Source organism: Eucyclogobius newberryi, unplaced genomic scaffold, assembly GCF_026437365.1.
Source record: "Eucyclogobius newberryi isolate DKJ021-1_F unplaced genomic scaffold, fEucNew1.0.hap1 SCAF_2, whole genome shotgun sequence".
Taxonomy (NCBI): domain Eukaryota; kingdom Metazoa; phylum Chordata; class Actinopteri; order Gobiiformes; family Gobiidae; genus Eucyclogobius; species Eucyclogobius newberryi.
In genome coordinates this window covers 26,838,640-26,982,818 of record NW_027315834.1, presented here as the reverse complement: position 1 = coordinate 26,982,818, position 144,179 = coordinate 26,838,640, and the positions used below count along the sequence as shown (strand labels likewise).

The 144,179-nt window shown below is 40.8% G+C and overlaps 2 protein-coding genes across 12 annotated transcripts; both read right to left on the bottom strand.

The window, feature by feature from the left end:
* Nucleotides 1-41,030: 41,030 nt before the first annotated feature.
* On the bottom strand, nucleotides 41,031-57,856 carry cntn1b (contactin 1b). The gene is made up of 22 exons (XM_072454863.1): nucleotides 57,787-57,856; nucleotides 57,048-57,083; nucleotides 56,853-56,979; nucleotides 55,752-55,933; nucleotides 54,805-54,900; nucleotides 54,504-54,716; nucleotides 53,753-53,852; nucleotides 53,494-53,678; nucleotides 52,498-52,622; nucleotides 52,302-52,419; nucleotides 51,390-51,540; nucleotides 51,183-51,310; nucleotides 49,249-49,421; nucleotides 48,972-49,095; nucleotides 48,073-48,240; nucleotides 47,162-47,311; nucleotides 46,305-46,375; nucleotides 45,326-45,578; nucleotides 43,648-43,959; nucleotides 42,532-42,653; nucleotides 42,295-42,451; nucleotides 41,031-41,163 (listed from the first exon to the last, which is right to left on the bottom strand). The coding sequence occupies exons 1-22, from the start codon at nucleotides 57,839-57,841 to the stop codon at nucleotides 41,081-41,083; spliced, it is 3,129 nt and encodes a 1,042-aa protein (XP_072310964.1). The 5' UTR covers nucleotides 57,842-57,856; the 3' UTR covers nucleotides 41,031-41,080.
* A 6,755-nt stretch (nucleotides 57,857-64,611) lies between these two features.
* nrcama (neuronal cell adhesion molecule a) lies at nucleotides 64,612-92,984 on the bottom strand. Of its 11 annotated transcripts, none has more exons than XM_072454884.1 (30): nucleotides 92,833-92,984; nucleotides 92,402-92,419; nucleotides 92,001-92,106; nucleotides 88,919-89,112; nucleotides 86,768-86,890; nucleotides 85,663-85,833; nucleotides 83,241-83,352; nucleotides 82,264-82,445; nucleotides 81,548-81,679; nucleotides 80,477-80,620; nucleotides 79,494-79,605; nucleotides 79,240-79,406; nucleotides 79,020-79,167; nucleotides 77,725-77,849; nucleotides 77,524-77,553; nucleotides 76,707-76,808; nucleotides 75,865-76,062; nucleotides 73,358-73,428; nucleotides 73,065-73,290; nucleotides 72,873-72,988; nucleotides 71,921-72,137; nucleotides 71,183-71,305; nucleotides 70,917-71,093; nucleotides 70,257-70,289; nucleotides 69,221-69,286; nucleotides 68,918-69,040; nucleotides 68,703-68,840; nucleotides 67,393-67,524; nucleotides 67,234-67,312; nucleotides 64,612-64,893 (listed from the first exon to the last, which is right to left on the bottom strand). In XM_072454884.1, exons 1-30 carry the CDS (start codon nucleotides 92,924-92,926, stop codon nucleotides 64,659-64,661), a joined length of 3,894 nt encoding a protein of 1,297 aa, XP_072310985.1. In that variant the 5' UTR covers nucleotides 92,927-92,984; the 3' UTR covers nucleotides 64,612-64,658. The 11 variants fall into 11 exon arrangements, with proteins under 11 accessions (XP_072310985.1, XP_072310987.1, XP_072310986.1 ...); XM_072454890.1 differs by lacking the exon at nucleotides 64,612-64,893 and adding an exon at nucleotides 66,990-67,140; XM_072454886.1 differs by lacking the exon at nucleotides 77,524-77,553.
* Between the last annotated feature and the right edge of the window lie 51,195 nt (nucleotides 92,985-144,179).

The window sequence follows — 144,179 nt, the reverse complement described above, 5'->3', positions numbered from 1 at the left end:
GCACACTCCCTCCATCCCGTTGTCCCTCGCGCACACTCCCTCCATCCCGTTGTCCCTCGCGCACACTCAATCCATCCCGTTGTCCCTCGCACACGCTCCCTCCATCCCGTTGTCCCTCGCACACGCTCCCTCCATCCCATTGTCCCTCGCTCACGCTCCCTCCATCCCGTTGTCTCTCGCACACGCTCCCTCCATCCCGTTGTCCCCCGCACACTCTCCCTCCATCCGGTTGTCCCTGCGCACACTCCCTCCATCCCGTTGTCCCTCTCACACACTCCCTCCATCCCGTTGTCCCTCGCACACACTCCCTCCATCCCGTTGTCCCTCACACACACTCGCTGCATCCCGTTGTCCCTCGCACACACTCCCACCATCCCGTTGTCCCTCTCAAACAACTCCCTCCATCCCGTTGTCCCTCACACACACTCGCTCCATCCCGTTGTCCCCTGGCACACTCCCACCATCCCGTTGTCCTTCTCACACACTCCCTCCATCCCATTGTCCCTCACACACACTCGCTCCATCCCGTTGTCCCTCGCACACACTCCCTCCATCCCGTTGTCCCTCGCGCACACTCCCACCATCTCGTTGTCCCTCACACACACTCCCACCATCCCGTTGTCCCTCGCACACACTCCCTCCATCCCGTTGTCCCTCACACACACTCCCTCCATCCCGTTGTCCCTCGCACACACTCCCTCCATCCCGTTGTCCCTCACACACACTCCCTCCATTCTGTTGTACCTCACACACACTCTCTCATCCCATTGTCCCTCACACACACCATCCCGTTGTCCCTCTCAAACAACTCCCTCCATCCCGTTGTCCCTCACACACACTCGCTCCATCCCGTTGTCCCTCGCGCACACTCCCACCATCCCGTTGTCCCTCTCACACACTCCCTCCATCCCGTTGTCCCTCACACACACTCGCTCCATCCCGTTGTCCCTCGCACACACTCCCTCCATCCCGTTGTCCCTCGCGCACACTCCCACCATCTCGTTGTCCCTCACACACACTCGCTCCATCCCGGTGTCCCTCGCGCACACTCCCACCATCTCGTTGTCCCTCACACACACTCCCACCATCCCGTTGTCCCTCTCACACACTCCCTCCATCCCGTTGTCCCTCACACACACTCGCTCCATCCCGTTGTCCCTCGCACACACTCCCTCCATCCCGGTGTCCCTCGCGCACACTCCCACCATCCCGTTGTCCCTCGCACACACTTCCCTTCATCCCGTTGTCCCTCACACACACTCCCTCCATCCCGTTGTCCCTCGCGCACACTCCCACCATCCCGTTGTTCCTCTCACACACTCCCTCCATCCCGTTGTCCCTCACACACACTCCCTCCATCCTGTTGTTCCTCACTCACACTCTCTCATCCCATTGTCCCTCACACAGTCCATCCCGTTGTCCCTCGCGCACGCTCCCTCCATCCCGTTGTCCCTCGCACACGCTCCCTCCATCCCGTTGTCCCTCGCACACTCTCCCTCCATCCCATTGTCCCTCGCACACGCTCCCTCCATCCCGTTGTCCCTCGCAAACGCTCCCTCCATCCCGTTGTCCCCCGCACACTCTCCTTCCATCCCGTTGTCCCTCGTGCACACTCCCTCCATCCCGTTGTCCCTCTCACACACTCCCTCCATTCCGTTGTCCCTCGCACACACTCCCTCCATCCCGTTGTCCCTCACACACACTCCCTCCATCCCGTTGTCCCTCGCGCACACTCCCATCATCCCGTTGTCCCTCACACACACTCCCTCCATCCCGTTGTCCCTCGCGCACACTCCCACCATCCCGTTGTTCCTCTCACACACTCCCTCCATCCCGTTGTCCCTCACACACACTCCCTCCATCCTGTTGTTCCTCACACACACTCTCTCATCCCATTGTCCCTCACACACTCCATCCCGTTGTCCCTCGCGCACGCTCCCTCCATCCCGTTGTCCCTCGCACACGCTCCCTCCATCCCGTTGTCCCTCGCACACTCTCCCTCCATCCCATTGTCCCTTGCACACGCTCCCTCCATCCCGTTGTCCCTCGCACACGCTCCCTCCATCCCGTTGTCCCCCGCACACTCTCCCTCCATCCCGTTGTCCCTCGCGCACACTCCCTCTATCCCGTTGTCCCTCTCACACACTCCCTCCACCCCGTTGTCCCTCGAACACACTCCCTCCATCCAGTTGTCTCTCACGCACACTCCCTCCATCTCGTTGTCCCTCTAACACACTCCCTCCATCCCGTTGTCCCTCACACACACTCGCTCCATCCCGTTGTCCCTCGCCCACACTCCCACCATCCCGTTGTCCCCCAAACACCAAACACACTCCCTCCATCCCGTTGTCCCTCGCGCACACTCCCACCATCCCGTTGTCCCTCTCACACACTCCCTCCATCCCGTTGTCCCTCACACACACTCGCTCCATCCCGTTGTCCCTCTCGCACACTCCCTCCATCCCGTTGTCCCTCGCGCACACTCCCTCCATCCCGTTGTCCCTCGCGCACACTCAATCCATCCCGTTGTCCCTCGCACACGCTCCCTCCATCCCGTTGTCCCTCGCACACGCTCCCTCCATCCCATTGTCCCTCGCTCACGCTCCCTCCATCCCGTTGTCTCTCGCACACGCTCCCTCCATCCCGTTGTCCCCCGCACACTCTCCCTCCATCCGGTTGTCCCTGCGCACACTCCCTCCATCCCGTTGTCCCTCTCACACACTCCCTCCATCCCGTTGTCCCTCGCACACACTCCCTCCATCCCGTTGTCCCTCACACACACTCGCTGCATCCCGTTGTCCCTCGCACACACTCCCACCATCCCGTTGTCCCTCTCAAACAACTCCCTCCATCCCGTTGTCCCTCACACACACTCGCTCCATCCCGTTGTCCCCTGGCACACTCCCACCATCCCGTTGTCCTTCTCACACACTCCCTCCATCCCATTGTCCCTCACACACACTCGCTCCATCCCGTTGTCCCTCGCACACACTCCCTCCATCCCGTTGTCCCTCGCGCACACTCCCACCATCTCGTTGTCCCTCACACACACTCCCACCATCCCGTTGTCCCTCGCACACACTCCCTCCATCCCGTTGTCCCTCACACACACTCCCTCCATCCCGTTGTCCCTCGCACACACTCCCTCCATCCCGTTGTCCCTCACACACACTCCCTCCATTCTGTTGTACCTCACACACACTCTCTCATCCCATTGTCCCTCACACACACCATCCCGTTGTCCCTCTCAAACAACTCCCTCCATCCCGTTGTCCCTCACACACACTCGCTCCATCCCGTTGTCCCTCGCGCACACTCCCACCATCCCGTTGTCCCTCTCACACACTCCCTCCATCCCGTTGTCCCTCACACACACTCGCTCCATCCCGTTGTCCCTCGCACACACTCCCTCCATCCCGTTGTCCCTCGCGCACACTCCCACCATCTCGTTGTCCCTCACACACACTCGCTCCATCCCGGTGTCCCTCGCGCACACTCCCACCATCTCGTTGTCCCTCACACACACTCCCACCATCCCGTTGTCCCTCTCACACACTCCCTCCATCCCGTTGTCCCTCACACACACTCGCTCCATCCCGTTGTCCCTCGCACACACTCCCTCCATCCCGGTGTCCCTCGCGCACACTCCCACCATCCCGTTGTCCCTCGCACACACTTCCCTTCATCCCGTTGTCCCTCACACACACTCCCTCCATCCCGTTGTCCCTCGCGCACACTCCCACCATCCCGTTGTCCCTCTCACACACTCCCTCCATCCTGATGTCCCTCACACACACTCGCTCCATCCCGTTGTCCCTCGCACACACTCCCTCCATCCCGTTGTCCCTCGCGCACACTCCCACCATCCCGTTGTCCTTCTCACACACTCCCTCCCCGGGGGGCACCGGGGGGCATCGCGCTGGCAAGATACACCGCAGAAACAGAGCATGAAAGTAAACTTGATATGAAGAAGCGATAAAGATGAGCAGGTCATATCTGAACTGTGTAGTCTGTGTCAAGACCTAAGGGATTTTTGTCCAGATTTTGGCATTTGCCTGCTCCGGTTGCCATAGCGAACCATCTGTCTTCTGTTGCAAAGTGATCCAAGTTTTACCACTTGCCTTTCCTCGAGTTATTTCAAACTTTGGACAATGCTCAAAAAGCACCATGGGAAAAGGATGTATGAATCTGTCAAACTAATGTACCGTTCAATTAAAACCTGACCCCAAGTGGTTGGAACTGGTATGTGGGCCCTATCTTGCAATTTGCAGTGTAAGTTACGTAACTTATGCAGTATTTGGACATATGGAAATTACAATCTTGTCATCTCCAACATTTATATCTGTAGGAAAAATATCAAGACAACATATTTCCCAGGTTTATTTGAGAAAATACCTGATTTATTCTAGTTTGCTTCAAGAGCAATCGTTCTGTACAGTTCATATTTTTCATCAACAAATATTTTTCTTTGCTTGTTTCTGATTTTCTGTACCATTTTTGCATCTTCTGTTTTGTGGCGAAATACTTACCAATGTAAACGTTTCTCAATCTGAAAGAGGTTTTATCCTGGTTAAATAAAGGTAAAATATAACAAATATAGGACCATATTATTTGTTTGTTTTTGTTTTTTTTGGACACCTGCCATCAGAGTAACTTTACCATACAGCAATGTGTTAATATTCCCATAAATAACACATTTATGAGTTTGTGGTTGGTGCATTGTCAGGATTTTCCTTCTTTTTTTTGCATACAGAGTCGGTTTGTCCAATTCCATTCGATCGTATCAGCGGTCTGGCTTTTAAAGACCCTCCCTGTTGTGAATTAATGTGCCCTTAATCTGGCCCCACATTCTGACAGAGCAGTGTACGGGACGGGGAGCTTCGATTTGGAAACAGCCGATTAGTTACACCCCAATGAGCCCAGGGTGGGTGCTGTGATGTCACGTAAAGGGTGACTTCCTGGGTCCCGCCAGCTCACACCCCCTCGTGTCTAATCCTGATACGGGACAGGGGAGAAGCTGTTGGACAGATACGACATGTCCATTGTCTGGTCCTTATGTCTGAGGAGTGCGGAGCGCTAGGATAAATCTGTCAACATGAGGTGTGTTTGGGATGCAGACAAAGGGTCCATCTGGAGGTTGCGCTTCAAAAAGGGTGTTTTATGGCCCACTACAGGGGTGCTAATGGGCAGGACAATGCTGTGTAGTAATAACGACTTAAACACACTTAAATCTTATCTCCAAATAGTTTTCTTCTTTAGTTGTTGATTGATCGGGGACAAGCTAACTGGAGAACTTTTTTTGTTATCTTATCACGGCCCACATTGTATTTTTATATTAATGCATCAAGCAAAGCAATTTCTCCTCCTCTATCTCACAAAAAGAACAAACTTTGTTCACTCTCGACAGGTTACGTTTTGTACATACTTGCAATGCATTGTCGTTAAAAGCCATGCTTTGTTCAAGCTGATTTCTTGATTAAATTATCTTCAATAGAGCTCGGGTTGGAACATACAAAAACAACCATTACCATGGAAATTTGCCATTTTTGTTCAAGTGTGCAAAACGTTCACAGTCACAACAATGTCAAAAAATAATTAACAAGAGAGCAACAGAACAAGAGAGAGTGGAACAAAATATATATATTTTCTAACAAGCCTCTGATACTCAATTGTGCCGTGGATTTTTATCGTTTGCAACATTTCTATTGAACATTGAAATTACAGTTGCTGCATCATTATTGGTGCTAAAACATACATACAACATAAATGCAAACATCACACGTATAATAATTTAAGCAAACACTAGAATTTACTGCATTCTTGAGCTGTTTTCATGCCCCATTGTGCACAGCAGACATAAATATCTCTTGTCTCTTCGTGTCTGCTACACTACAGTGGACTCATGGCATCAGGGGTCTAAGTCTGTGTTGTATATAAACACTGTATTGACTGCGGGCCCCGCTGTGGCTGAGGCAGTGGCAGGGGACTGGCAGCATTTGGCCCTAACGGTCAATAAACTCAATAAAGACCACACTGTAGAACATACAGTAATTTGGTGAATCCTGGACCACACAGATCTATACTACACAGATCCATACGGGGTCAGGGGGAACTTCAGCTCCACCAAAACACACTTGTTCAGTCATTAGAGTCCCGTAATCACACAAGACCTCCCGGGCTTTGGGATATCTGCAATGGGCTGTTTTTAATGTCAGTTTGTATTGGTATTTAGGTTTAGTTAGAGGGTAAATTTATTGGAAATATGTGTATTAAATGTTAAATCTTTATATTACTGTCTGTTCTATGGTATCCTTTCAGAATAGCACAGAAGAGGTCACAAATGCTAATGGTGCTAACATAGTTTAGATTGTGTATCTGTTGCTACTGTTAGTAATAAACCTGATAGATTGATTGCCTGTGTTGTTGGCACCCAACAGTCTTTACCCAAAGTGACCAATAAAATATTTACAGTTACCGCGATGTCAGTGTAATAAAAAATGGCTCAGCAACAAACATTGTGTCACAGACAAAGCATCGTCTATAAACGTATGGAAAGAAACAAAGCAAAATGGCCTTAACATCAATATTAAATTACAGACTTTACATCATTTTATTGGCTGTAAACAAAAGCTATTTAGAACGTTGTACATCATTTTACAGAGATTTTGTCAAAAATCTTCAAATTCACTCTTGGAAACTACATTTTGTGTGACATTTGTATATACACTTTCTGCCTGTTTTGTATTTTGTTGCTGGGTTTAGGAATCAATGAAGTTCAATTACAATTTTGATTTTAAAAAATTGCACTGATTAGGGAACAAATCAATGACAATAAGGATGAGAGTTTACATTTAAGCAGACCATTTTTGTAGGATTATCTTTCTTTGTTTTTATTTTATTAATCGATTGAAAACCCCAAAGCAAAACCAGTTCTCTCAACCTCAAGTCCGCTTAAAGGAAATTCCTAGCTGAAGGAGCAACTTAAGAAAACGCTCTCTTTTCCTAGTCAGGTCTTATGCAGGGCACTAACAACTGACATTGACAAGTTCTTAAATTTCAGAGTAAAATTCACCTTGTGGTATAATGTGTAAACCAAATTGACCAATGAATTGTGAAGGCCACTTTAAAGTCCAACATTGGACTGTGACAAGGACAGAGCTGCAAACACGCTGTGTGTTTACGACTCTGTGTCCTGTAAAATGTCTTGTTTTCTGGATATAACACCAGCCTTGTTTATTGTTTATGGTCTAATATCGAGGCATTTCTTTTTTTTTTACGGCCGCTTTGGAGGAAGGAGCCACACAGAGGGTCAGAGAGCAGGTTTTTATTGGGACATGGCAGTGGTCAAAGTCATAATGCTGTCCAGAGCGTTTAATGGGCTCCAGCCTCTGTTAAAGACAACTCTGCTCAAATAGCAATGTGCATTCAGAGGAAGTATACGCCATCATTGTGTGGTGTAAAATAGTACATTTATAGTAGTAATAGGTTTGTACTAATTTACATAATCCGTATGTCAATGTCCAACAAACAGCTCAGGTTAAATGATTAAAAATACAAATGTCTTTTATCTCTCGGAATAAAATCAACTCAAATCAACATAAAAACATAACAAAATTATTTAAGTTTCAACTGTTCAATACAGGAGTTTTCATTGCTCAAAAATAACATGGAAAGGACTTTCTATTCCATGGAATCATGCAGGTGACATGCCAGCTCCAGAAAGTTGCATACTGTTGCTTTAAGTAATTGTAAGAGTAAATATCACTAAATATCTGATTTTTAATTTGTAGTTGATTCAATTTACAGGACAAATAATCTGATATTTTCAAACCACAAAAATAGGAAAATACTAAATCATATCTGAATGAGTGGTGCAAGAAACATAAATGTTCAAATCATTTAAAATAAGCTTTTGTCACTTATAGACTTACTCACAGCGGGAAGAGGAAAACCTTTACTCAACAAAAGCTTCTACATCGAGTCCAATCAGGGCTCTCTCTCTCTCTCTCTCTCTCTCTCTCTCTCTCTCTCTCTCTCTTTGGCTGTCTCTCTCTCTCTCTCTCTCTCTCTCTCTCTCTCTCTTTGGCTGTCTCTCTCTCTCTCTCTCTCTCTCTCTCTCTCTCTCTCTCTCTTTGGCTGTCTCTCTCTCGTTCTCTCTTTGGCTTTCTCTTTCTTTCTTTCTCTCTCTCTCTCTTTGGCTTTCTTTCTCTTTCTCTCTCTTTCTTTGGCTGTCGCTCTCTTTCTCTCTTTGGCTTTCCCTCTCTTTCTCTCTTTGGCTTTCTCTTTCTTTCTCTCTCTCTCTCTTTGGCTTTCTTTCTCTCTCTTTCTCTCTTTCTTTGGCTGTCGCTCTCTCTCTCGCTTTGGCTTTCTTTCTCTCTCTTTCTCTCTTTCTTTGGCTGTCGCTCTCTTTCTCTCTTTGGCTTTCTTTCTCTTTCTCTCTCTTTCTCTCTCTTGCTTTGGCTGTCCCTCTCTTTCTCTCTTTGGCTTTTCTCTCTTTCTCTTGCTCTCCTTTTTTTACGGTATAGCTTAAAATGACAGTGGTGGTAAATGCACCTTTTCAGTTGGATGTCAACCGCCATTAAAAATAACAGAACTCCCATTGATAAATAAATAAATAGTTAAATAAATAAATAAATAGTTTTGATACCTGTCCGCTTAAAGGAACTTACCATTCACCTCATTCCACATTAGAGATGAGGTGCATTGTTGACTTTGTGGCGCACACTATTATATTCTAACTTAACGTAAATGCGATTCACAATCGTGGTGCGAGTAAGTGGCTGTCAGAAGTAAAAAACAGACGCGGTGAGTAAAGTGGATCCCCCTTCAGATCACAATGACATTGAATATATTCATACGACAGGGACAGTGTGGATCAAGTGTTTTGCCCAAGGACACAACACTCTGATTGCAAAGAAGGAACCCACCATCTTCAGAGAACCGGTATCCAAATCAGGAAGTAAAATCAAATATTTGTACACTAAGCTCAAATCTTACACATTTAAAAATAGCACGGTTTGAAGTGCCACCAGTTTATTATTGTTTATTTTGCCTCCGTCTCCAGGCTCCACTCGTGCAGCGGTCGTCATGGCAACCCGGTAAAATGACTGGTGATGACAGAGGAGCACTAAGCTGAGATCTGTCACTGAAATAGCCCCACGTAATGATGTGTGTACCAATATGTGTGGAGTGGAGCCAGCCATTACTTTCCCCTCATTCTTTTGCTGTATCCACAAAAACAGAGCGCAGCGTTTGCTTTGATTTGGTGTGGGAGAAGTCGTGCTCTCGACATGACAAAGAGCCGCTGTCAAACGTGTCGGGATTGTGCGTCGAGTAGCGAGCGGAGAAAGATATACAAAATACGGCTTTTCTCTTCACTTCAGCGCTCTGGGAGTAAAAAATAACTTGAGAAAGACTTTGTTGTGCTGCACGTCAAATTCAAGCGCATGATCTGCTCAAGACTTCAGAAGATCTATACATGTATTTTTGTGAATGAATTGTGGTTTTTGCTGTCTGTTTTACAAAGAAGGGTTGAGATTTTTGAGTGTACGGAAATATAAATTACAAGCGAAATTACTGTATTTTCCGGACTATAAGTCACACCTTTTTTCATAGTTTTGGCCGGGTGCAACTTATACTTATATTTATACTTATATACTTATACTCCGGAGCGACTTATATGTGATATTATTTGTTATTTTCACACTTGCAACCGCATTTCATACTCCAGTGCGACTTATATATGTTTCTTCTCTATTCTGCATTTTTTGGCTGTATACAGTACAGCAAAATTGTGTAAAATTCACTGATTGACATTTTATTTTGAGCTTCTTGCATAAAATATTACTTTCACCTTCAGTTTACAATACAACCTTGTTTACATTAGAAATACAACCAACAACTAAAAAAGTGCTACTGTTTCACTTCATATGTATACGTATTTTCGGTAGTTTGGCCATATTAGCTCAAAATGGCATAGAAAGAATAAAAACGTACAATCTTCCATCCCGTGCACATCTACTGTTACATTGTGGGTTACATTTTGAGTGATTATAACCCCTGACCCAAAAAGTCAGAACGTTTCTATCTCTATCAGAGCCAGTACCATGACGATCGACACATAGCAACAAGCCAATCCCAGAGGCAACAGCCCAAACTGCAGCATGCCAAGTGTGCAGAGGACGGTCAGGGCAAAGACATGACCAGATGCCACACACAACTATAAGTGATCTGTTCTTTTCCTCTGTATCTACCTCTGGATCTACCTGCGTTGCAACAATTAAATTGCAAAAAATGCAAAAATGAAGGATTATCTTATCTTAACCCTGAGATATTGCGAGTACGACCCCAAACCTAACCTGTAAGACTCATAGGTGTCAGTCATGTGACCTGCTCGTGGACGTACGTTGGAGCCGATACTTCGAGAAGGTTAGGGTTTTGATCCTTCTCTAGTCGCTGACACCACAAAAAACGCAAAGCCTGGAGTGATTTCTTGAAATCAAATAAGTCAAAATAATGTCCCCAGTCCCCAAGAATACCGTTTTTCATAGTTTTGGCCGGGGTGCGACTTATACTTATATTTATTCTTATATACTTATACTTACTCTAGAGTGACTTACATGTGATATTATTTGTTATTTTCACACTTGCAACCGCATTTCATACTCCAGTGCAACTTACATATGTGTTTTTCTTCTCTATTATGCATTTTTTGGCTGGTGCGACTTATACTCAGGACTTATAGTCCGGAAAATACAGTAATCCTTTCTTTTGAGACATAGCGGATAACGTCCTCAAAATGATGGTACCAGCGTTGCTTCGGACCCATAAATGGATGAATACGATATTTTTAAATGCATTATGAACACCTACAGCTGGACTATCTAATTTATAGCATACGAGTAGTTTTAGCAGGAATGTGGTTTACAAACGGATTTAGATTATAATAGAACGAGTGCGTCTGTTCGAGACTACTTTGAAGATATTTGACAACTTCAATTTTGTCCCCCTTCCACTTTGTCGACTGTCAGTGTCAAGTCATTGCCAAAGGGCCAGAGGGTGTGGAGGCGTTTTAGGGTCACTCTGCATCACATTGGGGGGTCCTGCGCAGTCAGAGAGATCAGAATGCTTAAGAATCACAGAAAGAGGTCACTCGTTCTGTAGATCCCCGGGTCAAAAAGGTCATCAGAGTCAAGAGTTCAAAAAGAAATGGTTCAGAGTATAATCTTTTAAGCTGCGTTCGTCTTCACGCTTGTCAAGTTCGAGATGAAAGTGTTGCTAAGGTTTTCTTCATGATCCTTTCTCATCACTTTTCTTATTATTATTTTTGCGACTTTTCCGTCAAATTGTCCAATATCTTTTGTATACAGCTGAGCATATGAAATCCAGGTGTGGCACCATTGGCATCATATTAGATTCCAATGGTGCAGATGTTGCCGGGCGTGTGCGTGTCTCTTTACCGCGGCTAATACCAAATATTACATCAAGGCGAAATTGCTTTTTGATTGATTTTGATCCTCTGACTTTCACGTGGATGTCTCAACTGTAGACGAGAATGGAAGACGGAGAAACACTTGTGTGAGTAATAAAACCGGTTTATTCCTGGAACTATTTTTTTTTCCTTGAATAATTTGACTATATCTTATTTTCTGCGGTTACCTGACCCAGAAAGCCGTGTTTGGTTTTATGCTAATATCTACTTAGCATGTGCATGTGGCGCAGTCGAGTGTTTTCAAGAGCAGCGAGCGACCACGGCCACTCAGAGCTTTTAGAGCACGAGATGGGACTACCAAGAGCCCTTGAGAGGACACTGCCATGGTGCAATGAAATTACAGTCTAATGATTGTGTGTGCGAGGCGTGGCTGGCCAGTGGTGGAAGAAGTACCACATTTCTACTTCAGTGTAGCAAAAGAACAGTTGGTCCCTCCGTCGTTCATGGCGTCTAACTGTATAGATCACAACCTTCATCTGACACGAGGTTTGTTCTTCGGACACATTGAAGCGGATAAGCCCAAGGTTGCTTATTCCAAACAATCAAGATGAGGCGTGTACGACATGGGGCTAGTTTGTCGCTTCTGCTTTCAACCAAGTCCAAAATGACAAGATTTGGACCAAGCAATTCTAAACTCTTTATTTATTGATCTATTTCTTTCCTTTCCAGTGTTTTGTCTGCCCAACTGTGCGTCTGTGTGTCTGACTGATTTACTCTGTGCCTGTTTGCTCCATCGGTGAAACTGATTCCATAAAAATACAGGAGGGTTTGGGATAGTAGTAGGTTCGGTTGCTACGAGTTGGTTGCTACGGCAAATAATACTATGATTAAATGAAAATGTCTTGTTCACAAATGTTTCAAGACAATAATTGAGGAGATGTCGTTACCTTGATATTCAAGTTCTCTTTACTGTTCCACAAAACTAATAATGTACAAAATGGCAAAGAAAAGAGGAAAATTAACGAGGGCAGGGGGATATCACTGTAAACCAAAAAAAGTACATTACAACAACAGACTCAGTGCATGTGAACAGTGCAAATGTTCACTTACAATTAAGGTAAATGTAGTTCCCAGCCTCATTGTCCTGCCACCAGAAGCTCTTTAGCTGAGGGCAGAGGAAGTGTTTCTGCTGCTAACTGTGAGCCATCTTCAAAACACTCACTGGTCTCGGTGGTGGCGTGTCATATATAAGCTGCTGTTACTTTCTGGTTTAATGCAACTCTTTGCCCAAACGCACACCCACCCTGTACTGTGGATTTAACTCTGGGGTGAGACAAACACAGAGCAGGGCCAATCAAGGGCTAACAGTGAAGTTAGACTGAGCACCACACCTTTAATTGGCTCGAGCCATTCCATGGAATGAAATGTGACGAGTCTTTGTTATTGCCTGGTTTCTTATTATTATTATTCATGGTCATTTTTCCACAACTCGGGCATTTTTGACCCTCTAACATTGATGAATGTCACACATGGGACATAGACGCGATCGGCTCAGCCCGAATTCCAATAAAATGGAGTTTGCGAGAACGCCCGTCGCAACAGTGCCGATTAGTTCAAAAAAGAAAAAACATGAAACGCTTAATCTTTGGCCAAGGCACATGAGACTTGGGACAGTGATAGAGCTACCTTTGACCTCTGACCTTTGACGAGTAAAACGCACCTGGAAGCATCGCTCTATGATAAACAGGAAGTCAGCCATGTCGAATCAAAGTGGCACCGTCACGCTTGACTTTTTTCAAAATTGTCAAAAAAAAATTCAAAACGACAATTTTTGCATCTAAATACATTGAAATTTAATACATATTTAAAAAAAAGTGATATTCTTTACGATCTCCGCATAACACGCCCTCAAAAAAGGCTTAATTTCCTGTTTTTTCAAGTCACGCCTATTGGAATTGATCCACGGAGCTCATATTTCACTCACTAAGGTGTTTTTATGATCTGATTGGAAATAAATAACCATGTAACAAATTTACTCCACAGTGCCCCCTACCCATTGTGTGAAAAACTCAACATTGTCTGATTTGTTTGAAACTCATGGTTTATATTCTCCTCGAGACGCCATGAAAAAAGTGCATTGCAGATATTGTGTATTTTCACAATTGGCCAGCAGGGGCGCAATGAATGCCTTCACTTCCTCTTCCTCTTATTTTGATGGAACATTTCTTCTCGTGCCGTGGTCTTAGCATTAGCTTTAGCATCAGCATTAGCGGTTTGTCTCTGTTGCTAGGTGACAGAGGTACAGGGAGGAGGGGGTTTAAAGAATAGAGTCTAAAGAATAAAGTCTTTTAAGAATAAAGTCTAAAGAATAAAGTCTAAGAGGAATGCAGTGTCGGGGCAATCGCAATCTAAACTGTCTTTTACGGACTACGACAGAGTCTGAGGACTTCGAAAAGTCTGAGGAATAAAGTCTGGCGGTAATGCAACAATTGGATGCCAACCGCCATAAAACAACAACAACAACAATCTAAACGCGCGGGAAGGCGGTTGCGCGGGTGGCAAGAGCCATCATCGCCGCTGCCGCGGCTTTAATTAGACTTAGAACCTCCACAAAACATATTGCTGGATATTGGGTTTAACCATTCTTAAAACTAGCAAAAAAGTAAAGCTTTTGGAAGCCAAGGAAACATTGTCCAAGGGTCAACTTTGCCCCTCGTCCATAGTTTGAACATGATTTACTTGTGTGAGCGCTCAGAAGAGGCAGATGTCACATACAGGGCAAAGCAGGATGCTCTGTGTACATAAATCTGAATGAAATTGAATGATCTGAGCTCATGAAAACCATTTTATTCAACCAATTACCCAAAGTACCCTCAATTAAAAGTCCCAGTCAAACCGCATCTGTTATCACATCCGTAAAAGCGCCGGCCCCTTGGTGCGCAGCGAAAATGAAACGAGATAACGCGCTGCAACATCAGGGTTAAAGGGTGAGAGTGACGGACAGGCCACGATCATACGACAGGCTTGACTTGTGCTGCTCCGAGACAAATGGATGTTGCTTCGCCCAGACCCCTGTTCACTCCGCTATATATGGGCTTCGGTCCGCGGCGAGAGAACGCTGTATTTCCGAGGTCGCCATGCTCCCCTGCTCCCAATGCATGACAATTATTCGCAGAGCGCGTGGACCATAAAAAAACAAGACTGAGTGACGCCGGCTCGCGACGCACCGATGTCTGTCAACACTCCCAAGATGTGCCAAGTTTCACAGGATTGATTGTACGTGCTGGAGAAAACGGGGGTGGCAAGCAACTATGGAGGTACATATTGGGATAATGGTGTGCCCTTGTTAACAAATGTCCAATGAAAAAGCAATTTGTCCTGGCCATGTAGCAGCTGCCAACTTCAAAACGTAACCTCCCTGTAATAAATTGTAAAGGATAGTCCAATTATCCGCCGCACACTGCCTAATATGGATTTATGTCTTTTAGCGCTGGCCTTTGTATCCGCTCCGTGGCGTGGCAGGTCATAAACCAGGGGTCACTGGAGGTCACATGGACACTTGGATGACCTCCGCACGTTGCAGATCTCAGTAGAAGCCAGAGTTAATTTTGCAGCGTGAATGTTGTAATGCAAAAGTCTATGTTTTTGTAACTGGACCCTTTAAAAGTTTGAAAAGAGGCAAAAGTGAAGTGGAGCATAATGTGATTTTGATGGATAAGATAACATAAGATCACCTTTATTTGTCCCACAATGGGTAAATTCCAAATTGCAATACAGATTATGTACATAAACAGATTAGGCACAGAAGTATAATAATAAAACAAATATATATACTATTATATATTTTAATCTTAATAATAATATTTATAGCTGTTATATGGACAGAAAATATTGCACTAGGATGATTGACATTATGTCACAGTATTGCACATGACTATGATAGTATTGCACATGATTAAGTCAGAATTGCACATGATTATGTCAGTATTGCACATGGGTATGACAGTATACACATGTTCAGGACTAACAGTGATTGTTAATAAAGTCTGACAGCAGCAGAAGGAAAGACCTGTGAAACCTTTCCTTCACACATCGAGGGTGGATCAGTCTGTCACTGAAGCTGCTCTCCAGAGCGGACAGAGTGTCCTGCAGGGGGCGACACTCATGGTCCAACATAGATGTGAATCTAGCCAGGACCCTCCTGTCCCCCACCTCCTGCACCGAGTCCAGAGCACAGCCCAGGACGGAGCTGGACTTCTTGATGACCTTGTCCAGCTTATTTTTAGGTTTTACTGGACAAATACTTACATAAATGTTGACTCGACAATGTTATCTGCAGATATAATACATACTTTACCACAAATTATACTTTTTGAGAAGCTCAAATTCAACCTAACGGCTAGAAAATATTTTTTTCTACACTGTAATAGAAATGCTAACTAAGAAATCTTTCCTGGAAATTAAAAAGTTGCTTATTTATGTTATAAAGACATTACATTTGCATTTAGATCTGATGTAATTTAATATCCAATCCAATCCAATCCATTTTATCTATATAGCACGATTTATACAACCAGAGGGTTCCAAAGTGCTTCACAGCAAGGTAAAAGACTGCAGAGGCATAAATAGGATAAAAGTAATAAAAACAAAATCAAAAAGAAAATTAAATCAAACAAACACACTAAAATCAATGGAATAAAAATAAACAAAATAAAATAAATAAAAGGTGCTAATAATTGAAAAAGTGTTCATTTCTACTTCACTTTAGTCTAGGTCTAATTGTTGGACACAGTTTAATCCCAAATGTTTTGTGCAAATTCTGCGCAAACAATGAACGCCTCTGGTGCCACATTTTCCCCATTTCTAACAATTCTCTGTCCAAAAAACACAAGATATTCATCTAAATATTTCTTTGAAACCTTAAAATTGGCTTTACAATGTGCAGAGTTGTGTCTTGCTCAAGGGCACAACTCTTGCCCAAACAATGAATCTGATTAACTATTTCCACGTTTTGATTAATTGAGCAAATCATCATCAGCTTTTTGTTGTTGCAATGCCCTGAGAGAAACGCCAAAAGGAAGAAGGAGGAGTTCTAAGTTTTCCTTCAACAATTACCATTTCAAAGCCACGAAAGAACAGCCAAGTCGACAAAGCAGATATTGTATTTTCTGCTGTAAAAAAAGCCGAAGCATAGTAAATGGATTAGATGTATTATTTAGCGTGTTTTCTGATTCACTTTCCAGGCTTTTCGGCGCTTTCTTCTGCTTTTACTTTCCCACTTAGACCCCAATTTCATTCCTCTAATTGGTGTCATAAAAGTTGGAGCTTTTAAGCAAGAACGTAAAAATTCCATTCATTTCTAATTACGTGCGACTGGCCTCAGCGTGATCTTGAATACAACAGCGAAAGAAAACAGGCTCCATTATCTCCCCCTCGCAAGACACCACGGGGCTTAAATAACAGCCGGGCAATAGATTATCATGAGAAACATTAAATAATGCAATTTCATTTGGGTGAATAATGAGGGTGTAGCGATCAATAAAATAACAAACAGGATTTAAATGGAAAAACAAGAAAGCACCAAGCTGCATGTTTAGCTTCTCAGTATAAGTTCACCTAATGCACTAATATAATCAATCATATTTAGGTTGATTTTCTTCATTTACTTTTTATCGAACAGTTTTTATGACGTGCAGGTAGTTGCAGCTGATATCAGAGACTTAAGAACATTGACTATGTCCAGTTAATGAAGCACATGATTCATTTAGAGACATCATCAATTATACACTTGAACCAAATTACTTTGCGTTTTAAAATTAAATATTGTACGTATACGAGTGTGATCCCTCCGGAGGGTGTGTTCCAACTACAGAGGTATCACACTCGGGTAAGGTCTATTGCAGGTACTGGAGAGGAGAATCCGACCGATAGTCGAACCTCGGATTCAGGAGGAGCAGAGTGGTTTTCGTCCCGGTCGTGGAACACTGGACCAGCTCTATACCCTCCATCGGGTGCTCGAGGGCTCATGGGAGTTTGCCCAACCAGTCCACATGTGCTTTGTGGATCTGGAGAAGGCTTTCGACCGTGTCCCTCGGGGTGTCCTTTGAGGGGTGCTCCGGGAGTACGGGGTCCGGGGCCCTTTGCTCAGGGCTGTCCGGTCCCTGTATGACCGGAGCAGGAGCTGTGTTCGCATTGCCGGCAGTAAGTCAGACCTGTTCCCAGTGCATGTTGGACTCCGCCAGGGCTGCCCTTTGTCACCGGTTCTGTTCATAATTTTTATGGACAGAATTTCTAGGCGCAGTCAGGGGTCGGAGGGGGTCCGGTTTGGGGACCACAGGATTCCATCTCTGCTGTTTGCAAACGATGTTGTCCTGATGGCTCCATCAAACCCGGACCTGCAACATGCACTGGGACGGTTTGCAGCCGAGTGTGAAGCGGCTGGGATGAGAATCAGCACCTCCAAATCCGAGGCCATGGTTCTGAACCGGAAAAAGGTGGCTTGCCCTCTTCAGGTGGGTGGGGAGTCCTTGCCCCAAGTGGAGGAGTTCAAGTATCTCGGGGTCTTGTTCACGGGTGAGGGAAGGATGGAGCGTGAGATCGACAGGTGGATCGATGCAGCGGCTGCAGTGATGCAGTCGCTGCATCGGACTGTTGTGGTGAAGAGGGAGCTGAGCCGAAAGGCAAAGCTCTCTATTTATCGGTCGGTCTACGTTCCTGCCCTCACCTATGGTCATGAGCTTTGGGTAGTGACCGAAAGAACAAGATCGCAGATACAAGCGGTCGAAATGAGTTTCCTCCGCCGTGTGGCTGGGCGCTCCCTTAGAGATAAGGTGAGGAGCTCGGTCACACGGGGGGAGCTCTGAGTAGAGCCGCTGCTCCTCCACGTCGAGAGGAGCCAGCTGAGGTGGCTCGGGCATCTGTTCCGGATGCCTCCTGGGCGCCTCCCTCGGGAGGTGTTTCAGGCATGTCCCACCGGGAAGAGGCCCCGGGGAAGACCCAGGACACGCTGGAGAGACTATGTCTCTCGGCTGGCCTGGGAACGCCTCGGGATCCCCCCGGAGGAGTTGGAGGAAGTGTCTGGAGAGAAGGAAGTATGGGAGTCCCTGCTCAGACTGCTGCCCCTGCGACCCGGCCCCGGATAAAGTGGCAGAAGATGGATGGATGGATTGATGGACGTATACACCACATACGATACACAAATGGATGCATACGCAGTACACGGAGGAGAGGGTGAAGGAGAGGTCTTTCCTTCTGCTGCTGTCAGACTCTACAACACTCACTGTTAGCTCTGAACACGTGCAACTGTCATACCCATGTGCAATACTGACTTAACCATGTGCAATACTGACTTAATCATGTGCAATACTGACTTAACCATCTGCAATATTGACTTAATCATGTGCAATACTGACTTAACCATGTGCAATACTGACTTAATCATGTGCAATACTGACTTAACCATGTGTAATACTGATTTAATCATGTGCAATATTGACTTAATCATGTGCAATACTGACTTAACCATGTGCAATACTGACTTAATCATGTGCAATACTGACTTAACCATGTGTAATACTGATTTAATCATGTGCGATATTGACTTAATCATGTGCAATACTGACTTAACCATGTGCAATACTGACTTAATCATGTGCAATACTGACTTAACCATGTGCAATACTGACTTAACCATGTGCAATACTGACTTAATCATGTGCAATACTGTCATAATAATGTGCAATACTGACTTAATCATGTGCAATACTGTAATAATCATACGCAATAATGTCATATTCATGTGCATTTGACTGAGGTAAATAAGAGTGTTTACTTTACCACTATGATTAGTATTTTTTTGTCTTATGTTAGCTTATTTTTATCTTTTTCTTTTATTTATCTTTTTATTTTTATTTTTCATTTTTTCTCCATTCCCTATTAAGAATATGAGAGGTTCTGTCCATAGGAGTTCTGTTTATAAGAGTTTTTTTCTATTAAGTGTGTTATCTGTTCTTTTCTTCTGTATCTACTCGCGTTGCAACAACAGAATTTCCCCATTGTGTGGACAAATAAAGGCTTATCTTATCTCATACACACAGTTTTACAGACACAACATACACATATACTGTACATATATCATACACGCATATACTTAGCCCCCTTTTTCACTCTGATGTTGAACCATGAGAGAAGAACAACTGTCTCCTCATCCAACAGTGTCTGTGATTGGTCCGTTTGATTCCGAGCCGACAAAATGTGATTTAAAAAACATCATCAGTTCCATTTCTTCATATTGCTGCTGTTACAATACTGTATGGAGTTTATCTTGAAGAAACACCAGAGGAACACGGTCGTTGTGACTTGCAAATGGCTGTGAAAGCTCAAAACCTGCAGAGACATAAATGTAATCAACAGTTTCTCAACATACCTAATATATAGAAAGTGTTTTGGGTCAGATTCTGCAGGAAAATGTTGCTTAGTTATACGACATTGACAGAAAAGATGAGCACGGCAGAGCTGACTGTTCTTAGCTTTTTTTGACTAGTATTATTACTGTATTTTCCGGACTATAAGTCGCACCAGCCAAAAAATGCATAATAGAGAAGAAGAAAACATATATAAGTTGCACTGGAATATGAAATGCGGTTGCAAGTGTGAAAATAATAAACAAATTACATATAAGTCACTCCGGAGTATAAGTATATAAGTATAAATATAAGTATAAGTCGCACCCCGGCCAAAACTATGAAAAAAGGTGCGACTTATAGTCCGGAAAATATGGTATTGTTGTGATGTGATTGATTTCTCAATGAAATGTGTCAAATATAGATGAAATATGATGTATTCACATAGCAACATGCTAAGGCTGGCAGTACCATAACTCCATAACTCAGTGCATGTTTTAAACATGTGGAAAATTAACATCTCAATAGGATTATAATTTAGACAAAAGCATGTTGTACTTACTGTATTTTCCATTCTTCTAATTCCCGGCTGCATTAACAGTAAATGTGATGTTGCCTGGTACAGTGAGAATTACACTTCAAAAGCAGCAGAGGCTGAATAAGCACTGATTTTATCAACACATCTCGCTAATGTATTCGCCTGAATAATTTGACAAGCGTTTCCCCCTCGAGCTCGCCTTAAAAGCTGGGCTTTTTGCTCCACAATGTTAGTTGCAGTTGGAAATTTTGTCCATTTATTAATCTTGGTAATTATGACAGAATGTGTTAGGCCCGTTCAAAACAATCCCCCAGCACTTAGTGACCTTCAGACGGTTTAGTGAGCGCTGCTACGAACCAGACAAAAAGCATTCAAATAAACAGTAATATGTTTTAAAAATACAGAAAGTTTTGAGTCATGAGCATTTGGACAGACTGTGGAAGCTTGGAATAAAGCCGCTGCTCCACATTAAAAAGGGCCTGCTGTGTCTTCAGAGTGTCTTCAGTGTGTCTTCAGTGTGTCCTCTGTGTCCTCAGAGTGTCTTCAGTGTGTTTACAGTGTGTCCTCAGAGTGTCTTCAGTGTGTTTACAGTGCGTCTTCAGAGTGTCTTCAGAGTGTCTTCAGAGTGTCTTCAGAGTGTCTTCAGAGTGTCTTCAGAGTGTCTTTAGAGTGTCTTCAGTGCGTCTTCAGAGTGTCTTCAGTGCGTCTTCAGAGTGTCTTCAGTGCGTCTTCAGAGTGTCTTCAGAGTGTCTTCAGTGCGTCTTCAAAGTGTCTTCGGTGTGTCTTTGGTGCATCTTCGGTGTGTCTTCGGTGTGTTTTCGGTGTGTCTTCAGAGTGTCTTCAGAGTGTCTTCAGTGCGTCTTCAGAGTGTCTTCGGTGTGTCTTTTGTGCGTCTTCAGCGTGTCTTCAGTGCGTCTTCGGAGTGTCTTTGGTACGTCTTCGGCGTGTCTTCAGCGTGTCTTCGCCGTGTCTACAGTGTGTCTACAGCGTGTCTTCAGAGTTTCTTCGATGCGTCTTCAGAGTGTCTTCAGTGCGTCTTCCGAGTGTCTTCGGTGCATCTTCGGTGCGCCTTCGGTGCGTCTTCAGTGTGTCTTCAGCGTGTCTTCAGTGTGTCTTCAGAGTGTCTTCAGTGCGTCTTCAGTGCGTCTTCAGAGTGTCTTCAGTGCGTCTTCGGAGTGTCTTCGGCGTGTCTTCAGTGTCTCTTCGCCGTGTCTACAGTGTGTTTACAGCGTGTCTTCAGAGTTTCTTCGATGCGTCTTCAGAGTGTCTTCAGTGCGTCTTCAGTGCGTCTTCGGAGTGTCTTCGGTGCATCTTCAGTGCGTATTCGGTGCGTCTTCAGTGTGTCTTCGGAGTGTCTTCGGTGCATCTTCAGTGCGTATTCGGTGCGTCTTCAGTGTGTCTTCGGAGTGTCTTCGGTGCATCTTCGATGCGTCTTCGGTGCGTCTTCAGCGTGTCTTCAGTGCGTCTTTGGAGTGTCTTTGGTGCGTCTTCGATGCGTCTTCGGCGTGTCTTCAGCGTGTCTTTGCCGTGTCTACAGTGTGTTTACAGCGTGTCTTCAGAGTTTCTTCGATGCGTCTTCAGAGTGTCTTCAGTGCGTCTTCAGTGCGTCTTCGGAGTGTCTTCGGTGCGTCTTCGGTGCGTCTTTTGTGCGTCTTCAGCGTGTCTTCAGCGTGTCTTCAGTGCGTGTCTTCAGTACTGGACATTTGTAAATCTAAAATTAACATATTGAAGAGAGTTACCACATTTGGATTCATAACCGCTTCAAAGCTGTGTGTGTTTGTGAGGCGCGTGCAGAGCTGTGTTATTTGTGCCTCTCTCTTCCCCGCCGCGACCCGCTGACCCTGTGGCGCCGCGGCTGATTATATTCCACCGCAGCAGAAATACGTCTCTCATTACCGGCGTCGCAGATTGATTACGGTCTCCTTCGCCGGGTCCGATGGGTCTGTATGGGAGATAATTTCGCTCCTCGTTACTGTCAGAGGGTCTGATTTTGTTATGCGCGGACTTGTCGTTCGTGCGGGATTCCGCCGCTTCCATCCGGCCCGGGGTCGGCTCCGTGCCTACGAGGTCATCGCGTGATCATAACGGAAATTAGAGTTGTACTTTCGGTTTCTGGTGTTGTGACAGGCAAAGTTCTTCACAAATATGTCTGTGAGGTAGATGTAGTCTCTGTGTTCGCCCTGTGCGTGGGTCAAGGGCGACATGTACAGCTGTATTCCTAAATGACAATATGTGCTTTTAAATTTGAAAGTTTAGTTTTCCTCTTGAATAGTATCTTTTTTAAAAGCAGTAATTTGTGTCTAAATCAGACCGCTGAGTGCTGTGTGCATCTGAAAATAAAGTATTCTATGACACAAAACGCACCGACGATCAAAGACTGGACTAACGGCAAAATGGACGTTTGTAACATGGGAGAAATTACATTCGGACTTAACCTGAAAATTTATAAATTTACCAGACTTTAGACTAAATGGGACGTTTTTCTTTTAGGGTTTTCTCGGCCATGATTTAGTTTTTTCAATTATTGGTTTCTGCTGTTTTTCCATTTGCGCTTGTGCTCTCTCTGGTCATTTCCTCTTTCTACGTGTTCTTAAATACAAAACAATACAATACAATACAATACAATACATAAATTAAATATAACTAAAATATAAATTAAATATAAATTAAATATAAATTAAATAAATAAATAAAATACCATAAATTAAATAAATGTAAATAAATTAATACAATAAATTTAAATAAATGTACAATATAAAATACAATAAATTAAATACAATACATTAAATACAATAAATTGAAATTAAAATGAAATACAATAAATAAAAATAAAATAGAACAAATAAAAAAAAAAAGTATTCTATCTCTCTTAAACCTAGAAGTATGAGTAAGACTGAGGTTTTGCAATCTTCCTCACCTTCACTTTGCCACAATAATGGATACAAATTGTAATGATGTGCCAATTCACTTTATTACTATCCCAACAAAGCAGGTAGTGAAGCGAGTCTAATCAGTTTTCTTGAGTTCATTCTGAGCATTTACCAGTGTTTTTTAAAGATCTCTTAACGACCGACAGCTCGACCGCACTCGTCTATCTCCTCCTGCCTACAACTGTTATTATGGCTCATTATTGTTACCGAGACGCAGCTGGGATTGAGGTCGTTTCAAAGGTCAAAGGGCAGAAAATATTCGAAAATGCAGGGTTTTTTCTGCTTCATTTACCGTTTAGGGCATTATGTTTGATCAATAATCATCCTGGCGTTAAATGAGTAGGTTTGCTTCATACGTGCAGATTCACTGCGCCTCGTGCGGATCCGGAACAAAACCAGGAACCCGTCTGCGCAGTGATTGGACGAGAGCGGAGGTCAAGACATACACAGGTTTGGATATGCGCAAATCCTTTATATTGTACAGAGATAGTCACATATTGACGGCTTCCTGGCATAATAGTTCATAGTGCAAGTCATTTTTTAAACTTTCCTTGTGTCCACCTCTACTCTCTAGACCCTGCTGCGTCTGGAGGTGTCTTCGGTTTCATCCTTAGCCAATCAGAAGGAAATGTACAGTCATCTTCTTGACTTGTGCTGTTCGTCATTGTATTCCCGGTAAAAAAAAAACGTTACCAGCTCAAAGTAAAATATCAGCTTTTATCTTCAGCTTGTGGTTCAATCAAGTTTATCTATCATTTGAATTATGACTTTGTTCCACCCTTTTTAATCATATGTCTATGGTAAAATATAGGAAACCAATGCAAATGCGAGGGATGCCACAGTAAATTGTGATCCCTGCATCTTTGTTGTAAAGTTTCAAATTGAAACTAAATTGGTCCCAAAATAATAATTAACATCAACGACGGAAATGACTAAATTATAAATCAATCGTGGTATTGCAATAGTAACAATTAAACAAATCACAATGTTTCTCAACTTCAATCTGAGGACACGACTATTGATGGTATAAACTTTGTCTGTACTATTTTAAATTAGTACTTTATATTTAGAAAAGGGACACTTTGTTACATTTATGTCACTGTTTGGGCTGTACAGAAGTTTGATTTCCAATGAAAATCAATAGAACTCATGTGCACAACGGTCCTAATTATGGACAAAGCAGCGCAGAAAACGCAAATGTATTTCAGTTACAAGTATTTAACTTTACATACTTGTTCACAACTCAACAGTAGAAACACAAACACATTCAACCATTTAAATATATGTAAGTGTTTTCTCCATCTTCGCCTTTATTATGCACGGACACTAACAATATGAAATCTTCTTGTGTAATTGTCATCCAAACTACAGTAACGCGTCCCTGCCTGCCCTCATTGACCTCCATGTATTGACCTGTAACCCTTGACCCCATCAGAACTTTTCTGTAACACCGGGGTCAGGTAAACCACCTTCTGATCGCCTGACTTTGGGCCCCAAAAGTTAATCTACATTTGCTCTGCTTATTTATTATATTGGGATGTTATTGCAGAAAAATCTAATGTATTATTGTGCTCTATGGCTTCTGTTTACTACCATCTATTACAGTATAATTACAGTGGAGATGAAAGCGCTTTTTGTTCTTTCTTCAGCTCATATGATTCAATGCATATCTTCTCTTTTGATTTTCTATTTATCAAAGGTTTATTGACTCACGAATGTTTTTATTTGCCAAGAGGTAGTTGCTTTTATTTGTCGCATCTACAGTTAAAATGTTACGCTAAAAAGGGAAATGCATAACCTGACCTCACTGGCAGAGACTAATAACTATTAAATTAACACAAGAAAGACACATTATGCTTTTTCTCTTGGATTATCCTGTTCATTTCAAATTAATATTGATCTTAACTGACTTAGAATTGGGTTCAAAACAGCAGAGGAGCTCATTATCTCAGTCATGTTTCCCTTTCCCCTGCTGGAATATGATTTAGGCCTCCAATAATTAAAACGATTTAAAAAACGGATTCAAAAAAATCCGTCAAACAAGGTTTGAGAAGTGCTTTTTTCACCTTTTAAATTTGGCATTCCCGTGTTTTCTCACATCGCAAGAGATCGCAAATGTTCAGACTGTCCTTGAAGTTATGACGAAAGGAAGCCCTGGGATACACGCTGAACTTTGTAAAGATCAAAACAACCCAAATGTTTTAAGAGGAAAAAGAAACAGTTAAATAAAGACATCGATGGGAAACACGGCCCTCAACAGACAGTGAAGGGCCGTATAAAAACTCAGAGAAGAAATGGGTTTAATTACGGTTTCTTTCTTCAAACAGACAAAATTAGCCTCTAATCTCTCTACGAGTGAACATTGGAGCAAGTTAGACACTCGGCTCTTTTGTGTAACGTTCAGGAACACTGGGATTCCTCGGCGTGCGTCATCCATCAATGACTAACACAATGTGGAATCACGTCCTCTGGGAGTTGGTCTGTTTTCACTGGTGATGTCATAAGCACATAGGCTCAGGCCTGTCGTACCTTCACATCAGCATCTTTATTGGCTCTTTGTGTCGTAATGTACAGTGTATACTCCAGTGCAGGGCTGTTCCACTGCATTTATTATGCCAACACTTATATAATATATATAATACCCCCAACTCTATAGCTGTCTAAAGATTCATAATATAACTACTGATTTATTAACCACTGATTTAAGCTAAATACAAAGGGCTTTACCAACGTTGTGCTGCAAAAGCCTGTCAATCCAGTACCAGACCAGTACCAGAACAGTACCAGACCAGTACCAGACCAGTACCAGACCAGTACAAGACCAGTACCAGACCAGTGCCAGGCCAGTACCAAAACAGTACCAGACCAGTGCCTGGCCAGTACCAGACCAGTACCAGTACCAGAACAGTACCAGACCAGTGCCAGACCAGTAGCAGACCAGTGCTAGGCCAGTACCAGACCAGTACCAGACCAGTACTTCGTTAAACTAGAACTAAACCAGGACTAACACAGAAATAAAGCAGGTCTAAAGCAAAGTTAAACAAGGATTAATCAAGTACTAAACCAGGGGTGTCAAACTCATTTTGGGTTGTGGGTCGAACATAACGTAAAAAATAAAACTGTTGGACAAATTTGCAGCAGGTGAAAGACTGAGTCCATATTCATACATCAGCAGCAGGAACTGCAATATGGACTTCTTTTTTAAAGGGATCTCTGCAGGTGCAGCGCAGGGATCTCTGCAGGTGCAGCGCAGGGCTCTCTGCAGGTGCAGCGCAGGGATCTCTGCAGGTGCAGCGCAGGGCTCTCTGCAGGTGCAGCGCAGGGATCTCTGCAGGTGCAGCGCAGGGATCTCTGCAGGTGCAGCGCAGGGCTCTCTGCAGGTGCAGCGCAGGGCTCTCTGCAGGTGCAGCGCAGAGCTCTCTGCAGGTGCAGCGCAGGGATCTCTGCAGGTGCAGCGCAGGGCTCTCTGCAGGTGCAGCGCAGAGCTCTCTGTAGGTGCAGCGCAGAGCTCTCTGCAGGTGCAGCGCAGAGCTCTCTGCAGGTGCAGCGCAGGGATCTCTGCAGGTGCAGCGCAGGGCTCTCTGCAGGTGCAGCGCAGAGCTCTCTGCAGGTGCAGCGCAGAGCTCTCTGCAGGTGCAGCGCAGGGCTCTCTGCAGGTAAATTGCTGCCTCAGGACAGAGGATAGAGACTGGAGGTAAACGTGCAGAGCAGTAAACAGTCAAGGCATGTTTCTCTGACCAAACGTCTCCTTTTAAGTGCTTTATAATGTCTTTGGCCAATGCCAAAAAAGTTAATTAGCTAAACAATAATGCAGGTTAAACATTTCACTGTTGGGAAAAAGAGGTACAAATCTGCAGAGTTTGGCTCTTGCCTCTAAAGCTCAAGCCAAGTCATTAGCATTTTTCACTTTGTTAGCATAATTTGATGCCTTTGTAGCGTTGAGCTAAGAGCAGTCATTAAAAATGCATTTGTCTCAATGAAGGTGATAACATGATACGGCTCGTGGTTAGCCTCACGCAGAAACATTCACCTGCTGTATGTGCACTGTTCACATGGAAATGTTCTGTCTTGAAACAATTCAATAGAATACAAATAGAAGCAACTTAAAATGATAGATTTATTGAACAATAACAATCAATGTCAAATGTTGTGAAAACCTGAACTCTTGACATGAACCAGCAGAAAAGTATAAAAGTTGTGTGGTTCTGATAGATGTGGATGTCACTAAACATAATGTACAGCTTTACATTATTTGATTCATTCAGATCTGCACAACACTTTCTGATTTCAGGGTTAGCATTGTTTAGTTGTTGATTAGTTTATTTAATCCTCTTATTAACAAAAACATACAGATTTTTGCAGGTACTTATGTATTGAACTATAACATAAGTAGATCATCAGTTTACATTAGTTCATTGTAAACTGTAATATTGATCTAAAATGGCAACTGAAAATGGCAAAACTGCAGACTCGATAGCCTCTTTTACATGTATTATGTTTGAAAAGTGTCACTCTGAGTCTTAAATTTTTCAAATGATTCTGCACTCTGTAAGTACAGGGATGTGGGCAGGGATAAGGGGTAGGTGAAAACAAGGATTTTCTGAGCACTTGAGCCTCAGTTGCAGGATTAACTCAAACCTGCAGGAATCAGTTTTAATGCAACTTTAAACTTTAAAGAGCTCATTAAAGTAGATTTAGTATAACATGTCCCCTTTAAAACGCACATGAAGTTAAAGTTAATTCAAGTATTTACACACTGTTAAATTAGATTGTTTTAATCCAAAATAAAGATATTTCTGATTTACTCAGGTCAGTTTGACTCGCAACTAGGGTTTTGAAATCACTCTGAAATAACTGATTAAATTGACTTTTAAATGTCATTAATCACCATTTCCAGGCAAATACGTCTTCAAAACAATTTAACATTTTCTTCTTGGTCGCCTAAAGAGCACGTGGTCCATTTCTGAGCCCGTGTGGGTTTTTACGCCTTTGCTTTTAAACGCACATTTGATTTAATTGGAATATAACCGCGGTAGTTAGATATTTTTATAGACAACTTTCACTTATTGCATTTGAAATGAAAACTGTTCATCACAAAGTCAGAACAAAGAATTGAAATGACATTAAAGTTTATTGCGTGATATTTTTTTTTACTGTGAGTCCCACACAGGGAGGTCGTCACTCAGAGCCAGGACATATTTACGGCTGTTGTTTTTCAGCGGTGATAAAAGTTTACGACTAATGCAGGATTACGTGCGATGTTTCCACTGCTGCGGATATGCGAGGCAGAAGAGGCCCATAGTCGACCAACTTACTTCACAACATGATTATGTAAGTGTAGACTCCGCGGGGGGAACGTTCTGTCCAAACGCTCGATGGAGTTCAAGACGTTCAAATTAAAACTATCGATGGTGAAATATTCCAGCCATAAGGTTATTGTGGACATATTGCTTTTGGGTTTTCAGCACACTTGTATTTCATTTTAACATCTCTTTCACTTTTACTGTGCTGAACTTATTTGTCAAATCACAGCAGATCAAAACCAAATATTATTTATGGAAGAATTGTACAACCATGTTCTCTTTTTGTATGAGTTTACACAGGGTCGGAGCGGCTTGTTGTTACTGTCAGTACGTCGGTTTAAGACTTTTATAGACTCTCATGGTCATGTTACCATAAGGTTGTCAGTTTGTCACCAGAGCATAATCATTGTGTTGTTGAATGAGGCACATCGTTACATTTTACCTGCCACTATTTATTCTGGGTTGTAGTGTAAAGCAACTTCTGAAAAAATAGTTTTACTTTTAGTGCCTTTTTGATTCTTAAATCTATTTTGTATTTATTCTAGATTAGATTATCAGTGATTAGGTTTCACGTCCTGTGCCAGAGAAGCCAACTACATAAATAAGAAATATAAATCCTATAAATATACATTTTTTAAATATAAGGTACTGCTGCGCGTACAACATCTGGAAACATCAGTTGAAGGAGATGCACCGCTAAGACCTCCTCTGGCCCTCTGTAGAGCTCTGAGGCAGTGTTTCATGCTGGAGGGGCCCCTGTACAGCAGGGTCTCGTGCTGCAGGGGCTCCTGTAGAGCAGGGTCTCATGCTGCAGGGGCTCCTGTAGAGCAGGGTCTCATGCAGGAGGGGCTCCTGTAGAGCAGGGTCTCATGCAGGAGGGGCTCCTGTAGAGCAGGGTCTCATGCAGGAGGGGCTCCTGTAGAGCAGGGTCTCATGCAGGGGTGGGACATGGTGTTCCTGATACTGAACAGTTTCTCACCCAGTGTTGAGTCTACACTGCCCCAGCACAACACACCATAGAAAATGACACTACTGCAACCACAGAGTTGTAGAATATTTACAGACATTATTGGTTTTATATTAATATCTAAACCTATTAATATCTAAACCTACTGACCTAACCATGTGCAATTCTGTCATATGTGCATTTACTGTCGTGATTCATGTGCAATTACTGTGAAATTCATGTGCATTCCATGTGCCGTCGTGAAACATATTCATGTGCAATTACTATCGTGATCACATGGTATTTATGTATTTATTTATTTATTTTATCTTTATTATTTTTTTCCCCTCCATCCCTTGTATGGTTTTGTCTATGGGAGTTTTTGTTTATAAGAGATCTTCTACTGAAAGTGTTTTTCAGACTTCCTATAAGTGATCTGTTCTTCTGTATCTACCTCTGTATCTACCTGCGTTGCACCAATGAAATTTCCCCATGTGGGACAATAAAGGAATATCTTATCTTATCTTATCTTATCTCACAGACATTGGATGACACAGTCTGCTCTGTGCTTTTGTTTTGGTCTGATTAATGGTTGATTGTCTAAATAGACACCCAGATGTACAGATATACCGTAGGCCGTGGGCTGCTGATTTAGAGGTCATACAATTCACAACTAACATTCAGCTGCAGTTAAATTAGTTAGATTTAAGAACATTTTAGTAATTTGTATTGATTTTAATTGCATACTTCGATTCTCTTGCTGTTCTTGAATTTTGTACTGGGACAAATATTTGCTATATAGCCAATGTATGACTGTTAAGTGTGAGTAACTAACTAACACTATATGAATCCAAGTATTTTTCCACCAGTTCTGAGGCAATAGACAGGACTGAACAACACCAGGTGCAATTTGTCTGACACTTTAACTCAAGAGTGAAAGAGATTTGAACTTCATCTGTGAGAAGACAGTCAAATTTCCCCAAAGCCCTCGTACAAAAGAGCTCTGCAAAACGTCCTGTCACACACACACACACACACACACACAGTGCGCTCATTTCCTCTGCATCTGCTCCCTTTGCTCTCGGAGTTGAACACACTTTTGAAGATGACGTTTCCAACATGGCTCCCAGGCAGATGTCCCTCAGCGCAAGAAAAGGGGGATTTTTGAAGTTACTTTTTGTCAGATCTAACGTCGCACCTCATGGCTGCAAAGATGCTGTCTCAATACAACAGCCTCAGATACACATGGACTCGCTTGGAGGCGCGAGGAGGTTTTGGAGATTTTACAACACCAGCACAGAGAGTGGAGGGATCATTCCGGGGGCAACAGTCAAAGCGCAATCTTCTCAGTCACCCAGAGATGTACAATTCTACCCGTTGGTTTCTGTTGTGCTGTTTTCTACCTTCTGTTTGCCGGGGGACAACAGAAGGAATTGTCGGAGTCATACTTGTCCATCGGTGACTGCATGACCGTCTGCCTCACAGTTCCTACATGCTTAATACTTGGTCATTTAAGTTCTTCTGCACCAGGACAGCTCCCCCTATAGAGCTCATTCACCGACGTCACAAAACCACGTGATTGTACAGTGACCGCATGCTGTGCCGGGGGCGTGCCAGCTGTCTTAGCATCTTGTCCGTCACTTGTCGCTGTCCTGTGCGCTGTTTAGAGTGTGGACTGTGGAGTGTGGTGATAAAAAAATTGAAATTATTGAGACCCCAGTGCTTTCGGAATACGCAAACACCTTGGATAGCCTGCACAAAGGCCGATATTTTGAAAAGCTGCGGTCAATCAGCTCGCCGGACCCATATTTGATGCCAAAATCAATGTTTTTTGACCCGTTGTCATCACCGACTCTTCTGGACATCACCTACCCTGACATTTATAACTACCTTGTACACACGAAGTCGGCATATTCTCATGAAAGCTTGAGAAACTTCAAGAGTTTGGAAGCCTACAAGTACTTTGTTGCTGGATGTGTGAAACAAGTCTTGGTGCATGAAAACAACGCTGGAATCTATGTTGTGATTGGAAAGGTGAGTCACAATTTCCATTCAACTTGTGCGTAATGTGCGTATGTGGATTCTCTAGTCTAGAGAGCTCATTCACCGACATCACAAAACCACGTGATCGCATACGTTGCCGCCCCCTTGTCATACGTTGCCGCCCCCTTGTCCGTCCCTTGCACTGATAGAGCGTGGAAAGTGATCTCAAACGTGAAAATGATGGAGCCCCCAGTAATTTCAGATTCCACAAACTCCTTGGATGGGCTACACAGAGGTCCATATTTAGAAAAGCTGCGATCAATCAACTCAGATCCATATTTAAGATAAGATAAGATAAGAAAAGATATTCCTTTATTGTCCCACATGGGGAAATTTCATTGGTGCAACGCAGGAAGATACAGAGGTAGATACAGAAGAACAGATCACTTATAGGAAGTCTGATAAACACTTTCAGTAGAAGATCTCCTATAAACAAAAACTCCCATAGACAAATAAATAAATACATAAATACCATTGCATGTGATCACGACAGTAATTGTACATGAATATGTGTCACGACAGCACATGGATTGCACATGAATTTGATGCCTAAATCACCGACTCTTCCAGATATCTCGTACCCCGGACATTTACGATCCAAGCCCACAGGTCCCATGGTTCACAAGTCACAATTTTGAACAAAGGGTCTACTCCACGCGCCTAAATAAAACTGATGTTAATTCTACAGCGTTAATTCTCCGGCAGAGATGAGACAAATGAGGCTCGTGTTGTGAGCAAAGTTGATCAGCTTTACGGCGTCGCGGTTACAGGTGCAGCAGTTGTACAGGGAAGAGAGCAGAAGAGAAAGTACACAGCCCTGTGGAGTTCCTGTGCTGATGTTCCTCCTATGAGCTTCCTCCTTCCACAGAACATTCGAATCACCATTGTTCTTCTCTAAATCAAAGTAATTTGAGTTTCTATGGCTGATTGGGGAGATAGACCTTCATTTTGGAGGAAGGTCTATGTAACTCGTTTTGGCTGACATCACATTGATACATTTTTATTCTTTTCAAATAGCATCTCATTGGTAGCTTTTTTGTTCGGCTAAGAAATATATTAGGCTGTAGATATTAGGCTTGAAATCTCAATAAAAAAGTGTTTCAATGAACAGTACAAGTCCAGCGGGGGAATAAAAAAGAAAATAACCATTAAAAATAAATTGAAATCTAAACATTTAACCATTAAAGCTTTTATTTTATGGTGGGTGATTTCATTCTCCTGAAAAACCTTGAAAGTCATGTATCCTGTGACAAGTAAAGCCAGTTTGAATTATTATATTATCATTCATATCTCGTAAAGTGGCCAGGTAGAACCATTTATAACTGTAGAGTCCCAAAAATAACAGATGATTGGCAAAGCGCTCTCTCCAGGTTCTTCTGACTGACATGTTAATTGTAGACACTCGAGAACGCTGCTTCTCCGTAATTACTCCGCTCCAAATGCACAAAAAAATGTTTCCGTCTTGTTGAAAAAGTTCTGATTTGCGTCGCGTCAAAACGTCTTGGTTTGATCCTCGTTTGTAGACCTAGTTTGGTCTTGTTCTAATCCTGGTTCAGTCCTTGTCCAGGCTGGGATTAGTTAGTTGGATTAGATGAGGTTGAGTTTACGTAGTTTCAGTTTCACGGACTCTATAAGGACCATAAGTCATGTCCCCCATATGTATATCGTTCAATCATATTCAATATACAAGGTAATCACACGTTCTAACTAAACTGCCTGTCCAAAGCTGCAACATGGTATTCAAACCAAAACTGATGCAATGAGCGGCCATGTGGAAAGACGAATCCCGTGGTCATGGAACAGATATCAGTGTGTTTTAGAAGGGTCAAATCACTGGAATCGAGCAGAGAAAACATTTGAGAAGCAGAAGCTAACGTACTCCAGATCTGAACCCAGTGAGAGTGTCTGGAGCTGGAGAAGGCTGTGTGCATCGGCCACTCTCTTTGTGCATCGGTCACTCTCTTTGTGCAGCGGTCACTCTCTTTGTGCATCGGTCACTCTCTTTGTGCATCGGCCACTCTCTTTGTGCATCGGCCACTCTCTTTGTGCATCGGCCACTCTCTTTGTGCAGCGGTCACTCTCTTTGTGCATCGGTCACTCTCTTTGTGCATCGGCCACTCTCTTTGTGCATCGGCCACTCTCTTTGTGCATCGGCCACTCTCTTTGTGCAGCGGTTACTCTCTTTGTGCAGCGGTCACTCTCTTTGTGCAGCGGTTACTCTCTTTGTGCAGCGGTTACTCTCTTTGTGCAGCGGCCACTCTCTTTGTGCATCGGTCACTCTCTTTGTGCAGCGGCCACTCTCTTTGTGCATCGGCCACTCTCTTTGTGCATCGGCCACTCTCTTTGTGCATCGGCCACTCTCTTTGTGCATCGGTCACTCTCTTTGTGCATCGGTCACTCTCTTTGTGCAGCGGTCACTCTCTTTGTGCAGCGGTCACTCTCTTTGTGCAGCGGCCACTCTCTTTGTGCATCGGCCACTCTCTTTGTGCAGCGGCCACTCTCTTTGTGCAGCGGCCACTCTCTTTGTGCAGCGGCCACTCTCTTTGTGCAGCGGCCACTCTCTTTGTGCAGCGGCCACTCTCTTTGTGCAGCGGCCACTCTCTTTGTGCAGCGGCCACTCTCTTTGTGCAGCGGCCACTCTCTTTGTGCATCGGTCACTCTCTTTGTGCAGCGGTTACTCTCTTTGTGCAGTGGTCACTCTCTTTGTGCAACGGACACTCTCTTTGTGCAGCGGCCACTCTCTTTGTGCAGTGGTCACTCTCTTTGTGCAGCGGTCACTCTCTTTGTGCAGCGGTTACTCTCTTTGTGCAGTGGTCACTCTCTTTGTGCAGCGGTCACTCTCTTTGTGCAGCGGTTACTCTCTTTGTGCAGTGGTCACTCTCTTTGTGCAGTGGTCACTCTCTTTGTGCAGTGGTCACTCTCTTTGTGCAGTGGTCACTCTCTTTGTGCAGTGGTCACTCTCTCACATCATCAATACGAGATCAACTGTGAATAATAATGCAACACTGGATGGAAACACATTTTTGGACATGGCAGAAGCTTTATGAAACTGTGCCACAGCGAATATGTGCTGTAATGTAAAGAAGCTAAAGGCCGATGAAATATTAGAGCGTGTGCCTCTTTTTTTCCAACTTTTTTTGTGTGGCGAGGCAGTGTATATCGTTATAAAAAGAAGTTTAATGTTGAGTTTCTATCTTTCAATATTGAACAAACAACATAGTTTGAATTTAATACATGGTTTAATTCAGGTACAGTTAAGGTTTAGGTTAAAGAGAGGCACAGAGATATGGATAAGATCAGGATCAGTCTCCAGGAAAAGAACGCTGCATTCACACTCGCACATTCACCACATCAAAACTGGGACTAAACCAGAACTAAAACCTGTGACTGAACCTGGACTAAAACGAGACCTAGAACCGGACCACAACCGAGTCCACATCAGGTCTAAAACGGGCTTGACCGTAATACCATGAGCGTAAAGGTTACGTTTCGACGATGCGGTATCGTGCGTCGAAACAAACCCATCACTTGTCCTTTTTATCGTGCAGAACCTCCGCCGCTTTAACTCGCGCTCCGTTCCTCTCCCGCTCTAAATTGCCCCTCGTCTCCGCAAGAGCTGACAAGGTATTTTCAACAAAAGACTTTTCTGACGTCGGCTGCTGCTGCTGCTGCGAGTCTGTAAATTGGACCGAAAGGAGACTGGGAACTGTTTAATTTGGCGCCGGTGTTTTTCCAAGACTCTGCCAACACGAGACGACAAGGAGGAAGCGCCGTGTTGGCCGAGTTTCCAAAAGCGAGACTCTGGGCCTCCGGTGCGGAATGAGAGAGATCTGCCAGACTGTGAGCCGGTCTAATCTATAACCCACACAATAGTCCAACCTGTCTGCGGCTATTTCGGACCGCGGACGGCTTCGAGCGGCAGACATTTCCAAGGGAACCGTTCGAACAAAGAACTCGCCCGATTTGACGGCGGCGGGCGGGGGTTTTGTTGAGGGAACACACAATGCGCTGCGGGCAATCAGGTTCACCTCCGCGCCGCACAAATGAAGGAGCGGTTTCCCCTCCACGTCGATGAGCTCGCTGCTATTGTTGGCTAATGGCGGGAGCACCTGCGCGGAGCTTTCTGATCGAGCTGAGGCAAAGGAACGCAAGTGAGAGAGGTGTCGTTCAGGCTCTGGCAACGCTTATTCGTGAGATGAGGCCCTCGCGCTGCAGGAGGGAGGCCGCTCGCTGTGCAGGGTAACACGTTAGCTCCGCCGCGCACGTCACCGGGTCAAACGCAGGGTTGACATACTAGCGACGCGATAAAATAAATAACGCCGCTTTCCGATTCCTGACTCGTCTCGATAATTGACACCATTGGTTATATAGCAAGGTGAGATACTGCAGGTGAATAGGATTTTAATTTTGAGAATACCTATTTGAAACTTTTTCTGTTGCATAAAGGTAGGAAAAACGTGGATTACAACAGCCAGAACTGCACATATTTAAAACATCCAAATCCAAGAAATGTAGAGCCAGGTTTACATTTCTTGGTTCATTTTGTTGGCATACTACTGTATTTTTCGGATTTTAAATTGCACCCCGGCCAAAACTATGAAAAAAAGGTGCAATTTATAGTCCGGAAAATACGGTAGGTAAAAAAAAAAAAAAAGTTCTTTGGGGGGGAATGAAGTATTTGAGTAAACCTTTAGACTAAACAGCAACTTTATAAGAAGCTTTATCAGCACAGAAGACATGCAAGTTCAGGACCACAGAGCGCCGTGCATCTTCATCTTGAAGCCTCCAATCACTCGTTTGAACACAGTGAGGTGAAGATTCTAAGCAGGGAGAAAAATGGTTTGAAAGAGGAGTTAAAGAGGCAATCTTTGTTTAAAAAGAAAGACCATCATTAATTAGGAATTAGATTTCTAACATTTTTTTTACAAGAGCTTTTCTATAAGAGTGTTTTTGTTGTTTACTTCTGTAGCTACTTTGTGTTACAACCCTGAAATTTCCCCATTGTGGGACAGAGAAAGGCTTATCTTATCTTATCTTATCTTAGGAACGGAGGGTTAAGATTCAACCTTCTTGTTGTGTATCATGAATCCCTGCAGAGGTAGACGCCCAGGGCATTCGGATGCTAATCAGTTACACAGTGAGGAAAGAGAGTGTGAATCAGGGACAATAGAGGCTGATGGCCCATTAAATGACTGATATTAAACAAAGAGGTTTAGTTTGATAGTATACAAAGAGGTTTAGTTTCTGGTGAAACCAATAACACCTTTTCATCAGGAGGTCCCTCCCAGTGGGCAGGGCCTACCCAGAGTAGGATAAATATCTGAGTTCCCGGTCTTCATTCGCAGATTGAGAATGACTCTTGGATGAGTCGAAAAAAACAGATGATACACCCTGATCTTTTTCTACTATTTGAATAAAGTAGATCTTACTGAAACTGAACTTTGCCTCATTTAAACTTTAGTTAATAGAAGATTTTTTTTTGTGACTATAATCAACAAATCCTTCAGTACAATCTGTCAACATTTAGTGAAGCACAGGATTAGATAGTTTGGTGTGTGTAGTTGCTACTTTAGGTGCAGATTGGAAACTGTTGTTGTTTCGAGTGTCCACAACAAAATCATGTATGGAAACAGTAGTTTGAAATCCATGTTTGACCTGCGCGACCCCGGAAGGGAAAAAGCGGTAGAAAATGAATGAATGAATGAATGAATGTTTGACTTATGCAAAAACTGCTTCCCCATGTGTCCATCCAGCATTCATACATTAAAGGCACACAAGGCTGCAGGTGAGCGATAGGTCCGTTTTATGATTGATACGTGGCAGGACTAATCGGCAGTCCACGCCACGAGAAAATAAGACTTAGATTTGTGCGAAAAGAAATCGTCCATTCAACCTTTAAAAACAGATGCATAATGTATACATTGTTCATCAGGCAAAGGGAGAACCAGCTAAAACCACAGTTGGTGAATGTCAGAATGAGGAGTCTATTATACAGACTATTTCTTTATTCTAGCGCATTTTTAAACATAAATAGAATTAATGTTAGTAGTATGGTCGCTATTATAAGCCCTAAGAAGTAGGACAATCATTAAACAAGCCTTTTCCACGTCTGAGTATTACAAATATACACAGGGCCTGTAATGATTAATATTATGTTCGGTCTAAAAAAAAAAAATGAAAAAAATCAATGCCTGTTTTTATACAGGCTCTCTCATTATTTAAAAGGCTCATAACTGTCACTTTGTAGTCATATTTTACAAACAGATCAATACTGCTATTTTTAACATACTTACTGCCAATAAGCCTCTAATAGAGTAGAGGATGTACCAGGCCCATTTACAGTGTAGGTACAGTTTAGGAACCAAGATTCAAGATATATATGTATTTGTTTAAATTCTTAACTTAAGAAAATTCAGTGTTATAACTTCTAGACAGTTTTGGTCTTAGTAAATGTCCTACTTATTCATAGATCCGTCATGAATTGTCTGAAAAGAGATTTACAAGGGAAAGATGATCATTTATTGTTATATATATATATTGTTCTCTCAAAGAAATCACAACTTTTTGCGTGTACTGGTTTTCAGAGTTGTGTTACTTCAGCACAAGGGATGTCAAGATGATTCGATTAATCAAAAATAATTGTTATTCAAGTCACAATATAATGATAAGAACAAAAACATTATAATCTGAATCTGTTTTTAAGTGTTCGTCTGGTCCCAGTAACCTTGAATAATCGTTAAATTGTGATGTTTTCGTCACAGTAAAATGTTATATTGTGACATCCATAGTTTGTTGCTATTCCGATCTCTTTCTCCCCGTGTCCGTCCCTCCATGCCCATAGTTAAAGTAAATCCTCCTCTCTTAGTTTATGCAGAGTGGTCTGTTTGTTTCTTTTGTCTGCATACACTTCCCTGATAAGCAGAAGCGACACATCACATCCCTGTTTTACTCTTATGAGCCCTGTTAATGAGCCTCCTCCTGTCGTGTCCTAATATCCACCAGAGGAGGCGCCACACTGTCCAATAACTAGCTTCATCTTCATCAATGGAAATGTGTTATTTCCTCCTCACTCCAAATTCAAGTAAACATGTTCCAAAACAAGAGAAAAATCAATAAACAAAAAATATAAAAAAAACAAACAAACTACAGATTAACATAATTATCTAAATTATAATAATAGACCAACAATTGTATATATTTTTTTAAGTCAAACTAAATATTGCCATTCCGCGTAACATTACAGAAAAAGCAATAAACTTACCAGAAAAGTGACATAGTTTGATATTGGAGTTTATGCAACAGCGTTCTCTATGGCACTGGCTCACTATAACTCAATGCAATTTGTATTATATTCTATTCATTTCTAATTACTGTCATATTGGTACTGTTTAAACTGATGAGGAAACAGCATTTCATTGATTTTCATTGATTTGTGGGTGGGAACTCACATCGAAATCACAATAAAGTTAATTCTTCTGCTCCGCCAAGGCAAAATCAATCAATTTTTTGGAGGGGAAATTGTCATCAGAAATAATGCACTTTTCAAACTTCAATTTCAACCAATAATCACAACAATAGCTGGAAAAACCCCAATACAAACGAAGGTAACATTTGGTGCAGAGAAGAGATGGAATGATCACATGAATAAACACAAGACGAATGGTGTGTAAACAACAAATGGTGTTTCTTCCGCTTCCTGCTGCACAAAAGAGCTGCGTTGTGCTTGAATGATAACAGCAGTGATATCTGGGCTTTTCTGCTTTCTCTGTCATTTATTTGAAGGCGAGACAATGTTATGAGAGGAATATTGGTCATGGAGAGCAGATAAAAGTCACCAACAATAGATGGCGCTCTCTGTGAGATACACGAGCCTTTTGTAGTGTAGAGAATGTAATCACAGTCACATATAGCACAGGATGACATGAGGTAAACAAACATTGCACAAGGAGCAAGGAGACTTTTATTCATTATTACTAAGCAATAAAGCTACACTGCCATCTTCTGTTATAACATGAGCATTGCAGTTCTGAGGGAGTACTTTGGCTGTGATGCAGTATATTTGGAATTATTCACAAAAGTAAGTGGAAAAAACGGATATTGTGTGCGTTGAAAATGTATTTGAAATGTTTCTATCCTCAGACAATTATCTAAAAAATTTAAGTAAATTTGTTGAAGAATTTTGTTTAGCTACTCATACCTTTTTGCTATTCTAAAATATGTATGCCTTAAGTCTTTAAACCAGTTTTTTTCCCTATTTTATGTATATATATATATATAATTGTATCTGTTGCTTGCTTGCGTGTACAGTATATTGCTTTTGCACAATTAAAAAAAAGTATATTTGGAATTGTTAAAAATAATTGTTTAGTGTATGTTTTTTTACTGCAAATGCTCGACAGATTCCGCTTTTATGTCACGCTTTTGTCCCATGTGTGGTTTTATTAAAATAGATAAACAAAGTAACAAAGTAAAGAAGCAAAAGTACTGCACTGAAGTAAATTTTTTACTTTTTCTTTTTTTTTACAATAGATACATTTACTTCACTACTTTTAATATCTGTACATTCTACTCCACTACATTTTTTTTATTAGACTGAATAGTAAGACGTACTTTAGCATGTTCGTGGCGGCTTCATGTGTAAATGTTTTAAGCTCAAGTCCCTGTTTTGAGCACATCGAATGTACTTGAATCATTTGGAAATTGATTCAAATCGCTGCTGTTGACCAAAAATCCGCAGCACAATTCTTCATCAAATTCACCACATTTAATAAATCCCTTTAACAGTTCATGGTCCAGTTCTGCTGAAAGGTCTTTTGAGTCCAAGCTTTGAGCAAAGAAAAAAATATACACATAAAATGAACTGTAGAAATAAACAAATTCAAAAATCACCTTTTATCATTAGAAAAAAACATTTATTGTTCTCTAAATCAGTGTGAAATACTTTTACTCTTAAAAGTACATTTTCAAACATTTCTTTTCAATTTTAACTTAAACATTTTACTTGAGTATTTATTTGTAATATTTATTTGAACCGAAAATGTGAGAATAAAAACAAAACTAAGAATACAGCTGATTTGGTGAAGTTTATTTCATTAAAGAGACATAAAAGGCTGCATTTACAGATGTGACCAACCAAACACACAAACAAATAAATACATGGTTAAGCAGTATTTTGTTCCTTTGTAAGTATTTCTTAATCTAATTCCTAAATCTTCACAAAGATGTACAATATTACAGAATTTAGTCACTAGGCTATAATATCTCAGACCCCGGTGAATTGTAGATTGCATTTTATTTTATTTGTAGTACTTTAAAGGCAAAATACTCACTCCATACATATTTGATTGGCAGTAAATAAACAGAGACAAAAGATAAATAAACAGCAGTGACTGTAATGTGGAAGTATCTACTAGGCTTGAGTTGAAGGACAATAATCTGCTGTGTTTTGTTGCTGATTGTAGCGTGTGGAGAGGCTCGTGCAGCAGGTTCAGACGTGTAATCTTATAACGCACAGGGCGAGGAGCAGCAACGGCGCCATTCTCAGTGAGGGCGTCGTCATGGTCGCCGCACCTAAAGACCAGGAAAGAGCGTACAATTAAAATCAATTCAAAGATATGTTTTAGAGCTCGAGCTGTAGCTGCTAATGGAGAGAATCGCGATCCAATCAGAGCGCTGCATTCCGAATACACCGTGATGTATTTATTATCCTGTATTTACATAATCATTGAGCAGTATATTCCTTCTTTTTTTGGGACTATGCACACAATTTTAGGGCAGGTACAAGAAGAAAACGGTTTGTAATAAAGACAGCATCATTTGTTGTAGAATCAATGTCGCAAAAGATGTTACCGTATTTTCCGGACTATAAGTCGTATCTTTTTTCATAGTTTTGGCCGGGGTGCGACTTATACTTATATTTGTACTTGTAACTTGTATACTCCGGAGCGACTTATATGTGATATTATTTGTTATGTTCACACTTGCAACTGCATTTCATATTCCAGTGCAACTTATATATGTTTTTTCTTTTCTATTATGCATTTTTTGGGCTGGTGCGACTTATACTCCAGTGCGACTTATAGTAAGTATAGCAGTGAGTAGTCTGCATATAGTCTGCATTTTTAGCATTACCTAGATATGTATTATGAAAATATTAAAGGTGAATTAATTGCTTAACTACTCGACAGCAAAAAAACAACAACAATATCAATAAAATAATTAAAAATAATAATAATCATAATAATCATAATAAACTGCTTACTAGTTGGCTTTTAAAGTAATCATTAGTTGTAGCTTTAATCTGATGTCACTTGTACTTTTATTTTAAGGCTCGTCATGTCATGATAATTACTATATTTAATCAAATGATGGATGAAACAATCATTTTTGGGGTGAATATTTACCGTGGGTGGAGGACGTTTTTATTTATTTCATTTTGTTTCTGCATTCCGATACGATCTGCGCTGTAGACGATGGAATAAACAACTCGCACAACTCATCGCGGATACAAACGAACCACAAAAGCGTTTCATTCTACTATTTATGTATTTATTCACTCATTGTCCTCCACATATTGTACATTTAGCACAGATTTCGCGTTGTTGCACCGGAGGAAATTATTCATTCATCGTCTACATTTCCTCTAGCAATAAATCACACTTCAGAATGTATTATTGTGACGTAATTCAATAAAGTTTTTACCTAACAGGTGAATCATCCTGACAGGGCCGTCTCCTCCTTCATAACGACCTCGCACCAGCATCTCATAGTCCCCGAGCTGAGGCATCGGGAAGTCCATGAAGTGCCAGCCTGTGACGTACACTTTCCCGTAGATGTAGCCTGTCTTCCTGAACAAAACCTACAAACAAAAACAATGATCATTATCAGTGCAACAAAGGTAATGCTATAGCAAATGCACAGTATGTTACTATGGTCCACCTTGTAGTAGAGGGGGAAGGAGTAGTTTCCAAAAATGTCGTACGAGACGTGATCCCACCAAACGTACAGCCACATTCCGGTCCAGGAGATCCAGCGCCACATCCTGGGAGCGTCGGGCGGCGCTGTGCGAGAAGAGAGGAGGAAAACGAGGTCTCAGAGGCGATATTCATGTTATAAATGATGATCAAGATGTGTTTTTTATTTTTATCCTCTAAATTTTCTCCGTTAGCGTCAAGTTTATCATAACTCACTGTGTCTTTTCTGCTATTTTATTTTCAAGATGGTCAAGACTATGGTCAGGTCACGATGTAATCTCGAGCACTAAAACATTGTATTGAATTGTGAAGAATCGTTGGTAGTAACAAGGAGGGATTTCAGTCCATTAGTCCTTCAAAAAGTGTTTAAACTCTATGTAAAGTACTTTTCCTCAGGCTGTTTACGTGCCGATTTCATAACGTTAGTGCGGATCGGATGTTTCTACTCACAATAATCGTGACATTAAAATAAAAAACTTAAACTAAGCCCTAAATCATACGCGTCCAAACCTTTTTTCACCAAGAGCTGCATAATATTAAACCACGGACTCTATGCAGCTGGGAATCAGGTGTGAAGCACATCTCAATATTTGTTACTGAGTTTATGAAGGATGAGTAACTTATATTTGCTGTAAAAAAGTACTAATTCTGGCAACTCACCACATTAGGTGCAATTAAAATGATCAAAACTCAAACTTAACAAACACATTTTCATTAACCCATCAATATAGATTGTGAATGTTGTTTTGAAATGTGATAATCATCTAATTATATTGTTTATTGTAAAAAATAAAAAAAATAAATGCAAAAAGAGCTGATTAAAATAAAAATATTTAGTTTTACAGACATTGCAATTTTTTTCTCGCAATTAAACCCCAACTATCACGTTTACAGACACATTTTGACTAGATTCTGGTGGTTTGACATAAAATTGTCTCTAACTTTGGTCTATATCGCCGAGCGCCTTCTTTTCTCTAATCTTAACAGACATATTTAGGAATCCAAGCCAGTTTCTTAAGCCTCATAACGTTCAAAGCGTGGCCGCCTAGACCCTGCCCCCGCACGACCTCGCTGTCCTTACGCGCTCGCTTGGTGAACATCTCGCAGTGCTCCCCCGGCGGTCCCAGGCCCGCTCCGTTGAACGACCGCACCTCGATGAGATAGTGGGAGTCCGGCAGCATGTACTCCAGTCGGGTCTGATTGACGTCAGCCGAGACGAATATGCGGTTGGCCCCCGGCTCCGGGTCGTCGTACTTCCTCCAGTACTTGACCTGGTACCCCTCGATGTACTGCTGCAGGCCGGTCCCCGTGTCCACCACCGGCAGCCACCACACCAGCGCCTCTGTGGAGGACACGGGCCGGGCGTACACGTCTGTGGGAGGCTCGATAGGGACTGCAAATTATACAACAAATACATATAATAGTGATGATAGGAGTTGATAGAAATTAAGAACAAATACATATACCATATTTTCGGACTATAAGTCGCACCGGACTATAAGTCGCACCAACCAAAAAATGCATAATAGAGAAGAAAAATATATATAAGTTGCACTGGAGTATGAAATGCGGTTGCAAGTGTGGAAATAATAAATAACATCACATATAAGTCGCTCCAAAACTCCGGCCAAAACGATGAAAAAAGGTGTGACTTATAGTGCGGAAAATACGGTAATAGTTATGATAGGAGTCGACACAAACTAGAAAATTAAATAGAAATATGGCAAATATTTTTCAATAGAGATAGAGAAAATTCAAATATAGTCATTCCTTATCTATAGCTTGCTTCATTTACGAGTCGTGGGGGGGTGGAGCCTGTCTCAATGACTTTGGGCCTTAGGCGGGGCCCAATCACCGACAGGGGCCCAATCACCAACAGAGGCTAAGCAGCTCTGTTGTAAATGAGGTCCGTAATGCAGTGGTTCATTCATGGTCTACTGCTTGTTCCCTTTCGAGGTCGTGGGTGACTGGAGCCTATCCCAGTGACTTTGGGCCTTAGGCGGGGCACAGCCGGGACAGTGGCCAGCTCGTCGCAGGGTTAACACAGAGACATAGACACACATAAAAGCATTCACTCTCACATTCATTCACAAGGGGCAACACATGCATGTCTTTGGACGGTGGGAGGAACCTGGAGAGAACCTACGGCAACACAGGGAGAACATGCAGACTCCACTCAGAGAGATCATGTGAGTAACGCAGTGGTTTTCAGTCCAAAAAACACAGATAAAACTTAAAATTCTGCAAAATGTCTTTTTCCGACATCGCAAAAAGGTGTCAGTGTTGAGCTCCATTGTAACTTTTAAGTGCAGTAAACTAAAACACGTTATAGCTCAGTAGCCTCCTACGTAATTATGTTTTTCTCATATGTTGATAAAAGATACAAGACAAAAAAAACATCAGACAATATTTAGAAACATCAACTGTGCCAAGTTTTGAAGTAAATCCATGAAGGTTATTTTTCCCACAGACAAATGAATGAGATTTCCAGCACGCTGAGCATCACGTGACTCATCGAATGGATCGTCTCGTTTATCGGGTTCAATATTAAGACGTCGCTTTATTAACAGCTAATTCGTGTCCAGACCGTCTCTTGGCCAGTCAAATTAAGACGCTTTCACTGTCGAATATTTGATTACACACCATTCATTCACATCAGCCCGACAAAGATGAAATACTACTAAAGACCCAAACGCATAACATTCACTATCGACATGCGAATGATTGACGCAGGCCCAATGCGGTAGCGTGACCCTCACCATCTCGTGGGTAGTAGATGATCTCGGTGAGGCTGTAGGGCCCGTCTCCTTTCACGTTAAAGCACTTGATCTTGACCTGGAACTCTCGCACCAGGAAGTCCTCGTCGGTGGGGATGAAGTAGGAGTCCCGGTGGACGTGCCTCCTGGTCTCCGGGTCCGAGATGGTCTCGTACCACCAGTCGTACGCGTTGTGAGGCTTGAACGCCAAGATGTAGCCGAACTTCTTCCCGTAGAAGTACCAGGGCTGCACAGGCTGGGAATGAAACGTCAAATTAAGTTACTGTATTTTCCAGACTATAAGTTGCACCAGCCAAAAAATGCATAATAGAGAAGAAAAAACATATATAAGTCGCACTGGAGAATAAGTCACATTTTTGAGGGGATGTATTTGATCCAATCCAAGACCAAAAACAGACATTTCATCTTGAGATGCAGTTTAAAATAATAACAGATGAGAGAACATGGTGAATAGGTGTACGTATGCTAACGCTAACACCTTCAGCTACATGAGGCACAGACAGAACTGTGGTAAGTGTCTGGTATGTTAACGTAACATATTAACAGTTATTCAGATAACTATAGCATAAAGAACATGCTAACAAGTTTACCAAAGCATCAGTTTTACCCCAAATCACTAAATCCACTGAATTCTTCTTCCTCTGTGTCACTTCTAAACAACTCCACAAACTCCAGAGGTAGAGGAAGTGCAGATTCTTCTTCTGCGTCGCTTAGAGCCTAGAGCGCCCTCTTGTGGTTGCCAGTGTGAATATATTGAATAATATCATATACAAGACGCATCCCGGCCGAAACTATGAAAAAAGTTGCTACTTATAGTCCGGAAAATATGTGTAGAGAATGGCTCGATGGTGTAGCACTGTGCTACTGTGACCCTGTTTTTTAGGCTTGCAATTTGCCTAACTTCACGATACTGTTTAGATAATTCAAACCGATAAAGATTGGAGTAGGAAAAGGCTCGTACTGTCCATGTGATGACAATCTCTCCGTTTCTTCCTCCGTAACCAGAAATATCGGCTGGGGACACGACAGGCGCTGCAACATACACACAATTCAAGCATGTTAATGTCAAGTGTAGGAACAAAACCAAACACAAAAACATAAATAAATACAATGAAGTGTGGCGGATCCGTAAACCAAGTAATAAAATAACTAAGGCCTTATTACGGTCAGAATATTGATCTTGACCTCTTAATTAGAACAGCTTCTATGTCATGGTAATTACGTCACATATGATCTATTGTCTGATGTAGAAGAAACGACACAAACGAGACAATCCTTCTTTGAACTGAAATGTCAGCACGAATTATACAAAATAACATTATCAGAGGGCATTTATCAGACAATAAAAGACAACAATAACTCTATCCTCAGACCCAAACCAATACAATGAAAACTAGCACTAATCAGAGTATGCTAATAGCTGCTAGATGTTGTTTCTCTGTTTCTCTTTTTGACTTATTCATTGTTCATTGTTTTATGTTGCACAGAATCACCAAGACAAGTCCCTATGTTTGTGAATTCTGTTCATTGACAATAATTGGCAATAAACCTTTTCTGATCTGATTCTGATGCTCATTAGAGCCACAAACAAATATGAAAAATATGACTCTCACTTTAGGGTGGTTCAATATATGTATCTAACAACAGGAACAACTAGAGTGTGTTAGTTTAAGTGTAGATATCCTCTAGAGCTGTGGTAGAACTGAAGAAATGTTCTAAATGTATTCACTCTAAAAATAACCTTTGTCCGATTGACATAATTCGCTTTGAGAGAGAGCTGAATTCTAACTCGTGCATTGGTGTTCGGTGTCTTCTTACATGCGTCCCAGGTCTTGATCTTGAGTGAGGGGATGCTGGCCTCTCCGGCGCCGTACTCGTTGTGGGCTATGATTCTGAACTGGTACTCCATCCACGGGTACAGGCCGGTCACGTCAACCTTCTCCATCGAGCCGTCAATCACCGTGGGAGCTGTGGGCACGAGCGATAAACTCATTATCCAATCACAATGTTGGACGTTGGTATGTCATGGTAACGCGTTCAGCTTTTTCTGATTGAATACATACAACACGACTAATTACACTTTCATACTGAGAAAATCATTTGATAATTCAGAACAAAAAGCCTGTTACTGTTTTCCAGAGATGTTTTTGCTTTTTCCAAGAACGTTCAGGTGATTTTTCTTTTTTCACAGTTTGGGCGGGGAGCGACTTATATGTGATATTATTTGTTATTTTCACACTGACAACCACAAGAGGGCGCTCTAGGCTCTAAGCGACGCAGAAGAAGAATCTGCACTTCCTCTACCTCTGGAGTTTGTAGAGTTGTTTAGAAGTGACACAGAGGAAGAAGAATTCAATGGATTTAGTGATTTGGGGTAAAACTGATGCTTTGGTAAACTTGTTAGCATGTTCTTTATGCTATAGTTATCTGAATAACTGTTAATATGTTACGTTAACATACCAGACACTTACCACAGTTCTGTCTGTGCCTCATGTAGCTGAAGGTGTTAGCGTTAGCATACACCTATTCACCATGTTCTCTAATCTGTTATTATTTTAAACTGCATTTCAAAATGTCTCCGGAAAGTACAGTATGCATGATTGGTAAGTTTGACACCATCCTGAAGAACATTCCAGACAAAGTGATAACATCTTCATGGAGAAAAGCAGGTGTCAGATCCTCCTCCAGTAAAGTTAGTGAGCCCTCTTGTGGCTGTCTGAGGTACTTACAGGAGCTGGCGTCTCTCCAGTCGTCGTCATACAGAGCCCAGAAGAACCGGGTCTGGATGGTGTAGTGTGTGATGGGGCTGTTATGATCTGACCCTTTGGTCCACTGGAGCTTCACCCAAGTGTCTCCAATCTCCTCCACTCGGATCACACCAGGAGGGCCCGGTTTACCTGGGAACGGGGACAAATGAGTCAATGAAGTACAATTTGAATTAAAGAGAAAAAACATTTGTCAAATCAAACATACAAGTTTAGCTGATACGTTGTAGAATAAGGCTGTGTTGATGCCTTTCAATTCAATTTTAATTTTTTTCCTCCACAAACGGCTGCTCTCAGGTCCAAGGCAGCAACAAACAATTATTTTAGTAGTCGATTACATTATTACTCAATGTCTGGCTCTGAATTCATTTTTAAATTAAATGCATCTAATTAAGTCTAAATTATGCCCAATGGAGGCATATTCATAATGTTGATTTACAAATTAGAACAAATTTTCATGAAAAACTTGCTAAATATTTGTATTTTCTTTATTTCATTATAAAAACTGTTTTGACTGCAAATGGCATGTGTTTATAATCCAGAAAACAATTATTAAAATAGTCAATATTATTTTAGTTGCTGACGAGACACAATTATTCAGATTAATTGTTGCAGCCCAAGTCAATTCTTTTTAAAGAAATCATAGAATGGACATGAAATAACAAAGATGACACGACTAACGTTTATTTTACAACCTAAAATACATTCCTAATACTGCTCGACTAGTGTGGGACAAAAACAGGTCCGAAATAAGAATCGTTCGATCATTTTGACGTTAAAAATATATTTCTATGAGGTTAAAAAGAACGTTTGTCATTGCATTAAAAGCCTGAAAATATCAAGCAAAGCAAAACAATACCCACCAACCACTTTCAGATCAGCATATGCAGAGTCACTGTCTACCACGGTCTGTGCGGTGCAGGAATAGCGCCCCCTATGCCACACCTGGGCATTCTTTATCCTCAGGTCTCCTACTCCATCCTCTGCCTGGTGAACAAAGAAGAAATACATCAGAAGCAGACATAAAAACAGCTTGAGACGCACAGTAAAGACTATTTAATTGTAATAAAATCATACAGTCATTTATTTTACCCGCTGTAACCTCTAAAACATGGAGCAAAGACACAAATGGCTCCGTACCAGGACGCGCTCGTAGTGCTGCCACTCCAGGGCGAAGTCAATGACCCTGAAGTCCACGGACCAGATAAAGGTGATGTCCAACATGGGGTCGTAGGACGCGGCACATCGCAGCACCACGTCGTCCCCCACGGGCACCTCGGTGTCCTCGGGAACCGCCGTCAGACTGGTGGCTTCTGGGAAAGTCAGATAGAGAGAGACGGCGGACAAGTTCAACGGACCGTGAATCGTTGTTTTGTATTTGCGGTTTTCAGGTGACGCAACTTTCTTCACTTCTGTAATATTCATGATTCAAGATTGTCAATTTGCTGATTTTTGCTGTAATTTTGCTCAAGGGCCTCGTTAGTAATAAGATAAGATAAGATATTCCTTTATTGTCCCACATGGGGAAATTTCATTGGTGCAACGCAGGTAGATACAGAGGTAGATCCACAAGAACAGATCACTTATAGGAAGTCTGAAAAACACTTTCAGTAGAAGATCTCCTATAAATAAATAAAAACTACCATAGACAAATAAATAAATACCATTGCATGTGATCCCGACAGTAATTGCACATGAATATGTGTCACGACAGCACATGAATTGCACATGAATTCCAACAGCAATTGCACATATGACAGAATTGCACATCAGTATTAGGTTAGGTCAGTATTGCGACGGGATAACGTGACGATCTCCGGGTAAGACGACTGTTCTCCGCAGTTTCATGAGTTCCTCCTTTGTGGAAACGCGGTACGGCACCGGCCGGGGGGCGGGGCCGGAGCCGGGGGGCGGGGCCGGAGCCGGGGGGCGGGGGCGGGGCCGGAGCCGGGGGGCGGGGGCGGGGCCGGAGCCGGGGGACTCAGAGCCAAAACACATCGCAACGACACGACGAAAACACTCAATCCAGCCGAATAAAGTCAAAACAAGTTAATTTAAAGCGATTCCAGTGCGTGTCCCGATCGTTCGTGAAGTTCCTCTTTCATATAAACGTGTATATAAACGTGTACCGACGACACGCCGTACTTTAGCGCGGCCGGAGGGCGCGGGGGGGGCTGGTGGGCTCGCTCGGAGCTAGCTCACGTCACAACAACACAACGAAAAACGCTCAAATCCAGCCGAAAAAAAGTCAAAAACAGTTGAATTAAAAAACTATTCCAGCGCGTGTCCCTATCGTACAGTAAAATAGAAAAAATATACTAACTATATTTACAAAATATAGGAGATAAAGCACAATAAGTGTGAGAAAAAAGAGAGAGCGTTTACACCGGGCTGCCAGCTGTACCAGCGCCTTATGACGTAATCAATAGAATGTTAGGATGTTTTTGCAACACATATTTCTTATTTTTAAAAAGGAATAAGTCTGGAAAACTGGCTCTTGCCCTTCATCTACAATCACTTCGGTTCTGAAATGGACTTTTCACTAAGGAAATCAAAAGATAGAACAAAATCATTTTAATATTTAGAGTGCCTATGAGAGGTTTTTACGATTGACAAATTTTGACTTTATTTGGTGTATTTGTACCTGTTGTACATATAAATTATAGTTTTACACCAATCGAGTAGTTATTTGTGGCGAAAATGTTGAAAAATGTGTAAAAAATGACAGGAAGTGACATCACACCACCAAGTTTATGCATAATTTACACAAAGAAACAACTTTTTTGACCCTCTAAACATTAAAACAACAAAATAAAGTCGCTCTCATTTATTTTATTTGTAAATTTAAGAAAAATGTGACAATAGATGAGTTTTTGCCCAGTGTTTGCTGGGTAATTTCCTAGTGTGATGTCATCAATTACAAACAAAGTGTTATTATAAACCTTTTAATGATTTTTAACTGCATTTTAGTTGAATGAGTCGTCCGACCTGTAGGGGGATCCTTTAAGGTACTGAGAAGCCAATCACACACCACACAGTTTCTGAATCAATAACGTGTCATCTTTTGAACGGACCTGTGATGGTGAGATACCCCGTGTTGTTGCCTTTCCCCCTGTCGTTTTCAGCGAAGCAGGTGTAGAATCCCTCGTCGTTTTTAGTGGCGTTGAGTATCTCGAGCGTCCCGTCGAACATGATCGAAATACTGCAGAGGAAAATACACACAAGGGGTCGTTAGGTCCAAGCCCGCCGTCCATGTCTGTGCGCGCAGCGGTGTTTGTGACCGTGAGTTGTTGAAGAGCAGCTCTTTGCCCTTGGTCCAGGTGAAGCGGGGTCTGGGGGCCGCTCTGGGTTTACACTCGATCAGCACGCGTCCGTCTTTGGCCCCCAACAGCTGCTTCTTCACCGGGTTGAACTCGAACGTGGGGGCGCAGGCTGGAGGGGGGGGAGGAAAGTGAGTTATCTGAATCATCTGTGTACTTACACGTGTGCGTACAATCACCTTTTTATCATCACCACTCGCCAAGAGAACCGGGTCTAAACTGGGACGAATTGGGAAGTAATATGGATCTAGACTAGGACCAAACCATGTCTACATCTATGTGACTAAACTGCGCTCAAGTCCTTGTTATATATGAGAAAATTGGCCCCTTAATGGACAATAAGAGATGTCAAGATTATACGGTAATCAATAATTGTGATTATTCAGGTCACAATATGATCGTAAGAACCAAAAAATAATAATCGCGATGATTTTAGTAGTATTTTTAGTTCTATCTGTAGTCCAAAAAATAGACGTAAATGTAAATAACATTTTAATCTGGCTGTTTCTGTCAAAGTGAACGTTATTTTGTCTTTTAGAAGGTTCACAAACTTGAACAGGTTAAAGGCCATGGGTCTAATCCTTTGCTTTTCGAGTAGCACCAGATCTTAACACAGACTATAATCAGGCTAATCAGACTAATATCAGGCCTAAACTAGGGCTAAACCAGGTCTAAAATCAAACTAAACTATGGATAAAGCAGTTTAAAAATGGGATTTACCCAAGAATGATAGAAATGTCAATCGATTTGTTTGAGACAATATGCACATTAAATATTTTGTGAATTATCGTTCAATTGTGATGTTTTAATAATAATCGTAACTCTCTATGGACAAATGTGAGATAATACTCACTAACAGTTCACAGCACTTACCGATCACCCTTAGCTCGGCGTTAGCATATTTAATCCCCCAGTAGTTCTCCGCGATGCACTGATACATCCCAGAGTCATCGAAGGTGAGACTGGAGAACTTCAGCTCTCCTTTTCCATACTGAGCGAAACAAAACCCACTTCATATGATGGATAAAAGCGTGATGATATAGAAGTGCGTTTGAGCGTTTGAGCGTACCATGTAGCCGTCCTTGTACCAGCGGATGAACGGGTAGGGCTTTCCCGCCGCCACGCAGCGCATGGTGTGTTCTGAGCCGATGTCTTTCTGAGTGTTGTTGATGGTTTCGGCCCATTCAGGAGCAGCTGGAGAAGAATTAAACCATTAAGTTCATTTTTTTATCATTGTTATTTTAGAATATGTATCGATCCAGCTTTTCATCTCACTTTAAATACTTATGTTTAGTGTCTGTCACAAACCAGCAAATAGCGTGACCATATTGCCTCATATATTAACAAAGAAAACAAGATATTCTGATAACAAACAGTAGTACGTGGCATCTAAATTGTGTCATAAATGTGTTTTAACCCTCTACAGCTCTCAATTATGTCAAAATAACATTAAAAATAACTAAATGAAACACTAGTGCAGATTAATACAGCTAAAATTAAGCCCACAAATAATATTGTTGTTCTCAAAATGTTTAAATGATGAGTTAATATTGTAATAATGGCGACAGCGTTGTATTAATACACTCATTTAACACCTTAATTGATTGTCCTGTAACATTTCACTTACCGTATTTTCCGTACTATAAGGGGCACTGTCAATTAATGGTCTATTTTCGATCATTTTCCATATGCCGTATTTTACGGACTATAAGTCGCACCAGCCAAAAAATGCATAATAGAGAAGAAAAAACATATATAAGTCGCACTGGAGGATGAAATGCGGTTGCAAGTCTTGAAAATAACAAATTATATCACATATAAGTCGCTCAGGAGTATAAGTATCAGTATATAAGTATAAATATAAGTCGCACCCGGGCCAAAACTATGAAAAAAGGTGCAACCTATAGTCCGGAATATACAGTATAAGGCACACCAGATAATAAGACGCACTGTCGTTTTTTGAGAAAATTAAAGGCTTTCAAGTGCGCCTTATAGTGCTGAGAATACGGTATATAACAATACTAAAAGCCTCTGGACCCGTGACGTGCGATGTGAAGTCACTCACACTCGACGTAGAACCAGGCTTTGTGGTAGTCCTTCCCTTTGGTGTTGATGGCCTCGCAGTCGTAGGCCCCCACGTCCTCATACTGCACGTTGAAGAGGTGGAGGACGGCCCCCGACTCGCTGATCTCGTGGTTGGCGGGCAGGTCTGTAGCGTCCGTCTTCCTCCACACGATATGTGGGATGGGGCTGTACACGTGTAAATAAAACTCTGTGAACAACGTGCAAATTATCAACTTATTTCTCTGCGTTCGGCTGCTTACTTTCCCAGAGCGAAACATTCCAGAGTGATGTTAGAGGCCAACATGGCGGTGGTGTCGGGAAACTTCACCCGGATGTCGGCCGGGTACTTCCTCTCTTCACCTGTGTGCGAAGTATGCTCTTTAAATTAAGGTATTCTGACTGCAACCCGGATGTTATTTTCAATCTGAAGGTACTGGTGTTGTTGTTGTTGTTGTTATTGTTGTTGTTGTGTTACTTTTAAAGGCGGTTGGCAGTCAACTGAAAAGGTGCATTTACCGCCACCTACTGGAGTTGCACTTCTTCAAAGTGTGTGTTATGCTATACCATAAAAATTAAGAGAGAAAAGAGAGGGAGAAAAAGAGGGAAAGAGAGAAAGAGAGAGAAAGAGAAAGAGTTCAAAGTATGTTTTACGCTATACCGAGAAAGAGAGGGAGAAAGAGAGAGAACAAGAGAGAGAAAAAGAGAAAGAGTTCCAAGTATGTTTTATTTTATACCAAGAAAGAGAGAGAGTGAAAGAGAGAGAGAAAGAGAGCGAAAGAGAGGGAGAAAGAGAGCGAAAGTAAGGGAGAAAGAGAAGGAGAAAGAGAGGTAGAGAAAGAGAGAGAGAATATTCAAAGCATGTTTTATGTTATACCAAGAAAAAGAGAGAGAAAGAGAGAGAGAGAAAGAGAAAGAGAGCGAGAAGGCGAGGGCGAGGGAGCTGCTAGGGCTTAAACTGAACACTAAAGTGGAGGTTTTGAATGGACACCTCTGGTCGCCGTGGTGACCCACCTTCCTCCGGCGGCAGAGGGATGAGGGGGATGAATCTGGAGAAGACGCTCTTCCCGATGGTCGGGCTGGAGACGAAGCACGAGTAGTTCCCGGCGTCCTGGGCCTCCACTTTGGCGATGTAGAGGTTTCCCGTCTTCTGCGACACAAAGCGCCGGTTGTCCGTGGGCAGGAAGACCGGGAACTCGTTGTAGATCCAGCGGTACGTGACCTCCTCTGAGAAGACGTCGCAGAAAACGTTTTAGTCTGTGATTTATTCTGAATTAACAACAGATGATAAATACGTGAGGGCGAGAGGACGTACGGGGATAGGCTTTGGGCGGGACACACAGCAGAACTGCCCCTTGTCCTTCTTTCACGTAAACCGGCTCTCTCTCCTCCTCAGGGAACTCTTCCACATCTGCAGCAGAGCAAGAAATACTTTCAAGGTAAATACAGCAAAAAGTACTTTCAAGATAAATACAGCAAAAAGTACTTTCAAGATAAATACAGCAAAAAGTACTTTCAAGATAAATACAGCAAAAAGTATTTTCAAGATTTATGTTCATTTTAAAACTATGAAATATAGTCTACAAAAAAGCTGATTGTCTTTATTTTTTGGACGCGCTCCTTAAAGCATTATTCACACCGCAGCGTCCAATTTGCGCCCAATGCAGAAGTTAGACACCTGTACATTTGAAGGCAGACGCCCGGGACGTGCGTCTCACTCGCAGACGTGCGTCCGCGGCGTCCAGCGCACATGTGCAGTGGAGGAGGAGTTTCCCTCTGTAGCTGTGCGATAGAAGAACAAGTGGAGAAAGTGGATTTGGTGCATTAACTTCACTAAGTCCAAACAGAGGCGATGGGCTCCAGGCGGAGCAGAGTTTAGTCCATTTTCGTTCATTCATTTTCAAAATCATTATTTGCTCCAAGAGCTGCCTCTTATGGATTTTTTTTATTGTTGCAGGGTTTGTTTTGGGTCTTCTCCCGCGTCGTGCGTAGCACGTCACTGGAGCACAACTTCTGATTGGCTGCTGCGTCTGTCGCAAAAACTTTGAGAGAGCTTTGTTCAACGCTCAAACGCTCCCGACGCGACGCATCTGACGTTCAAAATGCAGGATTCGTGTTGCAAAAAGGCGAAGACGAGCGTTTACATAGACTTTGAATGTAAACTAGACGCTTTGGACGCCGCGGTGTGAACGCTGCTTAAGAGTAAATACAGTCGAACCACAGCCTGTCATTACTCTTCCGTTACAGAGGGGGCGCTCTCACATCCGAACTTGACACGGGCCTCTTTGCTGATGACCGTCCCGTAGATGTTTTTAGCCACGCAGATGTACGTCCCGCCGTGTTTCTTCTGCCGCGGGTTATTGATGACCAGGTTTCCTCCGACCAGACTGTAGTGCTCGTCCGGCTGCTCCATCAGCTTGATCTCCCAGTTATCGCGCCGCCATCTGACCACGTCATAAAGGCACAGAGCTATTAGTTTTAGGTAAAGGCACGGATCCATTAGTTTTAGAATGAGGATTTTTGACAGGTGAAATCACTTTGTTGAAATAAAAAATCTAATCAAGCTTTTATATGGAGGTGGATAATATTTATAAAGTAAAATGTACTTATAGATGGTTAATATTGACCCGGCTTATAGTTAATATTCCGTTTTAGGCCAAATGAAACAAAAACGGACACAAAGTTGGACACAGTCTTCAATAGCAGTGTGAAAAAACCAACATAGATGATGACAGGAATAAAATTACTATCAAAAAAATATACTTAAAAAATATATTTTTGTATAATAGTGATTTTTATTAGTCACAATATCGTAAGAGCTAAAAAATATTAATCGTGACAATTACTGGCATAAAAGGCAAAATGAAGTACTTTTAATTCAATCTTTACGTTTAGATGAATATTCAGGAATAAAGTACCGTGTGTTTTTGTCAAATTAACTGTTTTTTCACACAGAAAGTTTGATGTTGTAAAGCTGGCCACGAACAAGAAAGAAATTAAACTTAAATATTTCACTGCTGTTTGGTCGTCTCAGCAATTGTGAATAATCGTTTAATTGTGATGTTAACTGTGAATCACTGTAAATTGTAAAACACTTAAACTAAATAATAATCATGACAATTATAAAGGCACATTTTTTACATTTAGAAGCATTTTCAGGAATAAAGTACCATATGGTTTTGTCACATTCTATTTGTTTTCACTCAGAAAGTTTGATTTTGTAAAGCTGGTCACAAACGTTAGGAAAAATAACGTGTTAGAGAACGAGAATGAAAGAAACTCATCTCATAGTTGCGCCCTCATTAAACCCCGCAGCACGCTTCCTAAAACACGACAAACATAATAATACTAATATGGTGGGACCTGTAGGAGGCGGGAGGATTGGCCCGGGCTCTGCAGTTCATGGAGATTCTGCCGTCGGGAGAGTCCTCGGTGTAGACCACGTCCACCGGCTCCTCCTCGAAGATTGGCCCGTAACCCGTGGCATCATCTGAGACATGGAACAACATCATCAGCACGGAACTTAACTCACGTGACACGATCTGTGATGTCACCCACCTCCAAAGATCCTGGGCTCGTTGAACAGGACTCCCACTGCAAAACATGTACATTTACATTTAGATTTATGCTCTTTATGCTCTTTATGCTCTTTATGCTCTTTATGTTCTTTATGTTCTTTATGTTCTTGTGTCGGGGTAAATAACTCTATCAATTTGAGACATTTTAATTTAGTTGGTTAAGATAAGAGAGAGAAAGAGAGAGAGAGAGAGAGAGAAAGAGGGAGAAAAATGGGAGAGAGATAGAAAGAAAGAGAGAAAGGGAAAGAAAGAGAGAAAAAGAAAGAGAAAGGGTAAGAAAGAGAGAGAAAGAAAGAGAGAAAAAAGGGAGAGAGAGAAAAAGAAAGAAAGAAGAGAGAGAGAGAGAAAGAGGGAGAGAGAGAAAGGAAGGAAGAGAGAGAAATAGAAAGAAAGAGGGAGAGAGATAAAAAGAGAAAAAGAGGGAGAGCGTTCAAAGTATGTGTTTTAGAGATAGAGAGAGAGAAAAATGGGGGAGAGAGAGAGAGAAAGAAAGAAAGAGAGAGAAAGGAAGTTTTAAAGAAAGAGAAAGAAGAGAGAGAGAGAGAGAGAGAGAGAGAGAGAGAGAGAGAGAGAGAGAGAGAGAGAGAGAGAGAGAGAAAAAAGAGAGGGAAAGAGAGAGTGTTCTGGTTTGTTTCAGTGTTGGACTTCGGGAGAGTCTAATAAAACGTGGCCATGTCTTCACCTGTAAACGATAATGAAGCGATAAAAAGTGTCCTTACCCGTAAACGATAACGAAGAGGTGACGACCAGCGACAGAAAGACTACGGATGCCATGTCAGACAGCAGATCGACCAATCAGAGAGAGGACAGAAAGAGGATAAAGAGAGGACAGAGAGAGGACAGAGGGAGGACACGGAGAGCATGAACGGCAGCGTCTGGAAGAGAGAGTGGATATAATGAGAAAGGGTCAATATTATTCAGTCATTAAATGCGTCCAGACAGTTTTTGACCTTTAATACAGTGCAACCATAGAGTGCACAACCTGAAGACATCTTTGTGAATATAAAAGATTTAAGATGAAATGACTCGGTAGAAGAGGACTGGTCACAGGTCACAGGTCACAGGTCACACAGGACACAAACAAAGAGATGGAAAGAGAAGAAAATAGGGTTTCAGAGGAAGAAGATGCATGTGAGCGGCTCAAATGCCTTCAGGTGGATACAAATATGTTGCTAAACTTTGGTTTTATGAAGATATTGGTGATAATCTGTTTTATTAATGTAAACACAGTATGGATTGTTATATTGTTTACTTAACTGAATTCCTATTGTTATGCAAATCCCTCATTTCTTCTCATTATTTCATAAATTCACAACTTTCTCAAACCTTCCGCCCGTGTTTATGTGTGCAACAAACACACAACGATGCACTTGCAGCTCGCACAATGTAACCGCACACACACATGACAGGAGACACTAGCTGTCCACACAACTTCCACACGCAAAGATCATAATCGCAAGTGTGAGAGACTAAAATACTACTACTACTGCAGTAACATGGGGCATTTTAGACTCACCAATCACTGACAAATACAAATGAGATATTTGTGATCATAGAAAGAGGTCAAGGGTCACAGCAGCGCTCTAATACCCAAAACTGTAAGACTCAAAAGTATAGACAAATAAAGAATATGAGCCGAAACAGCCCCTTCTGATGATCAGTGGTGTTTTCATGTGTTTTCATGTGTTTTCCTGTTGCTAATCCCGGCTCAGATCCTCTTAAAACAGACCACAGAAAACTGGGTCAGCAGCACATGTATTAACTGTACTGAACGTCCAGGTTTTATACTGTATATATTTGTACAGAACGCCCAGGTTTTATACTGTATATATTTGTACAGAACGGCCAGGTTTTATACTGTATATATTTGTACAGAACGCCCAGGTTTTATACTGTATATATTTGTACAGAACGCCCAGGTTTTATACTGTATATATTTGTACAGAACGCCCAGGTTTTATACTGTATATATTTGTACAGAACGGCCAGGTTTTATACTGTATATATTTGTACAGAACGCCCAGGTTTTATACTGTATATATTTGTACAGAACGGCCAGGTTTTATACTGTATATATTTGTACAGAACGCCCAGGTTTTATACTGTATATATTTGTACAGAACGCCCAGGTTTTATACTGTATATATTTGTACAGAACGCCCAGGTTTTATACTGTATATATTTGTACTGAACCCCCAAGTTTTATACTGTATATATTTTACATGTTGAGGCTAAACTTTAGAGTGCAGTGAACGGCCACATACACCGCAGTGATGTCAACAGCCCATTCATTTAACACGTTAATTAAGCCTTTTTTTTAAAGGAATGCTACTGTTATTTATATCATACAAATGCACTGCAGAGTTAAGATAAGATAAGATAATCCTTTATTGTCCCACATGGGGAAATTTCACAGATCACTTATAGGAAGTTTGAAAAACACTCTCAGTAGAAGATCTCCTATGAACAAAAACTCCCATAGACTACATGATAACGCTGAAATGTTGGGCCTTAAGACCGCAACAACACAATTTCTGTAGCGTCTGCATCATGTTATGGAATGGCAACTGTAGCATTTGTAACATGAATACAGAGTTAGAGGTTTGTAATTGATTGTTCTGGCACATTCTGGGAGTATACCTTCTATAATGGATACCTGCAAGCCATCCAGCATCCCTTTCGTCCTTGACACACACACACACACACACACACACTTTGCATCCTGCATTAACAAACTTGAAACCAGCCCATCCAAACTACATTCTTTGTCACAATCTTGCCTTTGTCGCAGTCCTATCCCACCGCGCATTCCCCCTTCACGTCACCTGGACCCGCGTCTCGACTGAACACGGCCCTGGTCCTGCGCTCTGCAATGCGGTACTCCGGAGCCGGTCCACTCTGACGCGCCACCGGGACGCACGCACGCACGCACGCACGCACGCACGCCCGACCGACCGACCGCGCGCTGATCCGGGGCACGACTCACCTCTGGGTTATTATAACGGTCAATTCAATCCTCGGTCTTCATGGTGTATGTTTGTTTTGGACCGAACCGCACCATCCTGTCATCAGCACCGTCCCATCAACAGCACCATCCCGGGGAGAAAGTTTCCTATTGGAGGACGGTGCTGACCGGCACCTCTGGGCGGCGGGGCTCGTCTAGCGCGGGCTGGTCCATGTTCGAGGAGATGGGGGGTGGGATGAGGATGAGTTACATGCGCCATCTAAAAAGGCTGCAACTTTTTTGTTGTGTTTTTGAGAATGATTTCGTAGCTGGGCAGCACAAGGACGTATGCAATGTGTCTGATGTCTGTCCGATTTGCAGAATGTGGCCGAATCTACATTGCGTGGTACAGAATGTTTATTATGCGGTTACATGCGTGCTGGAAATCTGATTATCACCACGTGTTTGGAGTTGAAAGATGAATAAAATGATACGCAATCAGGAAAATAAACCTCTGATTTATTTCTGATCATTGTCCCTCTGATTTAGCAGTTTGCATGTCATTTAAATAATCCTAAAGGTCCAGAAATCCGATAATAATCAGATTTCGGATTTTATGTGTGTTACTGTATGCTTGTTAGGTCGTGTACGTCATGGCCAAGTGCAATGAATTATACATAATTTTAGCACGCAAGCCTCATAAACTATAAATAAATCTAACAAAAACCATCCCAGGTCACAATCATACTCACCACGCGCATGCGCTGACGGAAGACACGTTAATCTCTCACAGATTAACTGAGGTTTATCCAGAAATCTCGTCATGGGATCATTTTGTCAGAATACGTATGAAAAAAGGAAAAATAAAGATAAAAACATACAAACAGACACTAGAGGGCGCACTATGCACACACTTCCTTGGTTAAAGACACAAAAAGACTCACTGACTTCAAATCCTAAAACCAACATTTATTTCATTTTAACTTAAATTAAATACAAAATAGTTTTGCAATATTATACTGTCAAATAAACAACAATAATGACAGCCTTTCTTTCATGCGTCTTGTGTGTCTTCAACATTGACTAGGAATCATTATACCATAATAATATAGCCACTATTCATAGAGAGGGCATTCAACTACAGTGTCCCAGGTCACTTTGCACACCAGTCTCTTTTTAAAGAAGTTGGTTTGTAACAATACGTTTGAGAAGTACAGGGGGGTGCAATAGTCATAATAGTCTTCATTAAGAGGTGCAGCAGAAGCTTTTTTGCAGGTAAATCCATATTTTTTGAAACCTTACAGGCTAAATATTTGAGCTGGGAATAGTATCTGACAAGTTCAACGTATAAAAGAGAAAGAAAAACAAAAAAAAACACAGCAAACAAAATGTCCAAACTGCAAATATTCTCATCGCACACGACCAATTTGTCAAAAATATTACCTATAATGCAGCAGGGTTGTACCGAGGCCTCACACTCAGACCTTCGAACACGCTCAGTTCAAGCATTTATTTACAAAATACAACGAGGATATCTACACGGTGAAAGCAGACACATCATAAACCTAAAACTTGATGCAAGTTATGGTAAAGTAATCATACAATGGTTCTTGAAATTAAAGTAGCCCGTCCATTTGAGACCGAGTGACCACCTTGAATAGTCGTAAATGTTGGTGGGACACGGTTTAATCAAATTTACTTACCTTTTTTTTCTTACATTCTACAGTTTAGAGAGCAATCTGCTTTTTCTATTTCAAGTCACATATTGGTCCCTAAACAATACATTTCTGAGATAAGTACCATATTTTCCAGACTGTAAGTTGCACCTTTTTTCATGGTTTTGGCCGGGGTGCGACTTGTACTTATATTTATACTTATATACTTATACGACTTATATGTGATATTATTTGTTATTTTCACACTTGCAACCACATTTCTTACTCCAGTGTGTCTTATATGTGTTTTTTTTCTTCTCTATTATGCATTTTTTGGCTGGTGTGACTTATACTCCAGTGCGACTTATCATCCGGAAAATACGGTAATAAGCTAGCTTGTTTTGACACATTACAGGTCTTTTATTTGCTCAAACCCAATGAAAAAATGAAACGTTGTCTGTGTGGTGGTCACCCTATTCGAAACTTGACACACAACCGTTGGAAATAAAAGCGATTCACGTCACGCACGCCGCACCACGTTAGCATGCATGTGTCCACCCGCTCTCCGCCCATTTACGGTCGCGGTGTGCACCGTGACGTACGTGGAACGGGAGGTCGGATGCACAAACCAAAGTCGTTAGTGAGTTTACCATTTGGAGTGAAACAAGCAACATTTTTCATTCACAAAAAACCCAACAAAAAAACACTTGTTTCCACATTCATTTTCGTTATCCGACAGCCGATCGTTTAGCGTCTAAGTGCTGCTACCGTTGGAGGAAGTTCTCGTCGGCGCCAGTGTGCGGCCCGCTTCCGGTTGGCAGTTACCTGGTGGGTTGGCAGTAGTTAAAAAGTCTCCTCGTTGGATGCACGTGTGGGAGGAGGAAAAATGAGACATGAGCCGCTCCGTGACGCCGTCTCGGTCCTGGATGTCTGCATATTTAGTTTGCCTGTCGATGTTACACGTCGGTAAATGCACGATAACGATAATGTGATGGTCGCCACTGACTCCGGATTCTTTGGGCTAAACCTGGTCTTTTAAAATGAATCTGCGACGTCTAATCGTTATGCGTTCGAATAATTAGGTTATAAGATTAGTTTTATTGGCGCGATATAGACGTGTGCGAACGCTGTAGGGGGCGCTAAGTGTAGGAAGAAGTCAACAGAATTCCTATTTCGTCCCGTTCACATTTTGTCTTGGTTTGGTCCAGATTTAGTCCTGTTCTTACCCAGGTTCTTGAACGCACCCACTCAACTTGTGTTCAATTTGTATTCTACCGTCAGGATTAGCTCCGGAAGCAGCGACGACATCACATCACGCCGGGAACAGAAGTGGCTGAAAATCGAGTGGAAGCACTTTAAAAGAAACCTCTATTCCTGATTTGTTAGTTTTTAGTATCAATTATGCACGTTTAGGGAACGTTTGCAAGCATAAACAATGTACCTGAAACTAGTTCGGGGTAAATATTTCTGGCTGGCGCGTCAAATCAAACCATCCAAAATGGTGTATCGTTCTTTTGCCAGGTTTCCAATAGCTACAAATGGACATTCCCGACCTTAAATAATCATATATCTTTGTCTTTACTCTATAACATATGTACAAAAAAGACATTACACTTGTTTGCGTTCCGCAGCTTTGCCCCCGGCACAAACGAGCTGTCACTTTTGTCATTCAAAACAATATAACACTTTCCAGCAAAACAATAGAAGGCATACCCAGCTCCTGTGTGCATGACAGTCTAAACGTGCACCTCACCTCCCCAACTCCGAGGATGGAAAATGCTTTATTGAATCGGTAAGATCGTCCATGCAGATGCTCATGTTTTGAAGTAAATGCACTGTACCTCCTTCTCGGGTTATTTCCAAAAAAAATGTTCATTAATATATTACAGCACTGGAAATATTCAAGACGCCACTCTCAGACGCAGCGTTGTAGTTTGACGACAGCGACCGAAAGAGTGGTGGTTCAATAGCCACTCGTAAAGCAGTGAAGCCACGTTTTGACTGGCCCCGGGCTCCTAGCTGGTTAAAGGAGCACTTTTCTTGAGTGTGTCTCTACGCTCAAGTTGCAGCTGACGTCATCCAAATGTTATGTTTGCTTAATCAATCGAATCTAAACCGAACGGAGAATTATGCTTTTAAATTGCGAGGCTAATCTCGGCAAATCACAAAAAAAGTGATTCTAAGTTTGTGTTGCTGTGAGACATTAAACTATTCTGGTTTAACGTCAGATTTTCTTTCATTTGCATTTATTTCACTTCTCCACACCTCTGCTTTGTGTTTTACTTTTGTCTCTTTATGTGATTCATTTGGGTTTGGTTGATGTTGTGTTGATGGCGCGCGTCAATGAACGGGAAACTGCTAATGCTAACACGCACTAGCTTTCTTTTGCCCAAACCGTCAGCTCCACAAATAAAACATTACCATCACTGTGAATGCGACGGTTTGCTGAGACATGTCTGTTTATATCTGCTTTCTGCCGTCTTGTTTTGACCTGCGTCCGCACTTGTCCAATCGTCTCACTCACAAGCCGACCCGGACCGCTTTTCTTATTTCTTTCCCGATCGTCCCTATCTGCTCCAAAGTGAACCAGTCCAAACGTGACTCATTATATTAACTTTTTTCACGCGGATTTCCTGTCGAGAGCGATTTCTTATTTTTCCAGTGCTGCACAGGATCCCATTCAAAAGAAGATTAAATGGCGCAGAGACCATACACTTTTTGTTACATTCTTGCTCCTCTATGTCGCCTGCCCTCCATGCCCATCTGGGACCGCCCGCTCCTTCTTCCTCATTCGGGATGTGTGGCGTTTTGTGGGGCTTTTTTTGGAGATGAGGTCACAGTGGGACGAGGTGGGGCGACGGGCCTGGAGATGGGAGCGCGTATCAGTATAGTCCCGCGTTTTTTAACCGCCGCGGTCCGATTCGACGCAGAGGAAGGGGGTGGGGGAGTGGCCGGGACGTACGAACATCGCAGCCAGGCCCCGCCCCTTTCGTTAGACAAACGAATTCATGGCGTTGACGGGCGACGGCGCCTCCGAGCTCTCGTTGCCTTCGTGCGTGTCCTTCTCCTTCTTGCCGCTGTACTGGCCGATGAACGAGCCGTCCTCGTTGAACTGTCCGTCCCCGCCCTCGCCGTAGTCCACCAGGCTGTCGTCGCTCTCGTCCCGCCGCACCGTCCCGTTGGAGGGGGTGCGGCTACCCTTCAGGGGCTTGTGGTCCTCGGTGTCGCTGCGAGAGACGGAGAAACGCAAGTTATTTCGGGGGGAGGATTGTCGGGGGATTTGAAGTGCAGTCAGAAACCCTCGTGCTGCTCATGGCAAGCTCCAGAAGGTAAATAAGAGCGAGCCTTTCCACTGCACTTAGCTTTTCCTCAGCGCTGACCGTCATAACCACGATTGTAAAACGTGAACTGGGTCAATACTGAAGTCATTATTGCTATTGGGATGTGTCCTTTTCACCATAGTAAGATATTGTGCGCTGCGTTGTATTATGGATCGCAGTGTACAAATCGCTTTTTCAAATGACATGCGGCCCCGGGGCATGAGCTCACCTGGGTCGCCCTTGCCAGAGTGAGACGGAGGTACAAACAATGTCACACCGATAACAAAAACATATATATCTTTAGGGTTTATTGCAACATACTGTATAACTATATCTGTTGGTGTGTATTAGTGCCGGGTGCTCTGACAAGCGTTGTTTTGTCACTACACGGCAAAAATTGGTACATTTTTGATGTTGTTTTGCATGAATAACAACAAACCCTGTGTCCATCAGTATTCCTTTCCTGAACATGAACAGGACAGACTTTAATCAGTGACATTTAACACTACAAATTGTCAATTGTCTTCCTCCGAAGTCTGTTTTTACTGACGGTGAACGATTAAAAAGCTGATCGTTGATGATTAGAATCTCGATCTCGGTAAGTTTAATAACGCGGCCCAAGGATACATTTCCCTGTTATGGACTTAAGTCTTGTCTAGCAGCATTGCTAAGTTTGCTAATAGAGTTTTTGTAAAATGACTAGGAGCAGTACAGTGCAGTGGATCAGCTCAGATGTTAGTTGGCTCTGGGGGAGAGCGCGGTGGGTCAGGGTTAGTGACTACTGCGTCATGTGCACGTGCCATTCACTCTCTCCGTCTACACGACTCTCTACACAAATGTCTACATGCGTTATTCAGAAATGCAGTCGTCCACAGTCTCCAGGCAGTCTCCAAAGGCATCCTTTTGAATAAAGTGCATTAGTGATATTATCTGCAAGCCCTGCATTCAAAATACTCACGATCCTACGCACGTGTTAAGTCATAGTCGAGCTTTGTTATTGTATCCGAATGTTGTTTAATGCATTTTGGCCTCCATGCCTGTTAGAGCAGTGATTCTCAAACTTTTCACACCAAGCGCTCAGAAAAGTAGTGTGGATATACTGAGATGAGAAGAACATGGACTGGAAACACCAACAAACCACGTCTTTGGTTGTGTGATTGTGACCTGGAATAATGATCTGGACAGAACCAGGACTAATCTAAGCCTGAACCGAGGCTTGACATAAGTGTAGCCCTCACTCAGAGAAAGGCAAAGGAAGCATACACCACAGTTTGAGAACCACTGAGTCAGAAGAGGTTGTGTAAAATGGCATGCTGTTATTTAGACCACATGTGGTCTTACCTTTCCATAGACCTGAATCCCGACAAGAAACGAACGAAGGACACATGAAATTCGGTTAATGAGTAACACACAGTGCTTTCTGCTATGTTTGTGCATTTCTTCAGGCAAAAAAGTTACTAAAACTCAAAATGATAATAACATTTGGCAGCAATTTAGCCCTTAATGTACATTTTAGTGCATTTTTAACTACGCCATTAGCTTGTGTACATTTAGAAATCTAATTGCAAGCCCTCTATTCAACATAATAATAACACGCTAATGCAAGTAAAGTAAACTCTAAGAGAAGCCAGAAGAGTTAAGCAGCCGTTTGAGCGTTTAAGTGTGCAGTATAGCTATCATTAGTGTGCTAATAACTATCCATTTCAAGTTGTAGGTTAAATCTCTTCCTCTACAAAGTGTTAAAAAGTTAAAAAGCCAGCACAAGTCTGCGTGAATTGCATGCTGTATCATTGAACCACATGTTGCCTTACCTCTCCATAGACCTGACGCCCCATAAGATATGAATGAAAGGACAAATATAATCAACAAATGAGATGCAGACAATCAACACAACTCCACTTCCACTAAACACAATCACAGACAATACGAACGAGCTGCTAGAGAGCTGAAAATGGAGAGATAAACATCTGAACTACTGTGTTTAGTTTTGGAGCAGAGCGGGACATTTTTAGTACGTTTGAGTGAATTAAAAAGCAGCGATTTGTTAAATGTTTTGTTATTTCGGGTTCATTCGTTGCTGAGGATTGCTCTTGCCTCTAGCACTGTTTGGTAAAGGCGTCTGGGGAGTGTATCTCTGCATCTTGGTAAAATGTTCTACACACAACAGCACAACAGCCAGATTAGGACAGAATACAGGAATACAGTAACCGGCCTGACTTAAAGTAAAAATAATATTGTTTAGCTTACCTGTATTCTCCAAATGTGCCGTCGTCCTCCCTCATTGGCTGGATTTCTGGGTCTTGGTGTGCGTCTTCTTTCTCTTTTACTGTAAAATCGGACACACATTTCAATTTACCTATCAAATTTGATTACAAGTGCATTGTAGTCAACAGATGAGTCAAATACCTGGGTATTTTCCACCTTTGTTCCTTTTTATGAAGCAGACGATGAGTAGGACCAGGATGAGGAGGGCAATGGCACACATGAGTCCTATAAACCAGCCCTGTGTGGCTATGTCCACCTGCCGACTGGCCACCGCTGTGTGCAGAGGAGGAATAAACAAGAGTATATTAAGCAATTATAAAGACGTATTGAGATTCACGATCACAAATGGATGGTATCAAAAGAAGCCATGAAAAGTGATGATGATGGGTTAATGGTCAGGGACAGTGTAAGGACCTAAAATAGAAAAATAAATGCATTTAATCATTAAAAAATGAAATAAAAGGTTTTAAAATAATGATTTAAGGACACAATCATGCAGTATCTAGAGGTTTCATGCTGATTCTCTTTGTAACTACATCTAAACTAGGGCTGCACAATCTCACAGACAGATGACCTTTGATACGGCCGTTATGATCTAGAATTGCATTATTTTTTTCGTCCTTAAACTTGCAAAAGATCCCAACATTTGTTCATTAATTTAGACACAGTTTAATTGATTAGCGACTGTACTACAGCAAGTAGATGTATTTTGTCTTCTGAATAAGTCGTTTTGGTTTTGGTCGATCTTTCAAATGCCACGTTTCGACTGGTTCACTTTGGAGTGGATGGAGACCCAAACCGCCTCCACTGCTTTAAGTGAACTGAACCGGTCCGTTTAAGGAATCCAAAGTGGGCCGTGAGAGGTCCAGCTCACGTTCGGCTCCAGGAACACTTTTGAGCGAGATGACGGGAGAGAGAATGCAAACTCACCAAACACTGACTTGACCCGGCGATAAAACACAATTTTTCCATTTTTCCGAGTAAACTACATATTTTGAAGCAAAACAAAGCTAGTGCGTATCAGCACGGCACTCACCATCATATAAAGAGATGTGAAAATGTAGCGTAGCGGCGCAGAGAAGTGAAATAAATGCTCCAGCTTTAGCCAAAAACTTGGAATTACTAAACATCTTTTATCTAAATTACTGAGATCGGCCTCATAATTAAATAAATAATAATTCAGGTGAAACTTAGATTGTATTTATTATAAAAAGCGGTTGAAAGCGTTCCAAAGTGCCTCGGTCTGAAGGGCAGGGGCCAGTCGAAACGTGGCTTATATTGGGCTCTTAACTAAAACCGTAAAACTCTTGAACATGTGCAACCCTAATCTACACGCTATCATGCCAGAATAATGATGACAATGGCACTGAACTGAAACAAAACGATGAGAAACGACAATCATGGAACACTACGATACACAGATCCATCTATCCGGAGACATGCCGCTTCACCTGGCACCGTCACCTCCACCTCTTCTGTGGAGTGGACCCCGGCCACCACTCGCACCCTATAGGTCGATCCCGGCTTTAAACCCTTTAGCATATGCGAGTGAGACCCGTTTACCAACTCCTTTTTCCACTCCTCTTTACCTACGGGGCCATCAAGTCACATTTACAAGCAGCCTGACAATGCAGAGAAATCACTCAAATGTGCTTTCAACCCTTACTATTTTCTATAAGGTACTCCACATAAACAGTTTTGTGGTGTCCAAAGTATTCCCAGCTGATCACGACGCCTTCCTCGGAGACGGATTTGTTAACGGTACCAAAGGCGGGACCAAGAGGGGGCGCTAGACACGGGGAGAGAGAGAGAGAGAGAACAGCGTTTTTTTTTTTTTTACAACCGACGCAACGCAGTTGTATTCATCAACGGTGGAAATGTGTGTGAACGTTTTAAAAGAATGTGTCTGGGGGGATTGTCTTGCAGAGGTTTTTATGTTTTGGGGTGTAAAGCGGGCACAGCGCTGTACCCTTGTGCAACGTGGGAGGCGGAGCTTGTGTGATGGGGGTGGTTGGGCGAGGGGGCGCTGTGGGGCCTGAAAGAACACGAAAACAGTGAGTACGTCCCAGAAGCATGTACCAGAGAAAAGGCCTGCGTTTGTGAGAATAAAATCTATATCAAGTAAAGACATCATGCTTTGTTAAAGGTACACTTCCAAAAAACTGTGCTTTGTCATTTAAATTGCTCGTTTTTGCACTTGTGGTTCACTTTTAATGTCATTTGTTTAGGTAAGTCAGCTCGTTGGATAAATTTGTGCAAAAATTACCGTATTTTCCGCATCATAAAGCGCACTGGATTATTAGGCGCACTGTCAATGAATGGGCTGTTTTTGATAATTTTTCATTTATAAGGCGCATTAAGTGAAACAAAACGTGTGCCACACAAAATCGCTTCGAGGTCAGTGAGCACAACCAGAATGAATCGTTTTTTGAGACAATTAAAGGCTTTTGAGTGCGCCTTATAATGCAGAAAATACGGTATTCATTCCCAAGGATCGATAATAAGACCACATCGTTACTGGAGTAATGGGTTACTGGTTATGCTGAGATTGAAAATAAGAGTTAGAAGCACAGTTTTGTACAGAAGCTTTTCCGCATGCACCTTCAGCTCCTCTAACTCTTTTTGCATTCGCTTGTAAAGTTAAAAGACAATATAACTTATTTATGGGTTAGCTTCAGGACAGTTGAATAATACACCTCTGTTAAAGCAGCCACAAGCGTCATGCCAAGGCTTCAAACGAAACGTGATCATTTGAAGACAGTACGCTGCAAGCACTACATAGACTATCAAACTACGTTACTACCTATTCTGTAACGGAGAATAGGAGGCAAACACGGTCGTTTGCGATTGCCATGGAAGTCTGTTATACCTATAGAGCTAATATTACCATGCAGTGTTAAGGAGAAATATAATCAACTATATGCTACCTCAGTCTACCTCAGTCTACCACAGGTTCATTTGGGCTAAAACACATGCAGATACTTCCAGTGGCAATGTCAGGTTACCTTTGCCCGTTACTACAGGGGGCTGAGTACGCACTTCAGAGAGAAAGAGAGAGAAAGTACCAAGTGTATTTTAGCCGCAGTGTTACGACCGTGAGGCAGTTTTTAACCAAAATGTGCGAAAAGGCGGTAGCACTAGATCTATCTTTAGTAGCTACATTGGATTATTGGAGGATCACAACAACTCTCAGCTTTAAAGGTTAAATGTGCACTATGTAACTTCTCCGCTGGAAGATCTTGCCTGGAATGTTATAAGCCAACACATTTATCTTTATTTTAGTACATTTGATGGAGTCCTTTGCTTGTCTCTGTAGAAATTGCAATGCCATTTTTGTGGAACATTCCAGGCAAAACTTGGAGCAGCAACTGGAGAATTAAAGGTCCTTTCTCCAAAGTTTGAGTCCTCTTGGCGTTTTTTTTTTTTTTTTTTGCTATTCAATTTGATTTCAAAGTTATCCACCAAAAGTATCCACAATTAGTGAAGAAAATACATAGGCACTCGCCACAATACTTAGATTTTTACTTTGAAATTCTACACCAGAACACAACGAGCGAGTCAGACAGCGGCCCAGGTTTACAAAAATACTCTCAAATAAGTAAAACGAACACGTAATTATGCACTGTAACACGTTTGACCTGTCGTACTGAAGCAATTGCACTCACTTGTGTCCATAACCGTGAAGGCTTCCTCTGACAGGTCCGGTCCTGACCCCTTGATGGTCCTGGCGCTCAAGTAGAACTTGTAGAGCATGCTGGAGTTCAGGCTGCTCAACACGATGGTGGTCTCGTTGGACAGGAGGGTCATGACTCTGAGGGGCCCGAGCTCACTGGTGCTGTTGACTGGACAGAGCGGAGAGAAGGTTCATTTGAAAACGGGGTGAACGTAAACGTAGGCAAAGTAAAAGAGGGGAATGACGGAGATCAAGTACCTGGTTGGTATTTCAGCGTGTATCCCGCCAGGCGACCGTTGTTGTGCTGCGGCGGGCCCCACTCCAGCGTCAGGGAGTCCAAACTGTGGTCGACAACGTTCAGAAAGGAAGGAGGTCCCGGGACTGAGGAGCACACAACTCATACGTAAGAAGATGCACCGTTTTTCTATTCCAGCAAATCAAAGAAAAGCCCAAATGGCCCCAAAAACCATGAGCACGGCACGACTTTGTCTTTGTCCTTGCAGCTCCACAAACCTGACTCGTACTTGGCTTAAGGAGCCTCCCACTGCTTGTTTCAATGGTAAAATTGTATCTTTGGCTATAATATTCCACAATATGGCTTAAAATGTATCTACCTCCATGAGGAATGTTCTGAAGAGTGATTTTGACGTTATGTTTCTGTGGAGTTGTGCAGGGAACGTGCCAGCTCCAGAAAGTTACATACTGTTACTGAGTGAAGTTTCAACACAAGTTAATTTAACATCAAAATGAAATATTTGCAACACAAAACTATGAACTGTAACTTATGTTCTTATATTTTTAATGTAATAAATGTAATAATGTTATTCATGGGCTTCATCTTCCTGATATGCCACATTGTGCGGAATGTTTCCAAGTCTAAAACATATAAAATCGTTTATCACTGAACTGAATTCATGTTTTAAAGTGGGCACACTATGAATAATAATACTACAGGACAATGTTGAGGAGGCGTGGCCCCTCTTCAGCAGCACCCACCTCCCTCCGGGGTCTCAAAGGTCTTGCTGGTGCTGGCGGGGCCCTCTCCTTTGCTGTTGAGGACCTTGATGTGGAGGCTGTAGAGGCTGTAGGGCTGCAGTCCGGGCAGACGGCCCTCGCTCCTGTTCCCGCCGAACGTCAGGAACTGCACCTGCTGCGGCTGTGGCTCCGCCTCCTCCGCCGCGTCGTGCAGGCCACGCTCCCGACGGTAAAACACCTGAGCGCGCACAGATTTAGAACCTTTCATCAAAGTCATTCATCGTACACTTTTACATCATCATCAAGTCACACGATGGTCGGCTACTAGCTCAGCTGAAAGAAGGAATACAAATTTTTGTTTAGTTTTATAGTTTATTTGAATTCAAACTTCTCTTTCTCTCTCTCTCTCTTGGTTTCTCTCTCTCTCTTTCTTTTTCTCTGTCTTTCTATGTCTCTCTCTCTTTCTCGCTCTGTTTCTCTCTATGTCACTCCCTCTCTTTCTCTCTCTATTTCTCTGTTTCTCTCTCTGTCTCTCTCCACAAGAGGGCGCTCTAGGCTCTAAGTGACGCAGAAGAAGAATCTGCACTTCCTCTACCTCTGGAGTTTGTGGAGTTGTTTAGAAGTGACACAGAGGAAGAAGAATTCAATGGATTTAGTGATTTGGGGTAAAACTGATGCTTTGGTAAACTTGTTAGCATGTTCTTTATGCTATAGTTATCTGAATAACTGTTAATATGTTACGTTAACATACCAGACACTTACCACAGTTCTGTCTGTGCCTCATGTAGCTGAAGGTGTTAGCGTTAGCATACGTACACCTATTCACCATGTTCTCTAATCTGTTATTATTTTAAATTGCATTTCAGTAATAAATGTCTGTTCTTGGTCTTGTATTTTTTGGCTGGTGCGACTTGTAATTTGGAAAATACGGTACACGGTTTGGGTAAGAACTTGTTTTGTATTTTTGTTCTACCTTATATCCCTGGAGTTTTCCCCGGACTGAAGGAACAGACACAGGTTCCCAGTGCACCTCGGCTAACGTGCTGTTGTGGACCATGATCTGAACACTGTCAGGAGCTGTCAGAGGTACTGAAAAACAAGACAAAGAAACGGAAAACGGTCATTATCTGGAGGCAAAATCCCATGTATCGTGCAAACTCCTCACCATCTTCTCCGGAATATGCGATCGTCGCTTCGGGCTCGGGGGCAGAGCCATAGTCGTTGCTTGCCTGAACTTTGACCTCATAGGGCACGTAGGTGGGAGTCCCAGACACGACGTACCGAGACACATTGGCCACAGATTTCGTGGACCACTCCTGCTCCACGTCCTTCTGTCGCCACTGCACGACGTACTCCAGACCGGGGCCGTTGGACTGGAAACCGCTCAGTTGCTGCGCGGACAAAGACGTTTAACTGCTATGAAATGGAAATGGCCAAAAGAGTCAACCAAGAGCTCACCGTCCAAGAGATGACCAGGTTCCCCGGTTCAGTCCCTTCACCTTGAACGTGAGCTGGATTTATATCAGGAGCTATAACGATAAAATGGGCAAAGATTGACAGGTATAAGTGCTAGAAATCTTTCGTAAAATGGACAGCGGAGGCAAAATGTACTCGACTGAGAGCATCGTTACTTTGAAATAACATGAATCAAGAAGAAGTCAAACGTTTTGTCTGGGATTTAAATCTGTAGCAGTCAAGACTTTGGTGGAGGTGTTTTTTTTTGACGCCGCACTGCACAGTTCGACTTTGAACAATATCATGTACTTCATGTACTTAGCACTATCACCAGTGAAAGGCAGCAATGTGCCATTTGGAAATACACTAGAAGAAGAAGAAGAAGAAGAAGAAGAAGAAGAACCAGAAGAAGAACCAGAAGAAGAACCAGAAGAAGAACCAGAAGAAGAACCAGAAGAAGAACCAGAAGAACCAGAAGAAGAACCAGAAGAAGAACCAGAAGAAGAAGAAGAACCAGAAGAAGAAGAAGAACCAGAAGAAGAACCAGAAGAAGAAGGACCAGAAGAAGAAGGACCAGAAGAAGAAGAACCAGAAGAAGAACCAGAAGAAGAACCAGAAGAACCAGAAGAAGAAGAAGAAGAAGAAGATAGAGAAGAAGGTGAAGAAGATGAAGATAGAGAAGATGAAGAAGAAGAAGAAGAAGAAGAAGAAGAAGAAGAAGAAGAGGAAGAAGAGGAAGAAGAAGAAGAAGAAGAAGAAGAAGAACCAGAAGAAGAAGAAGAAGAAGATAGAGAAGAAGATGAAGATGACGAAGAAGAAGAACCAGAAGAAGAAGAAGAAGAAGAAGCACCAGAAGAAGAAGAACCAGAAGAAGAAGAACCATAAGAAGAAGAAGCGCCAGAAGAAGAAGAAGCACCAGAAGAAGAAGAACCAGAAGAAGAACCAGAAGAAGAACCAGAAGAACCAGAAGAAGAAGAAGAAGAAGAAGAAGAAGAAGAAGAAGAAGATAGAGAAGAAGATGAAGAAGATGAAGATAGAGAAGAAGATGAAGAAGATGAAGATAGAGAAGAAGATGAAGATGAAGATGAAGAAGAAGAAGAAGAACCAGAAGAAGAACCAGAAGAAGAAGAAGATAGAGAAGAAGAAGAAGAAGAAGAAGAAGAAGAAGAAGAAGAAGAAGAAGAAGAAGAAGAAGAAGAAGAAGAAGAAGAAGAAGAAACAGAAGAAGAAGAACCAGAAGAAGAAGAAGAAGAACCAGAAGAAGAACCAGAAGAAGAACCAGAAGAACCAGAAGAAGAACCAGAAGAAGAAGAAGAACCAGAAGAAGAACCAGAAGAAGAAGGACCAGAAGAAGAAGAACCAGAAGAAGAACCAGAAGAAGAACCAGAAGAACCAGAAGAAGAAGAAGAAGAAGAAGATAGAGAAGAAGGTGAAGAAGATGAAGATAGAGAAGAAGATGAAGATGAAGAAGAAGAAGATGACGAAGAAGAAGAACCAGAAGAAGAAGAAGAAGAACCAGAAGAAGAACCAGAAGAAGAAGAAGAAGAACCAGAAGAAGAAGAAGAACCAGAAGAAGAGCCAGAAGAAGAACCAGAAGAACCAGAAGAAGAAGAAGAAGAAGAAGAAGAAGAAGATAGAGAAGAAGATGAAGAAGATGAAGATAGAGAAGAAGATGAAGATGAAGAAGAAGAAGAAGAAGAACCAGAAGAAGAACCAGAAGAAGAAGAAGATAGAGAAGAAGATGAAGATGAAGATGAAGAAGAAGAAGAAGAAGAAGAAGAAACAGAAACAGAAGAAGAAGAACCAGAAGAAGAAGAAGAAGAACCAGAAGAAGAACCAGAAGAACCAGAAGAAGAACCAGAAGAAGAACCAGAAGAACCAGAAGAAGAAGAAGAACCAGATGAAGAACCAGAAGAAGAAGAAGAAGAACCAGAAGAAGAAGAAGAACCAGAAGAAGAAGAAGGACCAGAAGAAGAACCAGAAGAAGAACCAGAAGAAGAAGAAGAAGAAGAAGAACCAGAAGAACCAAAAGAACCAGAAGAACCAGAAGAACCAGAATCCTCCTCATTCGTCCGGGACTGGTCCATGATAGACAAGGGTTCAAAGGTCATCTGGACACTGATTCGATGCATTGAAAATAACCCTAACCCTAGCAGTATGAGTAAGAGTACTTGTCTGGATAAGGGGTGTCCAAGCTATGGCCCTCAAGCTAAATTTAGTTTGAGTCATTTAATGTTCATGTCCTCTGTAGAACTCTGCTCGTTTATCTTTCAGAAGGTAGCCTTGGACGTAGCACGTGATTTATGAAAGTTAATGTAGTCAAAACGGCAAACCATTAAATGCACATAATCTAGAAGCACAGAAACAAACTCATATCTGAGGGCAAAGTATAAGCAAATATTCAGATCATTTAATACATAACACATATCAATCCGATTAGCTCGGAAAAAAAAGCATATCCAACACAATCTTCTCCTCAGACATGTGTTACTTTTACAGTGTAGTTTTACCTGCTGGGTTGGTCCTGTACTGGCGGGACGGTTGGCTGGCATCGCTGTAGCCGACCCGGTTCAGAGCCAGCACCCGGAAAGAGTAGTAGACGTACGGGGACAGCTGTAACTGAGCTGTGGGGCTGGTTCCAGGAACCTCGGTCAGGTTCAGCCACACCCCGGGCTGGTGCAGATGGTCCTCGTACTGGATGATGAACTCTGAAGAAGGAGCAGGACAAATAAATTAAACAACACAAAGATTCTATGCAATGAAAGGATGCTTATTCAGGTGGCAGTTTTGCATTTTTAGCCATTTTGAACGCATTGTTGTTGTTTTTTTCCCCTCAACAGACCTGCTTGACCCAGATATTTTGACAAATTAATATGGACTGGGGAACACATATGTATCTTTATTTTTTATTTCAACCAATGCTTTACCCATGTAACTTATAGTAAAGTACTGCATACAAGCACTCAAATCCCTAACATAGAATTAATCCATATATAAAGCGCACTGGATAAAAAATTAAAGGCTTTTAAGTGTGCCTTATAGTGCGGAAGTTACGGTAAAGCTTGGTACATAGAAGAACTGTTTTTGAAATGTTACGTTTCACACCGTCTATGAAAATATTCTGCTTTACTGAGTGCCACCAGATCGAAACCAGGACTAAAACAGCACTAATTCAGGTTTAATCTTGGTCTAAACCAGGTCTAAAATGAGACAACACCATGAGAAAAGCAATTCTTAAGAAGGATTAAGACAAAGGAGGTAGAGATTGACACAGTAGAAGAGCAGTAGTACTAAATAGTCTTAGTTCCAGTAGCATTAGCAGTGTTGATTAGTAGTAGCAGTGTGCTCATACTCTGAGTGGGGCTGTTGTGCTCGTCCCCCGGGGTCCACGTGAGCTCCACACTCCTGTCTTTCTGTCCCGTCATCTCCAGGTCGGTCGGAGGGTCCGGTCTCTCTGTGAACACAGTGAAAAGCACGTCCGATCAACAAACGCCCATGTGTATGTTACCGCGGCGACTTCTGAGATGCTGAAAATGGATATATGCTTTATTACAATGTGAAAACAATGTGTGAGGTATTCAAAGCAACGCTAGATAACTTGTAAATGTTTTTTTTTTTCTTTCTTGTGACACTAGCTAGATATGTCAGCTCTTTTGGCTGATTATTATGAAGTTGTTTGGAGTTAAAAGGGAATTAAAATATGTAAACAGCAAAATAATCTGATTTAATTTTGATGGATTTGATTGCATACTTCGGATATTGCAGTTTTCATGCAATTTAAATAATATTAAAGGTTCAGAAATCAGATAATAATCGTAATGTAATTTGTAATTTGTGTTGCATGTAAACATAGCCACAGTTTATCTTTTCAATTGTAAAAAAAAAACCAACAACAAACTAGATAGTGTTGCTTTTACTCAACTGAGATCAAGACAAATAAAAAACAATGGTTTTATGTTTGATTTCAAAACCAGTGGTTTTGAAATCAAACATAAAGGTGCATATCATGACATGAGGCGGGAAAAAGGTGTGCAAAAAACAAACCAACTCCCAAACAGATAATAATGAATAATAATAAGATAACGTAAAACTGAAAATATACAAGTTAAATGGTTGGAATGGTATTGAAGTAATGCGGTACGACATAACGCAGTATAATGCGCCTTTACCGTATACGATCGGTGGAGTAGGCGTGGCCGCTGAGACAGCAAGAGGCAAAAGAGTCAAGTTTGGCACAATATTAGACAACGTTACACGTTTGAACACTGTTAATATCCACACTGTATCATAATCTGAGCTCGACGTAGGATCAGGTCATTTCTCTTCCCGTACACATACTTTGTGTCCGTGCGTTTGTCAGTCAGTCTTACCCACGACGGTGAGCATGGCGCTGGCCGAGTCGTGGTCCAGCGTGGTGTTCATGTGGCAGGTGTACGTTCCCTCGTCTCCATCGACCACGTCTTTGATCGTTAGACTCTCCGTGCCCACCACAAACCTGGAGAAAACCATTTTAGAACAAGTGGCATGCAACAAGGGCTAAATCGTGCTCACTTTACGGTAATGTATGAACACAGAGAGCCAAGTTAAGCCTTACGTTTGGTCTGAAAACTGTGTCCATGGTTTCAAATTGAGGTGGAAATTGGGTCGACATTGTATTGTTGAAATTGGCTTATAAAATGCACCTATATTGCTCAGTTTTAGACGTAGGCGATAACTTGTCTACAAGAGCAAAAACGCAAGATTGTCGCAGTTGAAAGAGGACTTCAGACATAATCATGCTTCAAGTTTGTAGACAACAATTTTCCCATTGAGTTCTGTGAGTTCTTGTCCTCAAATCAAATTCAACATCAAAATTAACTGGCAACAGAACATATACCGTAATTTCCGGACTGTAAGCTGCACCTTTTTTCATAGTTTTGCCGGGACTTATACTCCGGAGCGACTTATATATGATATTATTAACACATTATTATCAATTTATTGGTCATTTTCACACTGACAACTGCATTTCACATGTTGTCTATTTTCACACTGACAACCACAAGAGGGCGCTCTAGGCTCTAAGCGACGCAGAAGAAGAATCTGCACTTCCTCTTCCTCTGGAGTTTGTGGAGTTGTTTAGAAGTGACACAGAGGAAGAAGAATTCAGTGGATTTAGTGATTTGGGGTAAAACTGATGCTTTGGTAAACTTGTTAGCATGTTCTTTATGCTATAGTTATCTGAATAACTGTTAATATGTTACGTTAACATACCAGACACTTACCACAGTTCTGTCTGTGCCTCATGTAGCTGAAGGTGTTAGCGTTAGCATACGTACACCTATTCACCATGTTCTCTCATCTGTTATTATTTTAAACTGCATTTCAAGATGAAATGTCTGTTCTTGGTCTTGGATTTTATCAAATAATTTCCCCAAAAAACGTATCCAACTTATACTCCAGTGCGACTTATATATGTTTTTTTCTTCTCTATAAAGAATTTTTTTGGCTGTTGCGACTACGGAGCGGCGTATAGTCCGGAAAATACGGTACTCTCTTCATAAGGCAAAGCATTAAACAGCCGGTGCTGATTACTGCGTGACAGGAAGCTGGTCAGAATGTTTTGTGTGCTAAAAAAAAAATGCAAGAGGATAAAAAAAAATATATAGAAAAAAGTCCCACCCACCTGCCATCGTCGGGAAGCGCTGCGTCGTCTTTGAGCCATGTCATGGTCGGTATGAGCGACGGGTCGTGCTTCACTTTACATTCAAACACGGTCCTCATCCCCCTCTGTACCACTTTGTACTCGGGCTGTTTCAGAATACGGGTGGGTTCTGGGAAAGAAAAAGCAATGAATGTTTTTTTAACCAATCCTTTAAAGAATATTTTATTTTGTAGTAACTGACCTTTGACCTCCAGAAACACATGGTTCTCTTTGATGCCCAGGTTGTTGGTGGCGATGCAGGTGTACTTTCCGCTGTTGAGAGGCTGGGCCACGTGGATTTCCAACGTGCCGTTTTCGTGAATGACGTAGGCGTCCTCATTCTTGATGCTGATCTGATTGTCTTTAAACCTGAACGGATGCAGCCATTGCTTAATAACAATAATAATAGTGTAAATACTTGACATGATATAAGTGAGAGAACGTTACAGATCTCACCATGTGATCGCTGGAATAGGTGAGCCAAAGGAGGCACAGTCCAGCAGCGCATGAGTGTTGGTGATGACCTGGTAGATTCTGTTTGGTTGGGTCAGAACTCGAGGCGGCTCGGCTTGAAAGAAAAAAGACAAACATTTATACATTTCAGACTTATTATTTCACAAGCAATTAAGGCCATATTCATGTGCATTTAACTTTTTTTTATAACTTTTATTTTATTTTACTATTATCATTATTTTATTTTTGTCTTCATCTTTTTATTTTATTTAGTTATTTTCCTCCATTCCCTATTCAGATATGAGAGGAGTTTTGTTGATAAGAGTTTTTTGTTTTGTTTATAAGAGTTCTTCTATTAAGAGATAGAAACATTTATTTTTTTCAAACTTCCTATAAGTTATCTGTCCTTTCCCCTGTATCTACTGCGTTGTAACACAGAAATTTCCCCATGTGTGGACATTAAAAGATTTTCTTATCTTATCTTACATTTAAAAGTAGTTGTGGATCAAATGTTTCTCCCTTTTAGAAAATCAGTTGGATTGATGATTTTTAATTTAGTTAATTTTATTGAATTTCTGTAATTTCTTTGTGATTTGAATGCATTTTTCCTGCTGTGTGAGGCACTTTGGATTGCCTTGTGTATGAAATGTGCTCTACAAATAAACTTGCCTTGCCTTGCCTTTTTCAACTCCACTGCATTTCATATTTCTGTTCCAATCACGTTCTGTAAGCTTAATCTGTTAAAGCAAGCTGGTAACTAACTACAATATTTGGTATTGTTTGACTCTATTTCATAACTAGTACAAATATTAGTGATAAAGTAGGTAGTAATGAGAGGTTTTCTTCAGTTACACTTATGGATTATACTGTTTTTGTGACTTTATCCTCATGTGATCAGTGAAATAGAGTTTAAATAGAGGCTAAATAAGGCTGATTTAAGTTAACAAGTAAAAATACTACATAGCGCTGACATTAAAAGTACTTACCCAGGACGTTGACAAAAGCGTTGGCCAGGACGTATCCAAACTCATTTGAGGCGTTACACTGATAGACCGCGCTGGAGCCGGTTTGGACGTGGCTGAGAATCACGGTATCATCTTCAATCTTTCGACTCCGATCAACCGGTACGTCTGAAACTAAAAAGACATTATTATCAGGTGCATCAATGGGAATATGTCATTGACACAGTATGATAAATGTCCCTCTTTCTATCAGGTCCTTCCAATCCTTAAACCAGACTAAAAACACACTTTTTCTCCTTAGCGACGAGTCCTAGTTAGCCTGGTTATGACAGGTTATTATGTTTTTCTATTTTTGACTTTATTTGGTGTATTTATACCTGTTATATATATAGATTATAGTTTTACACCAATCAAGCAGGTATTTGTGGAGAAAACGTTCACAAATCTGTGACAGGAAGTGACATCACACTAGGGACACTCATTCCAGTCAAAGTTTATGCACAATTCACACAAATAAACTCCTTTTTTTTAACTCTTTAAACATTATTAAAACTAAATAAAGTCGCTCTCATATAATTTATTTGTCAAATAAAAATTTTTTATGAGTTTTTGCCCAGTGTTTGCTGGGTAATTTCCTAGTGTGATGTCATCAATTACAAACAGGAAGTGACATTATAGACCAAAAAATTAGCTACTCTAGGATGATTTTTTGAATATTTTTTTAGCTCAATTCAAAATATATTTATCTTCACTGCAATTTAGTTCAATGAGTCGTCCGACCTGTAGGGGGCACTTTAAACCAGACTAAAAACACACTTTTTCTCCTTAGCAACGAGTCCTAAAGTGCCTATGACAGGTTTTTACGATTTTCTATTTTTTACTTTTTTGGTGTATTTATACCTGTTGTACATTTAAATTATAGTTTTACACCAATCGAGCAGGTATTTGTGGAGAAAACTTTGAAAAAGAAAAGAAAAAAAAGAAGAAACAACTTTATTTGACTCTCTAAACATTGATACAACTAAACTAAACTTCTCCTTAGTGACTAGTCCTAGTTCGGTAGAATATCTGAGCTCTTTTAATCCTGGTACTTACTTTGTAAAGGGACTCCATTGACAAACCAGCTGATCTTGGGTTTGGGGTCTCCATTCACCCGACAGGTCAAAATGCCCGTCTCATTCGGCGCAAGAATCAGGTTCCGTGGAGCGCTGATCCAGTAAGGAGCCGCTGTGGGGGGAATGATAAACGTTTCAGATAAAACTAGTAAAACACCCAATATTCAAGTTAAAGCTGCGAGAAACATCTTATGGAACGCATGTGATACTTCAGATTTTTGAGTATTCTTTTATCGACTGCTGCACTGTATTTATCTTTTGTGACGCACTTTGGGTGTTTTGTGCATGAATTGTGCTTTTAAATACACTTGCCTCGCCTTCTTATGCACATTAATGCTCCTGAGCGTGTTTAACGTGCACATCCAACTATTAAGATATTATAAATTGCAAAGCGAATCCCGATGTTTGTCAGAAATTCGATATTTCGCCCAAAACGTTCAGCCTTAATTCAAGTGCAACTAAGACAAATACAGTTCTCCTAAATATTGCAGGTTGCTTTGTGATTAGTTATTAGTTCATGTAAAATTGAACTATGATTAATAAAATAAATAAAACACAAACAAAACCCGTAAACTGTCATGCATTTCTTTTTCTTTTTTTTCTCTTTTTTTTACATATTAGCCACGGTTTTTCCACATTTTAGCCAAAGTCCCACCCCTGAAATGCTACACAAACTATAATAACTACGCGTTTTACCTTTCACGGAGACTTTGATGATGTGGTGCGCAGAGCCGTGGTTGTTGTTGGCGACGCAGCGGTAGTTTCCCGCGTCGGCTTCGCTCACGTCCGAAATCTTGAGTGTTTTGTTGAAGTTTTGGAAGGAGGCGCTTTGGGACATCGCTCCTCCGTCCTTCTGCCACAGGACGCTCGGAGTCGGCCTGTAACGGAGAGTGAACGACTGAGCAACTGAGCGACTGAGTGACTGAGTAACTGAGCAACTGAGTAACTGAGCGACTGAGCTACTGACTGACTGAGCAACTGAGCAACTTAGCAACAGAGCGACTGAGTAACTGAACAACTGAGTAACTGAGTAACTGAGCAACTGAGCAACTGAGTAACTGAGTAACTGAGCAACTGAACAACTGAGTAACTGAGTAACTGAGCAACTGAACAACTGAGTAACTGAGCAACTGAGCAACTGAACAACTGAGTAACTGAGTAACTGAGTAACTGAGCAACTGAACAACTGAGTAACTGAGCAACTGAGTAACTGAGTAACTAAGTAACTGAGCAACTGAACAACTGAGTAACTGAGTGACTAAGCGACTGAGCAACTGTTTTTTTTAAATACTTTAAATACCATGTTAATGTGTTTTTATGTTTTTATTTATGTTTTGTGACATTCACTGTATTGGGTTTTTATGTGTAAAGCACTTTGAATTGCACTTTAATAATAATGTCATCACCACAATTGTATATTTACTTACCGTGCTATAAAGTAAAGTGCTACCAATCCCCCAAAAATGCGACTTATACTCCACAGCGACCTATATATGTTTTTTTCATCTCTATTATGCATTTTTTGGCCGGTGAGACTTATACTCCGGTGCGACTTATACTCCGGAAAATACGGTAAACTAAGCTCAACTTCAGAAAGCTCCAATGTTGCTTTACTTTTCCTGGTGTTGCGCACGGGAATAAGAGATTGCAGCTTTACAGCCCAAAGCACTTACAGTCCCTCCGCGATGCACTCCAGCTCCAGCGTCTCTCCTTTGAGGACCATCTTGGTGCTGCTGGGTCCGAGAGGCATCATAAAGCCGGGCTTGCGTTCGCTTATTGGATTGTCTAAACACAGAGGAACAAGGACATGTCAGCACCGGACTAACACTCACAGACACCGAGCGGTTCCACCACGGTTCCAGCCGACCGAGCGATAACCCACGAACGAAGGGTCTTTGTGTGGAGGGCGTTAGGGACCGAAGATGAGTGATGAAGCATGGCCTGACATCATGTTCTGTGTGCTGTCATGGCAACAGCGGGGACCGGGGAACACGCGTGCCCACCCTGGTACGCTCATGTACCTCTCTGATGATATATCTGTCATAGTACATTGCTTTTTAGAATGAACAATATGACTTTATAATGTGTTTTCATTTAATGCAAGGGTAATGCCAGATGGGTCAGATGATCTACATTCAGTCTACATTCAGTTTATTATTATAAAAAAAAAAAAAAAAACATTTTTTTTTTATTATTATTATATTAGTACTTACTTCTTTATTTATTTTTATTTTTTTACAATCGTTTTTTTTTTTAAGTTATCTGTATTTTTGTTCTTTTTTCTTTTATTTTTAAAAAATATTATACTTCTTTATTTTTTTTACAATCGTTTTTTTTAAGTTATCTGTTTATTTTTTTTTTTTTTTTTTTTTTTTTTTTTTTTAATTATTATACTTCTGTGCCTGTTTCTGTACCTAATCTGTGTCCAAAACTGGAATTTCCTCATTGTGGGACAAATAAATTATCTTATCTTATCTTAATTGTGATTAAACCAGGACTGGAGCTGGTCAAGGCATCACTCACTAAGGTCATTCATGTAATCTTACGCTTTTGATAATATAATAATATAAGTTCAGTGTCAGGACATACAAAAAATATAATATTCCAAGTACATAATTAAATCTATGTCACAAATTAAAGTTATAAGCTGCATTTGCAAAACATAAACAAATCAATCAAATGTAAAACTATAGGCTATAATTTTACTTTAATTTTACTTTTTAAGACCACACACCAAAAGTGGAAGAACTGATCATGTTGTTTATTAACTCATCTCACTAATCTTATATGTGTCTGCCAAGTTACAGTTTAACAAAAGCTTATTTTTGCGCTCAAGACCATGAAAAATAATAAAAATGCAGAATGATGATGTTATTTTTGGGACAGAGTTCATTCCTGGATCTACAGCAAAACAACGACGTGGGAAGTGTCTGGGGATCTAAACGTTAGAAAAAGGGACAAAGAAGTGAAGTGTTGGGTAAAGCTGGGACTGGGTCGACACCAGGGGGCGCTGTTTGAGAGCGAATCAGCAACACTCACCGCTATAGTAATCAGAGACATTGTAAAGAGCAGCCACAGTGTCATTCATTGTTTCCACTGAAAATCACAGAAGAGTGTGAACATGCAGAACAAAAGAATAAAGATAAACAGCACAAGTACAACGAGGAAAAACAAGCAAATACGTGTTTTTTTTTTTTTATATTAGAAGTACCCAAAAGGAAGGTGAAGCCCATGAATATGCTGAAGTGATCAAGTAATATGTTTTTTAAGCCCCTAAAGCTACTATAACTAATACAAATCATAATAATAAGCATTTGCACCGCTGCAATGAAGTGCATTATAACAATAGCAGTAACTTTTTCCAATAGAAATCAAATATCACATACAAATATAAACATTTTAAATCATTGTTATAATACGGTAATGGTTATCAAGTGTCAGTAATGTGTGATTTAAAGTGCATATGAGAGTTTAGAATACATATTTCACTCAAATCTTGCCTATTTTGCACCCAGTTTGACAATTTTATAATGTAACAGACGTGATAATTCCACTGTAACCTAGCGACAATATTGTAAACACGGGCCGAAATATATATACCGTACTTTCCGGACTATAAGTCGCACCTTTTTTCATAGTTTTGGCCGGGGTTTGACTTTTACTTAACCCTTATTTACTTATACTTATACTGCGGAGCGACTTGTATGTGATATTATTTGTTATTTTCACACTTGCAACCGCATTTCATACTCCAGTGCAACTTATATATGTTTTTTTCTTCTCTATTATGCATTTCTTGGCTGGTGCTACTTATAGTCCGGAAAATACGGTAAATGACACTATAGTTTTGACTTGACAAAAAAAATTCCCGATGAGACCTTTATTTTGTTAAATAAATGTGATAAAAAAGTTGGATTCAGTTTTAAAACTCAGCTACTACTGCCTGTATTTTCCAACTCTGATGTAAAAAGTACATTGAACTGATGTAAAAGTATTCTCAGTATTCACCTCAGGGTCCATCCCACCAGACAAAGTGAATATTACCGTAGAAAAACACGAAACAGACTCAAACGTGCTGAAACGCCGGCCTCTTACTCTCGAGCACGGTGACGGAGATGGGCTGCTTCTGCTGGATGGTCTGCGTGTGGGGGAAGCGGGCGTAGCAGATGTAGTCCGTCCTGGTGTCGCCCCGGACCACGTTGGAAAAGTACAGATCGCCGTTCAAGGCCTGGGACACGCGCGGGTTCAGCGGCAATCTTTGGAAATCTGAGCGATAACGATAAAAGAATGATAAGAGATGAAAACACTTTGAGGAGTTACAAGGCAGTGGAAAACACACGGCACATTATCAACACTAATCATGTATATAATAATAAAACATATAGTGTGGATTATATGAAATTGATATATGTATGAATCTGATATTTAACTTATCTTTTGCCTGTTTTTTTTTTTTTTTTTTTATCAGTGTAGGAAATACAAACTTCATTGATTGGTGATTGGTGAATACGAACTAATGAACTAGCTTCTGATTATTACTGAGTAGCACAATTAAAAAAAAAAAAAAAAAAAAAAAAAAAATATATATATATATATATATATATATATATATATATATATATAAAAACAGCATGCTCTTCTTTTAGACAAAACTGTAATTTTAAAGACTAAATAGTTCTAATTTAACTCATTTAGATAAAGTTTGCGATCATTCTAAAACTGTTCAGGAAAAGTCAAGTGTAATTTTCATTATGTGACTTATTTTGGTACTAGTTTTGATACTGTGTTTTTTATTCCTTTAGTCTTATTTTAGTCCTGTTTTAGTCCTGTGGTTTTATATAAAGTCATTCTCAGAGTAAAACATTTTAACTCTACAAGATTTTCAAGATGTTTTGTCGTAAAAAAAGCATTTTTCTCCTTACTGAAAGTACATGACCTAAATTATCCTTAAAATAAGGGTAGTAAGACGTTTTAAGCCTGACATTAGATAAATAAACATAGTTATTGCAGTGTTAACTCACAATTATTATCTGATCGTCAGTATTTTAATTTGTGATTAATAAAATATAATAAGAGCATCCAAGTATCCAACAAGGGCGACAAATCATCATCATGTTTTACAAATGTACCTTATATCAAATGCTTCTTACAATCTAATATAAACATGCATTAAAGACATCACACGTTTCGGCTGACTTACTGTTGTCCATCCACATGATGATGGGAGGGGGCAGTCCAGCCGGGGGCCGACACTGCAGCACCAGAGAGACCCCGAGCTGCACCACCAGCTTCTTATCTTTCTCTTTCGACCACAAGGGGGACCCTGCGAGCCACAAAGACACTCTCTGAACTCTTACTGCACAGCCAAGAAGTACTCAATGTTCATACTTACAGATACAAAAGTACAGATACAAGAGCACAACAATACTCAAGTAAAAGTATCACAGTATAAATCTACTGAAGTAATAGTACTCATCATAATCTACTGAAGTAATAGTATCCATCATAATCTACTGAAGTAATAGTATCCATCATAATCTACTGAAGTAATAGTATCCATCACAATCTACTGAAGTAATAGTATTCATCATAATCTACTGAAGTAATAGTATTCATCACAATCTACTGAAGTAATAGTATCCATCATAATCTACTGAAGTAATAGTATTCATCATAATCTACTGAAGTAATAGTATTCATCATAATCTACTGAAGTAATAGTATTCATCATAATCTACTGAAGTAATAGTATCCATCACAATCTACTGAAGTAATAGTATTCATCATAATCTACTGAAGTAATAGTATTCATCATAATCTACTGAAGTAATAGTATTCATCATAATCTACTGAAGTAATAGTATCCACCATAATCTACTGAAGTAATAGTATCCATCATAATCTACTGAAGTAATAGTATCCATCACAATCTACTGAAGTAATAGTATTCATCATAATCTACTGAAGTAATAGTATTCATCATAATCTACTGAAGTAATAGTATTCATCATAATCTACTGAAGTAATAGTATCCATCACAATCTACTGAAGTAATAGTATTCATCATAATCTACTGAAGTAATAGTATTCATCATAATCTACTGAAGTAATAGTATTCATCATAATCTACTGAAGTAATAGTATCCATCATAATCTACTGAAGTAATAGTATTCATCATAATCTACTGAAGTAATAGTATTCATCATAATCTACTGAAGTAATAGTATTCATCATAATCTACTGAAGTAATAGTATCCATCACAATCTACTGAAGTAATAGTATTCATCATAATCTACTGAAGTAATAATATTCATCATAATCTACTGAAGTAATAGTATTCATCATAATCTACTGAAGTAATAGTATCCACCATAATCTACTGAAGTAATATCCACCATAATCTACTGAAGTAATAGTATTCATCATAATCTACTGAAGTAATAGTATTCATCATAATCTACTGAAGTAATAGTATTCATCATAATCTACTGAAGTAATAGTATCCATCACAATCTACTGAAGTAATAGTATTCATCATAATCTACTGAAGTAATAGTATTCATCATAATCTACTGAAGTAATAGTATTCATCATAATCTACTGAAGTAATAGTATCCACCATAATCTACTGAAGTAATAGTATCCACCATAATCTACTGAAGTAATAGTATTCATCATAATCTACTGAAGTAATAGTATTCATCATAATCTACTGAAGTAATAGTATTCATCATAATCTACTGAAGTAATAGTATCCATCACAATCTACTGAAGTAATAGTATCCATCACAATCTACTGAAGTAATAGTATTCATCATAATCTACTGAAGTAATAGTATTCATCACAATCTACTGAAGTAATAGTATTCATCATAATCATCATTAACTTCAGAGTAAAAAGTAAAAAAAAGCTTTCTGTTTTGATTTGGAGAACTATTACTATTATACAAATCTTGATAAGGAATTCTGGTCATTTTGGGAAACTTTCCGGGTTATTTTTCTTTGTAAAGCTTATTTTTGTTTGTTCAAAGGGAACTATAAAAAAAATGCAGTTTAGACGTCTCCGTAAACGTACTAAAAACAAATTCCTCAGGCATTTCAGCAGCTCTAAAACATTAAGAAAATATACTTTTACTTTCAAATCCAGTTAAAAAAATGTTTTAACTGCATTTGTAGTGTAGCAGAACGCAATAATGCAGCGAAGTAAAAGTAACAACACTGTAAAATGTACTTAATGAAAGCACACATACCTAAAACGTACAGCACTTTTACTTGAGTACTTTGTTACTTTCCACGGCTGAAAATGACTTATTCAAACACAGACTTCAGCGTGTAAAGACGTCTCTTACTGGACTGGCGGATGACGATGTCGTTGGACACCGCGGCGCCGTGGTCGTTGTGGGCGGTGCACTGGTACGTGCCCTCGTAGGCCTCGGCTTTCTCGCCGCTGATGTCGATGACCAGCGTCCCCGAGTTGGGCTTCATGGTGACCTTGGGGTCTTTCTCGATGTCGAAGTGGGAGCCGTTTCTTGTCCACGAGAAGCTGCAAATCAATAAGAAAAGCGTTTGTTTACAGCGTTTGAATTATATAACCTGAAAAGTGTGTGGGGCAATGAGGCTGTGAGCGTTAGCTGATAATCTGTGAAAGTCCAGGAAAACACAATATAAATCTAACTTAAAAAACAATACTGTATTTTCCGGACTATAAGTCACGCCTTTTTCATAGTTTTGGCCGGGGTGCGACTTATACTTATATTTATACTTATATACTTATACTCCGGAGCGACTTATATGTGATATTATTTGTTATTTTCACACTTTTCTTCTCTATTATGCATTTTTTGGCTGGTGCGACTTAGAGTCCGGAAAATACAGTATATGTATTAAACTATATAAAATATCACCCACAATTACAACTAGGTCTACACTTTCACTTTGTCAACCACATCAGCAAATAATGGACCAGGAGACATTTTGATGCTGTGAATTAAGCAACGTTTTTAAAATATATATACCGTATTTTCCACACTATAAGAAGCATCGGACTGTAAGCAAAACAAAATGTGTACCACACAAAACCGCTTCGAGGTCAGTAAACAGTTTAACAAGGCGTACTGTTGTTTTTTGAGAAAATTAAAGGCTTTTAGGTGCGCCTTATAGTGCGAAAAATACGGTAATTTAGTAAAGTGCTAGGTTAAAGTGCATTATTCGAGCTTGTGGAGAGATGCTTTTAGACACGTTAGTTAGAAAAGGGTCCAATGATAGTTTTTGAAATTGAGCTGTTTCAACTACTATCTGGAGGTAACTTTCAATCTAAGGCCCTGGTCTGAGATTCTAAAATGTACACTGCCTTGAGCTAGATTTGTCCTGCTCTAAGTGAGGAGCGATAACCTGACCCTGCTATGCCTGCGCTTGTCACGGGTCGCTGTAACCTTCAAAAACATCTCCATTTCAAAAACAGTGTCGGACCCCTCCTGGACAAATGAGGGACTGCACCATTCGCCGCCTTCTACTGCATCACCAAGTCTTCTGTTTAAATACAGTAAAAGCCACAAAAATGTCCTTAAATATATGCAGCCGTAAAATATCGTGAAACATCTTCTTCTTCTTCTTTCGTGTTTTACGGCGGTCGGTATCCATGGTAGCGTCACATTACCGCCACCTACTATTCGACACACAGACTCCTCCTATTCCAAAATATATTTGTGTTTATTTTACAGGCCTAAAATGATCTGACTAAACACGGCGTTATCATTAAGCTATCGTCTCCATGACAAAGGTTGCCATGGCGATGTTTTCCTCCACCGCGTCAGTCTAGCGAGCGCTTTTGATCTACGGCTTCGCGCGGAGGTGATTTGGAATCCGTTTGCCCTTCTACATCGCTCAATATTTCATGCTGTTTTGCGTGCGGCGATTCAAACGCGAGCGACGAACGGTCGGCCTTTGATATGTGAGACTGTGACGTTCATCTTTGTTGTAAGCAAGCAACAACGCCGCATAAACCAAGATTTTCAACCGCTAGACCTTCGTTAGTCGTACATTTAACACGTCATAGTGCGCAGTATACATTTAAAATAGATTTGCTAATATAACATGGAGAGTCAACAGCGTTAGTCTAGGTGAAACGACACAATATCGGTCTGTGTTCAGGTCTATACACTTAACCCAGGTTTAGAGAAAGTAATTTATCTCAAAGAACAAATATTGTGCCTTATTTTTTGTTGTTTTTGGCTTTTTAACTTTTTTAGTTTTTCAAAATAAAACACTAAAACAAACAGAACATGACCAGAGAGCGACACATCAGTCAAAAGATTAACAAACATCAACAATACAGTATAAAAATGAGTCCCAACGAGTCCAGAGTTGGTCAAATTTGTCCTTTAAATGTTATTTTTTCCATTTGTTTAATTCCTGTTATGTCAGTCCAGTCCTTGGTCGTCGGGGAATGTTATTGGCTTTTAAACTTGCTCTTTAGACCCTCCGCTTTGGCATCTTATGTTTTAGAACTTATAGAAATAATGTGTCATCATTCAGGCGTTCCCATATCAGGAATTGAGTTAGATCCCCATCTACTGGCCGCAGCGGGAACTACAGAGTGGAGATAAACAAACCTAGCTTTACCCCGACATGCTAATACAGTATAAACACGCAGTTGTAATGAACGTGATTTGACGGCAGAAATGCTCAGAACGAGTCTGCAGATGATTTATGGACATAAAAACAACGCAGAAGTTGATATCGCAACGTTTATTGTTAAAAAATAAAAAAAATAAAGTCAGAGAGCAAAGCACTTCCTACACAGTATTCATCAAACAAGAGTGATGAATGAAGCTAAACACAACTCCAGGTATGATTTTGAAGAATTAACATGTTATGACTCCAAAAAGTCAATTCTGCATAATATGTGTCAAGTCAATATGCATATGAGTCCTTTAAGTGTTAAATGTTAATATAGAGACAAATGAAGACGTACGAAGATGCACTTATACCCACAGCATTTAGAACGTAATGCAAACAACTTTATCTATTCACCCCATGTTAATAAATGCATTAACTATACAACTGTTACATTGTATCATAATTACCATATTTTCAGGACTATAAGTTGCACCTTTTTTCATAGTTTTGGCCGTGGTGCGACTTATACTTATATTTATACTTATATACTTATACTCCGGAGCGACTTATATGTGATATTATTTGTTTTTTTCACACTTGCAACTGCATTTCATACTCCAGTGCGACTTGTACATGTTTTTTCTTCTCTATTATGCATTTTTTGGCTGGTGCGACTTATACTCCAGTGCGACTTATATATGTTTTCTTCTTCTCTATTATGCATATTTGGGCTGGTGCGACTTATACTTAATCTAATATAAAGTCAAGTAAACACAATGACAGTAGTAGACAGTAGTAATGGCAGTTTCTCACCTGGGATGTGGCTTCCCTTTGGCCTCACAGTGGATCACGATGTTCTCCCGGGGGTCAAATATGTAATCTTTGGGGGACTGCATGGTTATAGTGGGGGGCTGGGGCACTGCAGGAACGCAAAAGAACAAAATGAACAGGGAACAACGCGCGCTCGGCTGCTTTCGTAGTAACACGGCACACGGCACCAACGCAACATGCAGCAACTCAAGGCTTTACAATAACACTGCGAATGCTCTGAGCAATATGGACTTACCTTTGGAGAAACTGAAACAAAGCAAGCAAATCTGAACTAAAGCTCGCACCACAACCAAGTGACAACAAACAGCATGCGGGAAGTAAAACGTCATAGCCAAACAAGAGCAAAAACTCCACACTCTGATGCGATGTTGTAGCCGACTTACATCCTTCCAGTACTTTGGCTTTTTGTCCAGTGAGACACGCCGTACCACAGGGATAGATGGTGATAGATATTTAGGAGAAAGTGTTAGTTTTTGCCAGGAGTGAAGAGGTTCAGTTGAAAAAAAGGGTGAACGTTCAAAGACTCTGGTGCATTGGATTGAGCCTGATCTTTCTCACATTGAAATGAAGCAGGTTCAGTCAAAACAAAAGAGTCATTGAAGGTTTTCTCAAAATGTGTCAAAAATATACCTTTCGAAAGTGCGTTTAACGTTAAAACCAGTGTTTAGAACATGCTAAGACATGCGTGAAAGTCAGAAAAACCTGTAGCTTTTCTGTAGCTAGCCCGAACTAGCCCTACTATATTTTCATTACGTTTCAGGAAGTTTTTGTGCAAAGATAATAGAACTGGGAGAAAGAATGATTCAATACTCACGATCGAGAGGAACTTCCAGCGCTAATGTTAGCGTTTGTAAAACTAGGAGGAGAAACGTCCCGAGGCCACAGGTCCATTTCCTGTGTCTGTCCATGGTGGTAAACTGCTGCGTCTGACCTCAGGTGTACGAGCGGTGACCAGGGCAGAATCCACACTGCAACAGAAACACACATTTTAACACAGGGTAAAACAAAGATCCTTTATTAAAGCAAACGCATCCTTTTACAAACACTGACATCAGTAAAGCTTAAACTATCCATTGTACTGATTCATTCAGTTAGTAGTCCTGCTGTGGACCAAGTTAGTCCGGGTCTGGGTCAAAGTTGAGTTCAGATTTAAGTTTGGTGGTACTAGGTGTGAAGTTGTTAAGAAAAATAATAACTATTTTATTCATGCAACATTCCAACTCAATATATTGCATTTTAAAAATAAAGCCTGTCCAATCGCATCAATAGTATGTCGAGAGCATGATTGCAGTTAGATCATATGAAATAGCAACGCAAAACAAAAGTATTAATAAAGAACCACTACTATTTTAAGATAAGATAAGATATTCCTTTATTGTCCACACATGGGGAAATTTCATTGTTGCAACGCAGTAGATACAGAGGAAAAGGACAGATAACTTATAGGAAGTTTAAAAAAATAGAAGAACTCTTATAAACAAAACTCTTATAAACAAAAACTCCTATAGACAAAAACCTCTCATTTCTTAATAAGGAATGGAGGTGAAAATAAAGATAAAATAAAATAAAAACAGCGTAAGACAAGATAATACTAATAATAATGGTAAAATAAACACTCTATTTACATCAGTTATATGCACATGAATGTGACAGTACATTTGGTGATTCATATTGAAATTGAGTTTGAAATAGCTGTACCGTGACAACATAAGTAAGTAATTAGATTCGAGCCTTTATTAGGTTTCCCATTCCCCTTAAATAAACTGAAGCCAGACATTTGAACAGCGCCTCATCCGTCCCGTGTCCGGACAGCGTGTTCATCTGCCAACGCTCAGCACAGACGGAGGCCATGTCATCACAGACTTACATTAAAACCTAAACAAAGTCACGCAGAGGCCCATTGCCAAACCCGCCACGCAAGACCTTCTCCTGTTCCACTGAGATAAACAGCAGCATTAGTGTGAGACTCGACCTCAGGCAGAAGAGTACTGCATATCTACTAGTACTGCATATCTACTAGTACTGCATATCTACTAGTGCTCCATATCTACTAGTACTGCGCATATCTACTAGTACTGCATATCTACTAGTACTGCGCATATCTACTAGTACTGCATATCTACTAGTACTGCATATCTACTAGTACTGCATATCTACTAGTACTGCGCATATCTACTAGTACTGCATATCTACTAGTACTGCGCATATCTACTAGTACTGCATATCTACTAGTACTGCATATCTACTAGTACTGCATATCTACTAGTACTGCACATATCTACTAGTACTGCATATCTACTAGTACTGCATATCTACTAGTACTGCATATCTACTAGTACTGCGCATATCTACTAGTACTGCATATCTACTAGTACTGCATATCTACTAGTACTGCATATCTACTAGTACTGCGCATATCTACTAGTACTGCATATCTACTAGTACTGCATATCTACTAGTACTGCATATCTACTAGTACTCCATATCTACTAGTACTGCGCATATCTACTAGTACTGCATATCTACTAGTACTGCATATCTACTAGTACTGTATATCTACTAGTACTGCATATCTACTAGTACTCCATATCTACTAGTACTGCGCATATCTACTAGTACTGCATATCTACTAGTACTGCATATCTACTAGTACTGTATATCTACTAGTACTGCGCATATCTACTAGTACTGCATATCTACTAGTACTGCATATCTACTAGTACTGCATATCTACTAGTACTGCGCATATCTACTAGTACTGCATATCTACTAGTACTGCATATCTACTAGTACTCCATATCTACAAGTACTGCATATCTACTAGTACTGCATATCTACTAGTACTGCATATCTACTAGTACTCCATATCTACTAGTACTGCGCATATCTACTAGTACTGCATATCTACTAGTACTGCATATCTACTAGTACTGTATATCTACTAGTAATGCATATCTACTAGTACTCCATATCTACTAGTACTGCATATCTACTAGTACTGCATATCTACTAGTACTGCATATCTACTAGTACTGCGCATATCTACTAGTACTGCATATCTACTAGTACTGCGCATATCTACTAGTACTGCATATCTACTAGTACTGCATATCTACTAGTACTGCATATCTACTAGTACTGCGCATATCTACTAGTACTGCATATCTACTAGTACTGCATATCTACTAGTACTGCATATCTACTAGTACTGCGCATATCTACTAGTACTGCATATCTACTAGTACTGCATATCTACTAGTACTGCATATCTACTAGTACTGCGCATATCTACTAGTACTGCATATCTACTAGTACTGCATATCTACTAGTACTGCATATCTACTAGTACTCCATATCTACTAGTACTGCGCATATCTACTAGTACTGCATATCTACTAGTACTGCATATCTACTAGTACTGTATATCTACTAGTACTGCATATCTACTAGTACTCCATATCTACTAGTACTGCGCATATCTACTAGTACTGCATATCTACTAGTACTGCATATCTACTAGTACTGTATATCTACTAGTACTGCGCATATCTACTAGTACTGCATATCTACTAGTACTGCATATCTACTAGTACTGCATATCTACTAGTACTGCGCATATCTACTAGTACTGCATATCTACTAGTACTGCATATCTACTAGTACTCCATATCTACAAGTACTGCATATCTACTAGTACTGCATATCTACTAGTACTGCATATCTACTAGTACTCCATATCTACTAGTACTGCGCATATCTACTAGTACTGCATATCTACTAGTACTGCATATCTACTAGTACTGTATATCTACTAGTAATGCATATCTACTAGTACTCCATATCTACTAGTACTGCATATCTACTAGTACTGCATATCTACTGCACAGACATCATTTTATTACATTTTCACTTTGCCCAATAAGTGAGGATTAAACAATAAAGAGCATTGCGTCACTCCACTGCACCTCATGGTTTAATCCACTTACACCACGGTCCCAAAAACTGAGATAGTTAAAGCCAGTCCCTTTTAACATTAGCTCATTTGTTTACCTGTTGCTATGGTGACAGTGTAGTGATATGGAATGTGATTATCTGCAGCCAGAACTCCCCGTGCGGTTGTAGAAAAATAATGCATGCCTGACCGTGGTATTATGAACAATATGGAGACTTTAAAATGCTAATTGTTATGCTAATTGTGATGTGCAGTTCGGAGCGGGAATGGGGAATTGTCCCTATTTTTGCCTGGATATAACATTATACATCTATAATCTGTTGCAGAACATCTTGTTTTATGATCTTAATGTATCCGTACATCGTCCCTTCAAATAAAGACTAAGCCAAACGTGGGTTGTCAAAAGTATTGAAAATCAGATTGTCATTTGAACAAGATACTGAACAAAAACCAAGTGAAAACGAGATGAAACGTAACCTTTCCTGAACAGTTTTTGAAAGATCTTGAGCTTCATTTGATCTTGCATAAGACGGTAAAATTAACATGAAAAAAGCTAGTTTAATGTTGAAAATAACAGTTTAATGTCTAAAAAAAGTACGTGTTATCATCGGGTCAACATTGTTATATAGTATTGAGCTTATTCCTGAGTAACAAAAATAGAGGCTGAAATGTTAGTATCGTGACACACATCACTCAAAAACAGGACTATTGTGACACATTCTCACCCCCAGAATTAGAATATGATAGAACTGTTTGTGGGTATCACAGTGGTGCTAGTAAAGACGTCCTCATGTGTACCGTACGCACAGGAAACGGGAGCAAACACGTTTCAAGGAATATTACTCAAGAAAAACAAATTCCTCCCCTTTAATCGCTGACCTAACAGAAGAGCAGGGATGCAAACTGCTTCTTTTAGACGTCCTTCACGCAGCACGACTCCGATGACTCCGAATAAATGCTGATTTGAGGGGACGGGGGGCCGCACGCAGGGCCCGGGGACCACGTGTTGTCCGCAAACTGTGGCCATGTGAGCGCGGCGAGGCAGAAGACCAGAGCCTCTGCACTCTCTGTGTGTGTGTGTGTGTGTCTGTGCGCGCGTGCATGTATGCGTGCATGTATGCGTGCGTGTGTGCGCGTGCGTGCGTGCTGTGTGTGCGTGCGCGTGCGTGCGTGTGGTGTGTGTGTGTGTGCGCGCGCGTGCGTGCGTGGTGTGTGCGTGCGTGGTGTGTGTGCGTGTGGTGTGTGTGTGTGTGCGTGTGGTGTGTGTGTGTGTGCGCGTGCGTGTGTGGTGTGTGCGTGCGTGGTGTGTGTGCGTGTGTGCGTGTGGTGTGTGTGCGCGTGCGTGTGTGTGTGTGTGTGCGTGCGTGGTGTGCGTGTGTGTGTGTGTGTGTGTGCGCGCGTGCGTGTGTGTGTGTGTGTGTGCGTGTGGTGTGTGTGTGTGTGTCCCTTCGGTCACTGTGTCATATCATGGATGACGTGTGCAGCCACAAGCGACACTCTCGTCACAAACGCAGAGAATGTGCTCGTGCGTCACCAGGGAAACAGTAAGAAACGCAGCGTGGCTTTATTATGGCAGGTAATGATGGGCCGATATTTGCTGATACCGATATTTGGAGTTTAAAATTCCATACATTAATAATGATATAATGCATTTATCTGGCATATACAATCATACGTTGCATGATTGTGTAAATATATGGCCATATTTTAGCCTTCTATGTCCATTTTGACTCATTATTCTGTTTAGAAAAGACAAATCTGATGCAGAGGACAAACTGGGAATGACACATGGTACAGAGAAAATCAGAAAATGTCAGCGTCAAAGATCTGCCTTTTTTTTGTTTTTTGTATTGGCTCGTCCTAAGGGTTTGTGATGGGTGAGGACAGCAACATTTCCATTTGTGTTTATTCTGTAATACAGCGCTTACTTAGTCTATATGACTGTTTTTCTAATTATGACTTAGTTTGGAAGGCTGGGCATCAGTGGTAAAAAAATATCTTAGTTTTAATTCCATTAAGTTGATGTTTGTGAAGAAATTATAAAAAATATGAGTTTAAAATTAATGGAAGTAGAGCTGAGTTCTAGAGTGATGTCATAAAAAGGCGACGCGATATTGAAAACACAAATAGAGTTTACATGCAACGGATTAATCAACGACCCCTTTTCAGACAGAATCCCTGCTTTATGGTATAAATCCGTTTACAGTAGATTTATACAATCCAATATCTGATCCAATATGTTGACTTTGAATTACACTACCAGCCAATCTGAGAATTATTGTAAAAAGTAAATATACCCCTATCCCTCCCCACCCGTTTTACCCCTAACCCCTTTTTATTGATTTTTTTAGATATGTTTAAAATGTATTTTCATATTTTATTTTTTTAATATTCATTTTTTAATGTATCTATTTTCTATTATATAGATATTTTTTTCTTTTGTCTTCTTTTTTTTTTGTTGTCTTTTCTGTATAGTTTTATGTTGTTATTGTCATTGTTTGTTTGTCTCAGTAAAAAACATAAATAAAATTTTTTATTAAAATAAATTTAAAAGTAAACGTGAGTCAGAAGATGCCAGTAACTCGAGTCACGTTGACTTTGGAGGTGAATCGGTCAAAGTTAAAAGCTATTTCCATTTGTCCTCTTCATTATTCAAATTGAGCTGTGCAAACATCTGTGTGGCTCCAACGTCGTCACAGCAACACAAATCACACCCGGGGGCCGCACCCTCCGCGGAGACGAGGTGAACGTTTCAGACTGTGGACTCGGGGGTAAAATGATCAAACGCAACCGCGACGATGTGCGATTGTAGAGATATCATCGGATTAGGACTGAGCGCCTCTCTGACAATGCAGCTCTCACACTTTCACACACTAGCGCCTCCTGCTGGTCAGCCTCTGTCAGACTTTGAGTGAGTGACAGGGTTGTTGGTTGTCGTAAGAAAGGGGAAAGAGTTTCAGATTAGTTTTAACTGGATTTTCAAACCGTGTAATAATAATAATTGATCACACAATCTTTTTACCGGTTTTTCAGACCGGAAAGTGAGGTAGGGCGGAGCACCCTTAACGACCAATCAGCACTCCAATCAGCACCCATCCCAAAGCGTCACATAGCAACACACATGACGTAGTGAGTTAGTGATGGTTAGCGGTTAGCGGTCTGATTTCTACAGCGAGTACGGCCTTGACAATGAACTTTATGGAAGAAAAAAACATATATGAGTAAGAAATGCGGTTGCAAGTGTGAAAATAACAAATAATATCACATATAAGTAGCTCTGGAGTATAAGTATATAAGTATAAATACAAGTATAAGTTGCACCCCGGCCAAAACTATGAAAAAAGGGTGCGACTTATAGTCCGGAAAATATTTTTCTTCTATTTTTTTTATCCGCGACCCGGCCCCGGATAAAGCGCAGAAGATGGATGGATGGATGGATAGTTAAAAAATGTAATTAAACCAATCTGAAAACGTTGAAACAAATCCCACAATTAAGATGAAATAAATACAACTCCTTTTTTGCAGTGTAAACGAGTGCGTGGACACGAACACTGCACAATACACACAAACTACTGCTGTGTGTGCACCGCAGCTCAAACAACCCCAGGACATGGCTAATTACGGCCACGCGTCCCGTCGGATGAAGCTCCTCGTTTATCTTCACAATCGAGAGTAACGCACGGGACCGGAGCGTGAACCGTGTGGGGTCTTCAGATTCTAACAGGACGTAACAAGGACGTAACGAGGACGTAATGAGGACGTGCTGAGAATAATCTGCTAACTTTACATGTTCCATATTTTGGGAGCTCGGAGCGGAATATATCCCAAAGCAAGAAATGAATATGACCATAAATCCTCTGTCCATGACTCAAACAACTAAACAATTAGAGGAGAAGAACGTGTGAACGGTCTAAAGAAATGCTCAAAGGCGATAAAAGTATTAGAGGGTTGAGTACATTATAATAAGTCTAGTAATAAGTTCATTTTCATCTTTTGTTTTTTGATTTGTGCATAATTAATGAACATCTGTAACAGTAAGAGTGTAAATATAAAATGCTTGTTTCCATCTTTGAGTGACAGGTGTGAACTCTCTAAAGCAGCTGGTTGTCGTAGTTACCGCTGATGTCTCTAGGTAACACGAGATCTGATCATTGTGACAATATAAGAGTTAATATTTTGATTAAATCATCATGTTTTTCCCTGTTTAAAGGATCTTGTCTATGTCCATGAGTATATAAAAGAGAATATAAAAGCTACATTTTTTTTTTAAAGAATGAATTAAAAATTAAAATTGAGCAATATGTGACGGAAAGAAAAGATTATTAAAACAGATTTTGTCAGCCAGCCGTGTTTGGAAGCTTGAGGCAAAGAACACTACTACTATACTGTTTAGAAAGTATATTTTTGTCATATGAATCTGGTATAATTCAAATACAGTCATTATCTTTTGTGATTGAGTACTTTCTTCTTTCTTTGACAATAATAAAAGATGTGCTTAGCAAAGTAGCAATATAGTAACATATAATAACACACACATTACATGTTTGCAGTAGGAATGAGCCGTAAAATGTAACCAACATCTAAATAAGACATGATACAAATGATGAGCCAATAGAGTTGAAGCAAATGCCCTCTGACATTATAATGTTGTACAGTCTGTGATTTAATCGTGGTGTGTAGCGTCTTCAGAGAGGCGGAGTTTAATATGAGCCTAAAGCAGAAACAATCAGACAATGAACAAAGAGAAACACACAAACATGATCATATCTGCAAGTGGAAATGTCAACGTCTGCATATCGTTACAGCTCACAGAAGAAACACACAAACACACAATGACAACAGAAAACACACAATGACAACAGCAAACACACAATAACAACAGCAAACACACAATGACAACAGCAAAGATCGTACAAAAATGTGCTGGAAAATAGTGATTACGTACATGGTTAATGCATAAAGCAAGAAAGAAAAGACAACACAAACATGCAAATAAACCTTAATGTATCATAAAACATACTCCTATTGTTTTACACAGAGCTGAAACATCGATCGCAAAACTGACATTGCAATTGTTGTTTTATAAAGTATCGTGCATCTGTGGGTTTGAAAAATTAGGACCATTGCCAGCGATCAACAATGTGAAACTAAATATTATATCTTATAATATATATAACAGGAAGCTGAAACATAGTGATCGATAGTAGTCTGTGATACAAAACTGTTTAAACAGCTGCCCGAAAAGTAAAAATGTGTTTAAAAAAATCTGAAACTTAATCAAATAATAGAATATAAAATAATAGGTTAAAAATGGGTAATAATAATAACAAAAAATTATAATACCAATAATAATAATATTAATAATAATCTGAACAATTTCAAAATAAAAGGCAAATTCATGCACTTTTGAGATACATTTTGAGTACTTGTTTACATGATATTTGAACTTCAATAATGACATTACAAGCCTGTTTTTTGCATGTTACAGATACATTTCCATATTATCCTCCAATCACTGTCCAGAATGCACAATACGCCAACACCAACTATGTTCCGGAACAAGATGGATGAGAAAATTGCACAATAGAAGTACAAATATGGCCAAAAGTGTTTTTTTTCCACTTACATCACATAAAATAATACAAACAATGCGTTATTAGCAGAAGTATTAGTGGAAGTATACTACTCCCCACTGTTCATTTTCAGTCAAACATCATGACAAGTCTAATGAACGTCCGCTGGTTATTGTCCACTCATGGCTCGTCCGCTTGTTGACTCAGTGGTCAGAGGTCAGAGGTCGTACAGCCATCCTGCGGCTCGTCATCATCGCTCTCTTTATGTGGTACAGTCATTTCCTCTCCTCCGAGTCTCCCAGATGTATGTACTCGGGTCCCTTGAAGTACACGGGACAAAGCGGGAGTAACACTTTGACGACTTCCTTTGCGATGTCAAGAAGGACACTTTCCAAACCCATGTCATCCTCAGTCCTTGAAAAGTCATGTGAACAGAGACATTCTCACACACCGGGAAAACAAACTGTTTTACGTGTCCGAATGTGCACGTAATAGAAATAAAATCGAATTAAAAGGGTTTGTAGATTTATTTTAAACGTTATTTTTGTCAGTGATTGTATATCGTATTTGCTGTATTTTGCAGCTCTAATTTACAGCAGTTAGTAGTAATTTACAACTCACTGAACTAGTGTGAATCAATATTAAGAGTATAGCGCACTCTTTTATATCCTGGAATAAATTGTACTTCAATAACAATGTCATGCACCGAACACGTTTCAGATTAAATCCTGAGACTTTAACGTGACCTATGGGATAAACACAGTCTTATGTATTCACATCGCTGGAGAAAACCAAGGGTTAAAACTAAATGTGCCACATGCTTTTAAATCCAGTCATATTCTATAAACATGTGTAAAATGTAAAATGTTTTAAGGGGGAAATAAATAATAAATGAAATGTTAAGCAACGTCTTACAGCTGGTATTTTAGAGTCATCTAGTTGTCTAACTGTTATTGATGTTTTAATACTGTTTTCACTTTGAAATTTGCACTTGCCCAAAATGTTCTTATTTTGGCGTAAAAATCCATGAAAAATACTGTCCAAACTGTCTATTCTGGTTACTGTACGTGCGATGATGCGGTATACGATTGTGATGGTAATTTATGTTAACGTAAATAACACACAATTAAAATGAAATAAAATAAAATAAATACATACATACATAATAAATTAAATAAATAAATAAATGAATAAATGAATAAATGAATAAATGAATAAATGAATAAATGAATAAATAAAAAATGAAATGGAACGGAACAAGCTCCATAATTTTAAATATATTGGTTGGCAATGTAAATACAAATTTATTTCTGGTTCTGATATATTAGAAATGACTGGTTGGAGATTGGAGAAATAAAAACACATCTATAATATTTGCTTTGGTGATATACAAAGTTAGAATATTGAATTGAAATGTTATTATTAAAAAGCAGCTTGAGAGAGAAAAAAAAAAAAAAAAAAAAATTTTATGTGACATTGCTGCACTTGTTATTCTCTACAGTCCATTGATGTATTTTAATCCAATACTTTAACCTAACAAAGACACATACAGGCATGTTTTAGCACAATCCTGATTGATTGTAACAATATCTCCAACAAGATATTCCCCCAAAAATGTTGATCACTTTTTATTACCCAGATTAACCAGAGCCCTGAGGAAATCCACCCAGACACAGAGTGGAACGAGCAAACTCATGTCGACCCGCGACCCGCTCCCTGTACAGTGTAAAGTGCAAGCCAATCAACCACTCTGCCACCAAAGCAGCTCTCAAGCAAACATCTGTACAAGTTTGACGGTGCTGAGCAGTTGCGTGACTAAGAGAGACCTTTTATTGTGTTCAGAATGATATTAACCAAGTGAACGCCGCCCCACTCTAGTTATTTCAGACAAAGCTGTGGCACAAAGGTTCCAGTCTGAGCAGATGAGTCTTTTGTGCAGCTGAAGCCTGAGGTGAGAACTTTACCTCTGTGGCTCAAACCTTATGAAACTGGTCTCAGCGAATATGCATGGGAAGGAACAGGTGCAGCGCGTATAGTATAGAGCTTGGGTGCACGGTGGCAAAGGCGGTTAGCGCTCTTGCCTCCCAAGAAGGAGATCGTGGGTTCGATTCCCAGACCAGACCAACATCACATGATCTCTCTGGGTGGAGCAAGTGGTAAAAATGGATGGATGGATGGAAAGCTTGCATTGTATAGAGCTAACAAACATGGAAACAATATCTCTCTGTGAAGAGGCCACCATTTCTAAACTAAGAGGCAAAGTAAAGTTTATTTCATTGGCTGCCGGTCCGCCTTGAACAAAGCCAATTGTAAAATGAGAAAATGGCCCTAATTCTTCAGGGCAAAGTCACAGTCTTTTGAGTGCAAACTAGGTAACAATAACACCATGGGTTCAGTGTAATAGACGGGAGGACTATCTTTGAATCCTTTTGTAGTTATGAAGAGAACATTATGGATGGATGAAAGATGAGGTTGCTAAAGGCTTATCTTTTCAGTACAGAAGTGGGAATAAAGAATAAAGTAATCAACAGTCACTGTGTCTAATGCTGTACAATAAGTTATGAGGGAAAGAAAATACGCTAATATTACACTTGTTTATATTAGCAGGAAAACTCAGCACAAAGTGGCAAATCACAAGTTGTTTTGATGATTTACACTGGTGCCCAAGCAAGATCAGAACCTTTCACTCCATGTACTGCGATGCTCTTCTAGGAACCAAGCACTTTTCACAACTAAACCAGGTCTAAAAGGTGTTCACTGCTTTACGGATGTCACACAGCAAGAAAAGGGGAATTAAAAGTTTGCGTGTGGTGAAGTGAACGTAGTTGTACGGGTTAGATGATGAAGCAAGTGCTACAATGTAAATGTGACTAAATGAAAGCGCAATAAAAGGAGACCAGGTTCCGTTTGCGGCGGAGCTCGTCTGCTGCACTCGGAGGAACGCTTGACACTGAGATTCCAAAATATCAGACGTGCTTGATATAAACTGTGGCTCGTCTTTGTTCGCACTATGGTTCCAAGTTTAGCTTGTGTCCCTGTATCATTGTGAGAGCTACAACCCACAGTTTAGAGAGAATTGACCCTCGATTCAAAATCTTTCGTCACTGATGGCCAAAATCAACAAACACCCATCTTAATATGAAATAATCTGTCAAACTAGTATAAAAACACATGTAATCAGGCTCAAACTAAAGCTAGAGACATTCTCATTACTGAAACGAACATAATATTGATCTCCAGGCCCACTTCGACCTATCCAGAACATTGGCTTATAATTTTCCTTCTGAACATGTCAATAATACAGCACAAATCAGTTAAATGCGCAAATAAGCGTTTCGATAGCCGCTCGTCTCTTTAGCAGCTCAATGTCACTTGCCTGAAGGAGCAGACCGCTGACATCATCAGAAGTCAACGGCAACGACACAGGAAGTTATTGAAACGGACCCGCGGCGGCTAACACCGCTTGTTAGCGGGACAATGGCAAAGCTGGATTCCCCCATTGTCCAGACCGGCCCGCACACCGGATCGCACGCCGCCGACTAATCAAAACACACGTTCGCCTCTTTCTCTTTCGAGGTCAGTTGTTCTGGCGCTCTGTGGATGCTTTTCTCTGGGGCTTTGTGAGGTGCTGACGGTGCATGTGCCGGGCCAAAAACCTCCTCTGTGTCCAGGCCGCACCGGAACTCGAAACCGTCCATCGCGGTCCTCTTGTTTATCCAAAAGAGAGAAGCACCAGAGAACGAGGGACCCAGCGCTAAGAAAAAGACAGCGCCTTGATCAATGACCAGCCCAAGTATATGTACCGTTTTTCCACACTATAAGTCGCACCGGAGTATAAGTCGCACCAGCCAAAAAATGCATAATAGAGAAGAAAAAAACATATATAAGTCCCATTTTTGGGGGAAATGTATTTGATACAATCCAAGACCAAGAACATTTAATCTTGAAATGCAATTTAAAATAATAACAGATTAGAGATCATGGTGAATAGGTGTACGTATGCTAACGCTAACACCTTCAGCTACATGAGGCACAGACAGAACTGTGGTAAGTGTCTGGTATGTTAACGTAACATATTAACAGTTATTCAGATAACTATAGCATAAAGAACATGCTAACAAGTTTACCAAAGCATCAGTTTTACCCCAAATCACTAAATTCATTGAATTCTTCTTCCTCTGTGTCACTTCTAAACAACTCCACAAACTCCAGAGGTAGAGGAAGTGCAGATTCTTCGTCTGCGTCGCTTAGAGCCTAGAGCGCCCTCTTGTGGTTGTCAGTGTGAAAATAATGAATAATATCACATATGAGTCACTCTGGAGTATAGTCCGGACATCTTAGGTGAAGACAGACACTTATCGTGAATACTTAGAGAGACTTGAGATTCTACATCACAATCATTCAATACTATGCACATTGTTCTCTAAATGACGCTGCATACTGTTAAATTTGTATAAACTAGTGTTGTCATACTCACGTTTCAAACTAGATTTCAATACAAAAGAATAGGCTCGATACCGATGTCGATACCACAATGATAATAAAATTTGTTTCGATTACTATTCGTGATAATTTTGACAGCCTGGACAGGGTATAACTCCTCCCATAGTGCAGTGAAAAAGTCTAGCTTCTCAGACCAGTATCTTCAGATTGAAAATGACTCTGTGGCGGCAGTAAAAAAACATATTTGAAACCTGCCCCTAAAATGGTCCCCTACTGGACAAATGAGGGATTACATTTTGATTAGTGGTTACAATGTAGAGCTGTAGGACTTTAGTCGTTTAGTCGATCAATCAGTCGATCAACATTATCATTAGTGGGCTAATCATTTTTTAGGATTACAAGAATTGTAGAAAGGAGACTACTTGGTTGGTTGGTTGGTTGGTTAGTTAGTTAGTTTGAGATTTGTTTTTGTAATTGTGTGAAGTCCTGTCAGTGCAGTTTTATTTATCATTTATTTACACATTTATACAACCAAATGAGAGAAACCTCCTTTTCATCGTTCATACAAAATAAAACAAAGAAACACAGGATATCCTGATTAAATGTGAATAAAACACCCAATCAAACAATCAATAAAATTAAGAAATACCTAAAAACGCACAAATATAAAATTGGATAAACTGCAAAACAAGAGCCTTGGCCCTGTGGGTCGTCTCTAAGCGGTGCTTTGAATTCATTAAAAGCCATAAAATAATTTCATTTAAAAAGTCTTTGTATTTTGTTCCACAGGCCGGAGCTAAAAGCCTTTTTCCCTCGCTCCGTATTGATTTGGTGAGACTCTAAAATAAGAATGTCCTGCGATATTAACTGATGAATATTTAATAATCAGGCAAAATCCCAATGACAGCTTGATAAGTACTGTATTTTCCGGACTATAAGTGGCACCTTTTTTCATAGCTTTGGCCGGGGTGCAACTTACTCATATACTTACTTATATGTGATATTATTTGTTATTTTCACACTTGCGACCACATTTCACCCTCCAGTGCGACTTATATATGTTTTTTTCTTCCCTTTTATGCATTTCTTGGCTGGTGCGACTTATACTCCAGTGCGACTTATAGTACGGAAAATACGGTAAACAAAAGGCAGTGCTGTTCTCTTCTTATATCCAATCATTGTCATCCTGTTTTAGAATATAATTGACAGTGATTTTTGTATCTTTCTCCTTCTGTAATGAACATTAATGCAGAATATTTAATAACCTGACTTAGATTTCTACAGCATGGACTGATGTGACGTCACAGACAAAATACAGAAAATTTAGAAAATGAAAAAATAAATAACTAAATCATTCTTAATTTGTCTTGACAGGCTTGATTATAATACAAATGCTAATAGCTTTCGATCAAACACAAAAGTCATCGAAGCAATTACAGATAATTTTGAGCCACTTAATGTGTCGTCCAATTATAGTGTCTCATATATTTGGACGTTTGACTTTAGCAGATGAACACGTTTCTTCTTCACATACACACGTTTCTTCTTCAGATACACACGTTTCTTCTTCACATACACACGTTTCTTCTTCACATACACACGTTTCTTCTTCACATACACACGTTTCTTCTTCACATACACACGTTTCTTCTTCAGATACACACGTTTCTTCTTCACATACACACGTTTCTTCTTCAGATACACATGTTTCTTCTTCAGATACACACGTTTCTTCTTCAGATACACACGTTTCTTCTTCACATACACACGTTTCTTCTTCAGATACACACGTTTCTTCTTCAGATACACACGTTTCTTCTTCACATACACACGTTTCTTCTTCACATACACACGTTTCTTCTTCACATACACACGTTTCTTCTTCACATACACACGTTTCTTCTTCACATACACACGTTTCTTCTTCACATACACACGTTTCTTCTTCACATACACACGTTTCTTCTTCAGATACACACGTTTCTTCTTCACATACACACGTTTCTTCTTCAGATACACATGTTTCTTCTTCAGATACACACGTTTCTTCTTCAGATACACACGTTTCTTCTTCACATACACACGTTTCTTCTTCAGATACACATGTTTCTTCTTCAGATACACACGTTTCTTCTTCAGATACACACGTTTCTTCTTCACATACACACGTTTCTTCTTCACATACACACGTTTCTTCTTCAGATACACACGTTTCTTCTTCAGATACACACGTTTCTTCTTCACATACACACGTTTCTTCTTCAGATACACACGTTTCTTCTTCACATACACACGTTTCTTCTTCACATACACACGTTTCTTCTTCAGATACACACGTTTCTTCTTCACATACACACGTTTCTTCTTCAGATACACACGTTTCTTCTTCAGATACACACGTTTCTTCTTCACATACACACGTTTCTTCTTCACATACACACGTTTCTTCTTCACATACACACGTTTCTTCTTCACATACACACGTTTCTTCTTCACATACACACGTTTCTTCTTCAGATACACACGTTTCTTCTTCAGATACACACGTTTCTTCTTCACATACACACGTTTCTTCTTCACATACACACGTTTCTTCTTCACATACACACGTTTCTTCTTCACATACACACGTTTCTTCTTCAGATACACACGTTTCTTCTTCAGATACACACGTTTCTTCTTCACATACACACGTTTCTTCTTCACATACACACGTTTCTTCTTCACATACACACGTTTCTTCTTCACATACACACGTTTCTTCTTCACATACACACGTTTCTTCTTCAGATACACACGTTTCTTCTTCAGATACACACGTTTCTTCTTCACATACACACGTTTCTTCTTCAGATACACACGTTTCTTCTTCACATACACACGTTTCTTCTTCACATACACACGTTTCTTCTTCACATACACACGTTTCTTCTTCACATACACACGTTTCTTCTTCAGATACACACGTTTCTTCTTCACATACACACGTTTCTTCTTCACATACACACGTTTCTTCTTCACATACACACGTTTCTTCTTCACATACACACGTTTCTTCTTCAGATACACACGTTTCTTCTTCACATACACACGTTTCTTCTTCACATACACACGTTTCTTCTTCAGATACACATGTTTCTTTTTCACATACACACGTTTCTTCTTCAGATACACATGTTTCTTCTTCAGTTACACACGTTTCACTCGCCCAGCCTCTGAGTGTGTTTTTGCAGGTTTACCAAATGAAACGAGACTCAAATAAGATTAATCATCATCAAATTGCAAGTTGTCCTGTCTCTGTTTAGATCTGTACATGTTCTGAAATACATCGTTTGTTGGTTTATATTTTGTCATTTTTCCGCCAAATTCTTTTTCCGCGAATTGTTTGGAACAGAATATGATCATCAAAACACAATTCGCAAATCTAATCGCAATTGCAAGTCACAATTTTATATTTTTCCCCACATTTTTCATCTCTACTTTGAGATTTAACTCAGTTTGGAATTTAGATGTGGGTTCAATCAGGTTAAGGTTACTGTCTGGCTGCACAGTCTATGTCAGGGCTAATTGTTTTTTTTTGTTTATAATTGAATAAATATATATCAAACTGCATATTTTGTGAATAGATTTGCATTTCATATTTATAGAATCAAAATCCCTGTTCACAGAGTGGTATTATATTCAAATGTTGAGCTTAGAATGAATAAGAACTGCTTCACAAAGACAAGATTCACATATAGATCACTATAGGGCTCCCTCACAATACGATACTACCACAATTCTGCGATGAGTGCATGATATTTTGCAATATACTGCAATTTTTCAAGAACTAAATACATTTTAACATCAGCATTTCTTTGTTAAACCACCAGCAACCATTTTAATCATCAAGACTGTGAAAATGTCAAACAAGTTCCTTTCTCTAAACAAGCAAAAAGAAATTGTAGCAGTGTCACAATATTATTTTTTCTTGTGTAAAAATTTTGTGCAATACACCAAAAAAAAACTTGATACTCAATATCGGTATACAGCAGCTGAGCACACAATATCACAGCATTTAGTATCACGATTTTAGCACACCTCATACGTAGATCAAATGTATAGGTTTGGAAATTATTATATATGAACTGACATTAAATAATTTCATTTGTACCACTGAAAATTTGCCCCAAAATATATATGGACGATTTTATCACAATACATAGACTTATAGCCTTTAGTGAGGTTGACCAATAGGACAAGTAGGCGGGGAAAAGTGTGGTCGCTTGATGCTAGAACGGCATTAAAATGTAATAAAAACACTGAATCACCATCTGATGATATCACAAAACATTGAGATATCGATTGAATTTCCAACCCCATATTGCCCAGCCTTAACTCTATTCCTTTTCCACTCCTCTCGCAGCTCCGGTCTCTGTAATCTCCACCGTGGACATGTGTGTGCGTTCCGCCTGTCGAGGGTCATCTCGTCACACAGCGGGACGACTCAGCGGACCAAAGGCCAAACCCATACGGGACCTTATTATGCGCTTTTCGATTCCGCCCCCGAGCTTGACCGTACAGTGAAACGTACAGTCTGACCGAGGACAAAAGCCACACGGCCAACATTACCGGCTGATTTACAGACCCCGCGTGGCAAATTAAAGGGGCATATCATCCACTGCGCATTACCACGGGGTCATTAGCAATATAGCATTAAGCGCCAGTCCCGATGCCTTTTGACAACTGTGTGAGAAAGGAGGGTGAAAAGTGGTGGCCCCCAGTGGGATAAAAAGGCCTAAAAATCAATAGTGGTTGTGAATACAGAGACAGTGTCCTCGTTGCACCCGCCCGGGCCTGGGAACACGCCAGCGCTCATTGGTATGCTGCTGTTTGTCCTCAGTAAAAGCATTGATGAGGACACATGCACATGGCCTTGGTACGTGACTCTCAACACACTTATAACATGTTTATTATAGCAGTATGCACTTATAACATGTTTATTATAGCAGTATGCACTAATAACATGTTTATTATAGCAATACTTACACTTATAACATGTTTATTATAGCAGTACACACTTATAACATGTTTATTATAGCAGTACACACTTATTACATGTTTATTATAGCAGTACGCACTTATAACATGTTTATTATAGCAGTACGCACTTATAACATGTTTATTATAGCAGTACTTGCACTTAACATGTTTATTATGGCAGTACTTGCACTTATAACATGTTTATTATAGCAGTACACACTTATAACATGTTTATTATAGCAGTACTTGCACTTAACATGTTTATTATAGCAGTACACACTTATAACATGTTTATTATAGCAGTACTTGCACTTAACATGTTTATTATAGCAGTACTTGCACTTATAACATGTTTATTATAGCAGTACACACTTATAACATGTTTATTATAGCAGTACTTGCACTTAACATGTTTATTATAGCAGTACACACTTATAACATGTTTATTATAGCAGTACTTTCACTTATGACATGTTTATTATAGCAGTACTTGCACTTGGGGATTTGATCAAAAGAAAGAAACATGTTAATGTTGGTTTCAGTGTGAAATAAATTGATTTTGTTTTATTTTTCCCTAATTATATTTTTGGTATTTTATTGCTTGCTTTTTGGTATTTTATTTATTTTATTTGTTTTAATCAACATACTATTGCACCTGGTTTTCACTTTATGGATCGAAATGAAATGACACTTTAATTGGAATAAATGTTATTTTAATGATTATTAATGTATTAATGTGTTTGTAAATGTAATTTTAATGCATCTTTTCTTGTCATGTAAAGCACTTTGTACAAATTGTGCTGTACAAATAAACCTGCTTCTCCTGAAATGTATTGAAGAAAACAAACAAAGAAACATTCTTAACAGAAATGAAACTAGTTAACAATGAAAAGAATTTAAATCTGAATTAAATTATACAAATAATATCTTATAACAGACTTTTATGAAGCCAGGATGAATATATAAATGTTATGTTGTAACTTTCACATGAGTCACTTTTTCCCTTTTGTCTGAAATAAAACCTCTACTACTTCATTTAAAGACATGTTTTAACACATTTCTGTTGGAGTGGCATAATTTTGTATGAATATCGTTATTGAACTACTATTATATGTGTCTTTTCTTGTGATCCGTAAAGCACTTTGCTGCCACGCATGTTGTTTTTATTTATTTTTGTCAATATCGCAAAGCTCTAAATGTGTTTAGCTCCAGACAGTAATATATGCGGCCGGTCCCGTAGGTGTTGTTGCTCGTAGGTGACCGATGGACAGATGGGCAGTTGGAGGTGAGAGGCAGACGACACGTTGACGGGACGCGGGGACAGGCCGGGGTGCGGTGGGGGTGAGAGGTAAGAGGCGCCGGGGGAGGGGAGTAAGGGTAAGGGGGAGGGGCAAAGTGAGAGCAACAAGCAATGAGCTGGCACCATCCTGCTTCCTCCTCCACCCATCTGTTCATCAGGATTATGAGGAGAGAGTCAAAATGTAAATCCGTATTATTCTGAATTATTAGACCAAGTAGAGGTGGGCAATACATTGACATTTAGATCATGAAGATATGCAAAATTTGAATATTGAGTGTATTGTTTATAATAATATATGCAACAAAAAGAGCTCATTAAAAATATATATATCTCCATATGTTGTGAACTTTCAAATAGTTTAGTTTTGTCTTTATTTGAAGAGACAAAGTACAGACACATTAAGCTCTTGAAACAAACAAAGCTGTTCCTCACCAGATTTTAGATAATGGCTCATGATATTTCTGCACTTTTGTGATTCATTTGACAAACGTTTCACATTTGTCTAAACTAATGTGTAAAGACCTGTTTTAACACATTTGATTATGATTGAATTATCTAACACAATGAATAATAGTCCTATTATTACTATGCCAATAATCCTAGCCAGAAAATCTAAAATAATGTGCTCAAACGTATTAGTTGATGTTTGGTTAAAAGTAAAAGGACTGTAAATCTACCCACAAAAGAGCTAAATATGAAGTCGAAAAATGACAAATCTTAGTTTTTAGTTAGTGGAACTAACAAAGAGGCAAAAATAAAATGAAGCGTGAGTTCAAGTTAAAGACCCGTTCCGGAGGTAAAGAGGAGGTCAAATATACAGCAGAGAGACTCATCAATCTCCACTAAGTTTAAGAAGTGTAAGTGAACCTTCTGCATCACTTCACTCGACCAAACTGCAGTGATAATGACTCAGGGCTGAAATTATGAAGCACTGCAATAGAGTAGAGTGCTCTCGGGAGATAAACGGGGGAGGAGGAGGAGACATGCTGCTGTTGTAGTGGTCTTATGTAATCCTACACAGCCCGCTCGGCGTCGTCATGAGCGCCACAGATTCAAACAGATGATTACATTTATGGGTTTTCAGTAAGACGGATATTATGCTGGCTTATTATGTCATTGTGATTGATGTGTCACGAGAGCTGGTTTTGAAATGTTTTCTTTTTTTCTTTTTTTCATTATTATGTATATATTTTTTTTCATTATTATTATTCTATTCAATTTATTCATTGTATTTAATTTTTTTATTGTCCATCCATCCATCCATTTTCTACCGCTTTTTCCTTTCGGGGTCGCGGGTGACTGGAGCCTATCCCAGTGACTTTGGGCCTTAGGCGGGGTACACCCTGGACAGTGGCCAACTTGTCGCAGATTTTTTTATTGTATTTATTGTAATTATTGTATTTATTGTATTCATTTTATTCGTTTTATTTGTTTTATTTGTTTCAATTTAGTTTATTCATTTTGTTTATTTATTTAATTGTATTTATTTGTTTATTTATTTATTTAATTGTATTTATTGTGTTTATTGTGTTTATTTTATTTATTTTATTTATTTTATTTATTTTATTTATTTTATTTATTTTATTTATTTTATTTATTTTATTTATTTTATTTTATTTGAAAGGGGCAGTGCATTTTAATAACCACATGTAAATCATAGCGTAAATATGACAGATTATAGAAAAATGCTCATTTCCATCTGTTTTCCCGAGGCAGGTTACACACAGAAGACAATTAAAAAACACTGCACAGACTTGGTTTTCCATCATCCACAGCCCTAATCATATTCCATCATAATAAAAAACACATGTCTTTGTAATATATATTAGCTAACACTTATATAGCAACATTTTCAATCAGTTCTTACATAATCTATGACACAATAAACAACAATAAAATGCCATCAACACATGATTTGGCCAGTTCACCCACACAATCATGACAGATGTGACTTCTTGCCTGGCGCGTGTGTGAGTGGCAGGTGAGAGTGTGTGAGTGGCAGGTGGGCAGCAGGTGAAGACCCCCTAAACTGCGCGCTCTGAGTCAGACAAAGGCCGGATAATGGTACGTTCCTGCCGTGAGCTTGTTGGACGTCTGCATTATATGTTTCTACACAGTGTGAATAATAGATTGACCTCTGCACCTACATCAATGCAGCCTCTTAACCTCTGGATCCGCCCTCAAACCCGCTGTGGATCCGCCCTCAAACCCGCTGTGGATCCGCCCTCAAACACGCTGTGGATCCGCCCTCAAACACGCTTTGGCTCCGCCCTCAAACACACTGTGGATCTGCCCTCAGACACGCAGTGGATCCGCCCTAAAAAAACAGTGTGGACCCGCTCTCAAACAAACTCTGGATCCGCCCTCAAACACTCTGTGGATCCGCCCTCAAAGACACTGTGGATCCGCCCTCAAAGACGCTGCGGATCCGCCCTCAAACACGCTGCGGATCCGCCCTCAAACACGCTGCGGATCCGCCCTCAAACACACTGCGGATCCGCCCTCAAACACGCTGCGGATCCGCCCTCAAACACGCTGTGGATCCGCCCTCAAACACGCTGCGGATCCGCCCTCAAACGCGCTGTGGATCCGCCCTCAAACACGCTGTGGATCCGCCCTCAAACACGCTGTGGATCCGCCCTCAAACACGCTGTGGATTTGCCCTCAAACACACTGCGGATCCGCCCTCAAACACTCTGCGGATCCGCCCTCAAACACACTGCGGATCCGCCCTCAAACACTCTGCGGATCCGCCCTCAAACACGCTGCGGATCCGCCCTCAAACACGCTGCGGATCCGCCCTCAAAGACGCTGCGGATCCGCCCTCAAAGACGCTGCGGATCCGCCCTCAAACACGCTGCGGATCCGCCCTCAAACACGCTGCGGATCCGCCCTCAAACACGCTGCGGATCCGCCCTCAAACACCCTGCGGATCCGCCCTCAAACACGCTGCGGATCCGCCCTCAAACACGCTGCGGATCCGCCCTCAAAGACGCTGCGGATCCGCCCTCAAAGACGCTGCGGATCCGCCCTCAAACACGCTGCGGATCCGCCCTCAAACACGCTGCGGATCCGCCCTCAAACACGCTGCGGATCCGCCCTCAAACACCCTGCGGATCTGCCCTCAAACACGCTGCGGATCCGCCCTCAAACACGCTGCGGATCCGCCCTCAAACACGCTGCGGATCCGCCCTCAAACACGCTGCGGATCCGCCCTCAAACACGCTGCGGATCCGCCCTCAAACACTCTGCGGATCCGCCCTCAAACACACTGCGGATCCGCCCTCAAACACTCTGCGGATCCGCCCTCAAACACGCTGCGGATCCGCCCTCAAACACGCTGCGGATCCGCCCTCAAAGACGCTGCGGATCCGCCCTCAAAGACGCTGCGGATCCGCCCTCAAACACGCTGCGGATCCGCCCTCAAACACGCTGCGGATCCGCCCTCAAACACGCTGCGGATCCGCCCTCAAACACCCTGCGGATCCGCCCTCAAACACGCTGCGGATCCGCCCTCAAACACGCTGCGGATCCGCCCTCAAAGACGCTGCGGATCCGCCCTCAAAGACGCTGCGGATCCGCCCTCAAACACGCTGCGGATCCGCCCTCAAACACGCTGCGGATCCGCCCTCAAACACGCTGCGGATCCGCCCTCAAACACCCTGCGGATCCGCCCTCAAACACGCTGCGGATCCGCCCTCAAACACGCTGCGGATCCGCCCTCAAACACGCTGCGGATCCGCCCTCAAACACGCTGCGGATCCGCCCTCAAACACGCTGCGGATCCGCCCTCAAACACGCTGCGGATCCGCCCTCAAACACACTGCGGATCCGCCCTCAAACACGCTGCGCTGTGGATCCGCCCTCAAAGACGCTGCCGATCCGCCCTCAAACACGCTGCGGATCCGCCCTCAAACACGCTGCGGATCCGCCCTCAAACACGCTGCGGATCCGCCCTCAAACACGCTGCGGATCCGCCCTCAAACACGCTGCGGATCCGCCCTCAAACACACTGCGGATCCGCCCTCAAACACACTGTGGATCCGCCCTCAAACACAAGGCCACGCCCCGTCTCCATCACACGCAGAGGGTCCAGGAGCCTCGGGACTTACAGCTGTCCACAGAGATTATCTTCATACGCGCCAAGGTCCCGCTCTGGCTCGTGATGTGTTTACCTGCCCCGCACCCAGAGACAGTCAAGGCCGTCACAGTGATAATAACAACTGTCGTCGTCACCACGGCTACCACAGGAAGTCTGACGTGACATGACTGTTTTCATAACACTGCAACTCCAAAATGTGGGAGAAAGATGTCACGATGATAATAAAACACGTTCTTTTTATCTAATTGAAAGTAGTTCAAAACAAAATATTAGTTGTTGTTCTGATATAGATCCAGAGCATTCTTAAACTATTCTGGAAAGTGATGTTTCTTCACTTTTTTGGATGATTTTACAATCCATTCACATTTGATGGATATTTAAACCTCAGCCAATGCATTTAATGACACGTTTAAGGCGTTTCTAAAACAGGACAAAACCAGGGACAAAACCAGGCATGAAGACTAAAACAGGACAAAACCAGGGACAAAACTAGGGACAAAACCAGAACTGAAGACTAAAACAGGACAAAACCGGGGAGAAAACCAGAACTAAAGGACGACAAAAACAGGACAAAAAGGATGAACTAGACATAAGACTAAAAAAGGACAAAACCAGGGACAAAACCAGGACTAAAGCAAGACTAAACCATGTCTGGACGAGGACTAAAAGAGGTGTAAAGTAAGTATAAAGCAGGTCTTAAGGCAAGGCAAGTTTATTTGTAGAGCACATTTCATACACAAGACAATTCAAAGTGCTTCACACAGCAGGAAAAATGCATTCAAATCACAAAGAAATTACAGAAACAGAAATACAATAAAATTAACTAAATTAAAAATGATCAATCCAACTGATTTTCTAAACTAATAAAATCACAAACAAAAGAGAAGAGTGCAAAGAAAAAATCCTTTCAGTCATATGCGCAGCTAAACAAAACTGTTTTTAACCTGTCTCACATCTTCAGGAAGACTGTTCCAGATTTTAGCTGCATAAAACTGAAACGCAGATTCCCCATGTTTAGTCCTGACTCTGAGCACCAGCAGGAGGCCGGTCCATGTTTTGTCCTGACTCTGGCACCAGCAGGAGGCCGGTCCATGTTTAGTCCTGACTCTGGCACCAGCAGGAGGCCGGTCCATGTTTTGTCCTGACTCTGGGCACCAGCAGGAGGCCGGTCCCTGAGGTCCTCAGAGTCTGAGATGGTTCATATGGCACTAACATATCCAAGATGTACTTTGGTGCTAGGCCATGGAGAGACTTGTACACAAGCAGAGCTGCTTTAAAGTCTATTCTCTGAGCCACAGGAGCCAGTGCAGAGACCTGAGAACAGGACTAATGTGATCATACTTCCTGGTTCTGGTCAGGACCCGAGCAGCAGCGTTCTGGATGTACTGCAGCTGTTTTACAGCTCGTTTGGAGAGGCCAATGAGCTGGCCGTTACAGTAGTCTAATCTACTGGAGACAAACGCATGGATAAGTCTCTCTAAATCTGGTTTTGACACTATATTTTTGATTTTGGCAATGTCTTTTAGATGGTAAAAAGCTGCTAATGTTATTGATTTGACATGGCTATTAAAGTTCAAGTCTGAGTCCATTATTACCCCCAGATTTCTAATTTGGTTTGTAGGTTTTAGAGCGAGACTCTGGAGGTGACCGCTAACACTTTCTCTTTGTTTCTGTGGGCCAAAAACGATTATTTCAGTCTTAACCAAGGACTAAACCAGAACTGAAACAGGACTAAGTCAAGGACAAAACCAGGGCATATCATGACACATATTAACTCAGTCTGAATATCATAAGCAGGAAAAAGGATCGAGCTGTTCATTTTTGTTCACATTTTTGTTCATATTTTGCACACCTATAGCCACATCAAAGAAAAGGGCCATACATGTAATATATACCATATATAGCATACATATATAATAATAAAACTCTTTTCAAATGTAGAACCTGCAAAAGAAAAATAACATAAAGTTCTGTTCATATTGTCGAAATTAGGGCTAAACCAGATCTTTAATTGTTCTCGACCTTTGCAAAAGTAGTTTTAACTTACACAATTACCCAAAGAAAAGCCAAAATGTGGAAAACATGCAGTGTAAATTAACTTAACATCAGAAGAAGCTTGTATACCAGACCACAGCTTGAGAACCATTGCAGTACAACAACAAAAATCTGTCTCTTGTTGACTTATTTTCAATGTATCAGAGATGAGTCAAACCAACTGTAAATCACACAAACAATTTCTATTTCTATTAGGTAAATAAAGCAAAAATACAACAATTTACTGATCATTGCACTTTTTTAGCTGCTACAAATCCTGGTTTAAATGAAAGTAAATTGAAACGCATCTGGTTTGACATACAACCCGTCACAACCCACTATTGGAGGCACGCGATCTTCAACCCGCTTGAGCTAAACGAGCCCAAACAAAACCAGTAAAACAGCTTCATGAGAAAAGTGTGTGGCCTTTTCAACAATAAAGATATATATACATGTCCTTAAAACAGCAGCGGTGTGAACACAAACGGCCTTATGTTAAACACACAGCTCATTCATCATAAGACCACGAGCGACGATAAACATGGCACACTGGGATATTCCATCACGCCGGGGGGAACGGCCACTAAATACTGAACCCCGCAAAAAACACAAGGCCCTCAATCAATATCCCAAATGTGCGCGTGTCGTTTTTTATTCCTTTTACCCCAGAGCGGCACGAAAGGTTAACCGACCACACGCGCCTGCGTCCCCCCCGGCACGCTTCCCCCACGTGCCCATGAATGCATTATTATCATCTCCGCAGGGACGCTCCATTCAGCCCACGTTCACTAAACACAAAACACACGGACAAAGGACCGTCGGCTCAGCAGTAAGTTTCAGAAGTTGGATTTAATTTTATTCGTAAATCGCATGATATTTGCTTGCGGCTATATATGGGCGGCCGATATTGACCAAAACATTTATATTTGTATACTATCAGAAGGATCGGTTACGCTAAATCTTTGCCTGGGATCGAGAATACACACTTTTTCAATACTGTATTTTCCGGACTATAAGTCGCACTGGAGTATAAGTCGCACCAGCCAAAAAATGCAGAATAGAGAAGAAAAAAACATATATAAGTTGCACTGGAGAATGAAATGCGGTTGCAAGTGTGAAAATAACAAGTCGCACCCCGACCAAAACTATGAAAAAAGGTGCGACTTATAGTCTGGAAAATATGGTACTTTATGTCTGTCACACTCTAATTCGAACTCAAACAGAACTGTGCAATCAGGTTTGTTTATTTGTTTGTTTGTTTGTTTGTTTACGTGACACATGGGAAATGTAGGAGCTCAATTACAGCAAAATCAAACTTTTTTCACCTTAGATTGACAGCGTTTGGTGCTTCGCTCATTGATTCTGCAGAAATATGTAATATTTACCAGTCCCAGGTTTGTTTGTTTTTTACACCTTTCTTTTTTGCTCAGCCGCCATCGTTTCAGTCCGGGCCATGTGTCTCCCTGATTGGCTACTTCACCTGTCCATCACACCCATTCTGATACTGAGCTGTATTAAAGAGAGATATCATTCTGGTCAAACAAAATCAACTTGGTTTATGGAATTTAAAATATGCAAAAAACATGAAGGGCGATAATTGTATGAGTGTTAATTTGTCGATGGCATAAACAAATTTAACACAGATTGTGAAAAATTACCCAAAAATGTGTAAAGACAGGCCTGTAAATGTGTGGGTTGAAGTTCAAGAAGCTCACAAAACGTGAATGAACTTCTTTGGATTCACTCAATGATTTTGAAATGCGCACAATTTCAAAACAAGATGATATAAAATGTTTGCTATACGTCTTTTTATATAGCTATAGTACTGTCAGTCACACTCATGTCACGTCATACAGTATTCATGCACAGTGTCTTTCCCAAGAACACATCTGAATGCATTGCCTTTAGTCTGGATCACACATCTTTACCTTTTAAACACTAAAATAAGACCCGAATGTCCATTTTTAATTCAGATTTCAAGCTGAAGTTGTACAAAGCACATGTTATACACCTTTATACAAGATTTTCAAAGTCATAAATGCATTACAGTCCAGAGACAGTCCATAAAATCACCAATAGCTGTGACCCTGACTATACATTTACATCCACCAAAGCAAATGAGGTCCGCTTTATACCGCTGCTCTGAACTGCAGAAGAAGAGAAGAAAATATAATGAGCCTATAAAAGTAACACGTTCTGAAGCGACTCGAGCCACGCGCATTGATCTTTTCTAAATTGAAACGAAATGCGCTTTGCCCTGGCTGAAATGAGAGAGGAGCATGAGCTTTTTACCGAACGGGGAAAAGAACAGAGTCGACGACATTATTGAGCAAAAAACTGCGACGCACGGCGACGGCAGAAATCCCCCGGCTGTGGGAAAAGGAGAGAAAGTGTACCACAGCGGGGAAAACACGCACAAGAACGTCAAGGTCGACGGGGAATCAGACGCATGCATTATTAACGCGCTCATCTCAAAGTGCTTCATCATCCGGCCTTAAAAGGGAGCGAGCGGGGGGAGGGGCAGAGCCGACCCCGAACGCATCGCCGCGGAGACGGGAAAGATTCTCCAAAAACAACATGACAATCGAGATCAACTACTAGGGCAACTCGGTCATGGGAAACAAGTTCATTGATTAATTGCAGCTAATGAATTATTGAGATAATTGTCAACTAATTTAGTCATCGAATCATCTTTAGCTGACTCGAAAACATGCCATGTTACAGTTTTATGACTCGCACAAAGCAAGAATTACTTCAAAAAGACACAAAAAACATGTATAACTAGGGTTTTTTCTGTAAAATAATCAGGATCTTAATCTGGGTCAAATTTTTTAAAAATCTACAACTAATCAATGACTCGAAAGAATAAGTGTAAGATCGTTCAACTCGTCAAATATCATTAGTTGCAGCCATAATTGAAATCACGATTATTTGCTAATAAGGCGCGGGATCTGCAAACCTAAACTTAAGATAAGAAACAGATAAACCATTCTAATTTATATAAGAAATAGTCGTAAACCTACTCTATAAGAAAAGGTATAATCTGTGTACAATGTTTGTACTCGTGAAAACATTTGCGTATTGAACAATGTCTGTATTCAGCACAGCATTAGAAATGAACACGTGTAAATGAATTGTGATCAAATCAAAACCATCTTGTTCATTTACTAAATCACTAAATGAGACACGGCAATTACGAAAGAAAATACATCCACCTCGTGTGCAATAACGAGTAATTACAACGCATGTGATAAACAAGGCACAAACACTATATTTGAGAAGTGTAAGTATCTCTGCGAATAATATTATATTTTCCGGAGTATAAGTTGCACCAGCTAAAAATGCATAATAAAGAAGAAAAAAAAAAACATATATTAGTCGCATTATTTGGGGAAATGTATTTGATCAAATCCAAGACCAAGAACAGACATTTCATCTTGAAATGCAATTTAAAATAATAACAGATGAGAGAACATGGTGAATAGGTGTACGTATGCTAACGCTAACACCTTCAGCTACATGAGGCACAGACAGAACTGTGGTAAGTGTCTGGTATGTTAACGTAACATATTAACAGTTATTCAGACAACTATAGCATAAAGAACATGCTAACAAGTTTACCAAAGCATCAGTATTACCCCAAATCACTAAATCCATTGAATTCTTCTTCCTCTGTGTCACTTCTAAACAACTCCACAAACTCCAGAGGTAGAGGAAGTGCAGATTCGTTGTTTGGAGCCTAGAGCGCCCTAATGCGGTTGTCAGTGTGAAAATAACGAATAATATCATATATAAGTCGCTCTGGAGTATAAGTCGCACCTCGGCCAAAACTATGAAATCATCAGTAATAGCTGTTTGTATAGTAAATGCTAAATCAAAGTCTGCGTTTGTTTAGCTGTGATTTTGTTTGCTCTACAACTCGCAAACGCAGTCACCAATTCAACCGATCCATGGCTTCATTCATCGTTCTATTATTGTGTGTCTGGACTTTATGAATCCACTGGGAACCGGTTCAACCACAAACGTACTTAACCCGTGTGCGCTTTACGGGGGGAACAGCAGAAGACGAAAAACCAAACATACATGACCCCCTCAGGCGTGTGCGAAAACCCCGTCCCTTTTAGAACGAGTAATTAACAACGCGAGCATCTGCTAAAACCATAACGTCCCTCCTTTATTACCCGGATTGTAAACCTCTATAAACCGTAATATGATCACAATCAAAACGCACGCAGAATGTGATTAAAACAAGGCAAATGTGTGACTTCATTATGGGCTTAATAAACGTCCTCGTAAAAAGAAGAAAACACGGGCCGACGGCAGCAGTTTGTCATTTTTATTAAGCTTGATTGATCGCCAAGACTGTTGATGATGAAGACGGATGAATAATTTACAACAGTTTGAAACAAAACAACCCCAGATAAGAACTTTACTGCGTCCTGTTCGTATGCTACTTGATTTATTTGCAATTACAGACGGCATAACGCCACATGACGCAGGAACGGAGCTTTTTTTTTACATATTTAACGTCACTTCACAATAATTAGTGAGTTTCAGGGTTAAACTAATCAGACATTCCCACTTACATTCATTGAAAATTAATTATTTCTAGTAGAGTTGAGCAATATATCACAATCTAATCGAAATAGCAATTTGAGTTGGTGCAAAGGATAGAATAATGTCCTCTGCAAATAACAAAATATCCTGTATTTTGTGTTATGGAATGGGGTGAGTATTTAATTATTTTTTTTTCCAAAACCTTGTACCCAGCAGTCAAAATCAATAACCAGATCAATGTTGTTATAATGATATGTAATTAAGGTAAGCATAGGATAGTCAAGATTATTAAGTTATAAATAATTATGGTTTTTCTGGTCACAAAATGGTAAAAACTAGTACACAATTATTGTGACCATTTCAGCAGTAAAATTAAGTATTTTTAAATCAATCTAGAGTCCAAAAAATAGACCTAAATGTTAAGGTTTTTCTTTTTTATTTGGTTGTTCATAGAGTTTGATTTCATGAAGTTAGTCACAAACCTGAGGAATAGTATCACATTAGACAATGTGAATGGAAGAAAATTAGAGATTTCACTGTCATCTGGTCAGAGTAATTGTGAACAATCAATCAATCAATCAAGTGTTGCTTTTTTCTCACAGTAATCGTAACACTAGCAACATATTATATTGTTACATCCCTGGATTGGGACAAAGCCATAAGAATCAAGTTTATTTTTGTAGCGCCTGGAAGAACAATGAACTACACAAAATGAACTACGTGCACAAACCCCTCCGCCACCGTACGCTTGCGTTCACTGTCAAAGTAATAAACTACAACAAACGCTGATGTCACAATCATCCCTGGGAATAAAATAACATATAACGAACGCCAACATTCATATCGGTGACACTTGGTCGGTGTTGACGAGCGGCCTGAAGGTTTCATCAAATACAGACGTACCATCTGTGAGCGCTGGAGGCAGGGAGGGCACCAGGGTCTCTGAGTGTGCGTGTGCGCGTGTGCGCGTGTGTGCGTGTATGTGCGTGTGTGCGTGTACGTGCGTGTGTGTGTGTGTGTGCGTGTGCGTGCGTGTGCAGCTGTGCCAATGCTACTTCTGACACACAATGACAAATTGCCTCATTACAGGAGGAGTACCCGGGTTTGGGGCTAGTGCACTCACGCTGTGTGGAGATCCTGCTGACGGTACAAGACGACACAGATATGCAGATAGGCCTTTGCATTTTGACTACGTCTGAATATTGTTTGCCTCCTATTGAACGGTAAAATCGGACACAGCGGAAGTACGAGGATAGCGTAGAAACACACGAGGTCCTATCCTCTGCACCGAATCACCAAAGCAAGGTCCTATGTTTGTGAATTCTGTTCATTGACAATGGCAATAAACCAATTGTTTTTTTGTTTTTTGTGGGGGATATTTATTCATTTATTTATTTATTTATTTAGTTAGTTAGTTAGTTAGTTAGTAAGTTATGTATTTATGTATTTATTTAGTTAGTTATTGATGTATTTATATATTAATGTATTTGTTTATTTAGTTATTTATTTATTTAGTTAGTTATGTATTTATATATTTATGTATTGATTTATTTATTTATTTAAATAGAAAAAAAAAGAAGACGCAATAAACCTTTTTTGATTCTCAGGTACTGTGCGTCAATTCTGGACAAAAACGCTCCTAAAAACTAAATAAAAATGGCGCACAGTTTTCACTTTTTTTCTTTTTGCCACTGTAGGTGTTCATGGTCGACCAGTTAACACATTAACTGTCATGAAATGCCTAATCAAGACCATTTTTTGGACCAGTTCATTTGCCGCTTTGTCTTCGTGTTCTTGTAATACACCATTGAGCCACCAGAGAGCGGGTAAGCGCCCCCCACACAGCGCTGAGAAAGCTTAACTGCAGTAATAGATCAATCTCAAATACACTGAACAAACCTGCATTATTTAAGGACTAATACTAATCATACACGGGTTATACAAGCTGGATCTCACGTCGGTGAAGATAACGGCGGATTATTTCAGCTCTTTGCCTCAGATGGGAAACTATTGATCTTTTACCAGCTCAAGCAGAGGTAAGCTGATAACACTATAGACTTTATGCTGTAAGTCTGTCAGTCTTTATTAAGGGAGTGTTCTTTTTAAACAACTAATGATCGGGCTCCAGCTACACACGGGGCGGAGCTAGTGGTTATAGAAAATGTTGACGTTTTACCTGCTTTCTGTCAAATCAAATTATTCAGTTTTCCTCCATCACTTCCATTTTCTAGAATTAGATCAACATGTAGTACCATAGAATGCCAAATTACGTCTCATGGTATGGTTGGCAGTTTGTTTATACATGAACAAAATACTATTGTTGCTATATGTTACAATCATAGGACTTTAAAATATATAGGCAAAAACATAAAAACATACACCAAAAAGCAATAGAATCCAAAGTTGTCAACCCCAAGGGGCTTAGTCAATCTCATTTTGACTTGAGAGACACAAATCTTGCACTAATGTCAGTAAACTGAATGAAAATATGTAAGTGGACCACTCACAGCACATTTATTTGCTCATCTTACAACTCTAAGCTTATTTCACGCTTATGGAACGGCAGCATTCTCACTCCGAGCTGGTTCCTGCATTCCCAGTTCAGTATAGCCTTGTGTGTCCGGTTTCCATGACTGTTCTGAGCTTTTTTTTTTTTTATTATTTTAGCAGTGTGGGAGCATCCTTCAGCTGACAGCGGACACACACGGGGCGGTCCCACATGAAAAGAGCAGACTGGGGAGCTGGGTTTAATCACAGAGATTTACTGCTGGACCAAAGTCCCATCTCCAGCTAAACTGTTCCCAATCACACATGGCTAACAATGGAGTCAACTACGTCGCCAGGGGGAGGGAGGGAACAAAATCAGGGTTAAAAACATGGAGTAAGATGGTCTGAAATAGGTTTACTTTTTATGTGAGGAAAATGAGATCCATATTTTCCGGATTATAAGTCTAACTATCATAGTTTTGGCCGGGGTGCGACTTATACTCCAGAGTGACTTATATGTGATATTACTACTTATTTTCACACTGACAACCGCAAGAGGGCGCTCTAGGCTCTAAGCGACGCAGAAGAAGAATCTGCACTTCCTCTACCTCTGGAGTTTGTGGAGTTGTTTAGAAGTGACACAGAGGAAGAAGAATTCAATGGATTTAGTGATTTGGGGTAATACTGATGCTTTGGTAAACTTGTTAGCATGTTCTTTATGCTATAGTTATCTGAATAACTGTTAATATGTTACGTTAACATACCAGACACTTACCACAGTTCTGTCTGTGCCTCATGTAGCTGAAGGTGTTAGCGTTAGCATACGTACACCTATTCACCATGTTCTCTCATCTATTATTATTTTAAATTGTTCTGTTCTTGGTCTTAGACTTTATCAAATAAATTTCCCTTAAAAATGCGACTTATACTCCAGTGCAACTTATACTCTGGAAAATACGGTAACTTTAGCTTCAAGTAGCATGTGGTGGGACAATACTGCTTGTAATAATGACAATGCCTTACATTTTACTTCTACTACACTTGTCTCCGGGTCTTCTCCAGCTCCGCGCAATACAAACATGCCAATAAAGCGTCCGTGTGCCGCAGACGATGACATGTCGTGTCGCCGTGGCTGCAAAACAACTCAAAGTGAAAGAGGAGGGGAAACAGCTCTCGACACCGGCAGCAATATGAGACTTGAGGTGTTGATACCGTACGTCCAAAATTGAACACGCGCCTTCACTAAATTAGAAAAAGGAAAAAACAAGCGGCACAGTTGGCTTTGGTGTTGAAAATGAGCTTCTCGCGCTGCTGCCGTAATGCGCATGTTTCGTTTTTGCAGCGGTTGTAGCAGTTTTGCAAGAGTAGCCATAGTTTCAATAAAAATTTACTTTAATGTATTATTTAACGAACAGTGTCACTGCGGCAGTCACAGCAGTATCCGCAGCAGTGTTGACGCAGTACCAAACACTCGATTGCGACACTACAGAAGAGTCTTGACACTTGACACCGATGTCGATACTGCAACTATAACCTCCAAAAATGCCCTTTTTAAAATCCTCAATACAAAATAATTGTATGTTCATTTTGTTGCCTTGAGGTCTAGTTCTGATAAAGATAAGTACAATCATTCTGAAAGTGCTCAGAAAAGGACAATTGTATCCCATTTAAGAGATTTTATTCCTATCAATACTTGCTCAAATCTATTTTTGATGCCGGTTTTAGCATCGATTAGTATCTGAATTTTGATACTCCTGACAAACCAAGCCGCGATGAGAGTAGAAAAGGTTTACCTGGACACGGGTTTAGAAATCAAAGAGAACTGTAAACCACTCTTGGCCCTAGTAGTGATGATAGTCGCGTATCAATGAGTCTTTCTTTCACCTAAACAACACTAGAGACAGCGTTCCTTTGATTCTATGGGGAGTACAGTTTTGTTGCGAGGCCAGGTACAGTGGGTCGTCTCTGGGGACGGGATCAGATCACCCGAAGTGCATTTGCATGTGCTCGTGCAGAGAGAGGGAGAGCGGAAGAGGAAACGTTAGAATGACACTGAGCAGCCGGGGAACGGGCGGTCTGAGGCGGACACAAGCCGACCCGTCATAAAGACCCACTGGAGAAGAGCGAGAGAGCTGGACCAGTGTCAGAGCGGATCCGAAAAGCTCACCATATGATGTCCTTCACCATTAAATCAGACAGAGAGAGCGCGAGAGAGTTTAACTTCTATACTGATGCTGGGAGTGGGTGGACTGGAACTTTTTCGATGCTGAATATAATGGAAAACGTATTATGAAAATCAAGCCGTGCACAGTGTCCACAATCAAGGAGGGCTCCACTTTCAATCGCATATGAACTGCAGACTATAAAGAAGTTTTGCATTCTAGATCCGTATGCAAATAGTGTACAACTCAGGACTGCAGGCTCGCAGCATGGTGGTTTGCAAATGTTGGTGCACTCATGTGATCTAATGAGAAGAGGGAATTGAAAGTCCGACTGATTTCAACTTTCAACTGCCTGGGATAGTCAAACGCAGGCAATTTGTTTCCATGGAGATGTTCTGAAACTCCACCCACTTGGTCCTTCCTCTCAGTGGTAGTCACATTTAGTGCACTTTTAGTCACGCTGCCTGAATGGACAAAAATAGTGACCTTTATTTTTCTCAGCAGGTTTTATATTATATTGCAGGGTGTAACAGTCATTTAACAGGATTTTTTATTAAATTTTTTAAGTTAGGTACAAACCCTTTTAATGAGGCCTTTAGTCCTGTTAAACATACTGGGAAATAGAAAGTACTGATACCTGCTCTCAAATTAAGTGAAGGTACAAAGTATGTACAAATGTAAAATGCACCTAAAATGTACCTACACTATTTTTACTCAAAACCACTGACTTTTAGTGACACACAAACACACAAGAGTGAAACTAAATGCACAACGTAACCCAAAATCACGCTTGCCGACTCATAGAAATTGCGTCATTCCAAGGGCAGAAGTGAAGGAACTGCACGAACCAGTAAGTAAAGCATCGTTGCTACAGATTCCAGACGCTCAAACTACTGTAAACCATCACCATGGAAGCAGTCAGTCGCGGCTAACAAGCGGAGCGATCATCCACGGGTGACACCGCACGTCCACCGCTCGCGCCCCACAGGCAATCTCGTCCAGAGCTATGGCACAAAGACAAATACGACCGGAGACACTGGTGGAGACAGACGGACGGCGAGCGACGGGGGGAAAGAACATAAAGGGAAAGCCGAGCCGAACCTGGAAACCTGCAAATGAGACGGTGCCCGACAATGGCATGTTGACAAGGGCGGACAAACAGAGGAGGTATGGGCCTATAGGAAGCCTGGGAGACGTCTAATATTGACTGCATTTCTCCCATCGCCCACGCACGGAGGGGGGAAATTAAGGCCTCCGAATATTACCAACTGGAGCGAGATTTCTATGCGATCTTATTCAATTAGGACTCCCGCAATCACCGTAAGCTGCGGTTGAAAAGATGACATGCAAACACAAAAGATGACGATAGTCGTGCGTAGCGTTTTGGCACATGTTCTCGTTGGCGGCGCATCTGCAGCTAAGTGATAATGCTCGGATGGATTTAACGTGCACTGCGCGAGGCAATGCAGCGTGGGTAATTGGTGTACCCTCCGGCCTTCGTGCATGCACCACTAGCCCTGTTTGATGGAAGATCAAAACTCCAGCGATGGCGTCAGGCGGCATCAATAAACGTGCTATTTTTATCGAGAAGCGATTCAAGGAATGTCGTTTCTTTTCATTTTTTTGAATCTATTCCTGCATTTTACGTTTTCATCTTCCCCCCGGCCGCTGTGTGCAAGCGAGTATCAGATGTGGCTCTGACAGCTCATCTTGTGTTAAGGGTTGGATCAGTCTTAATGTGTTTGATGTTACCAGGAGCGATACGCAGCAATGTGGCGTCACCTCAAGGTTTATTGGCCCAGCGTTAACCCCAGAAGGATTCAGAGCTTATTGCAGGGGAGTCTCTCAAATACCGAAAGGCATCGTCAAGAGAATTTTCCAGACAAAGGCGTGAACTGATTTTTGAAACGGATCATAGACTATTTCTCATCCTTTTCATTCATGAAATAAGAACAAAGGAGAGCCACTAAAAGCGCAGAGAACTGTCTTGCTTGCTCGGGCTGTAGTCCTTTTGTTAAACAGTCAATGAATCAAGTGTTTTACAACCTTTTTGTGAGTCGTGGCACATCCTGTACAAAAAAAAAAACTTATATAGAGAAAACAATGTGTAAATCATGCCTGTGTCACTAGGGATTTTGTAATAGTGCTTATTTTTGTGTCTTTTCATTTTCTGAGGTTTGTTCAGGACATAATTTGCCACTAAAATGGCAAATTATTAAATGATTAAATGCTGGTGGTCGGTGGTCAGTGCTGTGTGAACATGCTAACAGATGCTGTATTTTAAATCTCTTTTTTTTGGTAAATAATCACTATAAATAAAATGCACGTGGGTCTGCACCATCTGAACTCGTCTCAGCTCTGCTCTGTCCTCGTCATCGCCACTAAGGTTGCTATCCGGGCGTAACAATTGGTTGGAATAAAAAAATGTATGGCTTAATTAATGGCTTGGTCGGTCAATGGTGTATTCATTTGTGAATGACGCTGTATTTAGCGTCCATTTTTGTTTTTGACGAAGGAACAATGATCTACAGCTGCTGCGTCAAGACTCAACATGTCTCCGAGCTTCGCGTCCACATTAATAAGTGCCATATTTGTTTATCACCCTCGGGTTAAACTAACACCAAAACCGCAACTTTGTGTCCTTTCACTTTGGTGGCTTTCATCTACCTTCACCATGTGCAGCTGCAAAGTGTCAAATGTACTAGCGACGAACACTGACGACAAAAGTAATGGGACTTTGTTGGATTGCATTGGTCCAAAACAACACAGTGGCACAGTGGTTAAGATAATCACCTCAGTGCAAGTACGGATGTCACAGCAATATAACATTTTAGTGTCATGCTTGTATTATTCATGTTTATAGGAACCATAAACGAAACAACAGTGAAAACCTTTAATTTTCTTTTAGTCACATACATAAATATCACCATTCCGCTGTGTCCTATATTGTTAGCTTTATTAACTCAAAAGTGAATGATAAAGTACATTAATAGTAACATAAACAGACAGAAAATGTACAAAAAATGACACGTGCAATTTTCTCATGCAACTTGAAGGGAAAATTTAAAAATGAAACTAACTTTTTCTTCCCTGAACTGTTGAAAAATAAAAACATAACATTGTTCCTTGTCTTAATTGTGGTAAAATTTAAATGCACAATAAGTCCAGTGTCATGCCTCCATACATCATTGACTGAGTCTCATGTGGTGTAGACCCACACATTTCCTGCACTCATTTGCATAAGGCAAATCAACAAAGACACAAAGGCAAATTCAACAAACAACCACAATACAATCTGGTCTGTCTGCTTTAAAATCACAGCTCTACAGAGACATTATTGAAGCTGAGTTAACAATGTACAGTGTTTCAACCAATGATTATTTGTGTAGTTTATGAAATATGGTGATTGAAGGCTTGTAGATAGATAATATGCACAAAGTGCATTATTGATGAAAATCACTAGTTGTTTATTAATTTCTGATATTTTGATCTAATAATGTTGCTGGCTTTGTTATAAAATGCCTTTAAGAATGTGTTTTAGAGTCTATATAGTCCAGATAACGGTAACGAATCGCAAAATATGATTACAATTACTTTAATAGTCAACTAGTCATAATTATTTTAATTAATCTTGCAGTCCTAAAGCGTAAAAGTATTTAGTCAATGCATATAATTACTGATATAGAACCAGATTTAGAGCAAATAAACACCTTAATATACCTTAATATATGGACAGATTGCAATTATGTAAATTAAAGATTTGATGAAATCTAAAACAAAACACTTAAAGGTGGTATGGACGATTTTTTGTTATCATATTTCCTCGTGGCGTGGATAAATCATTTGTCCTGCCACGTATCAATCATAAAACGCACCTACCGCTCACCTGCAGCCGCGTCAGGCTCGTCCCCACGTTTCCGCGTGCCTAAGCGCATGGATCTATCGTAATATAGTTCCCTCAGTGTACGGGGCAAAATGAAGACGGAGAAAGACAGTTCGAGCTGACGCAGAAGTGGACAGAAATCTACGGGAGACGAGCGGTGCGATGCGCTCCGTTGCGCTAATAAACAAACGCACGTGTGTGTTGTATCAGTCCGCACGGGGGAGTGCAGATGCGCACTTCCGCCTGCGTTCTCAAATCGCCGAAAAATCGTCCATACCGCCTTTAAACTTATGGGCAAAGGTTGCTCTAACAGTAATAATCCATTAGGCTCTGTATTCCTTTCACTCACACCTTTCCAGAAATAGAAAAGCATCAGTCATTATTCATATCCATCTTCCTTCCCACGTAGCAATGTGTCTCCCTTCAACTATAGGACCCCTTCTTAGCACGACAGCTTGAAGAAAAATCCTCTTTATGTTTGATGGCAAACATTCAAGCCAAATGCAAAATGATCAACCAGGAGCTTCAATTAGCACCTTTTCAGAAGCTACATTAGCATTCAGCGATCACTCTGCACCTCACTAAGTCTGAGTAATGGACACAGACTGGGCTGAGCTGAAAAAGGCTACAGCGAGTATCTCTATACAAAGACCTCAGTCAGCACTGGAGAAACAGATGCTTTGTGGAGTGATGAGAGGGCCTCTTTAAAGCAGGCTTGGGCGGACAAAAAGCACAGCCCGCTTCACCGTGAAATCCACTTGGGTTTAGCAGATTTGTGAATCAGAATCAGTCCTGGGACACTTCTATCTGCTGTATCTACAACGTGTTTACATTTGAGTATTACACAATCAAACTTGTATTCCATAGAAAGAGAAGATGTAAGAATAAGACTGAATTCAATGTGTGAGTTTTATTGATCAATTGATTAATGACAAAAAATTAATTATCAAGAAGGTTTTGGTAATGACAGTCAATCAACAATCAGTTTTTCTGATTTAAACATGACAGAATAGTTATTTCAAGTTTGTGTGAAATTTGGTTTTGTGGTTTATTGTGCTTAACGTTCCCAAAGGATTGAAGAAGAGTACTAAACAAAAATTGTGAAAAGTGTTGGGAGAATGTTACTTCATAAATCACATGCTCTCTTAGTTACTGTCTTTATAACAGTCCTGGTACACAAAGAGGGGTGGACACCACTAAAAAAACTCATAATTACATAACCCAATTTAGAAAAATACAATAATGTATTAGTGTCTCTGTGCCTGCAGCACACTCAAGGGAAATAATATAATTGTTTTTATGAAAAAGCAGCACTTTACTTTGACATCATTGTGACGTCAGAAGCTAACGTCTTGTGCGTGACTCAACATAACCCAGGAGTGAGCGAGGCGCTTGCTTTGACAGTGGGACATGGATCTATTAAAAAGGTTATTGTAAGTTTAAACTTGTTGTGAGTTGGACGAGTGGTCAGTCCATTGGAACTGCAGCAAAAAACCTCTACAGCCCAGAAAGCATTTTCCACATAGAGCGCAATGGAACTTTTTAAGCTGCTACTTTTTTCCCACGCTTTGAACCCTGCGGTTATTACAACGGTGCATCCAATTTATAGATTTTACTGGCTAATGGCCCCTGTTGGCTCTCTAGTGCAAGCGGTTGACACACTAAACGTCAGTGGACAGTGGAAGCTCTGTCCAGGGGACACGTCGTGTCCTCTGTATTTGATATTCACGGAGGAATGAGTCTAATGAGGAAGTGAATCTAGACGCGGCGTAAATATCTCATGTTACAACATGGGCACCTTATTGACAGGTGCAGCCCGTTTATGTGCAACTTATTTGTTCTTAAATTTCATGTGCGCTGTTTTTATCCAGGAGCGCTGTATGGCACGAAAAGTACTGTAAAAACATACTACTGGTGTTTGGCTGAGAGGGACCGACAGCTTTCACATCTTTCAGATTTAGTATAGATTTTTACAGAAGTGCGTGTCAGTAACAGTCAGAGGTAAATGTGGGTGAGGTGGAATAAATCATCCAGATTGGCCAAATAAGGATTACACCAGTTTGTATCCAAATTGAGATAAATAGAACGCTTTTCCTTTTTGTCAGGATTTTTTGTCCATAGGCTTTATTCGACAGGATAGTATAGCACGAAAATAGGGATGAAAGAGGGATGAACATTATAGCAAACTGTCGAGAACCAAATTCAAACTCACAATGAGCTGCTCAGATGGAGCGGCATGTGTGCTAACCACTAACGCTTCCATTCATGTCTATAGTATCACTGTTTACCTGTTTACCATAAGGGATTTTTTCCAAACGCGGCTCCTATTTCAAAAATATATTTACACAGACAGTTAAAAAAAGCGAGAGACACATTTGACATTGTATCCTGCTTTTTTTGCTTTTTGTGTTCAATTATTGAGAAGAGAGAAAAGCATAAGTCTCTCTCTTGTGATAAATGATACAGTGGCATAAGCAGCCGAGTGAGAAAGCAAAATCTAAACTTTACTTCTGAAATATACACAGTTATTATGTTTCCAGGACTTATGAATAGATTTTAACCTGAATAATCACAATAATCTATTACCGGACAAACCTTGACATGCCTACTAAGTTTAGAGTAGGCATAGGAGCAAAGGAAAACATATATCAACTACTTTTGTAACACCATTAAAGACATGTTATGTATAAGGGCTGTAAAAACACAATCGAATAGAAAACTTTGAATAGTCACAATTAGCAACATCATAGTACTGCGATTACTATTTAACATTTCCTTTCCAAACAATAAATGTTCTGAAAGGCATGTGATTCTTGATATTAGTAGTTCAGATGTTAATTCCTCCTGGACATATTTGAAATGTGAACTTTAAACAGAATCCAAAAACATTTAAAAAGCTATTATGATGGATATTGTTCAACCCTGTTATGTAGAATTATTATTAAATGTTGAAATAAAGACCGTACTGCATATTAGGGCTATGCAATGAATCAAATTTGAATTGCAAATATGATTATTGCTTTAATTATTTAAAAAAATTGGCATAATAAAATAGTTCACGTTAATAATATATGTGCACGTACATGAGTATTCAATGTGCACGTACATGAGTATTCAGTGTAAACGTACACGAGTATTCAATGTGCACGTACATGAGTATTCAATGTGCACGTACGCGAGTATTCAATGTGCACGTACGCGAGTATTCAATGTGCACGTACGTGAGTATTCAACGCGCACGTACGTGAGTATTCAACACGCACGTACGTGAGTATTCAATGTGCACGTACGTGAGTATTCAACACGCGCACGTACGTGAGTATTCAACGCGCACGTACGTGAGTATTCAACACGCACGTACGTGAGTATTCAACGTGCACGTACATGAGTATTCAATGTGCACGTACATGAGAATTCAACATGCACGTACATGAGTATTCAGTGTAAACGTACATGAGTATTCGATGTGCACGTACATGAGTATTCCATGTGCATGTACACGTTTCCTTCAGTGGTAAACCTTACTCAGATTGTACCTTCTACTTATTGTTTAGTTATTTCTGAGACACCACTTCTTTCATTTACTTTCTTCGCTCTCTTCATTTCCGGTGCTGATGCTCCACATTAAATAATCATTTGAATAATTGTGATTATTGTTTTCTCCATAATTGAACAGCCCTACTGCATATATACATATAGGAAAATAACAATCCAGCCAAGCATACCAATTTAAACAAATCCCTGGCTGCCGTGCTCCAGACAGATAATGAGGGTTTTACACAAAGAGAGACAGGTGCGCTACACCTGACATTAGCCCCTCCCCCAGCCTCTGATGCATTACAGGTCCAACCCACAATATGACTCTGCAGCACAAGCACACATAATACTGTCTGGAAACTGATATGCAGCCGTAACTTAGCATTCAAACGTGTTTTAAATAAAGCAGGTGTGAACAGAGGCGAGACAGCACGGATATGAGAAGAACGCTTTAGCCAGCCACATAGACCATGTCATCTCTAAAAGAAAACCACATATTTAAACTTGTAAACTGGTCATTATTCTGTGGGTCCCATAACACACCATCCTACAAGAACATTTCACACCAAATACTACCCCAATATATGTCTTTGGCGTTTCCTAATTACCCGACTGTGCTGATACGTGTGTCTCAAAGACCCCGAGGTAGAGACCAGACCAAATCTGTTCTGGCCCTTCAGGACGGGGGCGGGCGTGGGGCTAACAACACTACTATAAAAACTCCATCTTGTCCACCTTGAACCCTGGCCTAAACCTGGACTAAATCAAGACCTGTGTAACACAATCAGGACAAGACTTGCCTGACCAGCCATTCCCAACACGTTTTGACAGACTTCTTATCAAAACTGTGTGTGGGTCTGGGGCTCGACCGCTGCGTTTCAATTTCTAGGGTGGAGTTTAGAGCAGAGACAGAACCAATCACATAAACCCAGAAGTGACGCAAAAAACGCGACACGCTTAATTGGATATTACGTAGCCCATGTCAACAAGGCGTGTTTCGTGTTATCTGTCCCCGAACGCAGAAAATGTCTCCTGAATCGCGACGACGCCCTTCGTACAACCGCATCTAACGCACGTTCATCACGGCGAGTAGAGCGGACTTTCCTGATTGTTCAAACCGAAGCGAGAGCAGAAGTAAACACTGGGTCACGAGCCGGGTCACGAGCCGGGTCACGAGCCGGGTCACGAGCCGGGTCACGAGCCGGGTCCGCCATCTTGAATGTTTTGGAACGGGGGTGAAAAGCAACTTCCTTGTCTTCAGTGTGACGCGTTAAAACCTCCGACTGGGATTGGAGCGGTAAATGGATGATCGACGATTTCATTGGCTCTGACTCGGATTCCAGACCCTTACACATTCAAACAGAATGTGGGCGGGGCTGGAGGGTCAGGCAAGGACAAGACTGGAATTGGACCTTATTGAACTAGAAGTCTTGGACTGCATTACTATTACTATTGAAAAAATATATCGTCATTAGTGCTGTCTGTATCACAGCTTGACATCGTGATTCAGGCTTGAGAATGACTATTATCACCACAAATATCTCTTATTAACAGTTATTGAACAAAGATTATTTCATTTTAAGAACTACATGTTGTGATTCTTTGTGACCCTCAGCCCAATAGACCCTGATGATGCATGTGTTCACCGTGAGTGACAGCTTAAATGTGATCTGAGCGTCTCAGGACACGCCCAGACACCTGATCATGTGAGCTGCGTGATTATGTCAGCGTGGACACAAGAAAAAAACAGCGTGGGAAAAGAATGCAACACAGTTTTAGAAAAGTAGCTCTTCCACTTTTAATGGGCCTATTGTAGGGTTAATATATCTGCAGGTTAAATATCACATGGCTGTAATGGAGTGGCTTGTGTGAATATGACACAGGTTTCAATCGCTTGGGAAGCGACAAAAATGATACCAGTGTCACCAAGAACACGTCTCTTAGACTCTTCCCTTGTTTCCAGGATACAGGACACACACTGCAACTAAGTGTTATTTTAATATCTGATAGCATTGAGAATTGAGGTTGAGAATTCCCAATCTCACAGCATAGAACACCAACAACGTTTATTTATCCACAAACGTTCTTTTTAAAGGCAAAAAGTCAGGAAATGTACAGTAAGTATGTCATACCTTGTCATAGCCAGTGATGGGAAGAATTGTGCATACTTTAAAAATGTATTTAGTTACAGAATACTGAATACCTGCAATAATGAAATGATCCAATGAGAGTGCTGTATTCTCAATACTTGGAATACTTTCAGTTGCATAATTACATTGTGTAAACCCATGAGAAATATACACTGTTTGCTATGCATTTATTTATAGATGGAGAACCTTTATCACTAATTAGAGGAGGAAACATCGCACGTGCGCTCACTACACTATTTTTCTCATTATTATCAGTCACGTTTGAAGGCTAAACTGTGTGCTCAAACACCATAGCGTATTTCCTCTGATGTGAGAAGAATTGCCTGAACATCACTGAGAAGACGAATGCAATCCAAAATTAGACCCGAGTATCTGTGATGGCGCAGAATACAGTCGGCGGTGAAATGCTGGCTTGCAGGTATCTGTGCAAAGGTTAAATGGGCTTTGTGAGTCATGCATCAGAGTGAATACTGCAGCGGAGATGAAGTGGGCTCAGGGTCAACACAGCTGTGTGAAAACGGTGGGAAAAGGGGAAGGGGGAAGGGGAAGGGGAAGGGGAAGGGGAAGAAGAAGAAGAAGAAGAAGAAGAAGAAGAAGAAGAAGAAGAAGAAGAAGAAGAAGAAGAAGAAGAAGAAGAAGAAGAAGAAGAAGAAGAAGAAGAAGAAGAAGAAGAAGAAGAAGAAGAAGAAGAAGAAGAAGAAGAAGAAGAAGAAGAAGAAGAAGAAGAAGAAGAAGAAGAAGAAGAAGAAGAAGAAGAAGAAGAAGAAGAAGAAGAAGAAGATGAGCTAAAAAGTGTATCGAGTCGTGCTCAAACCTTCGAGCTGAGAATAAAAGCCGTGAATGCGAGTGCAAACGTATTCAGATGTCAGGCTGTACACGGGAATATATGCAGAGATTAAGCTGCCAAATTAGACTACACAACGCATAAAACGGGTAAAAGTTCTCCTCCAAGTTGAGATAAAGTGTGATGTCACTTCTAGGTCCAAGCAGCAGTCAATAAAACCAGGACAGAGAAGCTTTCCTTTCATCAATTTCCCTGTGAGTGTCTTGAATTATAATGTGAGCGGAAGTTAGGCTAAGTCGTTGCTAGCTCTCCTACCTGATTACAAGCATCCGATTTATTCACGGAGATGAGTTTTTGAGCACTTTTGACAACTTTCAGGCAATGATTTACCGTCACAGTCAAAGCTAACAGCAACTAGCATGCTAACGGCACACTTCCGGGTTTGCAGAGAAATAAACGTGCTTTAATTAAACGCAGAGAGCACGGAGCTGCTTTTACAATATCTGTACTGGGACAAAACCGATTGAACTTTAATATATGAGAAACAGCTTTACAATCAGCCGATAAATGCACCTTGCACCCCGAAGCGAGACATATGCTGCGTGTGGCGTCGTCACTTAACAATCCCGTAGAAGTTATGCACCGACATTCTCACCGACACCGACATTTGAAAAATTCTCCTCAACATTCTGACTGAGAGATTATGGGTTATATGCTTTTTTTTCTTCTTCTTTTTTTGTCCGTGGAGACTATGTTTAGCTCAGATTTTTTTTTAAATGGCAAAAGTTAAAATAGTTTCAAATTATTGCAAATGACAGTTAATAACAATGAATATCCTCAACACTCAAAACGTTTGAGGAGAGAAAGATAATCAGTTCAACAGTGAGTGATCACAATGTTGTTTAGGGATCATCTCAAAATGGGTTGAAGTCAGTCTATTTTTCGTCTTGGGGGGGGGCTTTGAAGCTTCAATACAACGTTGTGGCAGTAATTGTTTTGAAATGTTAAAAACTCTCTCAGCAACAAGCATTAGGCCAACATGAGGCGGCGAGTGCGTGCGCGGAGCACGGCGGGTGCGTACGGGGGTGCCCGGCGGGCCATGGCCCGCGCGAGGGGCGGGGCGGGCGTTGCCGTCGCCATTGCGGCTGGCGCAGAAAAGTTGGAAAAGCTTTTTTGCGGCAAGACGCGGCGCAGCAAATGATCAAGAGATTTGGCTCTAGTGACGTGCCGCACTGACCGAAAGAAGGAAACAAAATAAACCCGCATGAGGTTTCGGCCAATCACAGAAGACGTGAGATTCTCACTGAGACAAAAGCGCGTGTTCTGCTTCTGTCATTCTGACATGTCTAAGGTCTAAACTCAGGCTATTGACAATTATAGGTTTTGACAAGAAACATTAGTTTCTCACTCTCTCATCCTCTTGAGACTATCTCAATGTGGTCATCTCACAGTTTGGGTTGAATGTGATGTGCTGGTTGAATGTGATGTGCTGTAGGGCCCCTAGGGCCCGTGGACCATGTGGATTGAGTAAACAAACATGCGCGACAGGTGACATTATTTGGAGAGTTCATAACTTCTACATATAAACTTACCAAAGGATGTTCAGGGATGTTCACTAGAGGTGAGAAGGGTCTATCAAGCTACTATCGTTTTATCAACGCGTAACATTTTATGAGAAGCCAGACAGTCTTTTGAGGGGGGAGGGGGTCCGGAGGGAGACGAAAAAAATTGTGTCTTTTCAGCTTCAACTAATTGATTTTTCAACAATTTTGTACTTCTTGATTTTCCTATTTTAGATCTCAGGTACAAACTAGATATTTGGCACAGTCTTAGACCTTCTTTCATAAGCTATTTGTCATGAGGCTGTTGCATTTCCCATTTTATTTGAGCTCCTGCTACGGAAAACATTATTACTCACCTGCGTTTTAGCCACTGCTATAATTCAGAGCGCTATGATATCACCTGCGTAGCCTCTACTCGTTGCTACTGCCCTCTTGAAGACCAAAGCTGCGCGCTCACTGTGTGCTCGGCCAAGAAAAAGTCTCACAACAAAGGCTTCCTCTTCATTAACATCCCCAAGACCTCGTTTGTCACCAGAAATGGATTACTGTGGTCAGGAGGCCCCGGTGGACGTAAAGACTGAGGCTGAGCTGTTTGTTTCAGGTAGTTCGCTGCTGGCTAATGCTAGTTTGCTTATTAAACATTAGCGTACTTATACTTGCAGAGAGTTTGAACAGGCCTGGATGTAAATGTCCGTAAAAGTTTGTTGTAGAAAGTTGTCTCTGCTTTGTCAGTGTCAGCGACTCGCCACAGAAGATAAAGATGGTGCTGTTTTTCATGACTATCTAACAGCGGAGCGGCAACGGCACGTGGTGACATCTTCAAATAAGTCACCGAAACACATGGATCGATGCTTTTCTCAGAACACGTATGACAAACAGTAGATTTTGAAATAAAGAAGGACAGACTAAAAGGTTAAACGGGTCACTTTCTCCGACCAGATCAATCTCTTCAGTGGATCAGACGTCAAGGTTATCACTCTGCGCACGACCTACAATCAAACGGCCTGAGAAACGAGCTAACGGATCCGTCTGTTTCGACGTCGATACAAAGCCGCGAGAGCAAGTGAAACCGATGTTCTTTCGCGTTCTGTTCAAATCTGTGGTAAAGACGGTGTTTGGGGGGTGAGGGATATGGCCAAAAGTTAGAATCATGACTTTCTGCAGAGTCTAGAATAGTCGTAATTCAGATTTAATTCCCAGTCCGACTTATCACAGTATCGTAACAAATCGATTAATCACGATACTCATTGTCCGCACTATACACAGACTTGCCATGTGCCGAAAGAAGAGGTTTTACGGCGCAGGTAAAGCAAGAATTACATTGGAAGACACTGGAAACATTAGAAAACCTTAGTCTGATCTTTACACATGCATTTCACATTCCAAACTAATCGATTTTCTACATAATTGTTAGTTGAAGCCCGATGAGTTACGTTTATCTTACTGTTGCTATTTACTATGGCTTGAACTTTTATTTATTGTTCGATTCATGGACCGTCTGTCCGTCTACATTATCTCTATCTGTATTGCCTTTAGGGAGTAACTACAGATTTCTACATTTCCCGGAGTTCAAACTTGACTGTGATTGTTTAAATCCGTGTCACTCACTCGCTCGTAAAGACAGAGGCCGATCAATAAGAAGAGTAGGAGAGGAAACGCAGAAGTACGACAGGTTTTTTAGGTCTGAAACAGTTTTTTGTCCACGGAGACCATAAAATGCCACACGAAGCTTGAGTTTTCTCCATGGCGACAGGCAGGCGCAATAGATTGAAATTAAACATTAATCAAACATGGAGATAAATGATCATATTGAAACTACTTTGTCACTGACACAAAAAACTGGAGAATCTTAATAAATAGAGCTGTAATGAATAAAAAGAAAATAATTAATGAGCCATATATAAATATTATATGTAATTAGTTTGACAGTTTCTAAGTTAGGACTGCAACTAACAATTATTCAGCAAAAAAATAATGTAGCAGTTATACTTTCCATGGACCAATCATGGACATTTTACGATCCAAAGTTGTTTGTAAAATGTTGTAAAATGTCCATGAACATGAGATTTGTACTGAATTTGACTGAGATGAATTCAAAGTGATGCTGCTTGAGAACACACAATGTACATTTACTGTGACATTTCTGACGACTGCTCTTCATAAAACCTCTTATCAGCTCATGGCATGCTTTGGAGTGTAGTTCAGATATCGATTATATGATTACAATCATAGCTGTTTTTGTTTTTTTACTGTATAAATTCGAACAATAAGCAGCTACTTTTTCCACACGCTCTGAACCCTGCGGCCTTTGCAACGATGTGTGGCTAATTTATAGCTTTTTATGGGCTAAAGGCCTCTTGGGGCGCTCTAGCAGTGCGCACAACACTCTGAAGAAGACTGCAGTGGTTTTAGTGCAGGAGGAAGATGAAGATAACGGTCAGTTACTTTTCTGGTAAGCTAAAGTATAACTTTTATATATAAAGTTATACTGCCGTGTTACAGGCACTGTTTGTTCAATTAAAAATGATTCAAAAACTTTCCGTGTACCAACTTTCTGTGTAAATATCTCATGTTACAACATGCACACATGCGGCGTGTAGACAGATGCGCCCTATATATGTACAATTTAATTTTTCTTTGTAATTTTAGTCGGTGCGACTTATATTCAGGTGCGCTCAATAGTCCGAATATATGGTATATGTGTTTGTGTGTGTGTGAAACTTAATATATTTTAATAACTAATTATAATAAAAATAAAAATGTCTCAAAATACTCCCAAAAGAGCTGTTGGAAAAATAGCTATGTTCCAAATAATAGTATAACATGAAATCTCTGCACTTTCGTAGCCAGCTTAGCTCTTAGTCTCTAGACACGTGTTAATAACTAATACAGTTAAAGACACATTTTTACATACTTTTGTTGCATTGCCAAAGTATTTTCAGATTACTGTTATACATATCATACATTATACATCAGTTTTACCGACCCCTAACCTTCAATCTGATCTACAATTAAACCCGACCACAATCCCGTTCACATACAGAACGACTGAAACCAATGCTCTTTCACACACTGTCCAAACGCCCGCGGCAACAAACACAGCGTAAAGTGGAGCAGTGTGTGGTTCTGCGGTACATCTGACATCAGCAGTACTGCCATGACAGGAGCAGCGACTGCATCAGGGCCTGGCTCCGATCAGACAATGCAGAACGTGTGGCGGCCCCAATGAAAGCAGCGCACTCAGCAGCTCCACGAGGGCCAGAAGGGTGCAAACACAGAGGACACAGCGGGACGGTGTGGCGGCTCCAGCTCTGTGATGTGATATAAAACACGTGGAGACGTATGTGCAGATGTATCAGTTAAAGGACGTTTCCGGCGAGTTGACAGACGACTCCCCTCAAAGGTTACGTCCGTTTCCTCCTCCTCGTCCTCTAGCGGGACACTTTATCTTCATATTAAACATTCTTTCTTTGAGATTGTGGGTCAAACACTATATTAGGGAATCAAGTATGTCACAGCACATGGGGGACATTATTAATGAACGAACAGATAATTCACTTAAAAGAGGATTTTGGAATGAGGTGGGAGATTGGAAGACAGTTGTTGTTTTGTGTATAAGTAAATTTAGAATATCAATGATAGTCTATAATATATAACACAACACAACTTATTTTAGTAGTCGACGAGTCAGTGAGTATTTCTATTGCACATTCAGACGTTTCAAATACATTTCTAACCAAACAAACTAAATTAAATATTGTGACTGAAGGCTTCATGATAAGAGAATACTTCTAATTAAAGTGTATTTGTGATGAAAATCAGAAATTGTCATAAGGATTTAATAATGCAGCGGTGTGTTTTTTTTTTTAATTATTATTGTCTTTTTTATGTTTTTGAGTCTGCATAGCTCAGATAATGAGTACAATTATCGAAAGATTATTTTTTTTACAGTTGACTGGTCACGATTAGTTGATTTAAGAATGCAGCCTTACTATAATAATAATAATAATAATAATAATAATAATAATAATAATAATAATCATTTAAAAAAAGGCTGCAAAAACACCAAATGAAAAATAAAAGTGACATTTTGGCAAATCCTTAATTTTACAGTCCATTTACTGTGTACAATACTTTAACCTCATCCATGACATTTATAGTCACATTTTAACACAATTCTGATGGAAAAACATAATATTATCTGAATATTGTCATGGGGAATATTGAAAAAGATAAATTGAGATTGAGCCTTTAGACTTACTGTAAGTCCTTTAGCAACTCCCACAAAACCAAAACTGTTCACGGTAAAAGTGCCATAGAAGGTGGCAATAATGCAATATAAACCTGACAATAAATCCACTTGACACATAAACACATCACAACACAACAGCAAGCCAAAAAAAAACTATAGTGCGCGTATTAGCTGGAGGCCAGTGAAGGGGTTAAATCCAGGCCATACATAATTACACACTCTACAAATCATGCAGGACAACCATAAGATAACACTTCCACCAGACTAATCCCCCGGAAGGGAAAAGGTTGCTATTTATCATATGCGCTCGAGAAATAATACAGTCATTGTCGATGCGTTCACTTCCAGACGCATCAGTAAT

Coding starts and splice junctions, on each gene's coding strand:
- cntn1b (XM_072454863.1), bottom strand. CDS start 57,841: ATGGCATCCGTAGTCTTTCTGTCGCTGGTCGTCACCTCTTCGTTATCG. Junction 53,853..54,503: donor CCCTCTGCCGCCGGAGGAAG/GTGGGTCACCAC, acceptor CTTCGCACACAG/GTGAAGAGAGGAAGTACCCG. Junction 53,679..53,752: donor GAATGTTTCGCTCTGGGAAA/GTAAGCAGCCGA, acceptor ACACGTGTACAG/CCCCATCCCACATATCGTGT.
- nrcama (XM_072454884.1), bottom strand. CDS start 92,926: ATGGACAGACACAGGAAATGGACCTGTGGCCTCGGGACGTTTCTCCTC. Junction 73,429..75,864: donor GTACAGGACCAACCCAGCAG/GTAAAACTACAC, acceptor TTATCGTTATAG/CTCCTGATATAAATCCAGCT. Junction 69,287..70,256: donor CCCTGTAGTAACGGGCAAAG/GTAACCTGACAT, acceptor GTGTTCTTTCAG/GCCCCACAGCGCCCCCTCGC.